This window comes from Ascaphus truei, chromosome 3, assembly GCF_040206685.1.
Source record: "Ascaphus truei isolate aAscTru1 chromosome 3, aAscTru1.hap1, whole genome shotgun sequence".
Classification (NCBI taxonomy): domain Eukaryota; kingdom Metazoa; phylum Chordata; class Amphibia; order Anura; family Ascaphidae; genus Ascaphus; species Ascaphus truei.
In genome coordinates, this window is record NC_134485.1 from 403,845,678 (window position 1) to 403,989,856 (window position 144,179).

A 144,179-nucleotide genomic window follows, 5' to 3' on the forward strand; every position below is an offset into this window, starting at 1 on the left:
GGTGGAGGGAGAGAGGTGGGAGCGTGGGAGAGAGTGGTGGAGTGAGAGAGAGGTGGGAGCATGAGAGAGAGGTGGATGTGTGAGGGAGAGAGATTTGAGAGAGGGAAGTGAGGGAGTAGGGGGAGGATGAGAGGGAGGGGAGAGGGAGGGTATGAGAGATAGAGGGGGTGCCTCGCAAGGCTGATGACACAGTGTTTGAGTGTTTGTGGGGGTGGGGGGGCAGTGGAATCTATGGTCCTGGGACCCTGGAAAGCTGTCTGCTGCCCTTTGTTTAACTGTGACTAAAAACAAATACTGAAGAGAAAAACTGTGATAAATTAGAACTTGGATAACCAAGTAACAATGTTAATATCAATGCAATTAGTATTACTGCAGGTGAAATACAACATATGCCAGCATTACGTATTCTGACCAGAATCTGACAAGCTGTATATGGTATCTGCCATTAAGGAGGTTATGTATTGAAGTCTTCTGGCTGCAAATCTGGGGAATATAATCAGCAACAAAACATATCAAAGTAATACACCCTATTGAGAGCAATTGGATCATTTAAAAATAAATAAATCTCTCTAACATTTTGTACTTACAAATAGGTACCACTGTAGTTCGTGTACTCGGTGGTTGGAGGTGTTCCCAAGCATTTCCTATGAAAGTCTTCTAACCTACGCAGCTCGCTATGCACAAAGAAACAGGATGTTTAATAGGTACAGCTGATTATAAAACATGTAGTGTTCCTGCTAAATAGGTACAGTTGGAAGGAACGAATCTGGTGTATTATTGGCTTCAGTTTTACCCAAGCATTGTAACTTCAATACATTTCCCCACCAGATGTCCATACATTTCTCAGTGTTACTGTGTGTAATTTGTGTTTAATCTCTGGCAAATTAAGAATATCAGTTGTGAGCACGTTCACATGTCTCAGACAGGTCTGCAACCCTGCTTTTTACCATTATCTCTTGGCATACAGTACTTCCACTGCAGCAAGGGATTCTGGGAAGTGACATGCAAATGACACGTTGTCACCTTTTGCTTCTAGTCTCTCACACTGCTCTTGTGCTCTAATACCTTCCATATTTATGCCCTAACACTATTCTGCTCATTTTGTTTGAGGGGGTCTTACAGCATGAGAACTGGGGGGGTTCTCTGGCGCTGAACATGATTATTTTTAGCCCTTGGTTCCTGAGATAATTACTTACAAGTGCAGTTACCTACATCCGTGCTCCCTTCAGGGAAATCAAAATAGTCACCCCCAGACCATCAGAAGCTGCAACGCCTAGGTCCTGGCTTCCTACTGAACCTGGGAGAATGCTGGTAATTACACAGGCAACAGTGGGTTAATTCAGTGGGATTGCTACTTTAATCCTCTGCATTAGTACACTGTGCTGAGCACAACAAACACGTATTCTAATAAAAGATTGCCGGAACCCTAAGCAAAGAAAATGTATTTATTTATGTCTAAACTCTAATTTAAAACTCACATTGCCATTGTCACGTCAATCAAGTTTTTCCTCTGGCTTTATCCCACCCTATCTCTTTTAGGGGGCCAATATAAATAAGGCAGGTGATTGCGAGATAGTCAGGACTGTGAATAACTTGTTTAGTGCTGAAAACATTGTTTTCGCTACATTCTTGTTCTCAGCAATGTATTGTAGCTGGGCTCAACCACGTCATTTCAACAGAGAAAATGTTACAACACTGTATAGTATTTGCTAACACTGAAACCTGCAACCTAGTTTATGTTGTAGTTTTTGTACTGTAACTTTTCTTGTAGTAGGTTTAGACTCCGCCTCAGGTGGAAGTGCATTTCCTGTGCAAAGTCATGTTCAACACAAAGTGATGTCCCACAGGGACGTAAACCCCTCACACATCTCATGTTCACTAACTTTCAAATCATTTTAATATAATAATAAGTGTTGGATTTTAGATACTGTAATTCTAAATAATAAGTGTTTGACTGTAGATCAGTGTGTTCCAACTTTATAAACACCTTAAGGCTGCATCCATACAGGGCAGACCACGCGGACGCGTCCGCACACTGAGCGATCAGACTGTGGCTGTGATCGCGTCTATACAGCGTGCGGGCGCGCGGAAACAGGAGGGGGCGCGCGATGCGCGTGAATTCAGTCAAAACTGATTTCTCGCGCGATACGGCGGTCACGTGAGCGGTTCGGCCAATGAGGGCGAACCAGCTCCGTGACGTCACTGGCCCGCCCATAGACACGCCCCCGCACGGCTGCAGTGTCTATGGACGCAGCCTTATAGACCTTTTAAACACTGTACAGCTTCCCATTCAATAACCCTTCCTCAGAGGTGAATAAGACGCCTTCTGGAACTGTTCTGATAGGCATATGTGCCGCGAAAATGTATAGACCAAAACCAATTTTAGTGTACATAAAAATGCAAATTTAAACTTAGAAAGAAAATAGAAAATAAAAGAATGTCTTTGATTGTAGAGAATACAATAAACAAAATATGCCAAACATGTATCAAAGCTTTTACATGGAAACCATGATAAAAGGGGAATCCGGATGTCACATTTCATATTGGACTTTTGATTTGTGACTCGCGGGAGCACTGATGACTGTCAATATTAATTACAAAGAACACGCTGTGATGCCCTCCTGCTTAATTAAAGGACAGCTTTACTGCGTGTGAAGAAATCATGTGCTCTCTATTGTAATCTAATTATACTGATTAAATCCACTTGAAAAACTTTAGAGTAAAAAAAAAGAAGATCAATCAGTATCTCAGCATCAGATTTATTGTTATGTACAGAGCGGCTTTAAGGTGCTCATCTATTCACAAGTATGCGGTGCCTTTTACATTCAAATTTCAAAGAGAAATTAAATCAACATAACAAGTCTGGCTGTAATGGGGCACATTTGAATGCCTCTGGGACATTCACATTAGTGGGAGAGGGTCTTATAAAAGAAGGTAGTTAAGATGTGTACAATGCTGTGCAGTGCAAAGGTCATTGTCCCCAAATTTTGCAATGCGGTGCAGAATTTAGCCCCTCTGCACAATATAGTAAATGGTGCAGTTTCAATGAAGCAATGGTAGTGATCCATTCGGGGTTACATTTGGATTTTCGATGTCTTTTAAAAAAAAATACAGTTGCCTATGGGTATATTTCAATATACTGGAACAACCTACCGGAGACTCTCACATCCACCACCAGTTTAAGGGCCTCATGCAGAGAGCATAGAATTTTAAAAATGGCGAATTTCATAAAAAGTAGCTTTTTTGGAGAGTTTTATTCTCCATATGCAGAAAAGTGCGAATTCTGCTATGTTTAACATGGATGCGTGTGGCGAGTTTAAATTGGCGAGATGCGCGCTTCAGAAACGTGTAAAAACAAATTCGCGCCTTTTTTTTCCCCTTTACTATAGGCGGCGAGCGCCATCTTGCCATATTTTCGTGGCGCGGCAAAAATGCGAGAATCGCGCCTTTTTTTGGCGCGAACAGCCGCTACTTGCCGTTCGCACCTCTCTGCATTCGGAGAGTTTTAAAAATGGCGCGATTGAGGTTCTCGCCAGCCGCGAGGCGAGTTTTAAACATAGAAATAAAAAAATGGCGCGTTTTTCGCAACTCGCCATTTTATGCCGTTTTCTGAGGGAAATTGAACAAAAAATGGCGAGTTTTGAAATAACGATGCTCTCTGCATGAGGCCCTAAGTTCTTTCAAAACCAAAGCTGTCTCACATTTTAATCTGGTCTGTAACTGTTACATACGCCTATTATATATTATCTTTAAGTATGCATGCAATGTCTTGTATATAATGTACACCCTGTTCACTTATGTCACTATGTATGTGTAACCATGTATTATTTGTCATTTTAACTCCTATGCCCAGGACATACTTGAAAACGGGAAGTAACTCTCAATGTGTTACTTTCTGTAAAATATTTTATAAATAAATAATATTTCACCATTTATTTTGTAAACACAGTGAGCTTAAAAGTGGGAGGGTTTTGATTTTCCCTGGACACTTCCTTTTGGACCAGCTGAATGCCAATGACCGAAAACTGTCATCTGAATGTTTTCATAAAAGATAATTTGTGCACTTAATATTTCAAGAAAGGTCAAAATATCAATAAAATAATTGTGCAAAATTATTCAAGTGATGGACTTAAAGCAGCAATACTACACCCCCTCGCCCCCCCCCCCTATTTTTATATTTAAATCATGTGACAATGTATCCTTCTAAGTATCCTAAGATGGCAAGTGTTTAGTGTTCCTGTTATAAATCTGTAAAAAGGCTGATTGTGTGCTTAACTAAATGTCCGCCTTTCAGTTTCAATCAATCCTTCAGTAAATGTAACTCAGCAGCTACAAAGTATCCTGATATTACTAAGGTAACATTATCTATTGTTATAGTTTGTAGTTCAAACTGCTAGGAACATTGGCAACAAATGATCACAAACATGAAAGTGTTGCAAAAATCTTGCACTGCTGGGGAGGTGGGATAAAACCTGCAATCGAAATGGAAGGATGCTTTAAAACGGATTTAAAATGGCATTAAGTGTTTAATAATAATAATTTAAAAAAATAAACAGTCACTATTATCTAATACTACAGAACTGATTTATTAAAAAAAAAAACATATAAGATTTCACATTGTTTTGCTACTTTAGTTGAATTTCTCTGTGCTGCCATGTATGGCTTTGTGTGTAACATACTGACGCCTAAAAATAAACTATAAACCTTAAGGTGATAGCTAACCAAAGGGTGATATAGTCCTTAATGTCCAAACAATCTCCAATGGGATCTTGATTGCAGTCTCATAGCATAAGCAAATAGATAAAGAAAAAGACCATAGTGCAACACAGACAAAAAATGGACTATAAACCACTAGACAAATACTACATAAAACAACATAAAACACAGAATAGCTAAATGAAATAAAACAGTGCTATTTAATAAACACAATAACAGACAAAACAATTGCCTAAAAATGGGGAACACAAACTGAGAGATCCAATCCAGATATAGAAAAATTGGAATCCTACTCACGACAATGTAGGAAATATAAAGCGTTGTCAATCACTCCTTTGGTACGCAGTTCCTAGGGAGAGTACTCCACGAGGTTCCTTCCCGGCTACGGTGCCAACGCCACACTCAATGCTGCCTTGATTCCAGACCCGCTGGTCTCGTCGCAGTCTAATGATGTAGCTGTACATGCGCTATCACCGGGAGTTCTGGAACTGCACCACTAATGCAGGAAGCCGGCCACAAGCCTCTCAGGCTCCTCAGATGCGGAATTGGAGGAAAATTATAACAAAGTCCAAAAATGTCCTCACTGCTGACTCTCTATAGTGTCCTCTATAGAATGAAAACCACCCTATGCGTTTCGGTTGTCACTTCGTCACGAAACACGTAGGGTAGAAACATGTATTATCTATAAACGTTCTGAAAATGATATGGTGCAAAATATCTGGAAGAAAAACTTGATTGATCTGTGGCTCCTCATCCATTGCAATCTGAATTATATGTGAATATTTGAACTATAATGGCTAGGTCTTAGGAGAGAAACATAGATGACTATCTAACAAGTAATAACAAATATATAAATGGTATTATGTGGTAGCAGTTTACTGTAGCATAACTGAAATGTAATTGCATTGCATATTCCATTGGTATGCGCACTACCATACATTTTGTAGCTCACTAGATCCACAGAAAGTTGCGTCAGGGTCATAACTGGTGCGGCGTGCCAATGTGTGCTGATTGTTTTCAGATGATGGCTTTTGTTTTCTTTTTCTCGTTAGAATGTCCAAGTCACATTGGAAGGATAATAACAGTATTGACAGCTTACCTCATATTTATTGTTCTGTTTCATAAAATGGCACGTAATCTTTGTGCAAGATTTTCAAAGTAAAATGATCTAAGATTAACTAAGCATTCCATGTTTCACAGTAAAAGAACATTTTGTCCTGCAAAATAATGTTGAGTATCTCTGTACTTTTCCAATCAATGATCAGGCCCAGATAAAACTGAAATTATCCCGGACACGTGAACCCTTTTCTGGTCTTTCATGTCAAATCTCTGTGGTGCTCAACCTCTTTACCTACTGTAGTATCTAACTGAGGAGACTAAGGCCCCGATCCACAAAGTCACTTAACGGGACATTAAGCCTGACCGTATGTCTTTAAAGGCCAATAACGTAACGTGAAGTCATGTTTTCTCCCATAAAGAGCATTGCGGTAACTATAATGGCTGTTAGTGATAATGACATGCAAATAATGTGTCACAATAACTGTGCATATCCACAAAAGTGTATGATTCATGCAGAGATAACGTTTGCGTTAGTTAAGTCAAAATGTAAACTTGGCATTACTCACATCCAGACCCTGAAGTAGGCCTTTTACAGGGACTTGGTGGGTGTCAGGTCAGTTAGGCACTGAATTAAGTAACATAGCTTTATTTCCCTCTCAACTTGATTTAAACAGCTATTTCAGAGTTTGGATGGGAGTCAGACCAAGACATACTTAACATCACATTCTTAGCAGATAATGCTATGCCATGCTACAATAATGTGACCTTAAGTCCATGCTAATGAGATATAGATTGGACCGCTCTTTTTGCATGTAATTAGCATAGAGGATACTCATTAACTTCAGAGAATATAACGTCTGTTCCTGTTTCTCTTGCAATGTCACGTTATGAGCCCTGATTTAACAGATCTCTGTGGATTTAGCCCCTAATGACAACCGTAAAGTTTAATGCATAAACAAATATTTTTTTAATTAAAACATTCTGCACAATAATACATTGCGATATCTGTTGTTTTTGTTTTCAACATAACATACAAATACCTACATGTAGATATTGTGTTTCAAAGACCTTGCTACTGTGTACATAAACAATTGTCCATAAGTAAGTCCCTTTGTGACGATCAGCTGGAGACCGTTGCCTTACAGAACTTCGACATCTCTTTCTACATTTAGTGTTACTGTACATATTTTTAGAGCCACATCCTTCTTGCCGTCTTTATATACATGTCTAACATTATTCAAGATACGTTACTTCTGTTTTCAGCAATCGGAAGATTCTGAAACTCATGCAATGTACACTGGCGACACACTTTATTCGAGCTTGGCTAGTCCCACGAATTCGGGTATACCCGGGTGTATTGAGGTTTGTGACTGTTTTCTGCCCGAGTGCATTGGGTTATTTTCCAGGCAGGGATTGAAGCATTTTATTCCCGCTGGCTGCAATACTGCACAGTATATATATATATATATACTGCATTACAATTCATGAATTTATGCCATCTGGTAGACACGCGAAGCATTGCAGCCTATTAAATCCTAATCATTATCATTTAACAGATCAGCCGGCCGTCAGCCAGGCATGAACCCAGGCTGGGAAGGCAAACGCAACGGGGCTTGTCAGAGGTGAGGAGCGGCGCATTCCAGGTATCTGCCAGGTACATACTGGGTATTTGCTCGAATAAAGTGTGTCGGTGCAGTATTGTTCAAGCCTGTGCAACGTTATTAAGAGATGTATTTTCAATTAACTAAGAAACAACCTATAAAGTACATACTGTATTCATTTGATGCTTGTGTTAAATATATCTTAATTAAAAACTGCTAACAAATGGTTCAAGTATACCAAAAATGCAGCTTACGATTCCAGCGCAAGGGGAGGGGTAAACTTGCAACATTTGCACGTTTATCCTCTCTATCTACACTGGAAAAGAAAGCTTCATGAATATTATTAGAACTTTGAGATAACTTTTTTCTTTAGCTGCGTTTGGATGTATGTGATTTGTTTTTGAACAATATATATTAACACCATTTACCATATACAGTATACTCATTATTACTAATTTATTTTGATTTTACTTGGATACTTGATTAACACATTGCTATTAACGATTGATTTTTAACAGAAAGCTGTGACAACTCATTTTACACATTTAATACTGTCATTGTAGCGCTTCTTTTTCTCTCTTTTTTAGTTTACGAGAATACCAAAAATATCCCACATCAATAACAAATATTGAAGTATATCAGCAATTAGTTGACAAGCACAAAGTGTGCATGTTAAATGAATCTGTTTACTCGCATATGAAATCAGAGAAACTAGACGTCACACAAGTACTTTAACATTACCCTCCTTAGGCAGTGCCTACTGTGCCGTCGATGGCGACGGCGACATGACGGGTGACGTCACCCATCGCCACCGTCAAAAGTAATATTTTGCCGGGCGGCGGCGGCGCGGGTTTCCGGCCATTTGATTGGTTCAATTGCCGTCATGTGAGGCGACAGCCCTTGAAAAATCTAATTTTGCCGGCTACCAGTTTTTGCTCCGTCGCATTGTCGCCGTCGCGCTTACTATAAGCGCACGCGGCGGCGGCAATGCATTTGTTTTCAGGTGACGTCGCGTCGCCGGCACTATAAGCGCGGCCTTAGTACTTAACATGTTCCACAATATTTTTATATAAATTGACGTTATAGAATTATGGACATAGGTATAATAGCTTAAATTAAAAAAAGTACTAGCAGGGGCTTCCAAGGCTGAAATTAATGGGGTTCAGCTCCGGAGACCCCCTGCTTTAATCCTATGTTAAACGTAATGATTAAAAGCCCATGAATTGCTCCTGTTAGAGCTGCTCCTGGAGACACATAGAGAGAGACTGCTACTTTCTGGGATTCCTATGTACAGCTCTAAGGCTACGGCCCCTGTCCTCCCTGCTGGACGTGCGCCTGGCGGCGCGTGCAGAGACTACAGCCGTAGCAACTCGAGCTAGACTTAAAAACATGTTTAAGGAGTTACATCTGGGTTGTAAATACCTTTTTTTGTCCAAAATATGACACCTATTCATATCTTTACATAACTTTTCAAGCTATTATGTAAACATGTGCCCTTCGACTTGGGAGATGTTTGATTTCCTCTGGCTACTCCTGTTTTGTGTGATTTTGCTATGGAAGATATTCATTAAACTGTGTTAGTGCCATGATGGGGCACTGTTGCACGGAGACTTCCATTGAGGTCAATAGGTGTTTCTGTGCTATAGTGCCCCGATCAACACTATCACAGTTTAATGAATAACTCCCTATGTGTTCAGTAAGTGCTTCCAGAGCCAAAGCCCCTTCTCTCCCCTTATCTTTATCTTGAGATAAGGAGATAAAAAACCCACTTAACTGATAAACTCTCCCATTCAGAAGATCTAAGAAATTCAACTTGTAATTAATTTCCCCCCAAAATGAAAGCAAGCTAATTCTTTACAGATGTAGTTTTCTGGTTAGCTTTCATACTTCTGGAAGGCTCACCTTGGACAGGTAGGGTGCTGCTTTAAAAATGTAATTTTGGGATACTTTATTTAAAAGAAAACATAGCTTTGGTGATTGTAACAAGGCTCTGAGGTTGTCGACAGCTATGCAGAATCTACAGTATTTGTGTTTTATTACAATCCTGGTCAAACCATGACTGCCCCTGTGATCCAAGACATTTGGTAGCCATAGATGCCAAAGATGTTGCAGATTAAATATTTCCTACCATTTGATTCCTTAGGCTCGGTAAGGAAGATTCTGGTTCTGATATTGTATTTCAGTGGGTGCTTATGCTTTTTAACTTAAAGGATCTGCTGGTACATGGCTTATGCAGTTCAATACAAGTCTTCCTTAAATTCAGAAGAAGGAAGAACCCTCTGTTCCCAGAACATTCCGTTCATATACACATATATCTAATGGCTTTCAGGTTTACTTAATAAATATATGCAATGTACAGACAAAGTACGATAACATTCTGGAATCACAACCTGTTTTTTTGTGTTGACAGAATAAACCTTCATGTACAAATTATATCTGTCATATTTTAATAGAACTCCTGGGAATCATTTGGGCACTTGCCTCCATTGCTCCCCATATTTATTTGCGCTGCAAAACCCTTAGGTAGTCGGTGTGATTAAAAAATCGATTGCTTGACTAACCGTACCTTTGCATTTTATTTCGGCACACTTGTGATCTTGCCATATAGCATCATAAGTACATGGTATTGCTGGACACTACTGCCCTGGTCAGTGAACCAACCAATTGTATGAAGGCAACAAGAGAGTCACTAGAAATCCAGAACTCGTACGAATATACTCAGTGTGAGTCTGTCAGGATCGGGCTTAGGCCCCTCACCCGTGACTTACCTTGCGTCTTCACGAGTGACGTGCGTCAACCGCAACCTGCGCGCAGGCGCTGCGCTGCTAGGAAGGAAAACACTGAAGGGACTGTCTCCAGGCTCCATTCCCGTGATGAAATGGGCAACGCACGGCGCACGCTAGCTACGCACAGACGCCGCGCGGGCACAGGCAAGCAAGGGGCTAATTCACTCAACTATTCCACAGCTGCTACTCACTCCCCCCTGCCTATCAGTACACAGTATACCTGTGATTACTTATTGCTCACAGTCTGCTGCTGCTTCTCCATTGACTGCTTGTTCCTTATAGGCTCTTGCAAACTGGCTGAGCATAAACTCTGTTCTAGTGACTTGTGCTTACCTCAAGCTTCCTGCGGCCCTGCCTTTGTCTTGTTTACTTCTTGTATATTTGACCTCAGCTTGCACCCGGACTCCTGCCTTCTCTGACCCCTGGACCACGGCTACGGACATGAGGATTCTACATTCTATACCCCTGGACCCCGGAACTGCACAATGACAATCCGATCTCTCCAATCCTAGACCACGGCAAGTACCTCGACCAATCTGACTTCTCCTACCCTGACCCAGCTAAACGACTACCACTCTGCACTAAGCAACATTAAAGCCAATGTGACTTCTCATGCGATAGCACGTCATCTGCCCTTATCACACCGTACAGAATATGGGCCAGTGTCTGGTGGGTCTGAAAAACCGAGGGAAGAATGGAATAAATCAGAGAGTTGTGTACCCCACCAAAACAGAACTATGTATAGCTCTGAAAACAGCAGTTGAGATACCTCTAAACATTTTTTTTCCAGTAAAATGTATCATAATAGCTAGAATGTATTATTATTTCCCTTTTTACACATCCTAATCCTAAATCCATTCTTAATGCTGTTTTAGATCGTCCCAAAGGGCCTGAAAACAGGCTATTTTCAGGAGTACCATCGGCCTGTGGAATCTTTGTGAATTGGTGACCTCTTGTTATGCAAACAGATATTCTGGAACGTACAAAGATTAAATTGCTTATACAATGGCCCTTGACTACATAGTTTGTGCAACATGCAATATGATTTTACTTTCATTTACAATGTTCTTGAAAAGTTATAGGAATAGTGCTATTTAACTGAAAACACATTTCACAAACTATATTTCAATGTGATTGCAACCCTGCAACCATTTTATCAGGCTTACATTGAAAAATGTACCTTTTTGTTTGAAAGACATATTCATTTTCAGCTGGGGTACTGATATTCAGCTGCCACCTTTGACTGCTGAGAAACTGTACATATTACCGCGCTCCTCCCCATAGAAGTTTGCTGCAGGTAAAAAGATAGGCCTTACATATTGACAAACAAAATGAATGATTCCTGCGCTCCTACCAATTAGGCTAAGATAAAATAATAATCTCATGAAAATGGTATTTTGTTAAACCCTTTGGCCAAAGCATTTGTAAGCCTGCATGCCACGTCAAGGCATACCCATAATGCAGGTACCTACACTATATATATATCTTACCATTTCTTACCAGGGCTACATATATATATATATATATGTAGCCCTGGTAAGAAATGGGGCTATAGTTCTATCCTCCTCCTGGTATAATCCCTGGTAAGAGCAGGTTTCCAGGAGTTATCATGGGTTTCCCCCACTTCAAGCACTGGCCCTGAGTGGTAGAGGTAGGACACCTGAACCTGTGTCAAAGCAAGAGACACAGGGGCGGTGCCTGCTGAGATCATAAAAGAGCAGTGCATTTCCTATTTAGTGTGTGTTCTGTCAGTCTGACAGTAGTGATAGTGAGGTAGTGAGGAGAGGAGTGATCAGCTCATGAATAGAGCTGATATAGCTGAAGTCAGTGAAGTGGACCAAATACCTCTCACCCTGCTTAGGGGGTGAGGGAAGAGCTAGCCCCACTCTGGATGCCCTTTGGTCCAGAGTGGCAGCAGGGACATCACAAGGGAGAACAGTTAGTGGACTGTGCATCAACTGTACCTGTCGGCTGCTGCTGCTGCTGCTGCTGCTGACCAAGAGAATAAAGAGACTGCTGCTTTTAAAGATAATCCTTGTGTGAGACTGGAATCTCTCATCCTTGTGAGGAATCTCTGTGGTAAGGATTCCACCCCGCATTCCTGGGGCTTACTACAGATGGAGGCGCTGCACCATTGAACAAAGACGAAGGCATTCACCCCAGTAACCTGTTCCTGTTGTCCCCCATGTCATCGCAGGAGACTCAGGCCCTCCTGTTGCCAGCAGGTATGCACCACACAGAGACATCTAGCCAGACGCCAGAACACCTTAGGGGACCTGATCTGCGATTAGGGGGGGGGGGGGAAGAGGGGCTATATATATATATATATATATATATATATATATACATATATATATATATATATATATATATATATATATAAATAGGCAATACGATACCGTGTGAACGAATATCAGAGGCAGCACTCCAAAAGAAGTCAAAAAGAATTGTATTACTAAGACATCATATCCAACGTTTCGGTCCTACAAGCGGGACCTTTCTCAAGGTCTTTTTGACTACTTTCTGGAGTGCTGCCTCTGATATTCGTTCACACGGTATCGTATTGCCTATTTTTTTCATACAGGATTTACAGCCACCATTATTGACCTGACGGAGTGCCTTTGTTATCATTTATTCACTATATATATATATATATATATATATATATATATATATATATATACATATATATATATATATATATATATATATATATATATATATATATATATACATATATATATATATATATATATGTATATATATATATATATATATATATAAAAGAAAGAGCACTAGCGCATCAAAACTGAAATGTAACTCAATATATAAATAATAAAACACTTTCAATTATGCAACACAATAATAGAGGAGGTGCTACCATTAAACTACCTATCCCTTATCTTAAATGCTGCCAGTTAGGTCCATGGCCCCACCAACGCTGAGAGAGAAATTTGGGTGAAGATGACCTAGGCGCAAAAAATGGAGAGGGAGAAAAAAAAATATTAGATAAAGTGAAATGTCACAATGTGTCAAGCCACAGATCTCCGCCAGGGAGGGGAATCCCAAACAAAAAAGTGTCACTTTATCAGATGGGGAACAAAAAAGATTCCTTGCTGGAAACAATTAGGACTGTAAATAGTTAATATGGACTGGAAACAATGGTATAGTTCTATCAATCAGGATTGAAGATAATCAATTTAATGCAATATATGAATGAATAGTAGTCTTCTTAGAAATGTAAAAAAACTTTACTAAATATATTAAAACAAACAAAACAATATTAATAAGAGAGAGGATACACTTAAGCTCAGTGGAGTAACAATGTCCAGATATTAATACCAGTCTTTATTAAGACTTTAAGTATAATTCCTATAGCATATAATGATGCTCACAACGGGAGGAAATATGTGTAGTGGTTCTCCTTATATATATATATATATATATATATATATATATATATATATATATATATATATATATACAAATATAGCTGTATGCTCATCTGCATGTCTTAGGCAGGTCTGCAACCCCGTCTTTCCCCATTATCACCCAGCATACAGCACTTCCACTGCAGCAAGGGATTCTGGGAAATGACATGCAAATGAGCACAGTGTCACTTTTTGCCTCAATAACCATTTTTAACATGGTTCCCTATAGGCTTAAGCTTGCTGCATGGTCACAGCTTTGAGCACAGCCAGGGTTAAGGTGCATACCCAGAAAACCACCCACAGACAGCTGTTTCGACCTTGATGGGTCTCATCAGTGTGGGGTTGATTTTACTGGGAATGCAAGAGAGGCTATGGGATAGGCTAAACCATAATACTGAGTTACGTTTTATATATATATATATATATATATATATATATATATATATATATATATAAATATATATATATATCAATATATATATACTGTATATACAGTTAGGTCCGGAAATATTTGGACACTGATACAAGTTTTGTTATTTTGGTTGTGTACCAAAATAAATTCAAGTTACAGTTAAATAATGAATATGGGCTTAAAGTGCAGTCTATCAGCTTTAATTTGAGGGTTTTCACATCCAAATTGGAGGAAGGGTTTAGGAATTACATCTCTTTAATATGTAGCCCCCTCTTTTTTAAGGGACCAAAAGTAATTGGACAATTGACTCAAAAGCTGTTTCATGGACAGGTGTGGGCTATTCCTTCATTATTTCATCATCAATTAAGCAGGTAAAAGGTATGCAGTTGATTCTAGGTGTGGCATTCGCATTTGGAAGCTGTTGTTGTGAACCCAAAACATGCGGTCAAAGGAGCTCTCAATGCAAGTGAAACAGGGCATCCTTAGGCTGCAAAAAAAAAGAAAATCCATCAGAGAGATAGCAGGAGCATTAGGAGTGGCCAAATCAACAGTTTGGTACATTCTGAGAAAAAAAGAACGCACTGGTGAGCTCTGCAAAACATAAAGGCATGGAGGTCCTCAGAAGACAACAGTGGTGGATGATCGTAGGATCCTTTCCATGGTAAAGAAAAAACCCTTCACAACATCCACCCAAGTAAAGAACACTCTCCAGAAGGTAGGCATACCATTATCCAAGTCTACCATAAAGAGAAGATTTCACGAGAGCAAATACAGAGGGTTCACCACAAGGCGCAAACCATTCATAAGCCTCAAGAATAGAAAGGCCAGATTAGACTTTGCCAAACAATATCGAGAAAAGCCAGCCCAGTTCTGGAACAGCATTCTTTGGACAGATGAAACTAAGTTCAACCTGTACCAGAATGATGGGAAGAAAAAAGTATGGCGAAGGCTTGGAACGGCTCATGATCCGAAGCATACCACATCATCTGTTAAACACGGTGGAGACAGTGTGATGGCATGGGCATGCATGGCTTCCAATGGCACTGGGTCACTAGTGTTTATTGATGATGCGACAGAAGACAGAAGCAGCCGGATTAATTCTGAAGTGTATAGGGATATATTGTCTGCGCAGATTCAGCGAAGTTGATTGGACGGCGCTTCACTTTACAGATGGTCAATGACCCAAAACATACTGCGAAAGCAACCCAGGAGTTTTTTAAGGTAAAGAAGTGGAATATTCTGCAATGACCAAGTCAATCACCTGATCTCAACCCGATCAAGCATGCATTTCACTTGCTGAAGACAAAACTTAAGGCAGAAAGACCCACGAACAAACAACAACTGAAGACAGCTGCAGCAAAGGCCTTGCAAAGCATCACAAAGGAGGAAACCCAGCGTTTGGTGATGTCTTCAAGCAGTCATTGCCTGCAAAGGATTCTCGACAAAGTATTAAAAATGAACATTTTATTTATAATTGTGTTAATTTGTCCAATTACATTTGAGCCCCTGAAATAAGGGGACTGTGTATGAAAATGGTTCCAATTCCTAAACGTTTCATACTATATTTTTGTTCAACCCCTTGATTTAAAGCTGAAAGTCTGCTCTTCTGTTGCATCTTGGTTGTTTAATTTCAAATCCATTGTGGTGGCGTACAGAGCCAAAATTATGAAAATTGTGTCAGTGTCCAATTATTTCCGGACCTAACTGAATATATATAATAGTTGTCCCATGGACTGGTGAAAAAAGTGTGAAAGCCCTGAAGGGCTTAAATAAAGCATAAGCTTATGTGAGCAGTGCAATTAAAATCTGGCTAAAGCCAGTATCATAGTTGCCTTTACTATAGAGGCAAACTGGGTGCAAAAATTCCCTGGTGTGAATATAATAAAACTTACACATATTTCTCTCTGTCAGCCTTATACATTCACCTACCATTCAATGGAGGGTGATGTCCAGACTGACACTTGGGTGTATTATACCTATAGCCCTCTTTCCTGCTGATATAGAAAGACTACTAATGCTGTATATACCTGCTGGCTCAGCGAGATCTGGGCCTCCGCTAACTGGGAGCCTGGGGTAACAATATGTACTTGGCAGCGCCTCCACTTACCCAGGATCCCCAATAAGTAAGATTCCCCTAGGCAAGAATAATGATAATAAGCAACAACGTTGTAACCTTTTACTAGTAAGTGAATGCAAAACCTAAATATACACCTATCACACATATAACACATATAATCACAGTGCATTAATAGCTGGTACTTAGCAATCAGACACCTGTGGCCTTGCAATGTCCCCTTCTCCCACCACCGCGTGTACCCCACACCATGTCCAATGTACTGGACCAGTCCCTTGGTCACTCAACCCAGTGTCCCCAAAGAACCCTCCCCCAAGGCGGGATCAGCGCCTGCAGGTAGCGGTGTTGGTGCACTTATTATAATACCTTCCGGCCGCTCCAGCAGCCGGTAACTGTACTTCGCAAAGGATCCGCCGATCCAGCGTAGTTTGTCACGAGTAGTTGCTTGTCTCCAGCAGCTTGCTCCCAAACCACTGACCGCACAGCAGCGCAGAAAAAATACTGTGTCCCTGTCTGCTAGTACAGTAAAGGGTATGCTGTCCCTATCTATGGCTGTTCCCTGCAGTACCACAAGCTGGTGGTGACTCAGGGTCTGCACTGGGGCCTAAGGGAAATCTCTGGCCTATGCAGGTAGGTCACTGACCCCCTGCAACAGGCACCTCCACTCCCGTTGCTCCTCCAGGACCCTCTGCTAGCGTGGTCTCTCCCCCACGCTTCCCTTTCCTGCCTGCCAGCCAATCCTCCTCTCCTATCCGCTCCCTGGCATCACATGTCCCTGCTGAGGCTCATGGGAATTGTAGTCCCAGCTCAGAGCCTCTGTTCTATTGGCCAGCCTTTGCGCGCTGTTCACTGCGCATGCGCAAACTTCCTCAGTGCCTCCCGTCGCGCATGGTACTGCGCATATGCTAGACACAACATGGTGGCGCCCAATGCTATCGGACCGCCGCGGATCCTCAGGAACGCTCCCTGCTCAGCCCGCGATCACCCCTCGCAGCGGAGGTACAGAGAGGGGCCAGGGGAACATCACTACATTCTCCCCCCGGTAGAATCCTATGTCCCTGCTTGGGAACGTAACCCAATGTCACACATATTGAACCACGCTGTACACCTGTACTCTATTCGGTATTTTAGATGGCCATTCTTGCACTGAAGTCAACAGCTTGTATCCGCGCTGTTGGTCGTCGTCTGCAGTACTCTCCAGTGAGAATAGTCGATCTGTCTTGTGTCTTTCTGGGTAGCAACAGGTGGCGGTCGTCATCTTTCCTCCCCCTGGGGAAATCTCAGTCAATCCGTAATCAATGTTGTACAGGACCCAATGCTCCTCTTCGGCAGCTATCCTACAGCATTCTTCTTGTAACACCGGGCACGCAGCTAGCGCCATCAATGGTAGTTCACCCGCCTCCTGTAAGTACATACGGATCACTGCCTGTACTATGTCGGTATTGGTTCCCATGATTATAGGGGCACTGGGATGTTCTTGGGGTTCTGGGCACAGTAACGCTTCCACTTCCACGGGATAATGCTTGCAGGTATTCAGCTGTGGAATATCCAACCGTACCCTTACCACTCCATCAATAGGATAATCTTCATGGCTCAATCCCCTTAACCTCATAGTGTCCGCGGACAGTAGGGGCAACCCTTGAAGGTGTTGATCATAGAAGGGTCAATATACAATGGTTACTTGCGAACCAGTATCCAGTAGCGCAGATGCATAGATCCCTTCAATAACGACCTTTACAATGGCCGGCGGTCCGATGCGGCTGCCCATCTGTGGCGGTACCGGCACGTCATTAGCCTCTGGGGTCGTACCTTCTTCGGACACAGGGGCGTTTCAGCGATCAAGATGGTGCACAGCATGGATTTCACAGTCCTGGACGCCATCTTCTTTTTGACGGGACAGAAGGAAGAGATGTGGCCCATCTTGCCACAGCGGAAACACTGGACATTACTTCTAGCGGACTGGTTCCTAAAAGCAGGGGAAGTTCTTTCTGATGTGGAGTCTTCAATGTCGTCCTCACCATCATCAGGATCTTCCTTCTCTCGACTCACTTCCACGGCTGGTTTCGCTCTAGCCTCTCCTTTCTTAGCTTCCTTGGAGGTGGTTCCCGCTTTCTTAGCTGTACTCAGATTCCGACTAACAGCACAGTTTCATGAGCTTGTACTCGGTCCATAAGTTCGTCAAAAGACACGGCTTGACCCGGCACAAGACATCCGCTGAGTCTTACTGCTACCTGGTGTAATGATAGGAGTCCCCTCAGGAATTGCGTGGTTCTAAGCCCATCGGCATCAGCCTTCTGCACAACTTTCCTCTTTACCAGAGTCCAGAGATCCAAATGCAGACGCTATTTCTCCCTCTTTCTGGGCAAGCGCATGGAATTTGGCCATCAAGGAGAACGAGTCCACCGGTGTTCCATAGGCTTTGGTGAGTGCATGTAGTACCCCGTGGGTGTCAACGTCCGGATGGTCATCTCTGTAGCAATGCACTATATTGGATGCGGGCAGCCACAGGCATTCAATGATTCGCTGCCTCCTCACTGCATCAGTGCAGGCCCATTCAGGCAGTACTTGTTCAGCATGATCCAACCATTCTTCAAAACCCACCTCGCCTAAGGGCGTTGGCTTGTCTCCGGAGAACGCCTTCAATTTCCTGTATTGATGCGACTGGGCGGATTGATGTATGGCCTCTGCCAGTACAGGTATTGTGAAGTCATTAGGCACAGTATTTCCCACATATGGACTACCGGAATCGAGTCTGGACATACTGCTTCTACTCAGGGAGGGCCGGATAGTGGATGGTGCAAAAGACACTCCTAGGCCACTGGCTGCTGGCCACGTGGGGGCTAGGCTGCTCTCTGGAGTACGGAACGGAGTATACGTTACTGCAGATGACGGTCCGGGATGCTCTCTCTGGGGCGTGGACATAGCCAGTGTTGCGGCTACGCCCACATGGACCAGTGAACAATGAATTCCCGGGTCTTCATGTAGGGTTAGTATAGGGGGTACTGCTTCGGGGCATATTTCCCATTCCGTGGCCAATAGTAATTTACGCCACGTGTGGTCAGCATCATACTTATGGTCCATAACACGGGACGTCGCCAGGGATGGAAGTTTCCTCACTTGGTCCCCTACTATGCCCAAGGACGTAGCGGCAGGGACATGTCCAACGGCAATGGCAGAATTTAGAGGTATCTGATATTGTTGGGCCCACTTGCGCACCTCGGTCTGGGAGGGCACAAACATGGCGAAGGTAGAGATGCTCGTTCCTAAAGTAGTCCTTCTTTTCTCATTCTTATTGCACACGCAGCACAACCTAAAATGGACCAGGAAAATTTTTATTATTAGATTTAGATACTGATTAGGGCACCCAACGTCTAAGATGTCAGCAGCGCCTCCAAATGTAGCCCTCTTTTCTGCTGATATAGTAATGCTGTATATACCTGCTGGCTCAACGAGATCTGGGCCTCCACAAACTGGGAGCCTGGGGTAACAATATGTACTTGGCAGCGCCTCCACTTACCCAGGATCCCCAATAAGTGAGGTTCCCCTAGGCAAGAATAATGATAATAAGCAACAACGTTGTAACCTTTTACTAGTAAGTGAATGCAAAACCTAAACATACAGCTATCACACATATACACTGGCGACACACTTTATTTGAGCTCGGCTAGTCCCACGAATTCGGGTATACCCGGGTGTATTGAGGTTTGTGACTGTTTTCTGCCCGAGTGCATTAGGTTATTTTCCAGGCAGGGATTGAAGCATTTTATTCCCGCTGGCTGCAATACTGCACAGTATATATATATACTGCATTACAATTCATGAATTTATGCCATCTGGTAGACACGCAAAGCATTGCAGCCTATTAAATCCTAATCATTATCATTTAACAGATCAGCCGCCCGTCAGCCAGGCATGAACCATGGCTGGGAAGGCAAACGCAACGGGGCTTGTCAGAGGTGAGGAGCGGCGCATTCCAGGTATCTGCCAGGTACATACTGGGTATTTGCTCGAATAAAGTGTGTCGCAGCAGTAACACATATAATCACAGTGCATGAATAGCTGGTACTTAGCAAGTAGACACCTATGGCCTTGCCACACTTCACCTGGAGCAATGTCCCCTTCTCCCACCACCGCGTGTACCCCACACCGTGTCCAATGTACTGAACCAGTCCCTTGGTCACTCAACCCAGTGTCCCCAAAGAACCCTTCCCCCAAGGCGGGATCAGCGCCTGCAGGTACCGGTGTTGGTGCACTTATTATAATACCTTCCGGCCGCTCCAGCAGCCGGTAACTGTACTTCGCAAAGGATCCGCCGATCCAGCGTAGTCTCTCACGAGTAGCAGCTTGCTCCCAAACCACTGACCGCACAGCAGCGCAGAAAGAATAGTGTGTCCCTGTCTGCTAGTACAGTAAAGGGTATGCTGTCCCTATCTATGGCTGTTCCCTGCAGTTCCACAAGCTGGTGGTGACTCAGGGTCTGCACTGGGGCCAGAGGGAAATCTCTGGCCTATGCAGGTGGGTCACTGACCCTTTGCAACACGCACCTCCAATCCTTTGCTCCTCCAGGACCATCTGCTAGCGTGGTCTCTCCCCCACGCTTTTCTTTCCTGCCTGCCAGCCAATCCTCCTCTCCTATTCGCTCCCTGGCATCACATGTCCCTGCTGAGGCTGATGGGAATTGCAGTCCCTGCTCTGAGCCTCTATTCTATTGGCCAGCCTTCGCGCGCTATTCACTGCGCATGCGCAAACTTCCTCAGTGACTCACGTCGCGCATGGTACTGCGCATGTGCTAGACACAACATGGCGGCGCCCTAGGCTATCGGGCCGCCGCAGATCCTCAGGAACGCTCCCTGCTCAGCCCGCGATCACCCCTCGCAGCGGAGGTACAGAGAGGGGCCAGGGGAACACCACTACAGTACATACCTTTTTGTTTACCTTTGCCTAGTGCACATTATAATGCTACTTTAATTCTACACGCACCCTCTCTGTCAGAGATCAACTAAAAAACTGAACATATTTCAAGTTTCATGTTTCCACATAAACAATGTGATATAGTTTAAGATTGAAAAAAAAAATGTATAAATACTTATATTTATTTAAATGCATCAGTTACCAAGTTCAAACCCATTGAACATTATGATTGCCACTGGTACACTTTCGTGCTAGGAGCGACTGCACCTTAGGCCGGGTCGACAGTGGTAATGGCGGTACCCGCAACAGCGTGCGCGCCACACACCAGATACATATCTCTTATCAGGCGGGCCCCAGTGGTTTCCTTTGTGGGCACTCACGTAGAGCGAAGACGCATCAGCCAGCAGGGAATGTTGTCTTCCCGTGCGGCGACTAGGTCACGTGGTGTGCCGGGAGCCAATGGCCGTGCCCCCTCCCCTCCGTCATGGCCGTGCTCCCCCCCATCATGGCCACACTCAGCCCCGTCATGACCGCGCCCCCATGCCTCCCATCACTCCCTGCAGACCACAGATCATGGCTTTTAGCTTTGCACGGTCCGCAGGACGCCAGGCGTGCGAGCAGCTGGGAGCACCGGGGACGGAGCCTTATAACTGTTGCTTCACCACAATACTTGTCCCATTGTTATTGTCACTTCAGGGGGGCTCATGCAAACCAGAGTACAGGGAAGGGAATGGGAGGAATAATTACTGTATGTGTTAAGTGAAGTAATTAGTGACTGCAGGCCTGTATTAAACACAATGGGGTAGTTAGAAGACGTACATTTTAGGATTTGAGATGTATTAGCGCCTTCCCATATGGAATTATAACTGTTCTCTATCCATCATTTTTTTTTTACCTGTGCGCCCAAAAACTTTCATCAATTCGCTGATGATATCTGCCAAAAGAAAGATATTTAAAAGAAGTGAGCTATACGATGCAGCTATAAGAAAATGAAAACTGTTATGGGTACCAGCAAGCTTGTCTTTGCATTGACACACAGGACCTTGTATGTCAGTGCTATTGTGGTTATTAGCTCTAATTCTGTCCACAATGTTGTGAGAATGTCCAGACTTCATGTGGTTGGTAGAGATGTACAAACTTGCCGAAACTTGCTTAGCCTGAGCTTCTTCCAAACTTTCAGGGGAAAAAATACCCTCTCCCTCTCTGTCTGCTTCTCTCTTGACTCCGCATGACTCTCTTTCCTCCCCTCTTACCCTCCCGCCCTCTCCACCAAAACATATTTTAAGCAGTGATTGTTATTTGGCGAAATTGTACAAAAGTGAGATTTTTTGAAATTCGAACGTGGTTTTTGTGTGTACAAAGTTCGCGAATTTAGGCGAACAGTTTGCCCATCTCTACTGCTTGGGATCGATGAACTGCATTTCTGTGCTTTTGATTGAGATGAGTAAATAGTAGTGTGATCTGGAGACGTACAGAGGAATGAGTCAGAATGAAAATACAGAGAAAGAAAGGCAGGTTACTTAGTTAATGCTCTACATACAAAGATGTTGCACATCAGTGCATGCCTGCGGCCATTACTGTACCAGCCCCAGATAGTTACTGTTTCAGAGAGGATATCATTTATAATAATAAGTGTCCTTTCTTCCCTTGTTAGAAAGCTGTTAACCCGAAATGCATTGCTAGACAGCAATCTGGCCAGCATGTGAAAGCTCATATTACAGATAGTAATTACAGGGAGTAATATAAAGTTCTTGTTGCAGAGGTCCAGGAAAAGTGCAGATTTGTTGTACTGCAGGTTGTGATACTTTTTAGTTGATCAACATGAGAATTCTTCATAGATAAAATTATACTGTACAGTGCTATTAAAACCTCACAGGACTGGTTGTAAGGAACTAAGACAGGTTGTTTAGTTTTTATTTGTATTGGTTTGAGATTTTTTTTTAATCAGGGAAAAAGTAGAAAAATGAAACATTTTCAGGTACAAATCAGAGATTGTCCCCAATGAGCAGGGACAATATGGAAAAGAGGACCTGCGAGGCAAATATATGGACTACAAATATATGGACTACTATATGGATTGTCCCCAATGAGCAGTCCAGTATGGAAAAGAGGACCTGTGAGGCAAATATATGGACTACGGGACGTCATGCACAAACACTAAAAAGTACACAAATTTACTGTGGGTTCCGCCATCATCTTTTAGATATAATGCTGTGCTCTGCATCCCTAAACAACTTCTTAATTGTATGCAACTCTACATTAGGCGAGAGGGATTGCAGGGATATTTCGAGCACCTTTATTTTTAATGATCAACAAGAAACCCCACATAGTGGCAATGAAATTACTACACGTTTCTGAAATAGTGAATGGTGAATAGTTTTATGTCATTTCTTTATTTACTGATGGAATTTTTATAGAAGTTTGTGTATATATTAATTTTTAACTGGTAAATGTATCCCTGCAAAAACACCCCTGCTACAGTATATGGGGGGTTGGGGGGAAAAGGGGGTGTTTTTTGAGATTTTCTCTTTATTGCCGAACCTAAAAAGTAGAGCAAACCTTTTAGGTTGCCTCAATTATCTATCGGGATAATATACCCATTGTCTCAAAACCAGGGCAAACGTGAAAAATAATTTAAAAGGAAATGATTGACAGGTTCCTTTCATTTTAGTGACAACACATGGCCCCCTGTTGAGCCATGTATTAAAATGATATAATGCACGGTCTGATATCCGATATTGAGCTTAAATTACCCCGCAGTCTACTCATACAGTGTAAAGAAGGGGTAGCCAACTCCAGTCATCAAGAGCTACCAACAAATCAGGTTTTGTCTCTGACTGAGCCACTGATTGATCCACCTGTGCTGAAGCAGGGATATCCTGAAAACCTGACCTGATGGTAGCTCTTGAGGACTGGAGTCGGCTACCCCTGGTGTAAAGCTTTATTTGCTCTATAGAAACAATGACTTGATTGTTTAACTTAGTGTTCACAAAAGCTTAAATATCATGTTTTCCGTGATTAAATTGTATATTTTTGTTTTGCAGGTTTCCACGTACATAATGCCTGCATACCCTGCAATTATGCCACTGATGTAAAACCAGTTATGTCCTTCACATCCTCCCAACCACATAAGATTTACATTACAAAAGTAAATCACCTATTGATGTAGGGGATGGGAGGGGAGGCTAGTGAGAGGCGCACAAGAGACACGCCAAGCAAGATGTATCTTTTTAAAGCATACACTGTCATTAAAACTGTATTTTGAATTTGATGAACTACTGTAAGGGAACTTAAGCCATTTACATAGTAAACGTAGGTTGAAATTGATGGACATACTATATGTCTTTTTTCCGACCTCATCTACTATGTAACCACAGTACTGTATGTAACATTTTCTCATTTGCTAGTACATGCTATGGGTATGTTAATGAAAACGCAATATCAAACCAAATTGTCTATTCCATCCTGTTTGAAGAGACATGAAAATAGTATGAACATAACATGGCAGAAGTAAATTGTCATAAATTGTCAATAAGTGCTGTTGTTGAGTAAGTTTTGCACCATATTTACCCAAATAAAAGGTGTTCACTATGATAGTGACTTACTGTATGCTTAAATAGTGAATCAATGCCTACAGAAAGCGTAAGGACAAAGCAAAGAGGAACTTTCAAATCATCACAGACTTGGTCCCAGTGAATATCAAAAATATTCAAGCTTACAGACACCCATAAAGAGTGTACATGGATCCAACACACACGCAAAATAGCCTAACGCTTTCATGCTGCCCACCGCGCTTCATCATCTTCATGGGTGTTTGTCAACAAAGCTTGAAGATTTTTTGATGTTCACACTGTATGGGACCATGTCTGTGACATTTTCAATTCTCTTCTTTGCACGGAGTGCTACGTCATTACACTTTCTCTTATTCTGATATATGAGTTGTGGGAAGCTCAGACGCCAGCACCAGGACCAGTATGAACCCATATCCGCACGGTGGAATTGCTAAAGCAACGGGACGTGTATCAAAGTGTGTTTTACATGCATGATTTCAAGGGTTATAGAGAGCCTACGTTTTCTCTCTATTTTGCAATCAATGCCTACAATATCATGATTATCATTCATCAATGGCCAAGATTTGAGGCCATATTTATTAGTTTGAATGGGATGCACGGAGTTTTACTGCTTCACGCCACTTTGCAAATATGAAGCTTAATTTACTTTTACAGCACTGCACCTTTAAAGCAAAGGGGAAAAAAAGATAATTTTTTCTTTTTTAAATGAAGGATTGTACTTTCAGTGGGGACATACGTTTCCTCCACCCTTTTCCCCATGCGCTTTTTTTACATGGCTAAGCACAATACAGGAGGGCTCTTTGTCTATCACAGGAAACAACAGCTATCATGTACTTTTAAAGAGGAAATCTTTAGTTACAACATTTAGCCAAACTATAATAAATCTATCTGCATTGAAATGGCAATCCCCAAAGGGGATGTCCTATAGAAATTATAACTCTAGAGAGAATGTATTGTTAGTTATTGTGAGCTGTGTGTTCTCTCTTTAATAGGACTATACCAGATACAGCAGAATTGACATCATCATTTCCATTATGTGAGATCCATACTATTTGGAAATCCATGAAAGTTAAGGAGTGGCCTAGTGATAAAGACTCTGGGTTTGTTATGAGTAAAACTGGTTTGAGTAAATTCCCAGTGCCAGCTCCTTCTGATCTTGAGCAGATCACTTTGCTTTTCCTCTTGCCTCAGATTATATTGTAAGCCTTTTGTGCCAGGGACTGGTCTATGTCAGATTCTCTGTACTGGGCTGTAACTGTTGTCAGCACTGTATCAGACATTGCCATTTTGGAGACTAGGCAAACACATTGACTCATGTAATTCATCATTCATTCCCTCTAGACTGTAAACTCACATGAGCAGGGCCCTCATTACCTCTTTGTATCTATTTGTGCATGCTTGTCCTCACCTGTATGTAACTGTTTATGGGATAGATATAACTTGTACCCCATTGTTCCACGCTGCGGAATATGTTGGCTCTTCACAAATAAACGATAATAATAATAATTCAGCTCTTAATGACCTGGATTTTCTGGTGTAGGATTGTGGCACTTCTGCCACTGGAGATCTAGCTGGATCTGTGGCGCGCGTTGGTATTTTCTACTTTCACTCTAAAGCAGCAGTTCCCGCTACCTAGATTTTTTACCCACCCTTTTGGATGGGAAGCAGAGGGTCCCGAGAGCTGAAATGCTGTAGCTGTTCTTAGCAGGTTTGTAACTGTTCTTATCCCCTGTAGAGGATGCAAAATGGCTGTTGTAATCTCCAGCATTACGCTGGCCAATGGAAAGCCGTGACGTCATCCTTTCCTATTAGCCCACGTAACACAGGGTATTTAAATACCAGTAAGTATATCAGAAACCACATTGTCCCCAGAGCTGTAATTAATGCTTTTCAGCTCGGGGGATTCCCAGGTTGCCCCCATGCCCCCTGTTGAAGAAAACCGGGGGAAAGGACTTGGTGGGATCTGCTGCTTCAACTCCTGTGATTTGTACTGAGTTATAGGCTATGGAATTTGTGGAGAAATGAAGGCTACTTGCTGTATGTATGTATGTCTTTATTTATATAGCGCCATTAATGTACATAACGCTTCACAGCAGTAATACATGTGACAATCATATAAATAAAAGTAATACAAATAACACATAATGGGAAGAAGTGTTTAAGACATAAAAGTAACACTTAGGAAAAGGAGTCCCTGCCCCGGAGAGCTTACAATCTAATTGGTAAGTAGGAAGAAGTAACAGAGACAGTAGGAAGGTGTTCTGGTAAGTGCGTCTGCAAGGGGCCAAGGTTTATGTATGAGGTGTAAAGTATCAGCCATGGAGCTACTCATATGTTTCGTTATGCAGGTGTGTTTTAAGATGGGTCTTAAATGTGGATAGAGACAGTGCTACTGAAGTCTCCCGGCTGCAAGGCTGCAAAAAATAAGACCACATTAATCACCGAAATGTATGGGATTTTTTCCTTGAATAGTTCCTGTCCTGTTTTTCTGCACTAGGTGTGGCCCAAGTTTTCAAATATAATGGAAACATGAAATTGTTATGATTATTCACAAGTCCTGATTTTTTACTTTTTATTAAAGAACTGGGTTATCATGAGTGTTATCGATAGTAATTTAATAAAAAAAGCAGCACTGCTTGGACTAGTCATAGCTGGAATGTCGCAGACAATGATTACTATTAAAGAAGTATATCATAGTGGATAGCCCTGGGCTTTCATTACCATTAGCACGTACTAGTTAAAAAGAGAATGTTGCAATCCAAAACTATTCTGAAAACTATTTATTCCCTAAACTGCAAAAGTACAGTATACATCAATAGACAACGACAAAATCTGCCAAAAAAAAAAACTGAACTACAAAAGCCATTAGCAATCATGAAGTAATTTAAATTAATGTTGAGTCCCACTTAATGTAAACACTGTAACCTGAAGCTTAGAGTAGCTTTTACTTCTATTATCTCTCCATTGTCCAGTCTTTCTAGTTCATTATTTCACTTGCAGGGTGTCTGAATAAATCTGATAACCTTATCTGTGAGGTGGAGCAGACACGACTTACAATCACATCTTCACCAGTCAGAGTCCCTATTGTAATTTAAACAATGAAAAGTATTAAAACTTTCAAAAATGCGTTGAAACATACGTATAATTGTCTGATTGATATTTTAATAAATACTAATATGGACATGTTAATACAGTATATCACTGTCACAAGTTCAATTTGCTGTTATGTAGCGAACCTTTAGTGACTGATAATGACTATTGTACTTGAGTAAATAAACCCGACCATAGACGACCACCCCACCCCCACTATAAATAAATATATAAAAACCCTACATAATCACTGAACACACACGTATGATGGTAAAGGCGGAAGCAATGTTATTAAACATGATTATAATACACAAAACTAGAATAAATAAATCATTATATAAATGAAACCTTAAACTCTTATTGGCCTTGCCAGCCATAACCTTAAAACCCCTCTTTAGCCCAAAGCCAAGAAGGGGGAGGGTTATATCCACTGCCACAAATATCCCATGACAAGAGCAGACAGCAACTGCTACCTCACAGCAACACAACTGCATCGCCTTTGCCAAAAGACCACAACCAAGCGGACTCAACAAACCATCATTAAAGCAGCAAAACGTGAAATCTTATATGTTTAAAATAATAATAATAATTTCTGTAGTATTAGATAATAATGACTGTTTCTTTTTTTTGTTGTTTTCAACTTTTACTGCCATTTGTAATGCGTTTTAAAGCATCATTTGATTTCTATAACAAGTTTTAGCCCACCTCTCCAGCAATGCAAGATATCTGCAACACTTTCCTGTTTGGGATAATTTGTTGCAAACGTTTCCAGCTGTTTGAGCTGTAAACTGTAACAATACATAATGTTACCTTAGTAATATAAGGATACATTGTAGCTGCTGAGTTAGTACACTGACAGAAGCAGCCATTACGGATGCAGCAGCCGTTATTCGAACAAATGTAGAAATGGATTTCGAAATTTGTCCGTGATCCTCACTAGTTTTGCCGCGGCAGACATAATGGCCAATCAGATTAACACAGCGGGGGTCCCTGCTGTTTGAGTCATACCAGGGTCTGCCTTTCTGTAATAGACGCGCAGTAAGAGATAGGCTGAATCAGTCACTCTAACTGCGCGCCTCTCACAGACGATAGCGGGTTTTTTATTTAATTTTAAACATTACAGTATTGTTGCAGGGGGTCTCCGGAGCTGAACCGCATTGATTTCAAGTCCGGGGACCCCTACTTCCCGAGATACAGGCCCCATTATGGGATACAGGCCACGCATAGGAGAAACCGGCACCCCATAACGCAAGAGCAGCATCGGGAGACAGATGTCTGCAGTGGGGCCGGCGGCAACTGCTGTTACCAGCCGCCGGGCCCCCAGCAGCACTGCCACCTCCCCTCCCCCCCATGAAGCCACCCGGCGGTTAGCTAACCCCTCCTTCCAGCATCGGGGCACCGCCACTGGGCCGTCCCGCCAGCACCACAGAATTGGGGAACCATCACGCTACTCGGCCGTCTCACCACCCCCCCCACCCCTCCTGTACATCGGCCAGCACCGCCACACCCCCAGCATCGCCACCCCCCTTCAGAATCGGGCCAGCATCGGCCCCCAACCCACAGAATTGCCCCCCCCCTGCAGGCCGCAGCACTGCCACCCCCCGCAGCACACCGGCGCACGCAGGAGCAACAACGTGCCCCCCAGCAGTATCGCTCCCCCGCGCCCACCCTGCAGCAACCGGCCTGACCATCATCCCCAAGGTAAGTCTGATTTTTATATATATGTATTGGGGGTGTTGGGATATTTTTTATATGTATTTTATATGTATTGGGGTATTTTTTATATATACACATTCCCAATAATATATATATATATAGTTATATGTATTGTTTTTTTATATGTTTGGGTAGGTGGTTTTTTTTGTATGCATTTGGGGGGGGGGAGGTTGTATATATTTGGGGGGTGCGGATTTTTTTGTATATATTTCGGGGTGGGAAGTTTTTTGGTGTATATCTTGTGGGGGGAATTGTGTTGGGGGAGGACGGAATGAGTGAGCGTGGGGTAATTGACGGAAGAACAGGAGAGAGGGGGTGAGTGAGAAAAAGAGGGAGTAAGGCTGAGGCCATAGAGGGGTCCAGCCACGATCCTCCGCGCTGACGCTGAGGCTCGTCTGCTTGGTCAGATGCGATTCCATGGATTGGCAGGCGAGCCAGCGTGCCAATCGGGAGGCGGAGGGAGGTGGGGCAGTGACATCACTGGGCCAATAGCCCGTGAAGCGCTAACGTCACGGTGTCGACGTCATGACGCTGCTTCGCGCTGATTGGGTGTTTTCAGCTGACAGCGCGCTGAGAAACAGTTTCGTCTGTCAGCTGAAAATCTCTGCGCCTCAGCACGCCTGCGGACGCTCGTGGAAGCCCCCTCTAAAGACATCTTCATTGAGGATGACGGGGCTCATCGTGGAGCATCCGCAAGGCTCAGCGCGGCTTCACCCTCTATGGACCCAGCCTAAGGCTTTGGTCCCGCTGCGTCCGGTGGTCCGCAGCCCCCTTCCTCTAGTGTGGAGGTCCCCGCTGGCTCCTTACTACTTGGCTGGCTGCGTGCTGTGACGCGTCAGCCGGCCGATGCTGCAAGCTCCTAGTGATTTGCAGCTCTGATGCGTCACGTGGTACGGCAGTCAGCCAATGAGGGAAGGAGGGGAGGGAAGGAGCTACGGATGGGAGGCGGCTTGGGAGGGGAGCAGGGAAGGAGCTGTGGGGAAAAATGTTTGAGTGTATATGTATGTGTATGTATGTGTGTGTGTATGTGTGTGTGTATGTGTTGTGTGTATGTGTTGTGTCTGGGGGGGGACGGCACCATGGCACCACAATCTCAGACCTGGCAAAGTTTTACCACGCCCCCCCCCCCCTCCCGCTCCGGCTCCCGGCTCCCTACAGACTGCATATCGCGGTCAATTGCCTGTCAGCGCGCCGCCTGTCTTCAGTGCGGGCGCGCTGACTGAGGGAGCGGGGCCTTAGCCACAGAATGAGAAGCAGGGGAGAGAAATACATACGAGGCGGGAGGGTGAGACGGAAGGGAGAGAAATACGTGGGAAGGGGGGGGGAAAGAGATGAGGGCTCATGAGGTGTGAAATGGGGGGGGGGGTGGTGGGCAGTACCGCTGACACGGGGGGGGCTGCTTAAAATGTTTGTGCCGGGCCTCACGATTTCTGTTGGCGGCCCTGGCTGAGACAGCCAAGTCTTAACCCAATCCCTCTTTTCTATTATGTATATTTGTTTCTTTAAAAAATATATACATACATACTTGAAATATAGCAACAGTAAAAATAAACTAAAGAGCTGACTTAGATTTAAAAAAAAAAGTGCTGAAACTGCGTGGGCCATTCAACAATACCACTGCCCCCGATGCCACCAATCCCCAACTGAGAAATCGGCTTATGCTGGCACAAATCACACCACCCTATCAACGACTAAGTTCACCTACCACCTGTACATACATAACCCCTTACTATACATACCATACAAGACAAGAGAGGGAGGAATGTTTCCAGGGTCAAGACACCCTGCACTCAAGCTTTGGGCTACCCCCACTTAGCAGAATTCTTCTGTTTAGAGAATTGAGTATCTCCACCACCCTTACCACCTAAACGATCTATCTTAAATAATATGCATCTCGGATAAATTAATGTGGAAGAGATCAGTGGTTCTGACACATAATAAATTCAACATGAGAGCCAGCAATATTTTTTTTGTAGGGATATCTTTGGAATATCTTTTATGGAGACACCTTAAATATGTTCAGGTTACAAAACTTTTTATTTTTTTATTTTGTAGGATCATTTTTTTATCTTACAAAAAAAAAAAATACACATTCAATTTTCACGTTAAGTCAAAATCTGCCGTGCGTATATTATTTATAGGTACAATTCGGTATCACGATTACTAGGTTGTGTAAGTAGACGATCTATGATTTTAGCATATTTGCTTTTTTATTTCAGGTTTTTTGGTTAGTTAAAACCATTAATTAACTATGGTATAGTATAATATCACAGATAATCCCACAGTATGCAGATCTCAGCAGGATAAATACTTGCACCTCACATGCACAAGCACACACAGCCACATGTAGGATGAGCACATCAACACCCCCCACCCCCCTCCCAAATCCTTGAAATCCCTGAATTACAGCCAGCAAGTCTTTATCTGCTTCCACTCTGAAAATCCCTGAAAAAAAGAAAGGAGAAACCTCTCTTAAGCGCAGAGAAAGCCCTATCAACACTTAAGGACCACAAAGCCAGCCCATGTGGCAGGGAGAGAGTTAAGAAAGACGGCTGGGTGATTTCAAGGAACCATAGGAAACTTGAGAACCTGCATGAACTGATCTGAACCTCTATGGATACCGTACCATGGGATCAGTCAGCCCCTTACCCCTCCTGTTGCCTGTAACACACAGTCTCCCTCCCCTGTCTCCTCCTCTCATTAGTGCATTGTGGAGCACAGTGAGCCGGGTAGATGAGCCTGTGGAAGCAGCAGCAGCAGCTCAGAACAGGCACACTGTGCTGCAGAGACCATCTCACTTGGACTATCACTTCTTACAGCTCTGACAACAGGCTACCCAAGTCTTTCCCCCTGTTGCATGTTATAGATTTCCACTAAGATTTTTATTTTTTTTGCAATGTTTTAGACAGTTTATTCTTTAACCTGACACTAATTTTCATATTGGTGGATTTTCTTGACGTTTTGATGTGCAGTGGATTGAATCAGCGAAGATAGGACTGCAGGACCAGCAACTACCTTTGTTTCTCAATTAACTCTGCTTCCAAGGAGAACTGTAGTTGAATCTACGTTTGAAGCTACAATCAAATTGAGATTGGATACTTTTTGAGCTGCAGATCAGTACTTCCCCCCCCCCTTGCATTACCATTACTTCGAGTTTCCATGTATGTGAGGACTGCTTGCTAGTAGCAGGTTTGTAAGATATCATTGGAGAGCTGACACTGGGACATTGCCATGAAGATGGGAGGACGATCTGAGCCAAGATCACTTACATTTTACTTATCTATCCTGTGCTGCCTATTTGGAAATACATGTGGTTTTGGAGATGAAGAAGAAAGGCGGTGTGACCCCATCAGAATCTCCATGTGTCAGAATCTTGGTTACAATGTCACCAAAATGCCAAACCTGGTTGGCCACGAGTTGCAAACCGATGCTGAGCTTCAGCTGACCACATTCACCCCACTCATCCAGTATGGATGTTCCAGTCAGCTACAGGTGGGTACCAGTCATCCAGCAGAAACGTGTATGAGCAGCAGCATGTCTGTTAAATATGCACATAATATATATTGTCCCTAACTGTCCATGAAATGTCTAAATATAATGTGTAGCGGTGTATTGTCATTATAACTCTGTGCCCAGGACATATTGGAAACGAGAGGTAACTCTGAATGTATTATTTCCTGGTAAAACATTTTTATAAATAAATAATGTGTATGTCGTCAATTTCCATTCTAAAACTGCATGATACAAAATCCCAAATGTCACTGGTCTCAGAAAGGCATCTTCTTGGTCTCAGAACATGTTGTGGCTAATTATATACATTGTCCTAGAGCCCAATATTTGACAAGCCCTCCCCCCCCCCTGCTGTTGAAAAGTTGATACCTCTGTAACATGGCAAAATTGAAGTATCAAAGAAAAAAATGCCATTGATTTCAATGGGATTTATTTATTTGATACATATACAGCAATGATTTTGCCCCAACTTTGCCTTGATACATATGCCCATAGAATCTTATTTGTTTGTGCGTATTACGAGACTTGCATGATATATGTATAATACACACACACATATATACACATATACGCATAATATATACGTATAAGAAGCCTGTTACACAAACCGATTTGGAAACGTGTTGTATGTTTTTTTTTTGTTTTTTTAACATTAAACTACTTTTCTCCCAATGCTAATATTTTTTTTTCTGCTTGTCTTCCTCTGGATCAATATACTGTAAATACAAATATAGGATAAATTTAATATAGGTTGAACTCGATAGACACATGTATTTTTTCAACCTCATCTACTATGTGACCTGTATAGCTTCTTAAGCGCATAAAGTGATGCTCACGCCAGCCTTCTCCAGAGCATAGTGATGGAATGCTGCTGGCAGAGCTTTTGTTTGACACTTTGCACACATTGTTGATATAAGGATTTCAACTCATTGTGAAAGTGACATGCTGCTCCACAGGAATGCAGGGGCTGATCTCAGTTTACTTGTCAGTTTCTCCACTTTTCTGTGGGAGACTGATTAGGATGCCTGCTAATTTCAGGCTGTTAAAAAAACAGGGCATATTGAATTCCCCATTAACAAGATCTCTATGATCATTAAGGGGGTGGAGGGGAGGGAGAAAAAAAGTGAGTGTTCTAGCCAGAAGAGGGAGATTTTATTTAACAAAGGAGCAGTTTAAAATTTTGTAGAAGGAGAATTTATGCTGATCTTAGTTTACCTATCTATGGGAAGATTGCAGATAAGAGAAAAGATAACTGAAAGCAGTTAATTAAACAAGACAAACAATTTATGATAGAGCAGCTTCACAAAATCATACCAGTATCAAGGTGGTTTGTAGCAAAAAGGTTTAAGTTTAAAGGTCAAATGTGTGTGTAAAATAAATCACTGAATCTCGTGTATGGAGAGGGTGTAAAATAAATCACTGAATCTCATGTATGGAGTGTGTAAAATAAATCACTGAATCTCATGTATGGAGCGTGTAAAATAAATCACTGAATCTCATGTATGGAGTGTGTAAAATAAAAACTGAATCTCATGCATGGAGTGTGTAAAATAAATCACTGAATCTCATGCATGGAGTGTGTAAAATAAATCACTGAATCTCATGTATGGAGCGTGTAAAATAAATCACTGAATCTCATGTATGGAGCGTGTAAAATAAATCACTGAATCTCATGTATGGAGTGTGTAAAATAAATCACTGAATCTCATGTATGGAGTGTGTAAAATAAATCACTGAATCTCATGTATGGAGTGTGTAAAATAAATCACTGAATCTCATGTATGGAGTGTGGAAAATAAATCACTGAATCTCATGTATGGAGTCCGTTCGCATGTTTATCTTTACTTTGATTTGAACCATCTCTAGTTTGTTTGGACCGCTGTATTAAATTGCTAAACTCCTCTGTCTCTGTTTGATTAGGTTACAATTAACAAAAGATAAAAGGAGCATATCAAGGTTGGCTAAACAAAAAATCACCTACAGTACAAGAAGGAAAAGCAGAGAACAAAGTATGCTAGCTATTGTTATAATTAGAAATAGGAAAGGAGAGGGTGAGACAGAAGAAAGTTATAAAATAGGCACTGACACATTCCCAGCTAGGAAAGAAAGGCAAGCAAACTTACATTTGCAGTAACTATGTTTTTATAACAGAATTGAGATTCATTTTTTTTAGTAAAAACTATCATATTATAGGATGTTTTTTTACAGTAACACCAAATTACATGTGCACATAAACAATGTTATGTATCTAACGTATGTATGTTATGGTAAGTTCAAGAATCGTATAAAATCCATTCAGTAGGTTTTTAGAGTTCTTAAGTACACCTATCAGAAATGTAATTATCTGTATTGCCATCCTCAATAATTTTGTTTTGTTCTTTTCTAGTTCTTCCTTTGTTCGGTGTATGTTCCAATGTGCACGGAGAAGATTAACATCCCAATAGGTCCCTGTGGTGGCATGTGTCTGTCCGTCAAAAAAAGATGTGAGCCTGTCCTAAAAGAGTTTGGATTTGCCTGGCCTGACAGCTTAAACTGCAATAAATTTCCCCCTCAGAATGACCACAATCACATGTGCATGGAGGGTCCTGGAGATGAAGAGGTCCCACTTCACAGTAAGACATCTCTGCAGCCTGGAGAAGAATGTAACTCATTTGGATCTAATCCAGATCAGTATACCTGGGTTAAAAGAAGTATGAGCTGTGTTCTAAAGTGTGGTTATGACGCGGGACTCTATAGCCGGTTGTCGAAGGAATTCACAGATATCTGGATGGCCGTATGGGCTAGTTTGTGCTTTATATCAACTGCATTCACTGTCCTCACTTTCCTGATTGACTCATCCAGATTCTCTTACCCTGAGCGTCCCATCATATTTCTGAGCATGTGCTACAATATTTATAGCATTGCTTATATTGTGAGGTTAACAGTGGGTCGGGAAAGGATATCCTGTGATTTTGAAGAGGCAGCAGAACCTGTTCTTATCCAAGAAGGTCTAAAGAACACAGGATGTGCAATCATTTTCTTGCTGATGTACTTTTTTGGAATGGCTAGCTCCATCTGGTGGGTTATTTTGACATTGACATGGTTTCTGGCAGCCGGGCTGAAGTGGGGACATGAGGCCATAGAAATGCACAGTTCCTATTTCCATATTGCAGCCTGGGCTATTCCAGCAGTGAAGACAATAGTCATCTTGGTCATGAGATTAGTAGATGCTGATGAGCTGACTGGTTTGTGCTATGTTGGCAATCAAAACATTGATGCACTCACAGGTTTTGTCGTTGCTCCACTTTTTACCTACTTGGTGATAGGAACTCTATTCATCGCAGCTGGTCTTGTAGCTTTATTTAAAATTCGATCCAACCTTCAAAAAGATGGAACAAAAACAGACAAGTTGGAGAGACTGATGGTCAAAATTGGAGTATTTTCAGTTTTGTATACTGTCCCAGCCACATGCGTCATAGCTTGTTATTTTTATGAAATCTCAAATTGGGCTGTTTTTCGTTACACAGCCGATGACTCCAATATGGCAGTAGAAATGCTTAAGATTTTCATGTGCCTGTTGGTTGGCATCACCTCTGGTATGTGGATTTGGTCTGCCAAAACACTACACACATGGCAGAAGTGTTCCAACAGATTGGTGAACTCAGGGAAAGTAAAAAGAAAGAAAAGAGCAGACGGTTGGGCAAAACCAGGGAAGGGGAACGAGACTGTGGTGTAGTCAACAGAAGAACACAACCTTCTCTTATTTTGAAGGAGAACTCTTACTGGGCTGTTGTAAACCAAGTTGACGTCCAACATAACTGTTACTTGGGGAAATAGGCTCCATATAGGATGGAAGCTTACATATGTGAGAAGCTGATTAAACAAAAAAGCTTCCTTTGGAGTAGAAGTGCCATTTGCAATGGTTGGTTTCTCTGAAATGTTGAGAACCCCAAATTGTTATCCTTTTATCTCCCAAGGTGTGGTGGTCAAGAGGTGAAATCACCGATCTCAGGAGGAGAGACCTCATTTTGACACCCAGTTCAATCTCCATATGACTGCGAAACTCTGCCACGGGGCCCTGTGCCTCAGGCATCCAATACTAGATTGTAAACTGTTTGGGGGCAGGAGTTTCAGTGATTCTTTAAATTGTACTGCGCTGCATACGTGTCAGCACTGCATAAGAAGAAATGACTAACCTTGTTTGGCAGGTTACAATGTACGATGGTCTTAAAAGATCTTGGAAACTTAAGTTTCATACAACATTGGAAAGATGCTTTTCAAAGGCTAAAGGTCAGATAAAGGGCCACATCTACTTACCGGTGCTATTCTGTAAGACACTTTTCAGCTTATACAAATAAAAGTGCTGTATGGCTTAGCACCACTTTGTAGACATGACCCAATTGTATTGTAATTCTTCAAGGAGATATTTTTAAATCCTAATTTTGGGGGGAAATAATAAAAAAACACTAAACACTGGATTCTGTAGCTAGGGGTTGGCTCTGTCTGGCCTGGTAAACCGAGACATTTTTTTTTTTTTTGTGCATTACTGCCTAACCAAGTCATAGTTTATTAAACCCTTCAAAACATACAGTAGTTCTGAATTGTGCTCTAGCAATGAAAGGGTTAGTAAAGGGCCTGCAAAGTTTCCACACGTGTTCAGTACAATATGCACTGTATGTGGAAAACGGCTAGGCTCGTAGGGATGAAAAGGAATGAAAATATGATGCACTATCTGCTATCTGAAATGATTTATTTAACTGTGTAAATAGCGTGGGCACACTATTTGGGGTGCCTGTTGTAAAAGAAGAAAAGGAAAACGTTGGAAAAGTAAGTATTAACACTTGTGTAGTTACAACTCTGTTATTTGTTCTCATCTCTCTATGGCCCCTATTTATGTGATATGAAGTGGAGCAGCTCACAGTTACATAAGTGAAAGTTGATGTATCGTGAACTGTGCAGTACATCGCTTCTCACTTTATTATATAGGGGGTTTGTTTAGTTTATCTCGCTCCTTCTATTTTCATTAATAGCACAAGGTCTCCAAACCGTTCCGTTTGAAAGTGCCGCTCCACATGTCATTTTACCTTCAAAGTTATTTTTTTTGCCAGAAAACGATTATATTGCCTTATGAAACAGGGGAGAAAAATTAGAATGCAATTTTCAACATTCACTGTGCAATTTTAATAAAGAGAGGATGGGGTAGTGGAAGCTCTTGTTTCAGCCAAACAAATATAAATGTGATAAGGTGCAAGAAGGGGGCGTAGGAAATTTATAACCAACGCTGGCAAAGGTCTAGGCAAGAGCCCCTTGTTTGATGGCATGCAAATCAAATGATTAATGGTTAATTGAGTAGATAAAACATAGCTTATAGTTAATGTATATTTAAAATAGAAGCAGCGACATAATTCAACAAGTAATAACTCTTTCTACACACATGTATCAGTGCTGATTATGGTACTCTGTGTTTAGGGCAGCAGATAGGTAGACCCTATGTTGCAGTACAAGAACCCCTTATTAGTCAGATAGGGTAAGAGACTTAACACTTCACTTATATGGTACGTTTATTCAACTATGTATCAAGAGATGTCTATCTCAGTGGAATTTTTGTCTATTAACTCCTTCCAGTCTGTAGAGATACATACAGCATATCTTGTAAATCTCAAGGCTGTGACTGTCTCTCTCTCTCTTGTATCCTATGGATAGTTTTAAGCAGTATTTAATCTCTGGGGATACAGTCCAATTCTTAGTTGTTACACTTACTGTTTTCCCCTCAGAAGTGAAATTAAAAAGTGCATAACTTCTTCTAAGGATACCACTACTCCATGTGTGTAGAACGAGTTATTACTTGATGAATTATGTCTCTGCTTCTATGTTAAACATACGTAGGGTTGCCACGTGTCCGGTATTGAACTGGACTGTCCTGTATTTGTATACTCTGTCCAGTAATAAATGAGAGATACTGTAATACTGGACATGTATGTGTCCAGTATTTTCCTCCCTGGACATAGTGACCTGACACACCTTTCACCATTGAGTCCAGTATTTTTGGAGAAGCCACCTGGCAACCCTAAACATATGTTAAGTAAAAGCTAAGTTTTATTCACTCAATTAACCATTAATCATTTGATTTGAGTGTAGTCAAACAAGGGGCTCTTTCCTTGCTCTTTGCAAACATCGCTTACAACAATTCACCTTATCCATAATGAACAAGAGGCCCCAGAAGCCTGAATTGACACTTTCTTTAAATGCAAATATGTAGACGCCAGTCTACGAGCATGGCAATGATTGCTTTAAGGTGATTTTTATATCCACATAGATTTCTTTAAAAATGAACGTGCCTCTCAACCCTTTGGGTGCGCTATGGATGTAGTACTGTAGCTATGTCTTAAAGACCCTGCATGTTTTTCTAGGGGAGATCACCTTAGCCCAGAACGCAATCTGCCTCTTAGTGGAACAGAAGGGGAATCAGTCATCAGTGGCGGAACAGTAACGTGATCTCAAGTGCTGGAGGGGCCATGCTACTCTGCTTAAAAAGGGAAAGTGTACATGCATCACCGTTGGAATGTATTAATCAGGCTTTCCAGTAACGTAGGGATTAATGGGGTTTGGAAAAGGAAAATCCTCCCACTTCTCACTATTCCTATAAAATAAATATACAAACATGGTTATATTTGCCTCTAAGAGAATTGCACTAAATTATTTTCTCTGGAATTAGAATCCTGGTTGGATAATAGCAGGGTGAGAAGATCTATGCACCGTTTCATTGCTTGACATCGAAGAAGCACCACAACAATTCTATTTGGCATGTTGGTGTTACACTAGAAACATTCATTATATTTGCTTAAAGCCAGTGATATTTGTTCTCGTGTATTAATAATTTACTGCACAAATTAGCTGTCTCTGTCAGATATTCATTTTAAAGACTGTATCAGTGGACACACGTAGCAACAAGAAGGCTGCTGGTTTTACTGCTAGAAATATAAAAAAAAGCAATCATAAAACTCAACTTTGGACCTGTTTTTCAGTAATGTGTAACTACAAGTGACGTTAAAATTTAATCATTAAAGAAAGTACATTATCTTAGTTAATATGCAGTTTGCTTTTCTTCCGGAAGTTAAGATAGGGAATTAAGTTATCAGCCACAGACAGCGCTTTTGTAGCACCATCCATTATGGTCTGTTATGGGTTAATGCACCCGATCTGGCATTAACTCCCTAAATTGGTGTTAACGCTGGATCGGGTGCGTTCATTCGTTATGAATCTTAATTAATTACCCGTTATGATTACAAAGCCGGCAGACGGCAGACATTAGCTATTATTTATGCCTGTCACCCCCTTTGTTCCCCCCCCATATAACCATCAATCAAATGATGTAGGTATATGGTTGAGGTAGGGGTTTAAATAGGGATTCCTGTGATGATGTAGGTATAACTATGGTCCAATCGTTTATCAGGGTTCTTCCTTCTTTACAGTGGTTCGAATCCTAGAAAAAAAAAACAATGGCATTAAACAAATCTTAGCTTTAAACTCTACCAAGGAAAAGTAAAGAATTGCACCTTCAATGTGCTTATTTGGGTAATGTTGTGTAGCGGTCAGTGATCGGCAATGCCAGCCTCGTGGAAATGGATAGTTTTCAGTTGATGTTTTCCTAAATATTGGTTGGCAGAGAGCAGTAAAACGTTTGGCCTGAATACCAGTTATTTCCACATTGGATGTTGTAGAGAAATGTATCTCAGTTGGGCAACTCTAGTCTAGTGCAATGAAACCTAAAACTGGAGTAAATTTGACATCAGAGAAGAATGTTTTCCACCAGTTTTGCAAGAGAACGAAATTGTTGCCAGACCGTGCAGGCTTGCTCTAGCTTAACAAAATAATTGCTTATACAAATTGCCTTTACTTTTCAGATTTATCCTAATCACATATTATATTGTGAAATCCACCGGCACATTTCTATCTCGTAGTCATACGGTATTCTTGGAATATTGTATTTTCCTGGAATGGCAGCCATTGTCTTTTTTTGTTTTTTTAACGTCTGCTGGTCACTGCAACAGCTGGGGTTAATGTTTTCCCTAGTGATGTTAGAACTAGCTTGGCACTAAAAACAGCAGCTTGTCAAATCTGATATTTTGTGATTGTCTTGCAATTAGGCCTCAGGGCCTTCATGTGCAAAACTATTTACCATTTCTGAAATTATAAAACAGTTGGTTGTGCTTTCACTTAATTGCCTTTTTAGTATATGTTGTTAATAGAGGCAGAAAAGCCTAAAGCAGGAATCCCTGCAATAAATTACCTGGACCAGGTGGCCCCCATTGCTGTATTGCAGCAGTCTGCGTTCTGGGGACTCACTGGTTTCCAACATAGCCGCTGTATCCCCTGTCCACGGGAAACAATATGGCCATCTGGGGCCTAGCTCCGGAGACCAATAGAAAGCTGTAACATCATGAGGACCTAACATCACAGATTCCTACTTGGCACAAAAATCTATCAATACCATGGGAACCACAGTGTTCCTGGAACTCAGATAATAGCTGATAGAAGCTTCAGGGAGCCTCCTGGTTCAGGTCAGATAAAAAATTTAAATAAATTTGAATGGGTGTTGAAAGCCACCAGCAGAAAACTGAAGTCATTATTCCACTGGAGCAAACATTTAATATACTATGTTGTGAGCTATATTTTCTATGTATAATATCATCATAGTGTGAATCTAAAGCCAGCAAACATGTGCCTCAGAAGTGTAGTGGAAAATATTTTTGCTACTTCTTTCTTATTCCTTTCTGCGCTTTATCCAATTTGTAGCTGCTGACAAACATACTTCTGAAATGTTTGACAACTACTTCCAGGTACAAGTCAAATGCTCATGTTAGACATGAATTTGTGAAACTGTGGAAATAGACACTGCTTTTTATGGATGTTATATATTGTATATGTCTTTATTGATGTGCCCTGTACATTTCTAATTTATCACTGTACAAATCTTTTATATTTAATTTTTTTATCAAAAGCAAAAAAAAAATAAAACACTTTTTAAGATGTGTGAACGTGAGTTCGTTTCCGACTTTGTGCATCATGGGGGTAGCAATATATAGCAGTGATCGATTTAGTTAATGCACTTTTTATGGTGCACTGGTTATTAAATAACTGATTATTCATCCATGTTCCCATAGTGTATGCATTCTCCTTCCCTGTCAGAGGAATAAGCAGCTGACTATTTGCTCGTGGGTGAGCCGGTCAGGATCTGCTCTACACATGATACCACTACATAAAAGGCAAGATGCAGGAAGTTTAAATCATCACGCCATGTTGAAAAACTGTCTAGAATTGTTATACTTAACAGTGGAGTCAAACACAATAAATATTTTGTAAGAACAAATTTTTATACAGCGAAACACTCGTCTATATATATATATATAAAGTGAAAAAATGTTTGTCTGTCAGTTTGTGCCCCCTGTGATTGGCCGGTGGACGGCCACAGCTCATTGTCCTGTGGGGTGGGCTGACATCACGGCCACGCCTACACAAGGCGTGACAGTCACACCACCCTTAGCGCACCGCCGCCACCCCAAGTGAGCCAGGGGCCGGGAACCAGCCCACTCGGCCGCCGCCGCCCCCTCCCGTGAGCCTGAAGCCAGCACCCCTGCCCGCCCCCGCAGCACACCGCCGCCACCCCCAATGCCTGTGAACACCCTACGGACTCCCCCTTTCCCGCACCCCCCACAGAGCCGGCGGCAACAACCAACCCGCCACCGCCACTGCAGCACACCACCGCCACCCCCGCCAGCCCCGCCAGGAACCAGCCTCCCTGTCCGCCCCCGCAGCGCAGCGCACCGCCGCCACCACACCCGTGCCTGTGAACACCCTCCCGCCCCTTCCCCCTTCCCCCTCTCCCTCCCCCCCACAGCGCACCGCTGCCAACCGCCTCCATCACCGTAGCGTCCGCCGCCACCCGCTTCTGCCACAGAAGCGCACAGCTGCGCACCTCCACTGCCAGACAATTCAGCTGTGGATGGGGGGAAAGGGAAATCTGAACAGGGGGCCGGCGCTCTGAACGTGGGGGCTGCATTACTGTGAAGGGGGGAAACGCCGGGCATAAGAGAGAGAGGGACAGAGGGGAAGTGGGAGACAGAGAGGGGAATGGGGAGAGAGACACAGAGAGAGGGGAGCGGAGAAAGAGGGTGGGAATGGAGAGAGACGGGGAGCAGAGAGAGGGGGGAACACAGAGAGACGGGGAGCAGAGAGAGGGGGGAGTGGAGAGAGAGGGAGAGCGGCCCCCCACTATGCCGGCAGAACGGGAGGGTGGGGCTGTGCTGTGCACGGGGGGCCCGCATTAATGTGAAGGGGGGGAAACGCCGGAGAAAAGAGAGAGTGAGGGAGAGAGGGGAAGTGGGACACAGAGAGAGGAATGGGGACAGAGACACAGAGAGGGGGGAGCGGAGAAAGATGGGGAGAGCGGAAAGAGAGGGGGGAGCAGAGAAAGAGATGGAGAGCGGAGAAAGAGACAGGGGGAGCGGAGAAAGAGACGGGGGAGCGGAGAGAGGGGGCAGCGGAGAGAGAAGGGGGAGCGGAGAGAGAGACAGGGGGAGCAGAGAAAGAGACGGGGATCAGAGAAAGACGGGGAGCGGAAAGACGGGGGAGCGGAAAGAAGGGGGAGCGGAGAGGGGGGAGCAGAGAGAGGGGAGCAGAGAGAAGGGGAGCGGAAAGAGGGGGGAGCGGAGAGAGAGGGGGAGCAGAGAGAGAGGGGGGTGCAAAGAGAGAGGGGGGAGCAGAGAAAGAGGGGGGAGTGGAAAAAGAGACGGGGAGCTAAGAGGGGGGGGGGCGAAGAGACAGGGGGAAGCGGGAAAATTAAATCCTGGGCAACGCCGGGTAGATCAGCTAGTATTAAATACAGATATTAAAAAACTTCTAAAGACTAAACCAAGTTGGCGCAGAAAGGAAGGAGAAGATAAGATAATAGTACAGGCTGGAAAAAACTTAAATGCATGCTTGCTAATGCAAGAAGCCTGACAGAAAAAATGGGTAACTTGAATTAATAGCTGCAAGGGAGCAGTATGATATCATAGGCATTACTGAAACATGGTCGGATGAAACTCATGACTGGGCAGTTAATTTAGATGTAATTCCCTTTTCAGAAGGATCGAGCAAAGAGAAGAGGAGGAGTATGCTTATATGTTAATCCGGATCTAAAACCTATTATAAGGGAAGATGTTTATGAAGGGAATGATGAAAATGTAGATACCTTGTGGATAGTAATTAGCAGTGGAGGTAAAAGTATAAAGAAAATGTTTGTAGGGATGTGCTATAAACCATCAAATATCTGTGAGATTGAGGAAGCTAAAATACTTTTGCATATGGAGAAGGAATCAAAACTGGGTCATGTTTGCATAATGGGTGATTTTAATTATCCAGACTGGGGCAATGAGATTAGCATTACAACAAAAGGATACAGTTTTGGGGGTGTTTAAAGATGATTATATGACCCAAATTATTGAGGAACCAACCAGGAGAAGGGCAGTACTGGATTTGGTAATACCAAACAATGTAGAAGTAATAGCAAATATTCAAGTCCTGGAACATTTAGGTAACAGTGATCATAACATGGTATCATTTGAAATAAATTAACAAAAAAACAGATTACTCGGGTTACACAAAGACCTTAAACTTTAGAAAGGCAGATTTTAATAAACTGAGGACTAATCTACAAATAATACATTGGGATGATATTTTTGCAGGGGAAATGTAGAAGATAAATGGGCAGTCTTTAAAACATTTATAGAAAAGCACACTTATCAGTGTATACCCTTGGGTAATAAGTATAAAAGAAAGAAGTCAAAACCAATGTGGCTAAATAAACAGGTGAGGGAGGAAATGGAAAAAAAAGAGGCAGTCGCTTAGATTCTTTAAGTCACAAGGGATGGAGGCATCGTATCAGAATTATAAAGAATGTAACAAAAATTGCAAAAGGGCAATCAAATTAGCAAAAATGGATAATGAAAAGGATTGCAAGTAAGATCAACCCTAAAAAGTTCTTTAAGTACCTTAATAACAAAAAAATTAGAAAAGAAAATATAGGACCCTTTCAGTGTGAGATGGGTAGGCAGATTATTGGCGCCAAGGAAAAAGAAGAGGTATTAAACAAATTCTTTCCCTCTGTGTTTACAGGGAAGAATCAATTTCAATAGTAGTGCCGCAGGAGGAAGCCACAACCTCCATATTAATGAACAATTGGTTAACTGAGGAAGAAGTTAATAGGAAGCTTGGAAAAATGAAAGTAAATAAAGCACCTGGCCCCGATAGCATACATCCAAGAGTTCTGAAGGAGTTAAGTTCAGTAATAGCCAAACCATTACATTTACTATTCAAGGACTCCATTTCCACAGACTCAGTACCACAAGATTGGTGTAAAGCAGATGTGGTGCCTATATTTAAAAAGAGAGCTAGATCACTACCAGGGAATTTCAGACCTGTAAGCCTGACTTCAATAGTGTGGAAACTACTTGAAGGTTTAATATGGGATAATATTCAGGAATACCTAATGGAAAACACAATTATTAGTAATACTCAGCATGGATTTATGAAAGATAGATCATGCCAAACTAACCTTATTTGTTTCTTTGAGGAGGTAAGTAGGAATTTAGACCAGGGTAATGCAGTTGATGTGGTCTACTTAGATTTTGCAAAGGCTTTTGATACAGTTCCACACAAGAGGTTGGTGTACAAAATAAAGCAAATTGGACTCAGTAAAAATATATGCACCTGGATTGAAAACTGGTTGAAGGATAGACAACAGAGGGTTGTCATAAATTGAACTTTTTCAGGTTGGGCTAAGATCGTGAGGGAAGTACCTCAGGGATCGGTACTGGGACCCCTGCTTTTTAACTTGTTTATTAATGACCTTGAGGTTGGCATTGAGAGCAAAGTCTCCATCTTTGCTGATGATACTAAATTGTGTATGGTAGTAGAACCAGATGATATAGAATGTTCAGCGCTCGTGCTGCAGATATATACAATATTGGAATAAAAGTCCCCTTGCTGCATGTGTGTGGAGCGTCTCCCCGAACAGCTCCCAGGACAAGGTGATCCCCCCCCAAAAAAGGGGGGGGGGCACCCTGAAATACAAAAAGAAAAAGTGCACACAATGCGCACCAGGGATTAAAATAATATCATTTATTAGTAAACAATTCACTGAGGGGATCCAACCCCACCTCAGTAACAAGGAATTACACAGCTACACTACCGACACACTTTATTAAAGTGTGGCCGGTACCGCAAGCCGGGAGATTTTCCGGCTTGCTAGTGGCCGCCCCTCGGCGTGCCGCGCGTCATAGACGCGCGGTCATGCGTCTTCGGGAGCCTGCGCCCCCTGCACGCGCGTCCAGGGCTCCCCGAGGGAGCCCTGGTGTCCCGCGATCGCGGGACGGCGGCAGGGGGTTCCGGGGGACCCGGCGGACCCGGCAGCGGTAGGGAGAGCGCCCCGATCGGAGGGCGCTCTTCCGCTGCTTCGGCGCGCGCCCGTCACCCTCGGGCGCGCGCCAGGCTACTGCTGCGGCCAAGAACGGGCAAATGCTCGAATAAACTTGGCCGCAGCAGTAGGTCCAGTTACAATGAACATGAACCCTAGGATAGACAATGATTAATATAAATCCATTAGCAGCATAACACACAAAAAAAATTAAAAACGGAATTAAAAAGACAGTGTAACATAAATAAAACAGAACAATTGATCCTGAATTGATCCTAAATTGACTGTAGTGTGATGAAACAACTATCTGAACTGGCAGGGGGAGACGGAAACTCACACTGGAGCCGAAGGCGGGTCCGCGGCACATGTATATAGATCCGGATCACGTCTACAACAGAGATGGAATCACCGCCTGGGCTACTTGCAGGCGCCGTCTCAGCCCGTTAGCAACACGCGCAGGATGACCTGTCGTGACCTCTACGCGTTTCGCACTACGTGCTTCGTCAGGAGGTCATGCACAGCGTCATCCGCACGTATTTGTGAAAGCTACAGCCAATCAGAAGGCGGTGAATACACCCAGTGAATACCGTATATTGACAACAGGTGATTAAAGCCAATAGCTTATAGGAACAGCAGCCTGTATGCCAGTACCAGTCAGATTCATACACAAAACTGGTATAAATGGCATACATACTCATGATAGACTGCATATACTTGAAGGAATAACAATGAATAAATAAATAAATATTAACCCACTCATTGCTAAACTGCCAATATGAAACATACTAGAGACCCAGTGAACCACAGATCTCTCATACCCAGACTGCAATATGCACATCAATAATAGAATACACACCTACACATGAAAGCAAAGAGATACATTGTAAACATGATGAACTTACTTAATGATTTTTTCTTATAAATGCAATATCATTCTTTTAGAAACTGAGTCAATTCAATAAGCTCATTAAAACCATCGGGATACCTAGTTTGAAATTCGTAAATCCAATATTTTTCTCGTTTCAGTAGATGGTTATCCCTATTACCCTGTCTAATACTTAGTGGTACACTTTCCAGTCCTTTAAATTTAATGCAACTGGGATCGTTGTTATGGACTTCCTTAAAGTGCTTTAATAACGGAGTAAGGGGCCTACCTTCAGCCAGAGTTTTTGGTATGTTTTTCACATTTATAGTACAATACATTGGTAAGACGAAAAGACCCTTTAAGATGCGTATGTTGGAACATTTGAGAAATGGGAAAAACATACCAAAAACTCTGGCTAAAGGTATGCCCCTTACTCCGTTATTAAAGCACTTTAAGGAAGGTCATAACAACGATCCCAGTTGCATTAAATTTAAAGGACTGGAAAGTGTACCACTAAGTATTAGACAGGGTAATAGGGATAACCCTCTACTGAAACAAGAACAATATTGGATTTATGAATTTTCAAACTAGGTATATCGATGGTTTTAATGAGCTTATTGAATTGACTCAGTTTCTAAAAGAATGATATTGCATTTATAAGAAAAAATCATTAAGTAAGTTCATCATGTTTACAATGTATCTCTTTGCTTTCATGTGTAGGTGTGTATTCTATTATTGATGTGCATATTGCAGTCAGGGTATGAGAGATCGGTGGTTCACTGGGTCTATAGTATGTTTCATATTGGCAGTTTAGCAATGAGTGGGTTAATATTTATTTATTTATTCATTGTTATTTCTTCAAGTATATGCAGTCTATCATGAGTATGTATGCCATTTATACCAGTTTTGTGTATGAATCTGACTGGTACTGGCATACAGACTGCTGTTCCTATAAGCTATTGGCTTTAATCACCTGTTGTCAATATACGGTATTCACTGGGTGTATTCACCACCTTCTAATTGGCTGTAGCTTTCACAAATACGCGCGGATGACGCTGTGCGTGACCTCCTGATGAAGCACGTAGTGCGAAACGCGTAGAGGTCATGACAGGTCATCCTGCGCGTGTTGCTGACGGGCTGAGACACCGCCTGCAAGTAGCCCAGGCGGTGATTCCATCTCTGTGGTAGACGTGATCCGGATCTTTATACGTGTGCCGCGGACCCGCCTTCGGCTCCAGTGGGAGTTTCCGTCTCCCCCTGCCAGTTCAGATAGTTGTTTCATCACACTACAGTCAATTTAGGATCAATTCAGGATCAATTGTTCGGTTTTATTTATGTTACACTGTCTTTTTAATTCCGTTTTTTATTTTTTTTTGTGTGTTATGCTGCTAATGGATTTATATTAATCATTGTCTATCCTAGGGTCCATGTTCATTGTAACTGGACCTAGCTGTGTAATTCCTTGTTACTGAGGTGGGGTTGGATCCCCTCAGTGACTTGTTTACTAATAAATTATATTATTTTAATCCCTTGTGCGCATTGTGTGCACTTTTTCTTCTGGTAGTAGAACCAGAGCAGGATGTAATTTCTCTCCAGAAGGACTTGGAGAGACTGGAAACTTGGGCAGGTAAATGGCAGATGAGGTTTAATACAGATAAATGTAAGGTTATGCATTTGGGAAGCAAGAATAAACAGGTGATTTACAAATTAAATGGGGATAAATTGAGGGAATCCTTGATGGAGAAGGATTTAGGAGTGCTTGTAGACAACAGGCTTAGCAATAGTGCCCAAAGTCATGCAGTAGCTGCAAAGGCAAACAAGATCTTATCTGCATTAAACGGGCAATGGATGTAAGGGAAGTTAACATAATTATGCCCCTTTATAAAGTATTAGTAATACCAAATCTTGAATATGGAGTACAATTTTGGGCACCACTCCTTAGAAAAGACATTATGGAACTAGATAGAGTGCAGAGAAGAGCCACCAAATTAATAAAGGGGATGGACAATCTAACTTATGAGGAGAGGCTAGCCAAATTAGACTTATTTACATTAGAAAAGAGGCATCTAAGAGGGGATATGATAACTATATACAAATATATTCGGGGACAGTACCGGGAGCTTTCAAAAGAACTATTCATCCCAAGTGAAGTACAAAGGACTCGGGGGCATCCCTTAATATTGGTGGAAAGGAGATTTCACCAGCAACAAAGGAAAGGGTTCTTTACATTAGGGGCAGTTAAAATGTGGAATTCATTACTCATGGCCAATATTTATTAAGCAGTACTGTTATAAGACAGCTAACAGAGACAAGGCATTTTATGGCCCATTCAAGTGAATGGCATCTAAGGTGTATTCTGGTGCTGGATTAAGTTGGGTTATGGCAGTGGTACTCAAACCTCTGCTCAGTGCCTTGAGCCAGACCAAGTTTCTGATGCAACCACACTATTAAAGAGGCAGTTCACCCAGCACTAAAAAAATGCCTAAGACATGTAGATGAGCATACAGTTGTATTTACATTTGCATATTAGCTTTGCTGTGGAGGGTTTTTGTCACTTTTTTTACTCACCATAACTTAACTCAGTATGGTAAACCCCATCCTTTAGCTTCTTTGCATACCCAGTTTACCAACCCCACACTGATGAGACCCATAAAGGTCGAAACAGCTGTCTGTGGGTGGGTTTTCTGTGTATGCACCTTAACCCTGGCTGTGCTCAAAGCTGTGACCATGCAGCAAGCGTAAGCCTATAGGGAACCATGTTAAAAATGGTTTTTGAAGCAAAAAGTGACACTGCGTGCTCATTTGCATGTAATTCCCCAGAATCCCTTGCTGCAGTGGAAGTGCTGTGTGCTGGGTGATAATGGTGAAAGGCGGGGTTGCAGACCTGCCTAAAACATGCAAATGAGCATACAGTTGTATTTACATTTGCATATTTGCTTTGCTGTGGAGGGTTTTTGTCACGTTTTTTTACTCACCATAACTTAACTCAATATGGTAAACCCCATCCTTTAGCTTCTCTGCATACCCAGTTTACCAACCCCACACTGATGAGACCCATAAAGGTCGAAACAGCTGTCTGTATATATATATATATCAACAAGAGAAAAAATATTAGCGCCAACCTATCACTATATAATATCTCTATAAAAATAAAAGGTGATTGTAAAAATAAAAGTAAAAATAATACAGATAAGAATAAAAAACCTAGGCTAAGCACAGTGGATAGAATAAAAATTAATGTATTAAACTAATAAAATACATAAAAAATACATAAAAAAATATAAAAAAAGAAAATGAGTAAAAGAGTCCAAAAGAGTCACTGCAGCCCGAATGAAGGGAACACCACTTCCTTGAGGATATCTACAAAAACACAGAAAAAACAGGCGCACTCATAGCGTAAAATTGTATAACAATAAATTTATGGAATAAGGGATAAAAATACACACTCACAAACAGAGCTGAATAAAATGCATTTTTGAGTACAACTCAGCCCGTTCAGACGCAGGAACCCAAAGAGGAGGACTTCGGTGTGATGTCCGCGGTGTGTCTTGCCACAATAGCCCCTCTATGTCCCAGCAGGGACCGAAAGCCACGAGGGACGCCGCCTTCCCCTTGCTCCGGCGCTACACAGAGCATACACTGAATCAAATCTCACGTGAGCTCAATGACGTCAGCGAGGTGTCACCCGGAGAGAGTTCACAGTGTAAACAGGAACTTGAATGTCTGAATGGCTGGTAGCAAAATGCTAGCAACGCAGCAAAAGTGCAATATATGCAGATGAGTGTCAGTATAAAATATACAAACTGGACAGTAGGCTCCACAGCAATCTCTACGCGTTTCGTCTCGAACGAGACTTCATCATGATATATATATATATATAGCAATCAAAACAGGTGGCACTCCAAGCAAAATAAATCAATGGTCAAGGTGCATGCTTCATAGAATAAGTATAGATAACAGCTGCTATCACCAAAGTGACAGCAAAGAAACAGCACTCAAAGTTTCAATCAAAGCAAAAAAGGTGTAAGACAAAACATATCAGCACATGAACAACCAACGTTTCGGTCCTCTAAGGACCTTTCTCAGGGTGGTGCTGAGGGGGACTGGTGTCTAAAAGACCTATATACCCATAAACACCCTGTGTCACTAATTGGGTATATATATATATATATATATATATATATATATATATATATAATTGGGATCCACTAGTTAACCAGCCAGAGGAGTCCACAGCGTCATTCTCCAGCAGTGACAGGCGGCGGCTGTCTTGGATTTTCGGAACAAGTGAAGAAACAGCTACTGCGCATGCGTCAGCAAGGACAGCCCTCCATGTAAATTTGTAATGCATAAGTGTCCTCACGTAGCCCAGCAATGCGTCTAGCAACAACTGTGTAGCTAGGCAACGTTGTGTTAGTCTGACTGCACATGCGTGGAGTTCCGTTTCATCATAGATAGGTTTAGCCTGCCAGAGCAGAGTGATCAGCCTGACATCATTGCGTGGACTCCCTGTGGAAAAGAAAGCATAAATCAGGACAAGTGATGGAGCACATAGTGAAATGACACACAAGGGTAATTAAAAGCAAATGTAGTCGGATACGTGGGCAGCTATATGACACAACCACTGATGTCTATCAATAAGCAGTGTTTGCTGAATAATGATAATAAAGCCAAAGCATATGCATATACACACATATATTGATCGATTAGTTCTCCCGTGATCAATCAGCAAAGATTCTACTTCCCAGGGTTCACTAAATGGCTGTCTTTCAGTTTGAATAGATCAGTCAGTGTAACTCAGCAGCTACAATGTATTCCTATATTACTAATGTAACATTATCTAGTGTTACAGTTTGCAGCTCAAACTGCTTGGAATATTGGCAACAAATTATCACTAATAGGAAAGTTTTACAAAGATCTTGCACTGCTTGTGAGGTGGGCTAAAACCTACTATAGAAATCAAAGGATGCTCAGTATATTTCAACTCATTAAACATGGCATTAAGAGTTTAATTAATTTTTTTATCAAATACTACAGAACTGATTTATTATTTAAAAAAACAAAACAAAAAAAACACGTAGGATATTGCATTGATTGCTCCTTCAATAGACACGTAGGAGCATTTACCTGTGTGCAATTACATTGGTTGTCCTGCGAAGAAAGGTTTAAGAAGGGTGAACAAAAAAATAAAATACTTATCAGCCCGGCAGAATTTTTAGGAGCCAGTATTTTGTGAGGCGGCGGGAGAGAGGGGGATGGGAGGTAGCGTTCTTGCTACCCCTCACTCGGCGGCTCTATCACTGTGTGTGTGTCAGTGTGTATCTGACACACTGACTCACTCATAGACTCCTAACACTCACTGATTGACTCACTAACAGACTAACATTCACTGACTAACACTCACTGACTGACCCTCACACTCACTGACACTCAACACTGACTGACTAACATTCACTGACTGACTAACACTCAATGGACTGACTCTCTAACAATCACTGATGGATTTTCTAGCACTCACTGACTGACTAACTAACACTCACTGACTAACACTCACGGACTAACCCTCACACTCACTGACTGACTGACTCTCTAACACTCACTGACTAACACTCACTGACTGACTAACACTCACTGACTGTCTCTCTAATACTCACTGACTGACTCTCTAACACTCACTGACTGACTAACACTCATTGAATGACTACCACTCACTGACTAACAATCACTGACTGATCCTAACAATCATTGACAGACCCTAACACTCACTGACCAACCCTCACACTCACTGACTGACTCTCTACCACTCACTGACTGACTAACACTTCCTGACTGACCCTAGCACTGACTGACCCTAACACTCATCGACTGACCCTAACACTCACTCACTGACTAACTAACACTCACTCTCTAACACTCACTCACAGACATTCCTCACCTCTCCCTGGACCACAGTATGCATTGAGAGCAGGAGTGTGCAGAGTCCTGGAGCCTTCCAAATAGCTCAGCCCCCCAGCACTAGCTTTGCTGCCAGCCCTCTAATGCCTCAGCTGCCTCCTGCTCCAGCCTTCCTGCTCTACTCACTTAGGCCGTGATTATACTAGAAAATTGCAGGCGGCATCGCGCGCCTGGAATACAAATAGCTGAAAAACGATGAAGGTTTACATACCAGCGCACCACCTGGAGCTGCAGGGCGGCAGACTCCTAAAGAGATTTTCCAAATTGTTTTTGGCAGGCAATGGCCGCGTCACGTGAGCGGTTCAGCCAATGAGGCAATGTGGCCAAGCTGCGGCCGAGCAGGCTGGATGTAGATTTTGGCCCTTAGGCTCGCTTTGGCTGGATACATACCGCAGCTGTCCTACTTCCACTCTGGCGAGATGACAGCAGGGACACTTCGGTTGTTACTTGTGCTGGTTCCGGCACTCTGACCGTCTTTGGCACCTTGTCAGGAAACGGTTCTGGAACCATCTCTGAAACAATCATCAGGGCCCCGTTAGCAGTCTTTAGAGCCCTTAGACCCTCTCTGATCGCCAACGGCAGGGTAGGGTCATCATCATCTGGCTCGGTATTGGAGCCGGTGGGTTCCTTGAAATCAAAGTTCATAGATCCTGGTAGCATGGGCAGGAACTAGTTAACTCCGCACCTTGGGCAAGTAGCGCCACAAGCCAGATTGCTGCCGTGTAATCACAATTGGGGCACAGGCACAGCAGGCACTGAGACTTCCGCCTGTTACTTCCAGGAATCCCCCTGGCAGGGAGTAATATCCCAGCACACGGGTCACCATTTTGGTCCTGGATAAAGTGTGTGGATGCAGGAGCATAGGTAGGGTAGCTTCTCCGTCGTCGGTGGCTCCGAAGAACTGAGGGTGCAGTCGGATACATCCGGCTCCTCCTTTCTTTTCAACCGTCAATGAACATTGGTTGTCACAGTGCCCCTTCCCTCTGGTTGAGATTAGAGTAGGGGCCCACAGTGACAGGGCGTGACCTGGGCTCCTGACAGAGCCAGTCACATTGCTGGGGTGGAGTCCTGGTTTTCGCATCATAGGCGGATCCCAATTCCCGGGAGTAGGGTGCAACCAGTAGCAAGTGGTTCCGCACCCACGCTGAGCACATCCTCATGGCTGCCGCTGGAAGGCAAGATGCCATTTTGAAACAGTTCACAGATGGGTTGAACCTGGGCAGTTAGGACAGACTCCTTAATCTGAAGAGCAGGCACATCATTTGCAGCCCCACCCATGAGCACAATGTCCTCACTGTCTGCTCCCTCTGCTGTAACAAGAAGTTCTAAGCAGCACAAAAAGGGCACAACCATGATTTTTGTGCCACTCCATAATAAAGAGGCCACACCATTCTCTATATTTTGCAACTGGACCACACGGTCTGCGTGATTCTAGCGGAAACTCATGTCTTGTGGATAGCATATGGTTGCGGTCTACTAAAAGTAGGTTGTACCCCAGGCTAGCAAAGCTCCATCTCGATACGCTGTACATGATTTTAGTCCATTACAAGAATTCTGTGGTTGCATAGTCTGGCTACTGGCTAGTAGTACTCTGGGTTCTTCCCTTTTAGTACCCTTACGCCACCCCTCTAGGCTTCCGGCATCGCAGACCCTTCCTTCAGAGGCCCTGGGGCTTCCAGGGTACCCCCTACTAGGCATTCCCACTACCCGCCTCAGGGCGACTTAGAACAGCAATAGCCTTCTTGTCTCCAGACCATTCTCCTGATAGGGCAGTCTAGGTTGTTCTTTGCGAGGTTACGAGAGTACGAGGTACACCATCTCCCTGACTACACTAGACTCCCTCTTTCTGTAATACTTGCTCTGGAAGCGTAACTTCTTACTTCCATCTTTGTTTCGCTGAAAGTCTGTCCTGTTTGGTAAACAGATCACAGCAACACCTCCAAATGTAACGGTGTTTCCCGCACCCAGTGGGAGATTTGTCCATTACTGCGGTGTATGGTGCATATACCTGCTGGCAGCAGGAGGGCTGAGTTGTCCGTTGATGGTAGTGGGGACACAGGATCAGGCTTCTGGGGTTCATACACCACATATCTCTTTAGCAGTGCAGCACCGCCATCTGCTGTAGGCTCCAGGAGCTGAAGGTGATCTCCCACGGTATAACTTATTACCTCTAGTAAGGTCACGCACCAGGCAGGAGGTATATAACAGGAATGGTTTATACACTCTGTACAGCACAGTTACCCGACAGGCTTCTGCCCGATGCAGTACTCTCAGCTCTCACTGACAGTCCCTGGACAGTCACTACTGTATAGTCACTACAGGCCAAGGGCACCCGCAGCCATCCTCGCTCTTCCCCACCTCTCTAGCAGAGGCATAGGAATGGTCTACACTCACTCTCCCCCAAGGGGAAGAGGACTGGAGAAGGCCCATTCTCAGCCTTTCCACTGTGTGACCTGCCTTCCTCAAGTGGGGGAAGGCACTACTAAATTTATGCTGGTCCTGCCTTTAAGTACTACCAGGAGGAGGGCCCCAGGTCTGGCTCATGATTGGTCAAGCCCAGGCCTGATGTCACCGCCTCCTGCTGTCAATCAAGTGCAGCTCCTCGGAGGGGGAAAACCCCATAACAACTACTGGCAAGGCCTGCTTGAACCAGGACTTACTGCCAGGAGGGAACAAACGAGTAGCCACAGATGGCATGGCTACACTAAGGTAAGACAAAATAAAATACTAGGAGACAACACAGTAAAATAAAACATATACACACACATAAACAGATATATAGATAAGGGAGTATCTAAGAATTGTTTAAAAATGCCATGGCTGACTGGGAGAGCAGCATGCTGACTAATAAAAAGAGGTGCAATGAGCTGAAATATCACCCAGACACTGACCCTGGGAAAGAGAGTCGATTTTCACTTAAGATACTAGCCTGTAAAGGGTGATGTGTTCTCATCTGAGAAATAGAGACCTCATCCCATAGATATTTCATGGAAAATAAAGCCATGCATCCAAATAGAAGCCAGAAGTGTTAATTGTGCTGTGTTCTTAGTCAGCTATCAAGGCTCCAAATTATACCACAACCTCTAGATACTAAAAATGTGTACCAATTTATTTTACGATCGAAGATAGGTTGCGGACAGAGAAGAAATACCTCATATTAGATCTCAAAAATGTTAAAAAGGTTATTTTTCCTTCGATATGGGAAGGAAATATTGTTTTTAAAGTTGCTGTTAAGCTGCCATTTAAAAAAAGATATATATTTTTCCCCCATTCAATATGTGCATCAATACAATCTGCACACTGACAAGTGATTAGCTTAGCTGCAGATCGATCCGTAAATCCTGTAATCAATCGCTTGTTCGGGGGTATTTAATTCAGTTCTTGCACAGCAGTTTGGGCAATGTAGTTCCTGGAATATGATTGACTGGGCAGTTACTAGTATAGCCCTGAGTAGTTTTGGGCTATAGGTCTGCCCTCCTCCTGGGAGTAATACCTAGTAAGGACAGGTTTGCCAGGAGCAATCATGGGTTTTCCCCACACATGCAGTGCCGTGAGTCAGTGAAGGTAGTGTCATCAGGCCTTGTGTCCAATTAGAGACACAGGGGTGGTGCTTACTGGAGCTGTACTTAATGCATGGCACTTCCTGATTAAGCTAGTCTGCCTCTACTGTGAGAGGGGCAAGGTTTACCCAACCAAGTTATCAGGGCTCTGGCAGGCTTGAGGCCCTCCCTCCGGGTAGCGGTGATGGAAACCTATACCTCCTATCCCACCAGGGTATAGGGGAAGAGCAAGAACTGCTTTCGGTGCCCTGGGCTGGGAGTGGGTTGAGGGACATCCTGAGGGTGGATATCCTAAGAACTGCTGTGATCTGAGACTGTTGCTGAATCAAAAAACCCAAATAAAGTATCTTGTGCTTTTATCTATACCTTCCTGGCCTAAGACTGAAGTTTATTGGGAGGAGGGGAGCAGTGGTTCCCAATCTGTGCGCTGCGGCACCCGAGTGCGCCGTGGCTTGCCTAGTGGGGCGCCGCGATTATCCCTCCCCACCATCCCTCCAATAATCCCTCCCCACCATCTCTCCGATTATCCCTCCCCTCCATCCCTCTGATTATCCCTCCCCACCATCCCTCCTTAATGCTGGTAGGGCCGCAGGGGATTGGCTGCAGGTCAGAGGAAGCCGGGGACGGGGCTTCCATTTGTGCAGAGCACACGGTGAGTGTGTGTGTCTGCCTTCCTGCTCCTGGCTCCTCTGTCTGCTGGTGGCTGCACGGTGTCCCGTCCCCTTCTGCCCCGGGTGATAGGAGAAGGTAGTGGGGTGCTGGGGGGGGGGGGGAGTTGTACATTTGCCTGTCCTGGCGGTGGGTGCAAGGGGAGGCAAGGGGCCGCCTGCACGGATCTCCTGCCTTTCCTGCTCCCCCCCACCCAGCCACTCACATCCGTCGCTGCTTCTGCTCTCCACTGTGTATGTGTGTATCTGTGTGTGTATCGGTGTATGTATCTGTGTGTGTATCTGTGTGTGTGTGTGTGTATCTCTGTGTGTGTGTGTGTATCCGTGATGGATCTCCCGCCTTTCCTCCTCCCCTCCCCCCCCGCCACTCACATCCATCTCTGCCTCTGCTCTCCACTGCTCTCCACTGTGTATGTGTGTGTGTATCTGTGTGTGTGTGTATCTGTGTGTGTGTGTATCTGTGTGAGTGTGTATCTGTGTTTGTGTGTATCTGTGTGTGTGTATCTGTGTATCTGTGTATCTGTGTATCTCTGTGTGTGTGTGTGTGTGTGTGTATCAGTGATTGATCTCCTGCCTTTCCTCCCCCCTCCCTCCCAGTCACTCACATCCATCTCTGCCTCTGCTCTCCACTGTTCTCCACTGTGTGTGTGTGTATCTGTGTGTGTGTGTGTATCCGTGTGTGTGTATCTGTGTGTGTGTGTGTATCTGTGTGTATCTGTGTGTGTGTGTATATCTGTGTGTGTGTATCTCTGTGTGTGGGCATGTGTGTATCTCTGTGTGTGTGTGTGTGTGTGTCTCTGTGTGTGTGTATCTGTGTGTGTGTATCAGTGACTGTGTGCAGGGAGCCGCCTGCACGGATCTCCTGCCTTTCCTCCTGCTCTCCCTCCCCCCCAGTCACTCACATCCGTCACTGCCTCTGCTCTCCACTGCTCTCCACTCTGTGTGTATCAGTGTGTGTGTGTGTGTATCAGTGACTGTGTGTGTGTGTGTATCAGTGACTGTGTGTGTGTGTGTGTGTGTGTGCGTATCAGTGACTGTGTGTGTGTGTGTGTATCAGTGACTGTGTGTGTATGTGTATCAGTGACTGTGTGTGTATGTGTATCAGTGACTGTGTGTGTGTGTATCAGTGAGAGTCTGGGAGAGTGTGTGTCAGAGTGTGTGAGAGTCTGGGAGAGTGTTTGAGAGTCTGGGAGAGTGTGTGAGAGTGTGTGAGAGTCTGGGAGAGTGTGTGAGAGTCTGAGAGAATGTGTGAGAGTCTGGGAGAGATTGTGAGAGTCTGGGAGAGTGTGTGAGAGTCTGGGAGAGTGTGTGAGAGTCTGGGAGAGTGTGTGTCTGGGAGAGTGCATGTCTGGGAGAGTGGGAGAGTGCGTGTCTGGGAGAGTGAGAGAGTGTGTGTATGAGAGAGTGAGAGAGTGTGTCTGAGAGAGTCAGAGCGTGTGTGTCTGAGAGAGTGAGAGTGTGTGTCTGAGAGAGAGAGAGAGTGTGTGTCTGAGGGAGTGAGAGTGTGTGTCTGGGAGAGTGAGAGAGTGTGTGTCTGAGAGAGTGAGTGTGTGTCTGAGAGAGTATGTGTCTGAGAGAGTGAGAGTGTGTGTCTGAGAGAGTGAGAGAGTGTGTGTCTGAGAGAGTGAGAGAGTGTGTGTCTGAGAGAGTGTGTGTCTGGGAGAGTGTGTGTCTGGGAGAGTGTGTGTCTGGGAGAGTGTGTGTCTGGGAGAGTGTGTGTCTGGGACAGTGTGTGTCTGGGACAGTGTGTGTCTGGGAGAGTGAGAGAGTGTGTGTCTGAGAGAGTGTGTTTCTGAGAGAGTGAGCGTGTGTGTGTCTGAGTGAGAGAGTGTGTGTCTGAGAGAGTGAGAGAGTGTGTGTCTGAGAGAGTGAGAGAGTGTGTGTCTGGGAGAGTGTGTGTCTGGGAGAGTGTGTCTGGGAGAGTGAGCGTGTGTGTCTGAGAGAGTGAGAGAGTGTGTGTCTGAGAGAGTGAGAGTGTGTGTCTGAGAGAGTGAGAGTGTGTGTCTGAGAGAGACACCAACTGCGCACTGCAACTGTTAGGAATGTATATACAACTTTGTTTTTACTTTGGGCGCCGTGGAAAAATCCTGATCGCCTTGGGGAGCCTTGAACTGAAAAAGTTTGGGAACCACTGATCTAGAGAGTAAATTAAGGTTCCAAACAAGATTGCAATCTTTAAATACTAAAAATGTTGAATATGTTGCTTTACTATTTAAGTTGGTTTGCAGACAGGGAGGAAATATGTCTGACCGAATATTACAACTGTATAAAATGCTACTCCCCATTGTCTTGAGAGGACAATAATGTTGGTAAGTAAATTATTAACAAACAAACTGTTCTTGCAATAGGACACGTGATTCTGGCTATCACAGCTCCCTACACCCACAGATTTATTCCCCTGAGAGAAAAGAAAAAGATGTCTATCAGGCAGAATTTCTGTTCCCAACTAAACTCCCAACTAAACCCATATAAACCCAATAGTTAAGTTTTCCTGTATGTCTTCCCTAACCCCTGTACACCATCAAACAGAAAACAATGGAAATAGCACTGTTTTCACATGGTTACTCAATGCACCAGAATGTAAAAGCAAAGGTGGCCCTCTGGAAACGAACCCAGAATTTAAATAACCCAAATGAAATACAAAATTAGTTAAAAAATTATATCACACCATGTAAAAGGTCTAAACAGCCCACATAAATGACATGCGGCACTTACAGATTACAAAGAGCAGAGAGTAGATATACTTCTGTTACAGGAAATCCACATAGCCAGAATTTCGGCTCCCAAATACTGGGATAAAAACTTCCCAAGTACTGTAAATTTATCCTCTAACCCAGTGATTTCCAACCTTTTTTGATTGGGAGGAACCCTTGAAGTATTTCAAAACATCTCGGGGAACCCCTATCTGGCTGACACATAATAGGTTCGACAGGGGTCAGTCACAAAATGTCACACCTCACGAGCCACCTCTATTTCCCACCCTCTACCCATGTATTTCTCTCCCATCCGTCTCACTAACTCTCCCCCTGTCCCTGCCTTGCATGTATTTATCCCCTGCGCCTCTCTCTTACTCCCTCTTTTCCTCACTCACTCCCTCCTGCTCCCTCCCTTCTCTCACTCGCCCCTACCTTCCATCAATTACCCCACTCTCACTCAATCCACCGTACAAAATACATACCAAAAAACCCCACCACCAAGGGGGATGGGAGAGTCTGTGGTCCGTAGGAGGAACCCCTGAGACTGCTTCAAGGAGCCCCAGGGTTCCACGGAGATACCAAAATACTTCAGAAGAGACTAAGGCACGTTCTATAGTGCCGTGCACGCGCGCGGAATTTCCGTTGGCTGATGTCAGTCATGCAGAACAGATTAGTGATATGCGCTCCAACATTTGTATCCAATCTTGATTCAATAGTAGTACAGTATAAGTCCTTTATAAAGATGCAAAGGATAGGTAACTGGGGCTAGTGAGGTATATAAGCAATGACCATCACATTTCAGTAATTGTATAATCCAAAATAGGGTATCTCTGTCCCTGAAGGTAAAAGGCTGAGATTGAAAAAAAATCAGACCTAAAACCTCATTGGGAGAGTCCTAAATAGACATAAAGTAATGGTGTACTCACATATAATTGCCCCAGTCCTGTGTATCTTGGTAGGCGTGCAACCAGGAGAATGAGCTGAAATCAAAGGAAAAACAATCAAACGCACAGCCAGAAATAGACTGGGTCCCAAACGAAAAATGCTAGTAAAAAATAATCTTTATTGGACCATGTTAAAAAACGGAGGTAAGTAGCCTCCTGCGCGTTTCGTACCTGCTGGTACTTTATCAAGGAGTGATATGTTAACCCTATGTAGCCTTTAAATACACTACAGGCTATCCCAATTCGCGCCAAAAATTACATTCTGATAGACGCACGCACCTCCACGCAATGACGTCACGCGCACTGCCGCGCATGCGCACCAATGCGCAATGACCTCATGCGTGCTGACGTGTATTGCGCCGCCCTCCCGCCCCCGGCATACCAACCCACCCGCATCCTCCCAGCAGAGCAGCAGGTAACGGGCCCGTCCCCGGCCAGCCCGCTCGTGGTCTCCTTCCCCCCGTGCTAAACAGTACTGAGGAAGACAGACCTCTCGATTGGAGCTGGTCCTGGGAGCCCGTAGTGTATTTAAAGGCTACATAGGGTGAACATATCACTCCTTGATAAAGTACCAGCAGGTACAAAACGCGTAGGAGGGTACTTACCTCCGTTTTTTAACATGGACCAATAAAGATTATTTTTTACTATCATTTTTCGTTTGGGACCCACTCTATTTCTGGCTGTGCGTTGGAGTGTTTTCCCTTTGGATTTCGGCTGATGTCAGTCAGCCTTTCTATAGAAGGGCCGCGCGCGCACGGCAGGGAGAGGGGAGCCGACAGACAGCGGCGAAGATGAAGAAATTCATCTTTTCGCGCCGCTAACTGCGCTAAAATGTATGTATGTGTGTATGTATGTATGCATGGATGCATGTTTGTATGGATGTGTGTGTGTGTGCGTGTGTGTGTGTGTGTGGTCAAGGATTGTAAAACAAAAAAAAATATTTATTAAAATCTATCTAGGACTTTCTTTCACTCACACAACCCATGCACACACATATACTCACACATATACTCACACATATACACACATATACACACATACACACACATATACACACACATACACTAACCTGCAGCTCCCGGCTCCATATACATGAAAAGCATGCGGCACGCGCACGCGCGTTCGCAGAGGAACGCACGGCCGCATGCTGTATAGAACAGCCCTAAAAGAGCTAGGCCTGATAGACATCTGGAGGATTCAAAACCCTACTGCTAGGGACTATACCTTCTATACTGAGCCTCATAAAACCTATTCAAGAATAGACCTACTACTGACTGATTCTAACACGGCCTCCTCAGTAGAAAAAACAAAAATACACAACATCACATGGTCTGACCATGTGAGGGGCGAGATCCAAACAGATTGTACTGTATATCTAGCTGTGGCAAACCAATCCGACTTCCAGATAGAAATCTCTGAGTACCTTTTATTGAATAAATCAGCAACAAACACCTCCTCCCTCCACTCATCATATTGGCAGCTCATAAGAGGTTATCTAATAAAAACATCCTACTTCTGCAAGAGGAAGAGAGAATGGAAAAACTTTATAATTTGAACACACAGCTAGAAAAATTAGAACCCCAACATAAAACTACCCCACTGAAAACTTACTTAAATAAATTAATCGACTGAGAGGAGAAATGAAACGATGTCTATACGATAAGGCAGAAAAAGCAATGAGAGGGACAGAGCAAAAATATTTTGAGAAAGGAAATAAACCAGACACAATACTGGCACGACAATGAGCAAAAAACGAAGAGGAGGTAGTGTGCAATCTGTCCAATAAAAATCAGGTACAATTGCCCTATGATCCTAAACTAATACTATGAGAATTCCATTGCTACTCCTCCTCACTGCAGTATATGACGGCCACAAAACTACAGACCCGAATACCCAGCATAATCTAACCGCACAATTTCTCAAAATGTCTAAACATCCACTATCAAAAAAAAGGAAGCGCAAAAAGAGAAAAAAAACATCAGTCAAAATAGATCAAAACTTTATAAATTGACTCAGAATATATTCACATATAAATTCACATATTAAAAAGGATCCCGGTAGACCCAAACCAACCACACAGCCCAAGCACTAATGGGGTGTTCCCATATCCAAAACCCACAGAACTGCAGATGTAAATGTCCAAGGGTAAAGCTACAGTTGATAAGACAGCTTACTATAAGGAAGGGAACGCACCCCGTGCGAGGCTGTGGAATGACCGCAGCTGGTTGAGCTCCCGTCGTCACGTCCGCTCTCCACTGCGTGATGACGTCACCTCTACGCATTTCACGTCATATGACGCTTCTTCAGGAGGTAACGTATTCCTGAAGAAGCGTCATATGACGCGAAATGCGTAGAGGTGACGTCATCACGCAGTGGAGAGCGGACGTAACGACGCGAGCTCAACCAGCTGCTTTTTGAGTGATAGATATATATATATCACTCAACCAGCTGCTTTTTGAGTGATATATATATATATATATATATATATATATATATATATTTATTTACAAATGAGGACTGCGCTTGAGTATGTAATGTGAACAATACATGAATTGTAATTAAAAATAAAATAAAATGAAATAACCTAATGTAGTGTATCAATAAATCAATAAAACTCCACTAGATATAAATCAATGATGACCATACATGAAAAGAAATGATGAAAGGATGCCTTTGAAATCAAAAGAAAAATATACAAAACTTATAAAAATGTGTCCTTGTGTGTCCATAGAAATAATAGTCCAATACAGAAAAAGCGCACTATACAGGAACCAGGCAGCCTTCTTATAGGGCACAACGAACTCCCCTCTCAACCTGCATAGAAAAAAGAAAAGAAAAAAGCGCCCAATCCTAGTGCATTACTGTAGAAAAATTGATTTAATATTCCAAAAGCTCATAAATTGAACTCTCAAACAAAAAAGACTGTTCAGAGCAGTGGAGCAGAGGAGCGGAATTTCGCCTACCATTCAGAGCATGAGTATTAATCTCATAACATGCCTTTTTACCTTTTTTGCTTGTGAGTTCAATTTATGAGCTTTTGGAATATTAAATCAATTTTTCTACAGGAATGCACTAGGATTGGGTGCTTTTTTCTTTTTATATATATGTATACAGTATATATATATATATATAATAATAATATGTTCTTGTATAGCGCTGCTAGTTGTACACAGCGCTTTACAGAGACATTTTGCAGGCACAGGTCCCTGCCCCGTGGAGCTTACAATCTATGTTTTTGGTACCTGAGGCACAGGGAGATAAAGTGACTTGCCCACTGTCACAAGGAGCCGACACCAGGAATTGAACCAGGCTCCCCTGCTTCAAACTCAGTGCCAGTCAGTGTCGTTACTCACTGAGCCGCTCCTTCTATATATATCCAACAATAAAGAATATCACTTGTGAGCACATTCACATGTCTTAGACAGGTCTGCAACCTTGCCTTTCACCATTATCGCCTAGCATTTTGTGCTTCCACTGCAGCAAGGGATTCTGGGAAATGACATGCAAATGGACACACAATGTGTCACCTTTTGCCTGAAATCCATTTTTACATGGAATCCTTATAAGCAAATGCTCTGCTGTTCACACAGCTTTTAAGCACAGCATGGGATTGATGCAAAGCCAGTCAAACCACTCACAGACAGCTGTTTCGGTCTCATCATGTGAGGTTGGTTGTACTTGTTTTGCAATTTTCAATGCTGGGTAGGTTTCCAGGGAGGAGGATCTGGGGAGGTCCTGGAATGGGAGGATTGGGGAGAGATTTGGGAATCTATAAGGAAGGTATTTCTGAGCACATTAATTAAGAAAAACAGTTATAAGTTACTCTTTCGTTGGTACTATACACCAGAAAGACAACAAAAAATGTACCCAACATCCACCCCTAAGTGCTTCAGAGGATGTGGAGAGACAGGATCTATGCTTCATACCTGGTGGGAATGCAAGGAAATAACATATCTTTGCACTCAAATCTACAGTATTATAAACAGAATGCTAAAACTACACCTTACACCAGATCCCTGAGCCACTTTATCAAACAGGGCTATCCCAGGAATATCTAAATCCCAAGCTACACTCATCACACAATTATTTTCGGCTACAGGATTTAGAATAGCAGCCAACTGGAAACATGGACCATTATGCAAATGGGAACAATGACAGTATTTTTTACATGATATAATGTATAAATGTACTGCAACTTGGGAACCATGAGGTAACCTGTACCCCCAACACAAGCGATGATAGATGTTATGACAATTTGACAATGTATATGCAAGAAATTGTAACTGTGAAAAACAACTATGGTATTGCACTATAAGTTGTGTCATTTTGTATATTTTTGTGTGAAAAACAACTATATACTAAATAAGATGGATGCAATTGTTCCCCAAATCCTTGTCAACCCTTTTCCAACACCCCAGTTTTCCTTTCTGTACCCCCATCCCTAAAATGTTTGTGATCAATAAACAATAAGTGAAAAAAAGAGTTCCATATTGAAAAAACAAAAACACAAACCAACATAACATTACAAGTTGACCTCAGACAGGTCATTAAGGTAAAACTATTTCTCATCTATGTCCAAGCATCAAACAGTAAAAAAGGTTTTTACGTTTCACCCTAATACGATCTATGGGTAAAAAGTTATTTCACTGTCAAATTCTCCAATAGTTTTTTTTTATTCCAAGCAATTTTGCTGTAATGAAAAACAGACCTTGGGAATTTTCCAACAAATGGTGTATAGCTGAACCCTAGTGTCATAGGTTTGGAATCACTGTTGTATTATTTCCTCAGGTATGTATGTGTCTACAGTGTAAGCCATTTACAGTTGTCTTGCATCTAAATGCAAAATAAATGTAGCTTTCACTTAATTTGATTAGTAAATGCTTCTCTGAGAGATGAAAAGTGAACTTTTACACTGTCCAATACAGATTTAATACATGCTTATGTACGTAATATTATAAGTAATCTACGCACAGTTGTTGGGCTTGTCCAATACAACTTATCACAAGTTCTTCCTTCAGTGGGACATTTGTGTTCAGCTTGTTTCCTGCGACCTCACCCTTTTCCTGGGAAAGAAACAAAACATCCTTTCTTAGAAACAAAAATGCATAACATTTTACATTTGATAAATATTAGGCCATAAATCATTGCAAGTATTTGTCAAGCATTGCTGTGGCTTTTGGCCTTGTCTGCTTTTGAAGGGAATGAGTAGCCAGTTTGTGAACAGTATCTAAAGCCCACTCCTGTCTAATAGCTTTCTCACGCACTGCCTCACACCTCTGGAATGTCCTAGCACCCTCACTCTCCACCTTTAAGACCCATCTTAAAACACACCTCTTTAACGAAGCATATGGGTAGCTCTGCTGGCTGATACTATACATCTCATATGCACTGAACATGATCCCTTGCAGACACACTTAGCAGAACATCCTCCATCTGTCTCTGTACGTTCTCCCCACTTACCACTTAGATTGTAAACTCTTCGGGGCAGGGACTCATTTTCCTATTGTTTTATGCCTGAAGTAGTTATTGCCATTATGTGTTATATTATTATGTCACGTGTATTACTGCTGTAAAGCTCTATGTACCTGGATGGCGCTATAGAACTAAAGATATTTATACATACGTATGGATCAAAGTCTATATCCCTTATGGCATAAACCTTTGGTTACCCTATGACATAGCTACCACATCATGTGGTCAGAAACTCCAGAGGCCCCATGACTAGAGGGTGTCACATTCTATGCTCCAATGGAGGGCTTAACACGATCTATCCAGCTGAGGAATGAAAGTGGAGGAGGACTTCCGTTCCATCATCAGTGACGTAGTTGCTTACCAATTCCCGAGGAGTAGTCACGAGATTGCACTCAAAGCCATTCAGCATTAAATGTTCATGCTTAAACTTCTGAATGTCATGGGAGACCAGGCATTTACTGTACACCTTTTTACCAGGATCATACATTCAGCAAAACAGGTAAAGTGAAATAAATGTAAAATGTATTCGCATGAAAAGGCATGCATACAATGGAACACAAACTACATAAGAAGATACACACTTACTTGGGACCTGGGGTAAAAAAACTAGACTTTCCTAGCAATTTGGCACATAAAACAAGACTCTTTAGTTGACCGAGACTTAGCCCGAAATGCCCTGGAACTCAAATTATCATGAAGTTCCAGACGCCACCGCTCCCTTCTCTCCGGAGAACTTTAAATCACTAGACCGGGACTTCGCTCCAAACGTCCTGGAACTAAAATCGGCTTGAAATCCCAGCCGCGACCGCTACGTTCGTTTTTGAGAACTTACTCCCAAAAAGCTGGACTTAGAAAATATTTCGACTTGGACTGGCTATTTCTCCAAGAGCATCTTTTGGTCGTTTCGAATTTCCCGCTTGACTTCTGGTGCTCAGAATCTCACCGGTTGATTGGCTGAGAGGATTCTTATAGTATTTTGTGCTTTTTTTCTTGGTATTTTGGAGTCCATTCACAAAATACTACAGCCAATCACAGCGTAGGAACTTTCTAGCCAGCCAATCAGAGCGATGCCACTCTTGTGAAGCCGGGCAAGCAGGGATTCTGAATCAGCCAAGGGCAGGCTCAAGTTTTCCAACTCAGCCATTTGGTATTCAGAAGCCACCCACTGGGTCAGGCTCCTCCATATCTGGTGAGGCAAATGGTAGTCCGGAGGACTTCCATTCATCCCAGGACTTGATTCTTGAGCCTTTCCCTCCTGCCCAAATGTTCTTCACACCTCTGACATCCTCTGTGGCTTTCATGTCTGATGTCTTAGTAGACTCACTGTCACCAAGTTGGTAGCCCAGTGGCTCACTCAGAACATTGGCCCTGAAAGTCCCAGCTCATAATTCCATGCGCAAAGCATATATGTATTTAAAAACACCCTGTTAATAAAATATACACTTTAAACTACCCTTCTGGTATGGGAAATAGAATAAAAAGCTGGACTTTATTTCTTACTAGCCATATTTCCCATACACTATAACATAGACTTAGCCTTTTAAAACTCCTCACAACCTTAGCTGTGGTTGGAGCACCCCCAGAACCCCTATACAGGTTCTGGGTGACCTGGGCATTAATTAGGTATCCCCCTTAACCTGGGGACCCCTCATATATACCGGGACACTTTGCATCCCTATGCCACATTTACCTTTCTGGGCTATGCTGAAGCAGGGAACCCTAGCGGTGAGTCGCGCAAGCGTTTTCAGGGGGAGATTTGGCAGGGACAATGTGCCTATATGTATTCAAGAATCAAGCCTGATTCCCGGGTAGATTTCTTGGGGTATCCAGCAACTCTGGACCCCGACTACCTAGAAACATTCTGACAACACTTTATCCACAAAACCCCACCCTGAAACTCATACCCTAGCAATCCCTGCTTGCTGGCATCCCAGGAAAGGTAAAAACTCAGAAAATCTTTATTGTCACAGTTAGGCTCAAGAGCTGACACTCCTGAACCCCAAAAACACAGATCAGAGGTAACCAAATGGCTTAACCTTTATTAGTGAGCCTGGTTACCCCTTCACCGTCACACTGAAGTGATAAGGCAGTGAAAGGATACAGCCCTTAGTTTCTAAGCAGTCTTCTGCCATAAGATGCCTTCTGGTGCTGGAATACTTGAATGAGCTGTAGATATCTTCCAGCACAGGAAGACGTCTTGTGGCAGAAGACTGCACAGTAATCATTGAAAATAAGACAGTATTTGATATTTACACACCCACCACAGAATTCATGGTCTCCATTGCTTGTTTACAGTATTCTTCATTGATTGGTCCCATTCAAGTTACGTTTTTCCTATTTACGAAGGTGAACGAATGCGGTTGTGACAGAGATGCAACACCAGCAGAATTTGAAAGACACCCCAAAAAAAGAAAAAGATCCTTTCCCTCCTGTGTAATGTTCCACTGTGTGACTGTAATTGGTATACTGTGCAGCATCACACAATTGGGTATCCGTTATTCATTGGCAGGGGCTTAGCAATGAATTACTTTCATTCGAAGCTCAATAAAATAACCTCTTCACTGCCAAGGGGTCCACCAAGAAAGCAGGGCATTGCTGGCGGCACAGGTTTTGATATGATGAAAGACAGCATTGATTTGGAAATAGTATGGAAGCATTTAACAGTTTCTTTCATGGAGTTGATGTCAGACACCTGATTTTAAAGTTTTCTTAAAATCTGTGACGGGTGTAAGAAACGTGTTAAACAAATGTATCATTTTACGCAGATTTGTTAGCAAGATATGTTTGCATCATGTCCTGGTGTATTAGCAGAGGGGAAATGTTCGCTACAGGTGCAGAAGTTAACACATCCTATTGTAAAATGTCAAGTCCTTTGCCCACTGGAAAAAGCAGAGCAAGTATCTTATCGATGCTACATAAAGAGAGATGCATGTTCAAAGTTCCTCACTTAGCAGCAATTACACATTTATTTTGTTAACTGGAAAAAAAAACCTTAATTTCCACACTTACAATGCTATTTTTTTAAAGCAATAGCTATTTTAGTAAGTAATTATTAAAAGAGTATTTTTTTTAAAACTATACTAACAAACGTGTCACAGGGTCAACCTCTATTTTTCTTTTGTTTTAAAATCTTCTTTTTATTATTTCCCTTTAAATAAGGGATCAAGTAGTCAGTAATCTCGTTTGTGCTGAACTTAGGTGGCCCGAACCTCAGGCTTCTGCGCACTCCCTCTTACATGATCTTAACATGATTACCTCTTTAAGAAGTGTTATTATTTGCAGCAAGTGAAGATATTAATTCAAACAGAAATCTGCAACAATATTAAGTATTCCATTATTAGTGACACAAGTATTAGGAAGGGAACTACAATGTGTTTTGCCAAGAGGGATATTTTACCTTTAATATAAAGTCCAAAACCCATACTTATTTATATATTTATAAAATGTTTTACAAGGAGGTAATACATTGAGAGTTACCTCTAGTTTTCAAGTATGTCCTGGGCACAGAGTTAAGACAAATAATACAGGGTTACAAATACAGTTACATAAATGAACAGGGTATACATTATATACAAGACATTGCATGCACAGTTAAAGAAAATATATATTATAGGCTTATGAAACAATTACAGACCAGATTAAAATGTGAGACAGCCTTAGTTTTGAAAGAACTTAAACTGGTGGTGGATGTGAGAGTCTCCGGTAGGTTACAAAGGGAATTGGTTTAATTTGATTCATGTAATAGAGGAAAGACTAAAGATGTGTGGTTTGCGCTCTATCTTGGCATCTTCTGCCCTCATGTCTTGTCAACTGCACTCAACATGTCATGTTGCTATGCTATGAAGTTGCACCCCTATGCTGGAGAAAATGGTTATTCTATTTATGTAAATAAAGCTGATCTCTTCTCCGGCACTGGGATAAGCTTCCCAGCATATAGAACAGAGGCATTGGATGGCTGCATCCGATCAGCTATGAACCTACATATTAATTTACTACTAGAGACTAATGCCCCATATTCAATATGCTATGAAGCTGCCTCTCGGTGTTGGAGAATATTTCGGCACCTTCATTTTAAAGGGATTCAAATTTTCTCCAGGCCAGGGAAATAGCTCCATGGCATTATAAGTAAGTACAAAAGGGTTAGATTCATGAAAGTGAAATACATGTGAATGGTCGTGTTTTCCACAATCTTAAATACTGTAGTTACCCCACGGAGTACTTTAAATGAGTTTAGTCCTTGATGTTCACTTGAGAAAAAAAAGTCCTAGGAGCTTTATTCTTTTGTTTAACAGGATTATGTTCTTCTGTTTTCCAACACAATATGTCAGCTCTTTAAGAAGTAGAGATGAAGGTATTTCCAAGGGGTAAACCCTCCTATAACCACAGATATGTGTTTAGGAGGTTACATCTGGGTGCTTAATGCTGTTTTGGTACCAAAATCTAACACAAGTATTTTTGGAAGCAATATTCATTATTATTCTCTCATCTCTGTTCTCTCCAACTTCCCCACTCCCCACTGCACCATTATTTATACACCTCTCTCCCAACAACTTATTTACCCCTCAATAAAAAAACACCCACACAAATCCTCTATTCATACCCTCTATCTACTCCTTCCTGCTGCTAGGGATCTCCCCTAAGCCTGAAGCCAGACATACACACCTGATCTCACCAATGCATCCCTGCCATCTCTTCCCCTGTAAATGGTGTTAACCTTCTGATCTAATACTCCCTAACCTTAAAACTCACCCCACAAGTTAAGCATCCCAACAGCCTGCACTCATGGTTACTATACCACACCCACAGTCACTCCTACCACCCATTGTGGCCAAGCACTGCCATACACAACACTTATCCCCTCACCTCCTGTCTCTGTAAGTCTCCCATCAAACATCTTAGATTGTAAGCTCTTCGGTGCAGGGATTTCCTTTCCTATTGTCTGATTTTACTGCACTTACTGTATTATTATAATTCCCAGTACTGTATTCTTTGTGAAGCGCTGAGTACACTTTTGGCGCTATATAAATAAAGACATAAAATACAATACAATTATCGTTTACTTGTAAAGCGCCAACATATTCTGAAGCGCGGTACAATGGGGGTACAGAGTGATATTCATTGCATAAAACAGAAGGACACACAAATAAGGACAAACAAGCGAAACAGATACATAACGTAATGAGCGCCGGCTCGTGAGAGCTTACAATGAAGAAATAACATTTTTAGTTCGATTGTACATGTGGTGAGCTAAGTCTCGGGAGGGATTTCATTTCTTCTGGTTACTTTTCTATTGTCTGATGTCACCATGTGTTCAACAAGAGTTTGCACAACCAGTGCCCCCTTTCTACTTCTCCCCATATTCTTATTGGCTCTGTGCTAAGGACACAGTGGAATAAGGGTAAATACAAAACTTGGCTGGCAAACACTTCCCCATTCAGATGCCTCAGAGCAAATGCAATTTGTAATTAATATCCAGAGAGAAAAAAAAGAAGCTAAAACTGTGTTTTTCTTTTTTAGCATGGTTAGATTAGTGTTGGGAGCCAATAAGATGGCTATGTAGGATGGCAGACTTTCCCCTACTGTTGAGTTTCAAAAGGACACTCAAAACTAACTTTCTTGACATCATTGTGCAATTCCAGGTGCGTAGATGATAAATGCATCCAAACAGTGAGTTAAACTTATGGCCACTGAGTCGTCAAAATAAAAATATTCATTTTTCAACAACCAGAAAAAGTCCTTGAGTTATGACAAGGAAAACCCAACCATGCTTCAAGTTTTAGCACGAGAAGACAGAATTGCACAAAAAGATTGTGTACTGCACTCACTTCCTATTCTAGAATAAGATTTTGTTTGAAAAATAAAATGACTGATTATCAATTTTTTTCCATTACAGTTATTACTACAGCCAGTCATTTGCATTCAATAACAAGTAGGTATCTGTGATTTCTGGTGCAGAAAATAAATTCATGAGTGTGTTTAGATGGGTTCCAAAAATCCCCTAACCTACCTCATCTCTTTGCCATGTGAAATTGCAGATAAGAATTCCACGTAATGACATCAAAATGAGCATGCCAAGTACATTGCTTTTCCTTCCTATCCATCTTGACCATGGAGATTACACTGAGCTTTTGTCTGAAGCATTACACAGTTTGGAAAAATAGCCACATCACACTAATAAATAATAATAATAAAAAAAAAAAACAATTTCCAAGTTAATTAAAAAAAAATAAGAGAAAAATGATAAAATAGGCAATACAGACAACGGACAAATATATATACTGGTAAACACAATAATAGTCTCTAAACAATGAAGTGATGCCAGCTCAATCAAAAGGTCACATGCTTTCTGAGATGCAGCCGACATTAACATTTTATTCTAGTTTGATTGCTGAGGATGTAGAAATTCAAGTGATGTCTGTAGGCCTTTTTCTATGTTGCAGGATAAAATTTCTGGGCTGCAGGCTGATATTGGTCTCGTGTCTCCTCCTGCACAACTGTCAGGAATCCACTCCTGGCTTTTCTCGTAGCCTTGCAGGGTGCTGTTGTTCTCAATAATTCCCTCTTTGCAATCAACAGCAGCTGTGTGGGCTATCATTGCAACCTAGCCTTGTACTCAGTCATTGGAACAGTGCCCTCACACCCTCCTCGGGGGATTGGCCCCAAATCCCTCTCTGCTGAGCATAATCCTTCTTGGATGTTCCTGTGTTCTGCCACAAGCCCTTGCTTGTTTTTCCCGTGACTAATCCTGTGGATGTGTTCCAGCATTAGTTCCTGCTTTCCTTGCAACCTGCTGCTGCTGTGTGCTATCTCCCTGGAGCCCGCAACCTGCTGCTTCTACCCTTAGCAGAGGTTGCTGTTTGGACCACTTGGCCTGCTGCTCTTTTTCCCTTCGCAGAGGCCAGCTTAAACTCTTGCGCTGAAGCACTGGTTTACCGGTGTTGCCTGGCGGTGTCCCCACCCCGGTCTGCCTTCCCTCTCCTACACCGGCGCCATGGGACGTAGACGCCACTCGTGCAAACCCCGTTCTCGACCTGCAGCGATTACGCTGAATCAGGAGGACTTGTTGCGACTGCCTGATTACCTGTTGCCGACTCCCTGCTTGGACTATGACTACCCAGATATCTCCTATTCCGACTCTGGCTCGTCCAACGATTACGCTGTCCTCTCCAATCCTGAACCTGGCCTGTTTGACTATGAACTTCGCACTCCGGACCAGTCTGCGCAGTCTAAGGTCGGTGATTTTATAACCCAGCCTCAGCCACGCGGTCTTGCCCCGGTTTGTGGCGAGCACAACCGTGACAGTATGCTCGGCCCCACAAAACCGGACCGTACCGTGGCGGGGGTTGGTAAATGTGTAACTGTACCTATGTCCCAGACTTCGGACCAGTCCCTGTTTGAAAAACAGTATCTGTTTGAAAAACTGCCTCCGCCTAATCTTGCTTGTATGTATGATGGGTTAACCCCTGCAGAAAGACTGACTCGTAAAGAAATACTTACTAAGTCTCAGGAATGTAGAGAGGTAAAGAAGATGTTACAAGCCCAGTACTCCCAACTTCTCCTTCTTATGTCTACTCCGGGTCTGGAAACTGTGGATTTTGGGGTACCGGCTCAGGCCATAGACACCACCCTTAAATTATTCCTGGAATTTGACAGGAACATAAGTGAGCGTGAACCTCTACCTGCTGCCTACGCACAGACTATTCACAAACCGTTTTCTGTCAGACCTGTTGTTAAACCTGTGGGGGTACCTCCCTCTCCAAAGAATGACCAAACCGTCCCACTATCACTGACCCCTAAGGTAGAAGCTGCCACGGTCTCTAGCCCTGATTGCACCTCCCGTTACTTAGACCCCAAGGATATGTCTACGTTAACCCCTGCCAATCAGCCCTGTGAGGTTCCCGTGGAGTATACGTGTATTTCCCAAACCAAAGCTATGGCTCTAGTGTCTGAGAATGAACTCCTTCTACCCTCAATTTCTAACTCAGAATCCCTAACTCCTGCCCTTGAGGTTATTCCTGTCTTAATCCCTGCTAGTCAGGCCTATGAGTCCCCCACTGTAAATCCCTGCATTCCCCAGGTCAGTGTGTCTCTCCTAGCACCAGAGAATGAACACTGTTTGCCCTCTCTTTCTAACTCAGAATTTCTAAGCTCTGTCCCAGAGGTTATTTCTGTTTTAACCCCTGCTAGTCTGCTCTGTGAGGTCCCCATTGTTAACCCTTGTATTCCGCAGACTAATGTTAGGTCACTAGGGCCAGAGGCTGAACCCCCTATGACCCCACTTTTGGAGGCTAGCTTCTCTTTTTCCAATTCTCAGGCACAGCCTGACTTAACCCTTGAGGTTTTTCCTGTATTAAACCCTGCAGGTCGGTCCTATGAGCTTCCTTTGGTAATCCCCTGTTGGTCGCCAGCCAAGTACACGCCCTTGGCTCCAGAGGAGGAACCCATTGTGTCCCCAATTTCAGAGGCAAATCTCCCTCTTTTTGACTCTCAGGTACTATCTGCATTAACCCCTGTAAATCCATGCTGCCCCCAGGCTAAGGCGTCCTTTCTAGCATCAGAGAATGAATCCCCAAGTCTGACAGCAGAGGTTGCACTGAATGACTCCCCTAAGGTTGCGGAGTCCTTGGATATTCTTTGCTATAATTCCCCTGCTTCAGCTCAAGTTTCCGCTGCCGTGTCCCCTGAAACTTCTGCTAAAATACGGATTCCAGTTAAATGTATTCAGGAACCAGGTTTTCCCTAAGCCTGTTTGCAGAATCCCCACTCCCAGGTATTTCGCTGATCCAGTCTGTCACTCAGAGCTGAGATCCCTGCTTCAGCGCATAGTTCCCTTGTCATGGAATCTGTAGTCGTTTCTGATTTCCCAGACACTCCTTCCCAAGTACACACTTCAGAGACCAACACAGTTGTGGTTGCCCCCCTTGTACTGTCTGTGTTCTCCTCTTCTCAAACCCTAGGTTTAAAAGCGAACAGGGGTCTTTATGCCCCTCCTGAGGCTCAAGTTGTTGAGTTCCCAGGAATTTTTGCTTACACAATGCTCCAACTCAAAAGTGATGCTTTTTCATATGTGCTAGCTGGAAGCCAGTACACAGTTTCTCCCCTCTCTGAAATTATCCTTGTCAGTCCCGCTACTCAGAGAGGTAAAATCCTTCCTTCAGATTCGGAGTCTCTCTCCATAGAGGCCGTCCTTGCTTTTGGTCCCCCTGATGCCTCTGTCCAAGCAACCCCTCCCGAGATCAGTTTATCTGTCGTCACCCCCTTAGTACAGTCAGAGACCACCCTGCCTACATTACAAATTCAGGTGTTTAAATCTGAGCTATTTTGTTTTCCTTCCCTTGCTAAACCTCAGTCCTTTAGCACTGCATCTAAATGTGCTCCAGCAACCGTTGGGTTACTCGGGGCTAAAATTAAAACTCCTGTGTTAAAGGGTACCTCCTCACACATGTCCAGCAAACCTAGAACTTCTGTGATTGATGTTAAGTCACTTACCACTATGCACTATATCCAGCGCTAAATGCAGCAATAAAACCAACAGGAGTACGTTCCCAATAAAAGGCTATTTAATGAATCAGAAAAAGGTTACAAAACACACCCTCCTCCGGGGATTGGCCCGCTGGCCTTAAAATACTGCATTCCCAAAATCCCTCTCTGCTGAGCATAATCCTTCTTGGACGTTCCTGTGTTCTGCCACAAGCCCTTGCTTGTTTTTCCCGTGACTAATCCTGTGGATGTATTTCAGCATTAGTTCCTGCTTTCCTTGCAACCTGCTGCTTCTACCCTTAGCAGAGGTTGCTGTTTGGGCTCCGTGGCCTGCTGCTCTTTCTCCCTTCGCAGAGGCCAGCTTAAGCTTCCGCGCTGAAGCACCCTGAAGACCTGCTGTGTGCTATCTCCCTGGAGCCCGCAACCTGCTGCTTCTACCCTTAGCAGAGGTTGCTGTTTGGACCCCTTGGCCTGCTGCTCTTTCTCCCTTCGCAGAGGCCAGCTTGAACTTTTGCGCTGAAGCACTGTTTACCGTTGCTGCCTGGCGGTGTCCCCACCCCGGTCTGCCTTCCCTCTCCTACACCGGCGCCATGGGATGTGGACGCCACTCGTGCAAACTCCGTTCCCGACCTGCAGCGATTACGCTGAATCAGGAGGACCTGCTTGATTACCTGTTGCCGACTTCCTGCTTGGACTACGACTACCCGGATATCTCTTATTCCGACTCTGGCTCGTCCAACGATTACGCTGTCCTCTCCAATTCTGAACCCGACCTGTTTAACTATGAACTTCGCACTCCGGACCAGTCTGCGCGGTCTAAGGTTGGTGATTTCATAACCCAGCCTCAGCCACGCGGTCCGGCCCCGGTTTATGGCGAGCACAACCGTGACAACAACACAGGCCTCTCCTATGACCACTGCTTCTTTAGAAGCTTCCTAAGAGTGGAGTCTGGACTACTGAAGGGTTTGAGTTGTAGATTGCAGGCACATCCCGCAATCTGCGCCATTACACTATTTCTATGCTCACTTGTTGGGCAGAACTAAACCACAGTTAGGGACAATGCTACCCCAGAAGAGAATCCAATATACTGCAAATAAAAGTTGTAAAACTCCCTCCACGAAAATATACCAAAACACAGGCGCCAGTCATAAATGTCCAAACGGGTGCTTGAAGAGTCAGACCACAAGTGAACAAGGTAAAAAAAAAACTGCAGCTCACCACACATCTCAAAATAACCTCATGTTATGTTATCAAATTCACATATTACATGAAATAGGGCGTTGTCGGTACCTCTACAACATGAGGTTATTTTAAGACTTTTGGTGTTATCGATGGTAAGAGATATTGGTTTGGGAGCAGGCAGTGAGGTTAAGTGTCTACCTGATTCTACAGCTCAACGAGATAGGAGGGATATTCTCAAAATGATTAAGGCAGCAAGGCAAAACATACATATCATGGACCCCTCAGGGATTAATTAACCAGTGCAGGGATGATGCTAGGGTATTGCAAGAGGAGTGTAGGTTGTAGTTGGCATCTTCAGTGGCATTTTTAGATGTATTACCAGCATGTAGAGGTGTTGAAGGCAGTCTTTGCACCAGATAATTTAACGAATGTCTAAGGATGTGGTTTAATGAGGAGGTATTTCGATTTGTTTTACATAGCTGTTCCACCTGGATGGATATTGGTCAATATAAGAGAGATGACCTGCATCCATCTTGGAAGGGAACAAGGATACACAGTGAGCAGTTCATATGCACCATTACCAAGTATTTAAACTAGTTCATGGGGAAAGTGAAATGAGTCACAATAAATCCAACGCCAGCCACTTCCTCCCACCCACATACAAGAGGAAGTGATTGAGGATAAGACTTTACAGCAGGAAACATACCCAGGGGGACAGAAGACAGCTTCAATAGAAAAACAGGAGAGATTAGGAAAAGCAGTAACCACAAGTCTTCGGACTACGTACGAGTTATGGGAAATAAAATCCCAGAACTAATTACAATACTGACACGGGATGATTGCGATATTGTGACTATTACTGAGTCGTGGTACATAAATATTTATTTATTAAAAAGTGTTTTACCAGGAAATAATACATTGAGCGTTACCTTTCGTTTTTCAAGTATATCCTGGGCACAGAGTTATGATGACAATACATGGTTACATTAAATGAACAGGTTATATATTCGATTTACAGACATTTCATGGACAGTTAGACTAAACTAACTATGCAACAAATATGTTATGGTGAGAAAAAAAGTAACAAATAATCTCAACTGTATAGCATACAGCAATGATAAAGAACACTTACTGTATGAGCGCATTGCCATGTCTCAGACAGGTCCCCAGACCAACCTTACCCCATAATCACACAGAACACAGTGCTTCCACTGCAGTCAGGGTTTCTGAGGACATGCTCTGAAGCTGGAGGGGTGCCGGATCACAGAAAGGGTGGTAGATTAACGAAAAAGCCTCACAACAGAGGTGGTAGAAGCTAATACAGTAATGAATGCAAAAATGTTTATGGTAGACATAAAACTATCCTAAATATAAAAGAAATCCAAATAGGGTCTGCGACTTTACAGAAGACAGGAAAATGGACAACTAGCTGGGCCAAGTGATACCCCCATTTCGAGGCAGACATGGAGCTCAGCGCTGGCAATGAAGACAGCCTCATGCCCATGGAGCGATGCAGCGGGTTGCCTTTATTTGTGATCTAGTGAACTCCAATGATCACACACTTCCTGACCCACATGGTAGAATGTACAGTATTGTCTGTGTCTGTTTTTTGAAGATATCTATTGTACCTGCAATCAGTCTCCACATTTTAACTGCCCTTACTGTAAAGAACCCTTTGCTTTGTCGCTGGTTATATTTCTTTTCCTCCAACCTTAAGGTATGATCCAGTGTCATGTGTACTGCCCTTGGGATGAATAGTTCTTTTGAAAGCTTCTTGTATTATCCTTAATATATTTGTATATAGTTATCATATTCCCCCTTTAATGACTCTTTTGAATGTAAACAAATCTAATTTAGCTAGCCTCTCCTCATTAATCGGATTTTCCATCCCATTTATTCATTTGGTGGCTCTTCTGTGCACTTGTTCTAGTTCCATAATGTCTTTTCTAATGGCGTGGTGCCCAAAACTGTACTCCATGTTCAAGGTGTGGTCTTACTAATGATTTATACAGTAGAATTATGCTTTCTTTCCTTCCATCCATACCCGATTTGATGGAAAATAAGATATTATTTGCCTTGGCAGCTATTGCCTGACTGTAGGCATTATTGCTAAGCCTGCTTTGTATTAGCACTCCTAAATCTAGCATTTACCTATTTTTGCCTCATTTGATGGTATGTTGCCTGTTTATCCTTGTTTCCCAAATGCATAACCATATATTTATCTGTATTATACCTCATCTGCCATTTACCTGATCAAGTTTCCAGTTTATTCAAGTCCTTTTGTAGAGATATTACATAATGTTCTGATTTTACTACCTTACATCATTTAGGGCCTCATGCAGTAAGCAGCGATAAGCCCCTTATCGCTAGCTTATCACCAAAAAAATTGAATTGTTGTGGTTGTGGTCAGCGCATGTGCTTCAACAGGTGTCCAAAGGATTTGGACACCTGTTGAAGCACATGGGCTGACCACAACCACAACAATTCCATTTTCTCCAGGAGGATCCAGGGATGATCCTCTTTTTTGGTCGAGCAGCAGTGCGACACTATCTTCCCTATTTTCTGTTATTTTTAGCCTGATGTGTTCATTATTGTATTGTATTCAGTTTTCTGGCAACACAATACACTTTGTATTATTTAGGGAGCGCCCCAGTTGCCCAGGCTTATTGCCAAAAAAAGCCTACTGTGATTCAGTAAGCCCCGATAAGCTGTTGATAAGAGCAAAAATCGTCAATTTTTCCCCCCGGAAAAAAGAAATAAATAAAATCCGCAAATGTGCGGCGATAAGCCATTTTTCGCTGCTCATCGCCAGCTTTTCCAACTCCCTGTATTCTTGTAGCCCTGATCAGCTTATCGTGGCTGATCGCTATTCTAGAATGGTGATTTCCTCTCCAAATCGTCCCGCCACAAAAAGTTGGCAAGGAGGTGGGGAGAAGCGGCGGTGAGCGGCGACACGGGACTTAGAAAAAATCAGGCCTTTTTCCTGCATCGGATTGATGCAGGGAGACTCCGGAGCTGATATCCATTAATACCAGCACTGGAGACCCCCGGCATGAATCAGATGCATGAAAAATGCATTTACAGCCCACTTCATTACCTTACCGGCTAACCGCTAAGGCAATGAAGGGGTTAAACACCCGTGCCAGGGTTATTGTGGGTAGAGAAGTGGGGTGAAGGTGGTATTTGGCCCTTGATGGATGTTTAGGCCTTGTGGGGGGATTGCGGGTGTACTTAACCCCTTTATTACCTTAGATAAGGTAATAATAACGCTAAGGTAATGAACATGTTGACCCCTCCTGCTACCCACCTGGTAGGCTTAAACAACCATCCTTGGGCTACAACCCCCTTCACCCACCACTGCTACTCACAATACAAAAAAATATATACAACAGCCCTACTACCCACCTCCGAGGCCCCCAATAAAACATTACAATATCTAATAAACACCAATACACAACCCCCCCCCATGCCCCCATATACTATAAAACCACAATGTATTTTTTTACACACACAATTAATACCCTTTGCCGGCGGGGGTCTCCAGTGGTCCCAATGGGTGTCCGCAGGCCCCCCAGTGCACCCCGGGGGATACACACGGGTGTCTGGGGGCCTCCGGCTGGTCCCCGCTAGGTTCCGTGGGCCTCCAGGTGGTCCCCGTGGGTCCCCAAAGGCCCCAATGGCATCCACAGGTGTTCCCTGTGTGTGTCTGGGGGTCCCTGGGTCGTACCCACGGTTGTCTGGGGCCTTTGGGTGGGTCCTGTGGGTCCGCGGGGCCCCCACAGCTGTGGGGCACCCTGTTCTTCCCCGATGGTGTCCCCCGTGGGTCCTCTGGTGGTACCCGTGGGTGTCCAGGGGTCCTCGGGTGGGCGCCGGGGGTCCTTGGGTGGTCCCCGTGGGTCCTTGCAGGTCTGAGGTACCATTCCTGTATGTAAAAAAATAAAACATGGCCTACATTTAAATCAATACACTCCACCCCACACCACCACCTAAACACATTCAGTACAGTAATGGGCAAAATAACTATTATCCAGATATGGATAATAGATTATTTGTCCATTATTAATCACAAGATTAACCAGCATAAATAAAGTAAATAAATCTGTTCTACTTACCCCTGGCAATATGAAGGGTTTCCTCGTGTACTGCAGGTCCCTGTCCTCTGGTGCCAGAAAAAATACATAGCAAAACACATTCTAATGGCCCCTAGCCCCTTAATTACCCCAGTGGTTAATAACCGCTATAGTAATTAAGTGGTTAACCCACCCTGCCCAGCTACCCACACGGGAGGCCTAAGAACCCACCCCGGACCCACAATACCCATTGATTGTTATAGTGGTACATCATACCCATATAATAATATGAGCATGATAAGCTACTATAGCATTCAATGGGCACCCTAATGAAAATACATTAATGCACAAAACACAAAATAATAAAACATTTCAAATCACAGAAACACCCCAATTCACTAAATAAAAACACTAGCCAACAAAGGCAATTAATACATGCACTAACCAACAAAACAATGAATTAATTCAACCATTACCCAACAAAGCAATTCATTAATTCCACCATTTACCAACAAAGCAATTAATTAATTCCACCATTAACCAACAAAGCAATTAATTAATAAAAACACTAACCAGCACAACAATTAAGTATTTCAACCATTAACCAATCAAAGCAATTAATTAATAAAAAAACCTCTGCAACACAACTATTAAAAGCAGCACCCAACGCAAGACATCATTAATTAAAAAGAAAAACAATCGCAAAAAATTAAAAATAAGGCAGAAAAATCACAAACAATTACATCCACAGAATAAACACACATAGAAAAAATCACACTCAATGCAGGAAGAAATTAAAAACAAATTATTGGCCTAATAATGTATTGATCTGTACCCTAAAGAGGTACAGATTAATACATTATCAGTCAATGTGCAAAGAAAAAAAGAAAAACCGGTATAAAAATACATTTACATACATTCAATATTTTACTTACCTTTAGAAGCGCTGGCCCTCCGACTCACAGGGAATCAGGAAGCTCACGTACCGCGAAGGCATCAAATGGCATCTACCATGAAGATCTGAATCAGGTACCCAATTCTTCTTTCTTTTATCTTCAATCCGCTCCTTCTATCTTCTTCTGTAATTATTTCTTAATTTCTTCTTCTGTCTTCATCTTTCAATCCAAAAAACCCCATGGTAAATCCCAATCGATGTTGTCTTGTCGTCTTCTTGGGCTCAAATGAGGCGTCATGGCCTTAAATATCGCTTGTGATGTCCCAGGTGGGTAGCTGGGCAGGGTGGGTTAACCCCTTAATTACTATAGCGGTTATTAACCGCTAAGGTGATTAAGGGGCTAGGGGCCATTACAATGTATTTTGCTATGTATTGTTTGTGGCATCGGAGGACAGGGACCTGCAGAATGCAGACAAGGACACCCTTCATATTGCCAGGGGTAAGTAGAACGGTTTTATTTACTTTATTTGTGCTGGTTAATGTTGTGATTAATAATGGGCAAATAATCTATTATCCATATCTGGATAATAGTTATTTTGCACATTACTCTACTGTATGTGTTTTGGTGGTGGTGGTGGTGGGGGGATCTGGATTTATTGAAATGTAGGCCATGTTTTATTTTTTGACATACAGGATTGGTATTGCAGGCCTGCGGGGACCCACAGGGACCACCCGAGGACCCCCGGATGCCCACGGGATCCACCCGAGGACCCCCGAACGCCCACGGGTACCATCTGAGGACCCACGGGGGATACCTGCGAGGAAGAACCGGGTGCCCCACAGCTGTGGGGGCCCCACGGAACCCACAGGGACCACTCGAGGGCCCTAGACACCCATGGGAACCACCCGAGGGCCCCATAACCTCCATGGGAACCACCCGAGGGCACCCAGACACCCGGGAGATGGAGACTTTGCTCTCTATGCCAACTTCGAGGTCATTATTGTCACACAGTGCAGCCCGCAGACCAGACCAGTCCCCTGTACTGAGGTGGGATGTAGAGTATACGCACCAACAGCACAGGGGGCGTGTCCTGGATGTGGCGGAGAAGCGTGGCCAGGCCTGAATGTAGATAAAGAATGGTCAAGTACTTGCCGAGTCTGAAGATATAGAAAGCTCCGTAGTCAAAATCCGTAGCTGAGTCCGAGGTTTTTAGAGGTTAGAGTAGTCAGTAGGAAAGCCGAGTTCAGGAGCCAGAGGGGGTATTCAGACAAGCCGGGTCAATAGCTGTAGGAAATAAACACAAAGAGAGCACGACACAGGTTCCAGGCAACACAGGTAGCAAGGAGCTATGCAGAGCAAGGAAGTGAAAGCAAAGCAGGATATTTAAAGTGGCAGTGACCAATCCGGACGAGGGGCATGGCGGGGGCGTGTTGAGGAGCTGCTCGTGAGTGGCTGAGAGACCAGGAAGTAGTAGAGCACAGCTGAGAGTGCTGGAGACATGGTGAAGACTCCCACGCCAAGTGGGGGGCAGAGACAGGCATAATGGTCATGCTATAAATCCTTGAAGGAAGCGCGGGCTCTGTAACACCAGCGCCAGAATCCAAGATGATGGCCACGGCGGAGTTCAAGGTATGCGCTGGGCGGCGGCATAGGTAGCGATGGGGGGCATGGGCAGCAGCCGCTGCAATACTGGTAGTTGGTAAGGAGGGGTCACGCAGCAAGGGACGTGGCCCCCGATTTCTTACAGTACACCCCCCTTCAGGATCGACCTCAGGACGATCCATCCAAGGCTTCTGTGGAAATTTCTTGTGGAAGCGATTGAGTAGAGCTGGAGCATGAATGTCTTCCCTTGATATCCAGGAACGCTTTCTGGACCATAGCCCTTCCAATGTACAAGGAACTGTACTTTTCCCCTGGATATATGGGAATCCACGATGGACTGCACCTCAAATTCTGAGTGTCCTTGGACCGTAACAGTGTTGGGTTTACGGGCTTTTGCAGGGAAACGATTGCTCTGAACGAAAGGTTTGAGCAAAGATATATGGAACGCGTTGGGAATGTTCATGGATGGAGGCAACTGTAAACGGAGCGTGGCAGGATTGATTTGTTCCTGAATCAAGAAAGGCCCCAAAAACCTAGACGCCGTTTTCGGGGTAGGAGTCTTCAGTCTGATATTCTTTGCTGAAAGCCACACTCGGTTTCCGGGCTTGTAATTGGGAGCCTGTTGATGACGACGATCTGCTTGAGACTTGAACCTCTGAGCTGCACTAAGGAGTGCAGATTGGATCTTGATCCATGAGTTCTGTTGCGTGGTTACCCGTTCATCAGCTGCTGGCACTCCTGAGGGAGTGTTGGAGATTGGAAGCCGACTTGGATGATAGCCGTAATTCACGTAGATTCATTACGTAGAGAATTGGAAGCAAATTCCGCCCATGGTAACAGATCAACCCAATTATCTTGGGTATCAGAAATAAAGCATCGTAGATACTGTTCAAGGCTTTGATTAAGTCTCTCAGTTTGCCCATTAGTTTCGGGATGATAGCCTGAAGAGAAGGATAAGGCCATACCAATCCTCTTGGAGAAAGCACGCCAAAGCCTCGATATGAATTGCGATCCTCGGTCAGAAACTATGGACGTAGGGATCCCGTGGATACGAAACACTTCTTTGGTAAAAATATCTGCCAGGGTGGGAGAGGAGGGAAGACCCTTGAGGGGAACAAAATGGGCCTGTTTCGAAAATCGGTCTACTATGACCAAAATTGTAGTCATACCTCTGGAGGGCGGAAGATCTACAATAAAATCCATCGAAATATGCGACCATGGACGATCAGGTACTGGAAGAGGCATGAGTAACCTGGAAGGCTTTTGTTGAAGAGTCTTGTTCTGTGCACAAACTGGACAAACGCGAGTAAATTCGTGAATGAGTTTTGCCATATTAGGCCACCAAAAGGTGCGCGTAATGAGATCCAAAGTTCTCTTGAAGCCAGGATGGCCGGCTGACGGGACGGAGTGACCCTATTCTAAGATCTTCTGACGAAACTTGGGGGCAGCATAAAGGGTTCCTTCCGGTACCTCTAGACCACTCAGAATCTGTGACTGGGCATCTACGATCTTTTCAAGAATATCAAAAGAGTTGGCGGAGACTATGCATTTCGAAGGTACAATTGTTTCTGGGATTTCTTCGGATTTTTCCTCAGGGGAAAATTGTCTGGACAAGGCATCAGTTTTTATGTTCTTTGTGCTGGGGATGTACGATAGAGTATAATTAAATCTTGGGAAAAAAAGTGCCGAGCGGGCTTGACGAGATCATAGATGCCGTGCACTTTCGATATAGAGAAGATTCTTATGATCTGTCAAAATAGCATTTGGTTCACGGGAGCCTTCCAGGAGGTGTCGCCACTCCTGTAAAGCCATCTTGATGGCTAGGAGTTCTCTATTGCCGACATCATAGTTCTTTTCAGCAGGGGAGAACTTTTTCGAAAAAAATCCACATGGGTGCAATTTATCTTGAGGGGAGAGTCTCTGGGAGAGAATGGCAGCCGCACCACAATCAGAGACGTCCACTTCTAATGTAAACGGAAGACTAGTATCAGGATGACGAAGGATGGGTGGCGAAACAAAAGCTTGCTTCAAGGTTTCAAAGGCGGTGACTGCCTCCGGAGGCCACACAGATGGGTCAACTCCCTTCTTAGTAAGTGCAGTGATGGGAGCCACAGTGGTAGAAAAATTCCGGATGAATTTTCTATAGTAATTGGAAAAGCCCAAAAAACGCTGAATGGCCTTAAGAGAATTGGGCAGGGGCCAATCCAAAACAGCCTTAAGTTTTTCTGGGTCCATCGAAAATCCTTTATCCAAAATGATATTGCCTAAGAAGGCAGTAGAAGACTGATGAAAAATACATTTCTCGAGCTTTGCGTAGAGATTATTGACACGAAGACGAGAGAGGACAAGTCTAGTATGCTGGACATGATCTTGAAGATTCCCAGAAAAAATTAGAATATCGTCAAGGTAAATAATTACAAAGGAATTGAGGACATCGCGGAAGACATCATTCATAAAATCCTGAAAGACAGCAGGAGCATTGCATAAACCAAATGGCATCATGAGATACTCGTAGTGTCCGCTTCTTGTATTGACGGCGGTTTTCCATTCATCGCCTTCTTGAATACGTATGAGGTGTATGCTCCTCGGAGGTCTAGCTTGGAAATTTTTTGGGCCCCTTGAAGCCTATCAAACAGTTCCGAAATCAGAGGCAGGGGATACCGTTTTTTGACAGTAATGAGATTGAGGCCCCGGTAGTCAATGCATGGTATCAGGGATCCATAATTTTTCTTCACAAAAAAGAAACCGGCACCAGCGGGAGACGAAGAGTTGCGAATGAATTCCTTCTCAAGATTCTCTTTGATGTAGGTTGCCATAGATTCAGTCTCTGGGAGAGAAAAGGGGTATGACTTAGACTTTGGCAGGACGGCACCAGGGACCAGATCAATGGGACAATCATAGGGTCTATGAGGAGGCAGGACCTCTGACTGAGACTTATTGAAAACATAGATGAAATCAGCATATACTTCGGGAAGAGTGGAGTTGCTATCAGAAGGCGTTTCCATTCCCGCGATAACTGTGGCAGGAGCTATGACCAGCGAGGATAAGGTGTCTGTTTCTGGCTCCCATTGAATCGGTTTGCAGTCCCTCCAATCTATGCGTGGGTTGTGATGCTGTAACCAAGGTAACCCTAGGATAACTGAAACATCAGGAGAGTGTATTACGTCAAAAGAGATTATCTCGGTGTGAGTACCGGCAGATAAAGTGAGAGGAAGAGTCTCTAACATGATGAAAGCTGGTTGCAAAGGACGTCCATCAATAGCCTTGAGTCCAATTGGTGCTTTCTTGGAGATAAGAGAAATCTTGTTACGGGTTGCGAACTCTTGGTCCACAAAATTACCACCAGAGCCTGAATCGAGAAAAGCAGCAGTAGTTACACGAAAATTCAGGCCCTCAAGCAAAACTGGGAGCATAATCCTTTTAGGGAGTGCCTCTTTAGAGAGGGAGTGAGAAGAAAGTGATCTGAGGGTAAGTCCCTCTAGCGTGGCTGGTCCCGTTTGTTCCTTGGGCCTCAAAGGACAAAAATGTACCACATGATCTGGTGATCCACAATAATAGCATAGGCCCTCATTCTGGCGGCGAACCCTCTCGGCCCTCCTGTCGGGAGTACGGATCCGCTGACTGCATGGGTTCCACAGCTTAAGAAACAGGCCAAATAGCCGGAGGAGGCCCTAAATAAGGAGGGTCAGAAGGCACGAACCTGGGACGTTGGCGTTCATGACGTCGCTCCTGAAGGCGCTGATCCACGTGTATGCACTGTGCGATCAAATCCTCCACTGCTTGGGGTCGGGGCTGGACTGCAAGTTCATTCTTTACAGATTCGGACAAATCTTGCCAAAATACATCAGTAAGTGCCTCTTCGTTCCAACGAGTTTCTGCTGCGATAATCCGGAATTCCAGTGCATATTTGGCTACGGACCTATGACCCTGAGACAAATGAACTAGAGAAGAGGCAGCAGTGTCCCTGCGAGCAGGAATATCAAATACCTGCTGGAATTCTTGGCGGAAGAGCTGGTAATACGAGGAGATCTCCGGACGCAGTTCCCAGATGGGAGAAGCCCTAGGTCAAGGCATCCCTTGTTAAGAGAGCATAAACATAGGCTACCTTGGTACGTCCGGTAGGAAAGAGGCTTGGAGATATTTCAAACTGAATTTCACACTGGTTCAAAAACCTCGACAGGCCAGAGGGTCACCCACATATGCTTGAGGCGTAGGGATTCTGAGTTCCGAAGGTCAATCGCTTCCAGGTGTGGCTGCAGCTGGTGGTGGAGTGGGCTGTAGTGAGAGAGTGGATAGCTGTTGAATCAAAGCGGTAATCTGCGGTCCCAAAGCTTGGATGCATTGCACAAGGGTCGTAAGTAGTTGGCCCACCTCAGCCAGGTCTGCATTTGGGCTCTGCATAATGTCACGCTGTGCAGCCCGCAGACCAGACCAGTCCCCTGTACTGAGGTGGGATGTAGAGTATACGCACCGACAGCACAGGGGGCGTTTCCGGGATGTGGCGTAGAAGTGTGGCCGGGCCTGAATGTAGATAAAGAATGGTCAAGTACTTGCCGAGTCCGAGGATATAGAAAGTTCCGTTGTTAAAATCCGTAGCTGAGTCCGAGGGTCTTAGAGGTTAGAGTAGTCAGTAGGAAAGCTGAGTTCAGGAGCCAGAGGGGGTATTCAGACAAGCCGGGTCAATAGCTGTAGGAAATAAACACAAAGAGAGCACGACGTAGGTTCCAGGCAACACAGGTAGCAAGGAGCTATGCAGAGCAAGGAAGTGAAAGCAAAGCAGGATATTTAAAGTGGCAGTGACCAATCCGGACGAGGGGCATGGCGGGGGCGTGTTGAGGAGCTGCGCGTGAGTGGCTGAGAGACCAGGAAGTAGTAGAGCACAACTGAGAGTGCTGGACACATGGTGAAGACTCCCACGCCGAGCGGGGGGCGGAGACAGGCATAATGGCCGCGCTATAAATCCTTGAAGCGCACGCTCTGTAACACCAGCGCCAGAATCCAAGATGGTGGCCATGGCGGAGTTCAAGGTATGCGCTGGGCGGCGGCATGGGTAGCGACGGGGGTATGGGCAGCAGCCGCTGCAGTACTGGTAGTGGGTAAGGAGGGGTCATGCCGCAAGGGACGTGGCCCCCGATTCCTTACAATTATTTACAAGTTAAAAAACAGTACAACAGTAAAACAGTGAAAAACAGTAAAAAAAACCCAGTACCAAACCTTGAGGTACTCTATTTACAACCTGAAACAGTTCCATTTATAACAACTCTCTGTTGTCTATCCTTAAACCAGTTTTCAATGCAGGTACAAATATTTTTTTACCAAAACCAATTTCCTTTATTTTGTAAACTAAGCTCTTGTGTGTTTAAAACCAGAGACAGCACATAAAACACAGACAAAGCTCAGTTTTAGCACATCCAGTGAAAATCATACACGGTACAGTGCCTAAATATATATGTATAAATATCTATTAAGTAAAATGGTCTTTTAGTTTGACATTTTTGGCCAAAATTGTTGTAAGCCCCTGAGCCAACGTCACGGCAGACCACAATTCAGGGGTCCCTAACGCTAATATAAATTCTTAATAACCTGTGTAATAACAGGAAGAATGATTTATAGTAAATCTGTCAATATTAGTTGCAAAGTTCTAAGTCTGATTGAAGCCTTTATTAACCTGTACATTACCAGGAAAGGCACTCTGTATTAGAAATGTCACAACCATCCTGCAAGCAAACAAGTTCCCCTGTGTGGAAGATGCTATGGAGTGAGCCCTTAACCATTTAAATGTGGGAGGGGGTGAGCTTAAATTAAGTAGGAGGTTGCCAACCTCCAATCAGCCAGGACTAGCTGAAACACAATTGTAAAATATACTGGACACCTAACAAGCTCCTATTGAACCCCCAAAATAACCACAACATATATATAAGCATATGAATGTCACAGAGGAGTGCTACTGAGCATGGCAATATATATTTAAAACCAGAGACAGCACATAAAACACAGACAAAGCTCAGTTTTAGCACATCCAGTGAAAATCATACACGGTACAGTGCCTAAATATATATGTATAAATATCTATTAAGTAAAATGGTCTTTTAGTTTGACATTTTTGGCCAAAATTGTTGTAAGCCCCTGAGCCAACGTCACGGCAGACCACAATTCAGGGGTCCCTAACGCTAATATAAATTCTTAATAAACTGTGTAATAACAGGAAGAATGATTTATAGTAAATCTGTCAATATTAGTTGCAAAGTTCTAAGTCTGATTGAAGCCTTTATTAACCTGTACATTACCAGGAAAGACACTCTGTATTAGAGATGTCACAACCATCCTGCAAGCAAACAAGTTCTCTAATACAGAGTGCCTTTCCTGGTAATGTACAGGTTAATAAAGGCTTCAATCAGACTTAGAACTTTGCAACTAATATTGACAGATTTACTATAAATCATTCTTCCTGTTATTACACAGGTTATTAAGAATTTATATTAGCGTTAGGGACCCCTGAATTGTGGTCTGCCGTGACGTTGGCTCAGGGGCTTACAACAATTTTGGCCAAAAATGTCAAACTAAAAGACCATTTTACTTAATAGATATTTATACATATATATTTAGGCACTGTACCGTGTATGATTTTCACTGGATGTGCTAAAACTGAGCTTTGTCTGTGTTTTATGTGCTGTCTCTGGTTTTAAATATATATTGCCATGCTCAGTAGCACTCCTCTGTGACATTCATATGCTTATATATATGTTGTGGTTATTTTGGGGGTTCAATAGGAGCTTGTTAGGTGTCCAGTATATTTTACAATTGTGTTTCAGTTAGTCCTGGCTGATTGGAGGTTGGCAACCTCCTACGTAATTTAAGCTCACCCCCTCCCACATTTAAATGGTTAAGGGCTCACTCCATAGCATCTTCCACACAGGGGAACTTGTTTGCTTGCAGGATGGTTGTGACATCTCTAATACAGAGTGCCTTTCCTGGTAATGTACAGGTTAATAAAGGCTTCAATCAGACTTAGAACTTTGCAACTAATATTGACAGATTTACTATAAATCATTCTTCCTGTTATTACACAGGTTATTAAGAATTTATATTAGCGTTAGGGACCCCTGAATTGTGGTCTGCCGTGACGTTGGCTCAGGGGCTTACAACAATTTTGGCCAAAAATGTCAAACTAAAAGACCATTTTACTTAATAGATATTTATACATATATATTTAGGCACTGTACCGTGTATGATTTTCACTGGATGTGCTAAAACTGAGCTTTGTCTGTGTTTTATGTGCTGTCTCTGGTTTTAAATATATATTGCCATGCTCAGTAGCACTCCTCTGTGACATTCATATGCTTATATATATTTTGTGGTTATTTTGGGGGTTCAACAGGAGCTTGTTAGGTGTCCAGTATAAGCTCTTGTGTGGAAACATATCAAAAGCCTCTGTAAAATCTAAGTTGGCCACATCCACTGCATTACCCATGTCTAAATTCCTACTTACCCCTCAAATCAACTAATAAGGTTAATTCCGCATGACCTATCCTTCATAAATCCATGCTGACTATTACTAATATTTTTGTTATCCAATAGGTATTCCTGAATATGATGCTGTACTAAACTTTCAAGTAGCTTACCCACTGTTGAAGTCAGGCTTACAGGTCTGTAATCACCCGGTTGTGATCTAGCTAACTTTTTAAATATATGCACCAATCTTGTGGTACCGAGCCTGTGGAAATAGAGTCCTTCAATATTAAATATAATGGTTTTGTTATTACTCAGCTTAGCTCCTAAAGTACCCTTGGGTGCATGCCATCGGGGTCAGGTGCTTTATTACCTTAATTTTATCAAGCCGTCTGTGCACTTCTTCCTCAGTTAACCGATTATTTGTTAATATATATGTAGCAGGGTACCTCTGTAGGGAGCTGGTTCCGTGGCTAGGAAGGAAAGGTTCTAAGAAGAGAATCTCCTTTGCAGGACAGAGGACTGTTAGTGGCAGTTGAACTGAAGCCATGGAAGGAGGAGGTAGTGTCCAGGGAGCTAGTTAAGCTTCCTGGACTAGGCCAGAACCTTAGCCCTAGGCCCCAGCCTGTCCCTCACTGTAGCCGAGTATTGTAGGGACCCCCACAGCATAGGGATTACTCCTGTAGTGAGATACTCTAGCAAACCAGGACAGCAGACTGGTAATATGGTAATGAAGCGGTTAACTCCTCCTGCAACCTTCCCGGTAGGCCTAACCCCCCACCCTGAGCAAAGTACCCCCTTCACTCACCCCCTCTCCCCCAATAAACTAGCGACTGTACCATAACCCCTTCATTGCCTTAGTGGTTAGCCGCTACGGTAATGAAGCTGCTTTAATGTGATTTTTAATAATAGTGTATGGGAGCAGGGGGTCTCTTGAGCGGAACCGCAGTAATTTCAGCCCCGGGGACCTCCTACTTCCCGAGATATACGCCCCTGTATCTCGGGAAGTAGGGGGTCCCGAGGCTGAAATCAATGCGGTTCAGCTCAGGAGACCGGGAAGCGCAGGGATATGTGGAATAAAAAATATATATTGTGCAATATTGATGTGACAAATTTAAAGTAAATTGGCTGATCTATTGTAGATGTACTCACAAGTGTGAGAGGATTAAAGGCACGTAAAGGCATCTTTCCATAGTATGGATATCACACGGTAGTCAGGAAATCAGTCTTAACCCCATATAGACTCCAAGAGACATTGATTCCTGTTATCCTCTTGCTTGTAAATTCTCCAAGTTTCTTAATCCTATCAAGTCTTCTGTAATCATTTTTTTCTGTAATCTGCCCAAATTCTCCTAGGTTAGGAGAATTTGGGCAGATTACAGAAAAAAATGATTACAGAAGACTTGATAGGATTAAGAAACCTGGAGAACTAACAAGCAAGAGGATAACAGGAATCAATGTCTCTTGGAGTCTATATGGGGTTAAGACTGATTTCCTGACTACCGTGTGATATCCATACTATGGAAAGATACCTTTACGTGCCTTTAATCCTCTCACACTTGTGAGTACATCTACAATAGATCAGCCAATTTACTTTAAATTTGTCACATCAATATTGCACAACATATATTTTTTATTCCACATATCCCTGCGCTTCCCGGAGAATTATCCCTACTTCCTACTACGAGGACTGACAGAGCAATCCTCACCGGGTCATAGCAGCACCTGTTTATGTGTTTGTATAAGTATCACCTTTTGATTATTTCAATCACTATTATATCACTATGTTTAGCTAATTGATTTATGTAGAGCGCCACTTTTTAGATAAGTTTCTTTTTTCACAGCTCAGGAGTCCCCCTGCTCCCGCACACTAGTATTAAAATTAATATTTAAACTGTACAATTGCCTGTAAGAGCCGTGCAAAGAGCATCTCCATGCAGCTCTTCCAGGCTGCAGTTTAAACAATCAGTTGCCGATCGATAGGATTGATAGCGCAATAACACTTAGGGAAAAAAAAAGCTGTGTGTGCTGAGCACGCGCATAGTAAGTGAAACTTCTTTGTTTTTTGTCACAGAAATTTTATTTGTGATGGTGATGTTTTCAATTAAAAATCACAAAACAATTTCATTTCCAAAACACAAAAGTTTGACCGCATGTTTTAGCTATTTGCACATCTATATTTATAGTAACTGAATTCTTTATGTCTGCGTGTGTCAGTCAGTGTGTGTGTGTGTGTGTCTGCGTGTGTCAGTCAGTGTGTGCGTGTGTGTGTGTCTCTCTGTGGTGTGTATGTCTCTCTCGGTGACCTATCCCCACCATGACGTAGCTGCGGACACGGGGGACTCTGTCTGAGTCTCCTCCCCCCGGCAGAGCTGTGGGCTGTGTTTCCTGCTGCAGCCAGCCCCCCAGCGGAGGTACGGGACATGGGAGGTGCTCGGCAGCTCACAGGGTGGGGGGGGGGGGAGTAGGCACATCACTTGGGGGCGCTGTTCGGCGCATCACTGGGGTGTGTGTGTGTCAGTCTGTATGTATCAGTCAGTGTATGTGTGTCAGTCAGTGTATGTGTATGTGTGTCAGTCAGTGAGTGAGTGTGTATGTGTGTCAGTCAGTGAGTGAGTGTGTATGTGTGTCAGTGAGTGAGTGTGTATGTGTGTCAGTCAGTGAGTGAGTGTGTATGTGTGTCAGTGAGTGAGTGTGTATGTGTGTCAGTCAGTGAGTGAGTGTGTGTGTGTCAGTCAGTGAGTGAGTGTGTATGTGTGTCAGTCAGTGAGTGAGTGTGTATGTGTGTCAGTCAGTGAGTGTGTATGTGTCAGTCAGTGAGTGTGTATGTGTGTCAGTCAGTGAGTATGTGTGTCAGTCAGTGTGTGTGTCAGTCAGTGTGTGTGTCAGTCAGTGTGTGTGTGTCAGTCAGTGTGTGTGTGTCAGTCAGTGTGTGTGTGTCAGTCAGTGTGTGTGTGTCAGTCAGTGTGTGTGTGTATGTGTGTCAATCAGTGTGTGTGTGTGTATGTGTGTAAGTCAGTGTGTGTGTGTGTGTCAGTATGTGTGTGTGTGTGTCAGTATGTGTGTCAGTCAGTGTGTGTATGTGTGTCAGTCAGTGTGTGTGTGTATGTGTGTCAGTCAGTGTGTGTGTGTATGTGTGTCAGTCAGTGTGTGTGTGTATGTGTGTCAATCAGTGTGTGTGTGTGTATGTGTGTAAGTCAGTGTGTGTGTGTGTGTGTCAGTCAGTGTATGCTTCCTGCGGTTTCTCGCCTGAGGATAGCTGGCCAGCTCCCCCGCAATGATCCTACTCAGGTGCCCCACCGAGAAGCACTCCTCTCTCACCCCGATACCCTCCATCAGGTGGTTGAGTCCTGAAACCAGGCTCCGAATGTGAATCTGTAGCTCGGGGGGCAAGGAGGGCAGCTCCACGTCCCCCAGCCCCGGGATCCTCTTCTTGTCCAGCCAGCTGCAGTTGAGAGCCTGAAGGTCTCCGCCAAGTAGCAGCGGGAAGAGAGAAGAGAAGGCCGGGGCCAGGAATAGGAGCGGGGAGATCGGGGCCAGCAGCAGCGGCGCCCACATCACCTCAGCCGTGAAGTTCATGTTCCCCATCCACTCGCACAGCCGGTCCTCCAGCTGTTGGTGGCCCCCTCGGCCTCCCCGGGGCTCACCGCCGTCACCAGCACGCAGTACTGGAAGGAGATCTGGCTCACCATGTCCCTCACCACGTCCAGGGCGCGGCCCCACAGCATGCAGCTCACCACGAACAGAGCCTTCGGCTGGTTGGCAGCACCGGCCTCGAAGCTGGAGAACTCCTTAACGTGGAGGGCCCCCGCGGAGAGCAGCAGCAGCTTGGCGCAGCCGCACCAATGCAGGATCTCGGCGCTCGTTAGGAGCTGTGGTGGCGGTGAGTAAATGTTGAGCGGGGGAGGAGGAGGAGGGGAGGGGGAATGCCGTCCTCCTCATTCCCCCGGCAGCGCAAGGAGGTCTCCGAGCCGTGGCGTCCGTGAGCGTCGCCATGACTACCGCGCATGCGCGGCATGTCAGCAGGCGCGGGCAGCGGCGGCAGTTAGGAGCGGCGGTGGCGGACATGTGGGAGGAATGGCAGCCATTAGGAGCGGCGCCGCATACGCCGCCGCCGCATGTCACAGCGGTTGTGCGGAGGGAGCGGCGGCATGCGGCTGTCACAGCAGGCGTGTGGGGGGAGGGGGATGGGGAGTCGTGACGTCACTTCCGTTTCACATTTCGCCCCCAACTCTCCAGTTTTACCCCATCATAATAGAAGATGGCCAGCCTCACATGGTACGGTAGCCAATCAGAGCATGGGAAATACAGCCCAACTCTGATTGGCTCTAGTACCATGTGACAGGCTTTCAATGACGTCACATCCGTTCTCCCCCAAGCCTCTGTCACATGGTCTACTAGAACCAATCAGAGTTGGGATGTATTTCCCATGCTATGATTGGCTACCATACCATGTGAGGCCGGCCATCTTTCTTTTCATGACGTCCTCTTAAAGGTAATTGAAGCACAGCCATTCTGATTGGCTGGCATCATTGCCTTTAAATGACGTCATCAAAATTAATTTTACCCCCCCAAAATCACATGGTTTTCACGTCCCAATAAAGGGCCTTGGGAACCATATAACGACAATGTGACGTCATAAGCCTATAAAAGCCTATGTCGTCTCATTTTGAAGGCAGGCGCCGAGGAGGAAGGACCACCTACAGAAGAAAGAATACCAGGGTGTGGCCGAAGAAGAGAAGAAGACCCCGGAAGAGAGCGGAAGTAGATACAAGAAAGAAGAATACAGATGAAGATGGATTACAAATAGAAGACCCTTGGATTGTGGTGTTTTATTATTTTATGGTTTATTATTTTATGGTTTATTATTTTATGGGTTCCTGTCTGTGGATTGGTTCGAGAGTAAGCTGTTCAACGGGAGTCGATGAGTGGGTCAAGTAATGGTAAGTGAACAAAAGAATTTTTTTTTTTTAACTTGTACATGTTTTTTTTTTTTTACATGTGTTTTTTTTTTTTTTAAGATCATTTCTTGCCACTGTATGTATATATGTATGTCTAGGTCGATGTATACATACAGGCTAAGAAATTATTTTGTTTGAAAAGCTTGTTTTGCAGTATTTAAAATGATTTTGGCTATGCTGCTACTGTATGCATAAATGTGTGTGTAATGTATTTTCTAATTAGATAGATGTCATTTTTGGTCTTGTATGGTGTACTTTAGGTCATGGTGAGCTTGCTTTTGTATATTGTATTCTTTTTGGTACTTATATTTTGGCTGATAGTAACTTGTTCTATTTAACGATTGAAATAGTTAATTGTGTAATTGTTATGGATGGTATTTAAATTGTTTTTGGATGTGATTAATGAATGCTAAAATTGATTTATGGTGACTTGCTTGGTTTAAATAGTATACTTGTTTGGATTAATGGTATTTTGTTTGGAATATTTTATTGTTAACATTGATTTGTACATGGTGCATAGATTGTATGCATCATGTACACAATGTAAATTCAATGTTTTGATTGGCATTTGATGCTTTAGATTGGAAGATGAGATTTGATTTGTTTCAGAAATAGGATTTTATTTGACTGTGTCTGATATGGAGAAGTGGTATTTTTATTAGAGCATGTTTTTGTTAACCCTTACACATTTATTTGTATATTGGATCGGGCGCTTTCTTTTTTGTTGTTCACAGATTTCTGGGAGTTCGTTGGTCCTTGATGAGAGCAGCCAGATCCTAGCATGGACCCTTGGTTTGGTTGATATATTTTTATTTTATTTTTTATATATATATTTTCATTTTCATTTTTTCATTTTTTGACACATTCAGTGTCATTTTTTTATATACATTTTTTCATTCATCATCCATTGAATATCATCCAAGAGGGATTCATTTGTGCAGAAGTCTTTACCACCGACATTTGACATTTTTATATTGGTATTGGCATATATTTGTGTTCACAGCAGCTTTTTAAACATTGGCACTCAGCATTTTATTATAACATATTGTATGTATTTTTTTTTTTATCAGTGTGAATCAACCATCCATAATATTGTTGCACCACCTTTGCCAATCACCTTTGCTATATTCACTTAATATAACTAATTGGGATTTGGTCTGAGCTTACACCTGAGGAGCGCAGTCTATTCTTTGTCTGTAATATATATATATATATATATATATATATATATACAGTATATATATTTATTTATTTATTTATTTAGTGTGGGGCTGTTCTGTGTGTATTTTTTTAATTGTGGGTAGCGGGGGTGGGTGAAGGGGGTATTAGCCCCAACGGTGGTTGTTTAGGACTTGAGGGTGGGTAGTGGGAGGGCTTAACCCCTTCATGACCGTAGCGGTATTAACCGCTAAGGTAATGAAGTGGTTAAGTCCACCCGCAACCTCCCCACAAGCTCTAAACAGCCACCAAGGGCCAAATATCCCCTTCACCGACCCCCGCTACCCATAATAAACCTGGCACGGCTGGTTAACCCCTTCATTACCTTAGCGGTTAGCCGCTAAGGTAATGAAGTGGCCTTTAAATGCATTTTTCCTGCCTCGGATGCATGCCGGCGGGCTCCGGTGCTGGTATTAATGGGTATCAGCTCTGGAGACCCCCGGCATCAATCCCAGACAGGAAAAAGGCCTGTCTTTCCGCCGCTTACCGCATGACCCCCGTATTATTTAATATACTGTATGCGGTATGAACGCGGTATGAACACGGCATGAACGGGGTGAAGTGCGTGGCATTCGGAAAAAATCACCGAAAAAATTCGGAGATGTTGGAGAATAAAAGGGGCCTCGGCTGTAGTATGGTTTTTGACAATTTATTTCAAATAAGAACAGGTTATGATCACAGTTTCCCAAATTTGACCTGATTTGAATATTTGTAATTACCTCTATATTATTTAATATTACCATATCCAGTAATGCCCCTCTCCTGGTTGGTTCCTTACTAATTTAGGTGGTGTAATTGTCTTTTAGCATCCCCATTTGACCCGTGAATTGCAGACAAAGGACTTGAAGGATGTTGCTGACAAGCTTATACCATACAACATAGCCAAAGACATTGAAAATTCATGCCAATCCATCTATTCTTTCAATGATGTATACAGTATGTTCAGAAGGTTAAGATGCAAAAAAAGCAGAAGTTTGAGCTAGGAAAACGAATGCAACTGCACTGTGAATATGGCACATCTGGGAAGCATGCAGTAGAAGACTCTGGCTAGCGACAAAGTAGAATGTACTAATGAGCCCCCAGTACAGGAATCTGTCTGAGATGATCAAGCTGATATAGAGCCTGCAAAGAAATAAAGACTAAATTGTATACAGTAGAAAAAAAAACCTTGTGTCTATGTCTATGTCCATAAATCTATGTAATGCTACTTTGGGACCTACTACCCTTTTTCATGTAAAAACAGTAACTAAGCAAAATGAAAATGGATTGCATTTGATATTTTCTTAAAGTAGGAAAAATGCAGATTTTATGGTGTGTAATAGGGCTCATCCATACAAAATTTGGATAGCCATATTATATACTGCATTGCAAAGTCTGAAAAAGTTTTTCTTATGTTTTACACTCTAATTGAATGGGTGAGTTTTCATGAACAGATATGCACATGGGAACAACACCAACTCAAAATTCAACTTTTGATATGCCGTATGGTTTGCTAGAGTACATGTCAACACTGACAAATAACGGGTTAAATTTTTTATTGCAAAAGTGTGAAAATTACATTGGCCAAGTAGATAACTATCCTTAGCAGTAAAAGGTGATTCTCTGAAATATATTCTTCTGGGCAATGAAAAAATACCAATGTTTTCACTTCTTTTGGTGTATGTATGTCTGTCTTTATTTATATGCGCATTAATGTGCATAGCGTTTCACAGCAGTAATACGTGACAATCATATAAATAAAAAATGATATAAATAACACAAAGGGTAGAAGTGCTTCAGACATAAAAGTAACATTTAGGAAAAGGAGTCCCTGCTCTGAGGAGCTTACAATCTAATTTTGGTAAATGCCTCTGTGTCATATTCTCTAGCCTGCTGTACCCATGCTTGGCCACCGGGACTGCTGCCACTCTCAATGTCTTGTTCTAGCCTGCAGTACCTATACTTGTCCACCGGGATTGGTGCTGCTAAACTAAGGAACATTCCAGACCCTGATATCTGACACCTCTGCACCTGTGCTCCACCTCTCAGCCTGCATATATAAACCTCCCTTTCCTTTTCCTCCCTTACCTGTTTATACTGGTTCCTTAGCTTCTGCAAGGTTCCTGTGTTTACTGCTGTGCTAGCTATTGCTATCATCCTGTTCCAGTCTCCTTGTTGCCGACCTCTGCTTGTGACCCTACTACGCTCCCTGCTGTTCCTGCCACTGGGATCCACTTCAGCCGAAGTCCAATCCTTGACACTCTGCAAGGGGCCAAGGTTAATGTATGGGGTGTTAATTATCAGCCATGGAGCTACTCATATGCTTACTTAAGCAGTTGTGTTTGGAGGTGGGTCTCAAAGGTGGATAGAGAGGGTGCTAGTCGGATATTGGGTGAAAGGGCATTCCAGAGGTGTGGGCAGTCAGAGAGAAGGGATTAAGGCGGGAGAGGGCTTTAGATACAGGAGTAGAGAGAAGATATCCGTGTGTAAATATATGCTTTATGTAATATAAAAAAATATATGTCAAATAATTAATAGCAATAGGAAAATTAAGTGCAAAATCCTTCACATGCCAATGAAGTTCGAACAGACTTATAAATGTTGAAAAATACTTTACATCCTTTTGATTGGATTCTTTTGATTGGATGCAGCTCTAAAGATTCAGACTTTCCAAGAGTCTTTAGAAGAATATCCAAAGCAGAATTTGGGCGTGAAAAATCTCAGGGTCATGATGAAGGTGGATTAGAACCTTTTCTTAATTGGATGACTTCATCTTATCTTCCGTATGGCAAAAGTCCTCTATCAAGGTTAGAAATCAAGAGAAAGAGAATCCATAGTAAAACATTTTATTGTAGTATCAAAGATACTATCCTGGGGAAGCTGTGAGATAGTTGTGAAACGCGTAGGATGATCGGAGGGACTGTAAACCAGGAAGCACCGTGGAATCCAGATAACATTAGTAGACCATCTGAATTTCAATAAAGGAGTGCACTGGAAGCGCTGAATGGAGACCCGGAAGGACGCTGACACCGCAGCTCTAGCTGGCGCAGGCTCGGGGTGACATCAATATTTCCCAAGGCGATTTATACACTTACATTTGTGAGTATAATGTGTGAGTATTGTATCTTTTTATACTACAGTAAAAGGTTTTACACTATGGATTCTCTTAATTTCTAAATTTGATAGAGGACTTTTCCCATACGGAGGATAAGGTGACGTCATCCACCTAGCAAAATGTTCTAATTCACCTTCATCGTGCCACTGAGTTATTTGTGCCCAAATTCTGCCCCAAATAATGAATGAAATATAATGAGAAAAGAATATCAAGACCACTGTTTAAAACAAACATTCCCAGCTAACAAATGTTTTGGGGAAGCGTGTTACGAATGTCTAAATTCCTTAAGGAATGTATTTTCAGAAAATATATTCGTTTATGGAGGTATTTGTATGCTAGAGGATAGTTTTGGCTTGTCAAGCACCTCTTCTGTTCTACCTTGCAAAATGTATATTTGGTATCAGGGTCCTCAGGTGTCCAAGGAAGATAAACTTAAGGGGATAATTCTATACAGTCCAAAGTGGCCATTCTATTCCATGATTTATACTGCAGGCCTGCACAACAACCTCTCTGTGCGGCCCGCGATGACTCCGGCCGGCGCCTGTTAATTAATGAAAAAAAAAAAAAAGTTTTCAAAAAATGGCGGGGATTCCGCTCTCTCAACCCCCTCCGCTCCCCTCTTGCTCTCTCTCCACCGCCCATCCCCCCCCCCCCGAGAGTCCGTGGTGGTGCGCAAGAACAGCAGCATGAGGAGCATGCGGCAGCCATATTTTTTTATTTTTCAATAGCAGGATGCCGGGCTTTAGAGTAGAAGCAGGGGATTGGAGGTCAGAGCATGATGGGGGCGGGGCTTAGTACCGGGGAGGATGTGCTGAGCTAAGGTGTGTATGTGCAAAAAAGAAAAACGGGCTGGGGGTGGGTGGGAGTGAAAAAACGGGCTGCGGGTGGGTGGGAGTGGAAAACGGGCTGGGGGTGGGTGGGAGAGGAAAATGGGCTGGGGGTGGGTGGGAGTGAAAAACGGGCTGGGGGGGGGGGGGGGGGTTGGGAGTGAAAAACAGGCTGGGGGTGGGTGGGAGTGAAAAACGGGCTGGGTGTGGGTGGGAGTGATAAACGGGCTGGGGGGGGGGGGGTTGGGAGTGAAAAACGGGCTGGGGGTGGGTGGGAGTGAAAAACGGGCTGGGGGGGGGGTGGGTGGGTGGTAGTGAAGAACGGGCTGTGGGGGGGGGGAGTGAAAAGCGGGCTGTGGAGGGGGGGGGAGTGAAAAACGAGCTGCTGCAGGTGGTGGGGGTGTAAATCGGGCTGTGCTGGTGAGGGGGGGGGCAAATTGGCTACTGTGGGGTGGGGAGAACAGAGTGGTGTGGTGGGGGGAGAAGGGGGAGAGAGAGGGGGGAGAACGGTGGGGGGAGAAGGGGGAGAGAGAGGAGGCAGAAGGGGGAGAAGGGAGAGAGGGGGAGAGAGGGGGGAGAAGGGAGAGGGGGCAGAAGGGGAGAGCGGGGGGGGGAAGGGAGAGAGGGGGGAGAAGGGAGAGAGAGGGGGGAGAAGGGAGAGAGGGGGGAGAAGGGAGAAATGGGGGGGGGGAAGGAGAGAGAGGGGGGGAGAGATAGGGGGGGAGAGGGGGGAGATGCGGGGAGTGGGAGAGATGAGGAGGGGGAGATGGGGGGAGTGGAAGAGATGAGGGGGAGATGCAGGGAGTGGAAGAGATGATGGGGAGATGCAGGGAGTGGAAGAGGAAGGGGAGATGCGTGGAGTGGAAGAGATGAGGGGGAGATGCAGGGAGTGAAGAGATGAGGGGGAGATGCAGGGTGTGGATGAGGAGGGGGAGATGCAGGGTGTGGAAGAGATGAGGAGGGGGAGATGCGGGGAGTGGAAGAGATGAGGGGGAGATGCAGGGAGTGGATGAGGAGGGGGAGATGCAGGGTGTGGAAGAGATGAGGAGGGGGAGATGCGGGGAGTGGAAGAGATGAGGGGGAGATGCGGGGAGGGGGAGATGCAGGGAGTGGATGAGGAGGGGGAGATGCAGGGTGTGGAAGGGATGAGGAGGGGGAGATGCGGGGAGTGGAAGAGATGAGTCACTGTCATTCACCCACCCACCGCCATTCACCCAACCGCCATTCACCCACCATCATTCACCTAACTGTCATTCACCCACCCAGTCACTCACCCACCCAGGCAGGAGTCACATGTCTTTTGTTGAAAATATAAAAAATAAACAGGTTGCATTGTAATGTTTTTTTCTGTATCACAATAAGAAAACAGTTAAGTAAAAGTTGCGCGCTAAAAGATATTTTTTCGTGGTAGGTGCGCTATGGGTTCGGGGGGGGGGGGGCTGCTCCTTTCATTTGTCCCAGGCCCCATGATTTCTGTTGGCGGCCCTGTGGGTGATGTGAGGTGCAGGGGGGAGGGTGATGGGTGATGGGAGATGCAGGGGGGGAGTGGGTGATATGAGGTGCAGGGGGGGGAGGGTGATGGGTGATGGGAGGTGCAGGGCAGGTGATTTGAGGTGCATGGGGGTGATTTGAGGTACAAGGGGGTGATTTGAGGTGCAAGGCAGGTGATTTGAGGTGCAAGGCGGGTGATTTGAGGTACAAGGGTGGGTGATTTGAGGTGCATGGGGGGTGATTTGAGGTACAAGGGTGGGTGATTTGAGGTGCATGGGGGGTGATTTGAGGTACAAGGGTGGGTGATTTGAGGTGCATGGGGGTGATTTGAGGTACAAGGGTGGGTGATTTGAGGTGCAAGGGGGGTGATTTGAGGTGCATGGGGGGTGATTTGAGGTACAAGGGTGGGTGAATTGGGGTGCATCGGGGGGTGATTTGAGGTGCATGGGGGTGATTTCAGGTGCAAGGGGGGTGATTTCAGGTGCAAGGGGGGAAAGTGATGTGAGGTGCAATGGGGGAAAGTGGTGTGAGGTGCAATGGGGGAAAGTGATGTGAGGTGCAATGGGGGAGAGTGATGTGAGGTGCAGGGGGAGAGTGATGTGAGGTGCGGTGCAGGGGGGAGAGTGATGTGAGGTGCAAGGGGGGAGAGCGATGTGAGGTGCAAGGGGGGAGAGGGATGTGAGGTGAAGGGGGTGTGATGTGTGTGTTGTGCAGGGGGGTATTCTGTGTTTGATGTGGAGGGGGAGTATTATGTGTGGGTGAGGGGGAAAGATGGGGGTATGAGAGATAGATGGGGAGTATCACAAAGGTTGATAGTGAGGGGTTCTTGGGGAGATATGAGGATGATGATGATGAGGTGCTGGAGGAGAGATGGTGATGATGATGATGATGATTTTACCCATGCGGCCCAATTTTTTTTTCCTTGGAGCAGTTCGGCCCTTCTCACTTTACGAGTTGAGCAGGCCTGATTTATAGTAAGGAAGTGAGAGAAATATTTATGCAAAGTCTGAAGTTCATGATATGGGCACTATTTTCAATAAAGATTCCCAGCAAGAATTTATTTTGGGGAAAGTATATAAGACCATGTTTGAATTCCTTGTAGTATATACTTTCAGAAAATATATACTTTCATGGTGGTATTTTTTTAGCAAGAGGATAATTTAATCCTGGCTATACTGTAAATTAGGAATCTGATTTCTCAGCGCCGTCCACGCAACACACAGACTACCCTCAGGGAGACTCGGGGTGCGCAGCGCAACCTCCGCTTACCTGCCTCCACAGGCCGTCAGCACCTCCGTCGCCGCAAGGTCCCTCCCCTCGGCGGTTCCGCTGCTCCTTCTCAGTGGCAGGCACGGGTCCTCCGTCCCGCGCGCACACGTGTGTCCTCCAATGTTGGTCGCGTGCACACGCAGCTTACAGAGCACGCGCCCAGCACCCACTCCTGCTGTAAGGCTCCGCCCCGTACACCGCACGGGTGTAATCGGAGTGCTATCAGTGCTCACCTGGGTTGTGTCAGCCACACCTATCCAGAGAGGCTCCCTGCAATCCTCCTGATCCGCCCCATCCCTGATTGGTCAGCCCAGCCGTATCTAGCATCTCTGAGCCCTCACTCATCGTTCGACATAGTCTCTGTATGGCAGTGTTTGGTATTCTCTCGGTTACTACAGGTTTTGACATGGCTCGTACGACTACACCCTTCGGCTCTCTACTTTGGCTCTCCTTGGACTACGTATACTCTGGCATCCCACGATCACGCCTTGGACTTCAACCTTCCTCATCTCTCCGCTCCCTGACCTTGGCAAGGCAATCTCTATTCTACTCCTATACCCGGTACCGGCAAGTATTGTCTACGTTACTTACATCTGGCCTGGCCACGCTTAGTACCACACTCCGGACACGCTCCCTTTTCTGCGGGTGCGTGTATTCCTACCTCCCCCTTCAGCATAGGGGACGGGTCTGGTCTGCGGGCAGCAACGGCGTTACACTATAATGGTGTTTACCTTTTGCATTCAGGCCTCAAAAATGTAGAAGTGGAGAGCCATAAACAATCTTGGATGTTTGGGACCTTTATTGGCCAAACCAGTGTGTGTGTCTTTATTTATATAGCACCATTAATGTACATAGCGCGTCACAGCAGTAATACACGTGACAATCATATAAATAACAAATAATATAAATAACATATAAAGGGAATAAGTGCTCTAGACATAAAAGTAACACTTAGGAAAAAGAGTCCCTTCTCCGAAGATCTTACAATCCAATGTCAAGGTCATGGTCGGATTGCCCTATCCGGCGATTAGGGCTGTCCAGGTGTGTTGGTGCTGTGGCTCCCCAGCTCCCTGACCACCTGCAAAACTTTCCCTCGCCTGACCGAAGGAGGGAGCTGGGGAGAACCTGGACTGGCAGGAACACTAGTGGTGTTTTGAAGGAGGGGGGTTCTTACCATCTCCAGAGCAGCCCTCCTCCATCAGCGTCATGTTGTCATGGCGTCCCGATGTCAAATGATGCCACGACGTAACATGACAACGCGTTGCCACGGCAACATGATGTCAGATGGTGTGCACCGTCACATGAAGCTGCGGCACTGCAGGATGAGGGCCCCTCTTCAAAGAATAGCCCGGGCCGGCAGGTAAATACAATCCACCCCTGATCAAGTTATACATATTTGGTAACCGTGTACTCAGGGCAATAATATTTATTATTGATGTCCATGATTACACTGAGTTAGTATGAGAGATTTTAAACTAGCGGTCTTGATATTTCCAATCATAAATGTACACTGTTTTAATAAAATATGTCCAGCTAGAATTGTTGTGGGCAAATACCTGCTACCCGTGTTTCAATTCCTTGGCACATATATACTTTCAGAAAATCTTTACTGTACCTCAGATATTTGTATGCTAGAGGGTAGTTTTGCCTTTTGAATGGTAGTGTCCTGTGTTCACCTTTTTCATGTATGTAGGTATATCTTTATTTATATAGCGCCATCCAGGCACATCACACTTTACAATACACGTGACATAATAACAATGGGAATAAGCGCTTCAGACATATAACAATAGGAAAAGGAGTCCTGCCCTGAAGAGCTTACACTCTAAGTGCAGTCCTGTATTGGTCCACAAAGTATGTAAACCTATTCATATCAATATATATAGTTTGCAGAGGTACAAAGAAAGTTGCTTATAGGATTTAGACTTAAAGAAATCTTTTAGTAAAATTTTGAAAAATGCGTTTGACCAAGCAGGTGGCAACCAGCAGCAGCAGCAGCAGCAGCAGCAGCAGCAGCAGCAGCAGCAGCAGCAGCAGCAGCAGCAGCAGCAGCAGCAGCGGAGGCAAAATATAAGAGACCAGCGACATCTAGTGGGGTATTCAAATATTGCAGTCAAACTACATGAAAATTGTAAAACTTTGTTGCAGTTAGATGTACTAACAAAGGAGGGAGAGAGAGTAGGTGGTATGATATATTTTATTGAACCAACAGGTAGTTGATATGTTACAAGCTTTCCAACCTCTCAGGGTCCTTGAGGAGAGCTTGTAACATAAAACGAATCATAAAGCGAACATAAAACGGAAGCTTGATCAACTACTTGTTGGTCCAATAACAGGCATCATACCACTTACTTCCTCTCCCTCTGTTACTACTGTACATGGATGAAAGGATCAACACGGCTACCCACCCTTCTTTGCTTACAGTTAGATGTTAAGTGTGGGAATTCGGATTAAAAAAAAAATAGAGGCAATACTTCTTAATACCTTTTAAAAGCTGCAATAACTTGTTGCAAATTGACATGCTCTTGCAATTGACATTAACTCAGCTCACAACACTTAGACATTTTTTCAAGCCACAGGTTCCAAACCTGCCTCAATGAGGACATGCATTTTTTTTTTAATCTGAAGAGTTATTAGCCAAAGAATTTGTCAAACTCAAATTGAACACTAACAACAACAAAAAAGATTCTATTTTTATGTTAATGAGTATTGTTCCAGGAGAGTTTGTGAGTGATTTGTTAATAATTACTACTATCCTCAGTTTGATGTTTTACTCGGAGTACACTGTGCTGTTTGTATTATGTGTAAATTCAATATATCTTTCTTCAAAAGAGCCGATGATTTATTTTGCTTTTGTTGCACAACAAACAGAAATTAGATTTTACGCAGTGTCACAATCACGATCTTCCATGTCTAAGGTCAGTATATTAAACATACATTTATTCCTGATAATCTCTCACAAAAGTAATCTCCATTGTACGTTACCCTTTAACCTAGGTTAAAGTTGTAGTCACATTTAAGGCAACAATAAATTGATGGCTGTGATGTGTTAAGTTGAAACCTGGTGGTTAATGCGTGTAAAATAGGTATTTGAACAGAATTGTTGAAAGTTGTACTACATTGTAGTTACAAGCCAGGATAGCTATGCTCAGAATCCTCAAAAAATGAAGTGCATTGCTGCATTTATGTAAGACTCGCTCTTATGAAAGAATGTGAGGTCTTCACAAAGAGTGTGTCTGATTGTCACACAATATAGTGCAATCACAATCATCTTTGAAGGTATGATCTGATGCCCATGTTGTCTCCTCATGACATCCCCTGTTTCCTATTCCCTAGTATAGATTGTCATCTTCTGGATGGGTTAATTGGTGAATGGGTCCCGGAGGGATTAAAACAACACGTTGAGCTTCAGCATCCTAAACACCACAATTGTGCTGTAATTCCATAGCAACAGATTTAGTTGTCACATGCGGAGGATTATGAATCTTGCTTTGAACAAGCAGCATAAAGGAATTCAAATATAATTATGTTTACAAGAAGCTTACATGTAGCAAATGTCTTTTAAAAGGACAATGACTCGTGGAACCAAAGGGAACTAATTCCAGTGACATGGTTAGGGGGTCTCATCTCTGTGATTGGAATATTGTTTATGCAAATCTGACATCTACTGTATTTGTAATCATTTTTTTCATTGGGAGGGGCTTGAATTCTTCTGGCTACTCCCCTGTGTGTGATGTCACTGGGGTCAGCTTGTCCTTCCCATATCTTTATTCTTTCTCTGATAAGGACAGGGTGGGATAAAGGTAAAGAATTAACAAACACTTCCAAATTCAGGGGCCCACTAAGAAATGTAACTAGCCAACTATGTGGCACTGCACTCGTAACATATCATTGGCCTTTTAGAATTAAAACATTACTTAATTAACTGGTAGTGGCTGGCTCACACCTCTTTGTTACCATTCCAACATTTCAGGTTTATTTATTAGGCAAATGTAGTGAAATTATGGGGCAGAAAAGTTGCACCAGGTGTGTCAAAGAACATAAATACTCTTGCTTTCAAATTTTTAATTAATCTGGAATAGCTTGTGTTTGCCAAAAGTGAGTGGTCAATTGTAAAATGAACTAGGGATATTATCTGTTTCTTGGAAACTCTTTGACCAAGTTTCTGTTTGGCTCGCACAAGCAGGATTGTTGCAGGTTTGCACTAAACAGATAAAAAGTGCCTCTTACAGGAATTACCTGTGGACATTGTCTTTTACAATTAGTTTCTAATATATTTTTATATTATTACACACATATTCCATTCCTGATTTTATAGGGATTGCTTGACTATATGCAGTCCAAAGAACGGCCCGGGACACGGAGAGGGAGCTCCCTCCCCTCTACCCCAAGTAACCCAGATCCCCACAGAAATAATGAAAAAACAAGGCCTGGAAGTACAAGGCCGCGACTTTTTATTTAACCATTAAATAATTTGGTAAATTTTACCCCCGGCTGGAGTGCTCGCTCATAGGATTAAAGATCAAAGGTCCTTGAACTGATGACCCGTGACACACAAGCCAGGCCCACATGACCGGTAGTTGATGCGAGTGGACTCCTGGAACTTATGTTTAAATGAGCTCTGCCCACTTGCCACTCCAAGCCCCACTGGTCATTACCAAGCTCGGAGCCCCTTCTGGCAAGGATAAGTACACTTACCCGCCAACTGCCGCCACCTACTGGCTATTTAACCCACCTCTTCTAGCTGCCGCACGGAACCTGGTCCCGCCTCCCGCATGCGGCGCGCGGCGCGCACACGCGAAGACGTGCAACGATCCCCAGCTGTGTGGCAAGTCTCTCCTCCCTGCCTTGTTGCCTGCAGCCTATCCCAGCTCCGCTGGGGCCGTGCCTCCGCTCTGCCCCCTGTCCCCATTGGTCTGTCCTACCTTGAAATACTTCCTGCTTCCTCCCATGCTTTGCTCAGCATAACCCTATGTAGCCTCGTGAAGCTCACTTCGTTTGTGCAGTGCTCTGTCTCCTTTGCAGTTAACCTCTTGTGTACCGACTGGCTTGTTTGTGGACCCTTCTGGATTTTGGACTTTGGCATACCCTCGACTTTGGCGATCTCTCCTAGCCTTGAACATGGCATGCGGACTACGCTGCTCTCTCCAATCCCAGATCACGGCTTACGGACCCCTACTATCCTGTCTTCTCCAATCCCGGAACTCGCCAAGTATACCAACCCAGACCCGGCTATGCTAAACTATCCGCCTTCCAGGCACGCCTCCGCTGCTGCGGGTGTGTGGTGTTATACCTTCCCTCCTCAGTGCCGGGGTCTTGTCTTGTATGTGGGCAGCGCGAGCGTTACACACTTTAAGATATATATGCTTTGTTCCAACTGTGCCACAATACACTTGAAGAAAGAAGCCTACGAGGTTTCAAAGGTACACTATACCTTCATATAAAAACACTACTGTTCGTGCACTAAAAGGTATCACAGTCTACATCAAATTAACTTTCCCCACCTCCTTAATTTATACATTTAAAAAAAGAAATATAAAAAGCATGTTATTCCAACTTTCTGACTGCCACAAGTACAAACTTACATTGGAAAATTGCTTAAAAATTATTGTTTTGAGTTGAATTTACACCAGGCACAAGACATTGCAATTTATCTCTTAAAATAAAATGTTCATGTTGTTGCGACTAGTCTGTACCTTTAATAGTCACATTGGAAACCCATTAAAAAAGCCCTTGACTTAGTGCAGTCTTAACCTCTAATCAGTCAGTCAATATTACATTTTTCCCAGCATACACATTTAAGTATTTGCTAACATTTGTTAAATATTAGCTGCACTTTTAAGCCCAGATTTATTTTCTTATCTGCCCCCCACTGAGACTATTGCAGATCATTTACCAAAAGTCGTAAAAATATGTACCCGCTACATAACTGTGGTTTGCTCATAAGTCATTATGTTAATAATGTAACTCTCTTTCAATGAAGGTCACAAGTAACGACAAGGCTGAAAATCCATAATAAAAATCCTTATTCTAGTATCTTCAATAAAAGCTGCTATCTCAAACGGTGTGGCATGACCCCATCGAACGGTTTGTCATTTGTGTTATCACGGTATTCAGAGAGAATCTGAAAGCATTCCCACAGGTCTCAAACCGCGAGGTAGAAAAATGCCAATACGTACGGGATAGAAGAGATGGTATCTCAGCCTCTCTCAAAGTTCTCCCCCGCACGATCTGGCCGCGTTCTGAAAGAGCTGCATAGAGAGTTGCATCTCCCTGCACAGCTCTCACATGCAATCACAGTGTTTTAATTTTAATAACAGTGTACTTTAGCAAGGGGGTCTCTGGAACAGAACCACATGAATTTTAGGTCCGGGATCCCCTGCTTCCCGAGTTACAGGCCCCAGAATGGGGTGCCGGTATCTCACGTGCATTTAAATGTCCAGGCATGTGACGCAGGAGATTTAAACATTGCAGGGGGATACCGGCACCCCATACCGGGGGCCTGTAACTCGGGAAGCAGGAGGTCACCCGGGGATAAAATCAATGCAGTTCAGCTCTGGAGACCCCCTGTTCCCATACACGCGTATTAAAAATAGCCTCATTACCTTAGTGGCTAGCCACTAAAGCAATGAAGAGGTTAAACCTGAGTACCGGGTTTGTTGGGGGTGTAGGGGTTAGTTGCCCCGGTGTGGATGGTGAGGCCTGCCGGGAAGGTTGTGGGAGGAGTAAACCCCTTCACTACCATAGCGGTGGTAACTGCTATAGTAATGAAGGGTTTAACCACTCCCGCTACCCACCGAGAGGCCTAACCACCAACTCTTGGAGCAACAACGCCCTTCATCCAATCCCTCTACCACCATGAAACATTAAAATACAACAACTCTACTACCCACCTTCTGTACCCCCAACAACCCCCCACAACATATACAGTACAATAAAGGGGAACATTACTATTATCCAGATATGTATAATAACTAATTTGCCCATTAAAAATAAAACATTATGCCGCCAGCATAAATTAAATTAAAGTTCTACTTACCTCTGCCAGGATGAAGGCCATCCTCATCACCGTCCTAACTAACTAATGGCCACTAACCTGTTAATCACCTTAGCGGTTAGTAACCGCTATATAAATTAAGGGGTTAACCCCCTCTCCCGCTACCCACCCGGGATGCCTAACCACCCTCCCCAGTGCAACTACCCCCATTGATTGGCATAGTGGTACACCATGCCCATATAATATTGGCATGATTTGCCACTATGGCAGTCAATGGGCCACCTAAAAAAAAAAACAAGCACCAAAAATACACAATAAAGAAAACAAGCACCAAAAATAAATAAGAATTAAATAAAAACAAGCATTTGCCAAAAAATGCATTTCTTGTCACTGTGTTTATCTATAGCCCGAAAGGGGCACAGATAAACACATTGGATTCAATGGAGAACATTAAAAAAATACACAATTAAATAAAATACAATCAATGTTTTTCTTACCATTGATGTCTTCACCCCTATCCTACGCGAGCACCAAATCTTGACCCTTGACGCAATGATCCTCAACAGCCAATTGTCACGTTGTGCTCACCACAAATGAGGCAGGACCCTGGTGCTGATGTGGGAATGGATAATACAACACCCACAGCCACGAGGGAACGTCTTGAGTGTAGAATAGTCTGGATATCCGGGCCCGGGCAGGAGAGGTATGGGTAGTAGAAGGTACTGTTAGCCAAGTCCGGGGTTAGAGAGAGGAACGTAGTCGTATTACCGTATGCCAAGGTCGGAAGCGGAGAGAGCGGGGTGGTCGTATTGCCGTGAGCCAAGGTCTGGTGCCAGAGGTTCGGAGTTGTCGAGGAGGAAGCCGGTTTGGTACACAGGGTAAGGACTGAAAGACAAGACAGGACTAGGGAGGCAGAGAGTGATGAGAACAGCAACTGGTTCTATGCTCAGCCAAAGTGCCAGTGGCACAGCTGAGCATAAGTAGGCAAGGAAGTCCAATGGGAAAGCAGGAGCGTGGGGTGTGCTTCCAGCGAGGGCTGCCATAGGGCAGAGTGCAGTAGTAGGAAGTACCTATGGAGAAGGGAGGCAGGACTAGGTGCAGAGTAACACTGTGTGTGATCGCGCCCCCGTGCGCGTGACCGCGCCTCTGTGCGCAACTGCATGTGCACCGAGGGGGAATCCTATTTGGCTGGCACTGTGCACGCACGTGTGGGGTTGCGGCGGCGGTCGAGCGGCATGTCGGGAGCGGAGTAGCCTGGGGCAATGCGGGTGAGTGAAGAGTGCGCCGACGGTGGCGTTTCTCCACGAGCCTCACACCAATGCAAAGAAGTCCGTGATCAAATCTTGATTGAAGTGACTTCTCCCCAGTGAGTTGTTCATTCTTCTATCTTCTTTACTTGTAATCCAATGGGGCGGATGTTGTCCCATCGACTTCTTAAGCTCAAATGAGATGGAAAATGCCTTATATAAGGCTTGTGATGTCAGACTTGTTTGTCAAATGGTACGCCCCCAATCTGATTGGCTGGTGTACCAAGTGACAGTTTATTTAAAAGGATGTGATGCCATCTTAAAGGGAGGTTGTAAGGATTGGCGTTAGGCCCCACCTCCGCAACAGGTCCCGTGATGACACGGGTGACGCGCTGTGACCAGAGAAGCTACACACAGTAGCCGCATCATCAGACAGGGGGATATCTCCAGTTTTGGGCTTAGGCTCCGCCCCTTTGTCATGTCCTGTGATGACATGGGTGACGCATCACGCCTGCAGGAAACCATGCACCGGCGCCGTGTCATGAATAACACATGAGGGGTTAATCCCTAACTCCACACTACCCAGGATCACCAGCACCTGTGGCTCACTCCGCCTCCGCTCTACCATTGGGCGCCTGCTTACGAGTGGGCGTTTCATCCTAATCTCTGGCAGCTGTTTGCTAGTTGCGCATTGGTCACCTGCCCTTTATATGCTCAGCCAGCCCTCTGGCAAATTGGCTGAGCATATTTATTCGTTGCTGAACGTAGTGCTTACCTCAAGCATTTGCTGCCTTGTCCTGTTGCCTTGTGCATTCTTGATCCTGTCTTGTCTCTCTGTGTTTTGACCTTGGCTTGTACCTGGACCCCCGACTTCTCTCTACCTGGACCTCAGCTTGCATCTGGACCTCTACCTTCTCTGCCCCTGGACCACGGCTACCCTCTATGACCATCAGACTTCTCCAAACCCTGACCGAGGCGAGTATTATGACTATCCTCACTTCTCCAATCCTGACCAGGCTTTACGACTATTACTCTGCACTCCGGATGCACTCACGCGGCTGGAGGTCGGTTTACACTAACATCCCCATCTCATCCTCCCGGTCACATTTTGTTTGTGGTGAGTACCCGTTACAGAGGTACGTCTCATCTTTTTAAAATAAATGGCTGCCATCACATGGTACTACAACCAATCGGATTATGAGATATACTATGTGAGGCATCACATGGTACACCCCCCCCAATTCGATTGGTTGAAGTACCATAATGATATCTTCCATTTTTTTTAAAAGGATGTGACATCATCTTGCCCAAAAAATTACTAAATAAAATAGAACAAAATGTAAAAACATCAAAACCACCCAAACTCCATGCTCAGAGCTTGCCAGACCTACTGACTTTTTTTTCTATTTTATTTATTTATGAGGCTTGGTCCCTATTGTACCATTAATATATTACCCTCTCAAGGCCCTGCTGAATATGCTTTAAACGTTGTACAGTATCATACCTTGCTAAATCCAGGTGCCATGTGCTCCCAGCTATGCCGAGCTTGAGGACAAGTGAACCTGATACGTGTATAGTGTTGTATACATCCTCATCTCTGCAGCCACTTGATTAAATCATGTCAGCGGCAGTCATATCATTGTGAACCTATGAGGTTTGGCAAAATCCTTTCCGGGTTTTCAGGTTGCTGTGCGGGATTTTGGTCTTGCTCGCCCTCTGTGGCCGAATCGTCCATCTTTGTCTCTGGCAACTTCCTTTAAAAGGACAACCCTCTGAGCAGTAAGTTGCCGAGCGAAGTTCCAGTTCATGCTGAGTTCATGCAAAACGCTTCAACCTACAGTATTATCTTCCATGTTACCAGTCCCGGCTCACATACCTCGACTATCCTTATCTTCAGCCCGCCCGACCACTACAAGTACCTCATCTATCCTTGTCTTCAGCCTGCCTCGACCTCTGCATCCACATTACGCAACTCTGCTGCCAGCCCTGACCTTCGACCTACGATGCACTACTCTATCAGGACTCTGTCCCTTGGCTCAAGTTGGTTCTTTCACCTTCCTACCTCAGTCTTGCGGGTCTGCTTCCTGCTTGAGCATCGTTAAATTTTGCGCGGCCCAAATATGGACCTCGCTGAGATAGGATGAGCCATTACCTTGCAAGAACAGTACTTGGGGGATTTTATTTATTTATAAAATATTTTACCAGGTAATACATTGAGAGTTACCTCTCGTTTTCAAGTATGTCCTGGGCACAGAGTGGTTACAAGTACAGTTACATAAATGAACAGGGTATACATTATATACAAGACATTGCGTGCACAGTTAAAGAATATATATATTATGAGCATATGAAACAGTTACAGACCAGGTTAAAATGTGAGACAGCCTTAGATTTGAAAGCATTTAGACTGGTGGTGGATGTGAGAGTCTCTGGTAGGTTGTTCCAGTTTTGGGGTGCACGGTAGGAAAAGGAGGAACGTCCGGATACTTTGTTGAGCCTTGGGACCATGAACAGTCTTTTGGAGTCTGATCTCAGGTGATAAGTGCTGCAAGTGGTAGGGGTTAGGAACTTGTTCAGGTAGCTGGGTAGCTTGCCCATGAAGAATTTAAAGGCAAGACAGGAAAGGTGAACTTTGCGCCTAGACTCTAGTGTTGACCAATCTAGTTCTTTGAGCATTTCGCAGTGATGTGTGTTGTAGTTGCATTGGAGAACAAAACGACAAATTGAATTGTAGAGGGTGTCAAGTTTACTAAGGTGGGTTTGAGGTGCCGAGCCATATACTATGTCTCCATAGTCAATAATTGGCATTAGCATCTGCTGTGCGATATGCTTTCTGACCAGGAGACTTAGGGAGGATTTGTTCCTGTAAAGTACCCCTAGTTTGGCGTAGGTCTTGGTTGTCAGGGTATCAATGTGCATCCCGAATGTTAAGTGGGAGTCAAACCATAAGCCCAGGTATTTAAAACTAGTGACAGGTGTTAGGGTGGTGTTAGCGTTGGTTCTAATCAGGAGCTCAGTCACTGGAAGCTTTACAAATTTAGTCTTGGTCCCAAATACCAGTGTTACAGTCTTGTCAGTGTTTAAAAACAGATTGTTTTGAGAAATCCAGTTTTCGAGTCTCAAAAAGTCAGACTGAAGTATGTGTTGAAGGTCAGAGAGGCTATGGCTGTGTGCATATAGGATTGTGTCATCTGCATACATGTGTATTGAGGCTTCCTTACAAGCTGTGGGAAGATCATTAATGAACACTGAGAAGAGTAGGGGCCCCAGAACAGAGCCTTGCGGGACACCACAGGTGATATCCAGGGGGTTGGAGTTAGAGCCTGAGATGGACACATGTTGGGATCTTCCTGATAGGTAGGACTGAAACCAGTTTAAAGCATGCTTCCCTATTCCAGAGCTCTGGAGTTTGTTAAGCAGGATAGCATGATCAACTGTGTCAAAAGCCTTTGCAAAATCTAGGAATACTGCACCAGTGAGTTGTCCCCGTTCCATTCCACACTGGATTTCATTGCAAACTTTTAGCAGGGTAGTTACAGTGGAGTGTTTAGGACGAAAGCCAGATTGGAATTGGCTAGGGAAATTTGTTTTGGTATAGAAATCGCTTAGTTGGGAGTGGACACATTTTTCCATGACTTTAGATAGAATTGGGAGAAGTGAGATTGGCCTGTAGTTTGAGACAGTGTTTTTGTCCCCACTTTTGAAGATTGGGACAACTCTGGCAGTTTTCCAGGTCTTAGGGATATGGCCTGCAGACAGGATAGAGTTGACTATGGAAGCAATTGGTTTGGCAAGTCGTAGGAACCTAGATTGTAGTAAGTCAGGTCCACATTGACTGCTTAGTTTTAGTTTGAGGAGCGCTTGTATAATCTCCTCTTCAGATACTGGGCCAAATTGAAAATTGTGGGCAGTGTTGGGAGGGGGTGGGATTATAGGGTACTCCTAGGATGAGATTCAGGTTTGTGGTTTGGGCTGCGTTTTGCTAATAAGTTAGTGGCACACGCCACAAAGTAATCATTGAATGCATTTGCAATGTCAGTAGGGATTGTCAGAGTAATATCCCCCTTAGTGATATTACTTGGCTGTTGATGGTTAGGAGGCTGGAATATATTGTTGATAACCTTCCAGAAGTTAGCTGGGTTTGATGTATTTTGGTGGAGATTGTCAGAGTAATATTGTGCTTTTGCATGCCTTGTTTGCCTTGTGCACATGTTCCTCATGCATCTGTAGTGATTGAGATCCTTGGTAGTGCCAGTTACTTTGTAGCTTTTCCACAAGGCATCCCTGAACTGGTAGAGTGCTATAAGGTCAGGTGTAACCCATGGAAGGTGGGCCCCCCGTACCCTTATTTTGCGTAGTGAAGCATGGGTATCGCAGAGTTTTAAGAACTCAGATTGGAAATAGTCAAGCGCAGAATCAGGGTCGGGAATTAAATCGATTCTGTGCCATGGGCAGTTGGTAAGGTCATCCAGAAACTGTTGTGGGTTAAAGTTTTTAAATGTTCTAGTGAGGAGAACTTTAGGGCTTGAATGGGGCGGTTTAATTTTCCTTACACAGTACACTATTGCATGGTCACTGAAAATATCAGGAAGGATGCCAGAGGATTGGATTCTGCTGGGGTTTGAGGAGAGAATCCAGTCTAGCAAGGAATGGTTATGCGATTTCAGGTTTATCTGTGTGGGTTGGGAAATGAGTTGCGATAGGTTAAGTGACTTGAGTTGTATCTGGATTTTGTGGTTTTTAGGGTCAAGCCAATTGAAGTTGAAATCCCCAAGAACTAGCAGCTCACTCCTCATTCAGAGAGGAAATGGAGCCAGGAAATTGGGTGATATCAGTCAGGGATTGTAGAGGGGCTTGAGGGGGGTGGTAGATACCAGTAAGCAAGATTTGCTTAGAAAAGGGAAGGCAGATTTTGCCAACTAGAATTTCAAAAGAGGGTGGGCTTGGTGGGCAATTTAGCAGTGTAAATTGTAATGTGTCTGCAATATAAAATAACACCCCTCCTCCTCTCTTTGACCTATCTCTCCTAAAAATGGAGTATCCCTGGATGGCGATATTTGCATCAGGGGTTTTAGGGGATAGCCATGTTTCTGTAAGAACCATGGCTTTGGGTTTATGCATAAGGCACCATGCCCTTAGTTCGTCCAGTTTGGGCAGCAGGCTCTGGATGTTTATATGGGCGACAGATAGCCCTTTTTGGAATTTAAAGGTGGAATTCTCAGGGGCATGGGACAGAGCTGAAATGGGAGGACCTGGATTAGGTTCAATATCACCTGCTAAAGAGAGTAATAGTATGAGTAGAAATTTGGGTAGTTGTTTGCAAGTTGTAGATTTGTGATGTTTGCCATTTGATTGAGAGGTGGTTGGTGTGCTGGTTTTTAGAGTTCTCCACCAACATTCAGTAGATAGTGAAAGGCTTTTGAGTAGTCCAGGGTGTATGGTGATGTTGGGTGTGGGCCAGGATGGAGGAGTTTGTAGTGGATAGAGGGAGTAACATCTCCATGAGGCCAGGAGAAAGAAAAAAGTTAAAATACATAGCAGGTTCATGATGCTAGAGGTAGGCAGTGCTGCAAGGAGCTGTTGTGAGCAGAGTCAGTGTGTGCAGACTAAACAGCAGGTGTGTGCCTATTCCTTGTCAAATGTTTAGCTGTATTGCAATGCTAGAGTCATTCAGGGTTTCAGTGTAATTGTGCAGTCAGTTTTGGGAGAGACTGCAGTGAATAAGTTGTAAAGGGGTGGGGGGTTGAAATAGGCAGGTTAGCAAGCATGGGATCATAGTGTGATCTGAATAGCTTACCGTTTGTTGTCTTGAGTAAAAGAGTTTGCAGAAAGGATGCAGTCCCCAGTCACCTCTAGTCAAACTATAGTCTAACTATATTTATCACTTAAAATGATCACTTTAAATGTGTCACTCTTAAGATGCCAATGCTTCCTTGCCAATGCAAGGGGAATAAGTGTTTTATACATCTAAAGCAGTCACATGACCCTCCCCCCGCCCCAATAAATCAGCTTTTTCCAGTTGGTCAATTAACAGCACATAGTTAAGAGAGGGGGAAAAAAAAAAAAAAACACCTTTTGATATTCAAACATACTAAAATTATCACTGCTTAAGGCCACTGAGTAAATCTTTTAAACAGGACTTGCACATCAAGGGACATACCAAAATTATCACTGCTTAGGATCATGAGTAACGCCTCGCCCTTCGCGAACAACAACTGGCACGGATGTGTGATGCGGTGCAGGACTTAGTCACCCACATAGGCACACATAAGCTGGACTTTAAGGCTGCAGATCCGGCTATGGTACCACTTCCGTTATTCCCAGCAATCAGAGAACCTTGGATCCTGACTCCTGATAGTATGGTTGGGACCCTATGGCATGCAGTTGATTTCTTAATCAATGTTCTACCCAATTTGAATTACAACCGTTCACCACGCACCGAGCCCGGGTGTCCTACATATTTTCTCTTCTCACTGACGAGGCTCTGGCCACCGTCTCAGATTATTTTGGCAGTTTCATCCGCTCTATTACAATGGATATCGCAAGCACAGGTGGAGGACGGAGGATCCTAGGCCTGCGCCCTCGCATAAATCCAAGTTGTTTGTACCCCCCCAGTTTCGTAGAGGTGTTACCGTGGGGTCATCAATCCAAGTTGGCTGGTCATCTGGGAGTTAGGAAGACCTCGGATTACCAGTGCTGAAAAAAAAAATAAACATGCTTTTATGCATCTCTCAATCTTTTTTGTGCCCGACTTTAGCTGGTGCATAAATCTTGCTAGCTTTTATACACCAATAAACTTATCATAGGCCAAAAAATCTATCACATTACTTTTTTTTTTCCTCTGGCTGTTTATGGGCGATAAAAATCCATTATAGCGCGATACTGTACTGTTATTACTGCTTTGTGTATAGCAGATCAGGCAGTAGCACTCTGTAAGGCATTTATCACCCACTAAACCACTTATCACTGCTTATTGAATCGCCCCTCATAAGTCCACCCCTGTTGTAAATCAGCCCTAGCTGACAATCTTATGACTTCGAAAAAATACCTCCTCTACAAATAAATGTTTAAATCTCACTGAATATATAACACACTCATAACTTAATTCTCCCAATATTTAGACACATGCGAGTCATATCAATGGATCCGGGTGAGTTTGCTGAATGTAACAGTACTACTTTTGACCAGTGTGCTTCTAAATTTGAGTGACAAATGGACAAATGGATATCTGTCCCTGGCCACCTCCTAAACCACAAGTGTTTGGCCGTATTGCGTTTGTCTCCGTGAAACAATTACAAATATCCAAATGTTATACAGTACTTCAGAATAGGTGTCAGGTCCAGGATTCATATTTAATATATTTTGTATATTGTACAGATTTGAATAAACTAAACTAATTTATTGAGCCAAAAACAGTGTTTGGCTCAATACATTAGTTTAGTTACTTCAAATCCGTTTGTGCTCTGTGTTCCTTCAGTTACAACCTGCATTGGATTGATCACAGACTATCGATCAAGCACGGGAGCACCGGTAATTGTATCATTGGTTATACTATTCTTTTTAAGTGTGCAGCATTTACCTGATATGCATTGGACTCTGTTTACTTGAGTGTCAGGAGAGCCATAATGTAATCCCATCTCTTGCAAAACGGATGTTCTTATCTCTAGATTCTATCAGTCCTAAAACTAGGCCTGGTCAAGGGGTTAACAGGCCATAAAAACAATTTATTGTATGTAGCGCTGCTTTCCCCCCTTCTGGGAGATTGGCTGGCTACAAGGGGTGAGTTGGTGCATGGTACCTGTAGGCTGCAGGAGATCTGAGGGTCTGTGATGGTGTGGGGATAACAGGACAGGCTTTTGGATGCCTTAGGCTTCATTCATCTCCGGTGCCAACACTTCCATACACTGGAGGCTCCAGCTTGGCTGGAGACAGTCCCCGCAGTGGAACCAATCTGTTATACTCTCCCCCCAATAGACTGTAGACTTAGGCAGGAGTTATATAAAACAGGGACTTCTTTATTTTAGCTGCTGCAGGTGGTAATACAGCAGTTACATTCTTTTGTCTAAGGTCCCAGACATTCTGGATGTTACCTAGGCCCGCGCCCCCACCCAAGAAAAATCCCGCGCCCCCTAGTTTGCGCACCACTGCTCTAATGTTTACTGTATATGCCTTGACAAAGCACCTTGAACACAATACAATTGTTTGTTAAAACTTTATGCTCCATCATAATTAAAAATGAATATTTAGAACTTTTTGAATGTGAGAAATAAAAGTTTGCTTTGTCATATTAAACTTCAGTGCATTGGCAGATGTTATTTCTTGGTCAGCTTAGCACTAAGGCCGTGCTGGAGAGGAGATCAGCTTGTAATTTGGTGGGGATCGGTGCAAGGGGAGATCGCGTGGCCTCTTACCTCATCTCAGGCATCTCCTCCCGCTCATCTCTGCGACGGCACATTGTCATGGCAATGTGACGGCATGGCATCGCGTTGCCATTTGATGTTGCGGCAGCCTTTGGTGTCGCTTTGTCATTACGAAGTGTTGTCGCAATCAGAAGATTCAGGAGGAGAAACTGGAGAGAAGGTTAGAGGCACTTACATAGGCCCCACGCTCTTCCCCCGGCAATCAGTTTAAATGTTGTGGGGAAGAGCGCAGGGCCGCTGTAAGGGCTGGGTGCCACTGCACCGATGGAACCGCCACCAAATCCTTGGGTAGACAGGTTTACAGTACAATATAATAAATAGTGGCTTAAGGACATGTCGTTCTTTATAAACACTTATGCTTTTGGTCACTAGGTGTCACCTTTGTCTTTAAAATACAGCAAATAAAAATATTACTTGTGAGCACATTCACGTCTCAGACAGGTTTGCCACCCCGCTTTTCAACATTATCTCAAAGCATACAGTGCTTACACTGCAGCCAGGGATTCTGGGAGATGACATGTGTAACAGTGTTTCCCCACCTTCCCCCCCAATCGCATATCAGGGACATTACTGGGTATTTGTGGTACCAAGAGGGCTGAGTCATCCACGGTATCCTTGGAACACAGGAACAGGCTTCTGGGGTCCATACCCCACGTAATACTTAGCAGTGCAGCGCCTCCATCTGCCATAGGCTCCAGGGATATGGAGGCGATCTCCCACGGTAGAATCGTAACTCTCCCCCCAGTTAGATCACACACCAGACAGGGGGTATATTGCAAAACAGGAACGGGTTTATTACTACTCGTATTGCAGTAATACAGGTACTCAGCAGTCACCTGCCGGAATACAGTCTCTTCTTTTTCAATTATCACCGGAGATAGTCCATAGTCACTATGGGCCTAGTGCACGCACAGTCATCCTAGCTCTTCCCTAGCTCCCTAGCAGAGGTATAGTCACTCTACTCCTTCCTGGAGTGAAGAGCACATGGGAAGGCCCCAATCATAGGCTCCCAGTCGTGACCTGCCTTCCTCATGGGGAAGGACAACCAACCAACATTAGGGTGGTCCTGCCCATGGGCATCTGCAGGAGGGGGAAAGGGGGGGCACTTGCCCCCCCCCCCCTGGATATTATCCGGTAATACTGTAGAATCACTTGAGTGAGAGTCAGAGCAGGACTGCAGGGGAGGTGCGCCATCTAGCAGTCTGACGCGGAACTTCCTGTCTGCTGCTATAGAGCGCTCCTCACCACATGCAGCTTTCTCCTGCTCTGATTCAAGAGATTCTACTACTGGCTAATTCTTTCAGCCGGGGGAGCCCTCCCGTGCCTGTGTCCACCCAGGTAGGCATGGAGGGGGGGGGTAGGACTGTGAGAGATGTGAGGGGGGCTGTGAGAGATGTGAGGGGGCTGGGTGAGATGTGAGGGGGTCTGGGAGAGATGTGAGGGGGGGGCTGAGAGATATGTGAGGGGGGGCTGAGAGAGATGTGAGGGGGGCTGGCAGAGATGTGAGGAGAGGCTGGCAGAGATGTGAGGGGGGCTGAAAGAGATGTAAGGGGGGGCTGGGTGAGATGTGAGGGGGACTGGGTGAGATGTGAGAGGGGCTGGGTGAGATGTGAGGGGGTCTGGGGGAGATGTGAGGGGGCTGGGAGAGATGTGAAGTGGACTCTGGACTCTTCCTCCCCCCCCATGTGCAGTCCTGTTCAACTGACTAAAACATAAACACAAAACATCTCCCCCGGCTCACTCTCTTCCCCCCCTCCCATCTCTCTCTCCCCCCCGACTCTCTCTTCCTCCCCCGACTCTCTCCCCCCCGGCTCTTTCCCCCTCCGGCTTTCTCCCCCCTGACTCTCTCTCCCCCCCCTCACTCTCCCACCCCCCTCCCCGGCTCTCTCTCCCCCCCCCTCTCTCTTCCCCCTCCCTCCTGGTGAGAGAGAACCTGTTGCTAAAAATGTTGAATCCCACCACTGCGTACAGTACGTTAACGGCGCTATAAACGCCAAAAACAGACTCCAGGAGGACCGGGACGGAGGTGGGTGGGTCCCCCTGGCGCCGCGGCAGGCAGCTAGTGGTAGGCTATGATTGGTCCGACTCTGACCTCCACATTCATCACGCGGCCTCCCGCCCATCATGCTCCCGTCTCCTCTGACTCGTCGTCAATTTGCGCAGGCTCACAGTTCAGAGAGTCTGCTGAAGAGTGAAGACGCAGGCAGCAGCACTCTCTCTGCGAAATAGGCCCCGGCGGCCCCGACACTCTGCAGAGTAGACTGCAATTACTTCTGAAATCTGAATCCAATAATCCACAGACTACAGTAGTTTTGCTGCCTCAGGGGCAGGAGGTAGCATTTGGAATTGGCAACAATTTGAAAATTAGGGTACAAAGACAACACAACGTTTCGCTGGGTGCCAGTGCCACCACATGCATCATGGTGGCTATTTATTAAGCTGAGCTGAATAGAGTGTGAGAGATTCTGAGAGAATGGAGAAATATTATGGAAAAAGCAAGACAGGGGTAGGGTGAGAGTGAGAGAGCAGCGAGAGAGAGTAAAAGTAAAATAGATACAGCAAAAGAAAGACAAAGGAGCATGATGCTACAATGGATGGAAAAAAGAAAGATGGGGAGAGAGGGAGCACATGATAGAAAAAACCCTGCGCTGTGACTTGTGTGTTGTTGAAAAAACAAGGAGAAGCAGACAGTGAAAAACGAGGGAAAGCAAGCAAGCACTCAGAAAGACGGGGGAGTGGACGATGTGGGATTATATATGGTGAATGATGTGGATGCCATCCAATGCTAAGGCAAGTGCTGTGGGGTTATAACTGGTGCTGTGTGGCAAGTGTTTTGGGTGCAATCTGCTGCTGTGGGTGCATTCTAGTGCTGTGGCAAGTGAAATCTGGCACTACAGTACTGCACCGACACACTTTATTCGAGCAAATACCCAGTATGTACCTGGCAGATACCTGGAATGCGCCGCTCCTCACCTCTGACAAGCCCCGTTGCGTTTGCCTTCCCAGCCTTGGTTCATGCCTGGCTGACGGGCGGCTGATCTGTTAAATTATAATGATTAGGATTTAATAGGCTGCAATGCTTCGCGTGTCTACCAGATGGCATAAATTCATGAATTGTAATGCAGTATATATATATATATACTGTGCAGTATTGCAGCCAGCGGGAATAAAATGCTTCAATCCCTGCCTGAAAAATACCTCAATGCACTCGGGCAGAAAACAGTCACAAACCTCAATACACCCGGGTATACCCGAATTCGTGGGACTAGCCGAGCTCGAATAAAGTGTGTCGCCAGTGTATATATATATATATTTATTGTGTGTGTGTGTACAGTTATACTAATAAGTGCTCCCACATAGCTCGTAGGTCGCAGCACGCCCCGTTCCGCAGCGGAATGGGATGGACCCAATGATGAAGCATGCCACCAAGGGGAAACCCTATTGGGTGAGGGTTTCATAAAGAAAACATTCTGTTTTCCTTGCTTTTTTGAAAAAGTGTTGGTTTTGCAGTACTGAAGGGTCTTTTTTTGATTAGAAATATATATACCCACCCACACTGTGTGCCACACACATACACTTTTCCTTTTTCAAGTTTCTATTACTGCATACAGAGCTGTATTCAATAAATAGTGCATTGTAGGTGAGTTATTTGAAGTTCACAAATCTCATCTTACGAATATAACTATGCAAGGAAAGCTTGGATCTCCCAGCAGGAGAACTTTAAAGGGATTTTTCAACTCCCTGCAGCTCATCTACAACGCACAGTTTATTCAATACCGCCAGCCCAGTGATGAGCAGAGTATTTAATGATCCCCATTTCTTTTTCTTGTGCCTCCCACCTGACACACCACACATCATGTCGGAGGATCCTGCGCAGAGAAGCAGCCTTAAAAAGTAGTAGTACGGCTGGACTTTCTGCACTTAAGCGCCAGAGTGACATGGCAAGTTCTCCAGGCACCCACCAGATCCTGCAACCCTGAGTAGCTGCTCTTTTTTGATGTCATAACTACACTTTCACAATTGCTTTATTAACCTTCAAGCTTTCTCAGATTTGCTTGAAAATGCACCATTTGCCCACTCTTTTTTTTATAAATTTTCACGGGGGGGGGGAGAACCTCCCTTATGCTGGTCGGGCTCGCTCGCCACAGTGCACTCACCACCACTTTTACGCCGGGCACTGGCCGTTAAAATTATGCCCCCCCCCCCTGAAAAAAATTCTGCGGACGCCCATGGTCCTGCCCTTAAGTACAACCAGAGGGTGGGCATCTTGTTGGCCCAGCCACAACAGGATATGCCACCCACTGCTGTCACTGAAGTGCAGCACCAAAGGATGAAGGGGGAAAACCCCATGATAACTACTGGCTAACCTGTGAACACCAGGGTTTACTGCCAGCCTATTGGGTTGATTTAGTAGCCAGGGGGTACCCCACTACACATGCAAATGAGCACACGGTCACCTTTTGCTTCATGTCCATTTTGAAATGCTGTATTATACAGCTTTTCTGCACAGCTTGCGTTAAAGAAGTGCCAGAACACCCTCCTACTGTCTCTGTACGTTCTTCCTACATACCAATTAGATTGTAAGCTGTTCGGGGGAGGGACTCCTTATCCTAAATGTTACTTTTATGTCTGAAGCACTTATTCTCATTATGTGTTATTTGTATTATTTGTTATATATATGATTATGTCACGTGTATTACTGCTGTGAAGCGCTTTGTACTTTAATGGCACTTTATAAATAAAGATATACATACATACAAGTGCATAGCTAGTACAACCTACTCACAGACAGCTGTTTCAACCTTTTCAATCCAACTTGTTCTCTATTCTGGGCCAATGTCAAGCTGTGCTCACCATAAACAAGGTGGGACCACGGTGCTGAGGTGGGAAAGGATATAATGCCACCCACAGCCACGAGGGCGCGTCTGGATTGTAGATTTGGTCGGGGTAGCCGGGTCAGGGTTGGAGAGGTTTGGATGGTCGATATACTTGCCCAGTTCAGAGTAGGAGAGGTGCGGAATGTTGCAGGTACTATTGCCGTGTTTGGAAAGGGTAGAGTCGTTGTTGTCCGGTTGCCAAGGTCAGGTTTGGAGAGAGTAGAATGGTTGTTTGTCCGAATGCCGAGGTCAGGTCTGGAGAAGAGCGGATGGTCATGGAAAGCCGGGTCGGTACACAGGAAGGTAAGCAGCAAGACAAGGCAAGACTGTGGAGGCAGAGAAGAGGTGAGTTCAACACAACTAGAAATATGCTCAGCCAAAGTGCCAGTGGCACAGCTGAGCATACGTAGGTGAGAGCATCCAATGAGCACATGCAGCGTGGGGGTGGGGGTCAAGCAGGGGCTGTGGTAGGCAGAGTGCAGGTGCAAAGAGGATCTCAGAGAGAAGAGAGGCAGGGCTGCAAGGCTAGAACGTGCCTCCATGCTCGTGGCTGCGTGCGCGCTGCGCACGCCAGTGATTGGCACTATTAGGTTTGAAACGGGTGTCCGCGCGTGTCGTAGTGCTGCGGGAGCTGCCTGACATGACAGGAGATGGAGACGAGCGGTGCGGAGGAGCCTGTGATGGCGATACGCATGCACGACCAGAGCAGGGGCAGAGCCCACAGGTGGAGCCATGGCTGGCGAGTTGCGCGAGGGGGAGAGGAGTCCCGGTCGTAGCGGGAGGTAAGCGGGGAGTGCGCCAAAAGCGGCGTGACAACCCGATCCTCACAGCCAAGTCCAGGGTGTGTTGCAGCAAATTAGCACATTTTCATAAAATGTGGCAATTAATTGGAAGTAGACTTATTGGTCTGTAGTTCTCCTGGTCTTCTTTGTCTCTTTTACTGTGGATGAGAATAACTGTTGGTTTCTCCACTGTTCTTGAATTTTCCTGTTGTGCAAGCAGCATGTAAAGAGTTTTGCAAGGATTTTCTCTACTTCTTCCCCAGCTTCTTTCAAAATGTAAATTGTAATTCTATCTTCCACATGAGCCATCATATTCATTGTGGACTTTATTGCCTTTGCCACTTCTGGAAGCATGCATGGTACATCATCTTGGTTCCTTCTCATCCCCTTCTTCTGCTGGATTAAGTCCTGTGTCATCATCATGTAGAACTCCTCAACTCTCTTTATGATAAGCGCACAGCCTTTAATTGTCGATCTATATGTCATCTTGTGAGTGGAATGATTTGCTTCTTCCCAATCACAAGTCGCTGCCTCATGTTTTGTAAGCTTTTGTTATCTTCATTAGTCGTCCTCACCATATCCGAATTAAATTCTTACATCTTCAGTTATACATCTCCTGAACATCTTGCACAGCTCTGCATTTTCAATTCTTGTTCTTGCATCTTGGCATTACTTCATTTCATGTACTCTCCTCATTAAATGCTTTGTCTCATCTGATATTTTCTTAACCTGTTCTTTGGTAGGGATTCCTCCAGTTCACCCTGTGCTTTCAACTACGCTCTTCATAAGTTCTTCATAATTTTTTGTTAAAATGTCTCCATGTATTTAGAAAAAGCTGAATAGATTTTTCAGCTCCAGTTGGAATTCTCTGCTGGTATCCTTGAGGTTTTTGATTGTTTTTTGCCTTCTTTTTAATCAGTTTTCTTCTTTCCATCTTTGCATTCAGGTGTAAGTTGCAGCCAAGAAATTAGTGATCACTCCTTGTGTCAAAACGGTTAATGGCTGTGCAGTTCTCAATCATGTTTCTTGTTACCTAGGGTGTAATCACTTTCATTCCAGATTCCATTGGGTCCACTCCATGTCCATCTTTAGGATACTGGATACTTTGATTTTTCTTGAAGAATGATTTCATGATGTAGAAGTTTTCACATTCTGCAAATTCTACCCATCTGTCTCCACGTTCATTCCTGTTGCTGTAACCATACTTACCATCTGATGCTTCTTCCTTATGCTGGGCACCAATATTGTTATTGAAATCTCCCATAATGATCTTGGCGTGACAATTTATTTTTTTGTTACTGCTGCGGCCGAGTTTATTCGAGCATTTGCCCGTTCTCGGCCGCAGCAGTAACCTGGCGCGCGCCAGAGGGTGCCGGGCGCGCGCCGAAGACACGGAGGAGCGCCCTCCGATCGGGGCTTTCTCCCTCCCGCTGCCAGGTCCGCCGGGTCCCCCGGAACCCCCTGCCGCCGTCCCCCACATCGCGGGACACCAGGGCTCCCTCGGGGAGCCCTGGACGCACGTGCAGGGGGCGCAGGCACCCGATGACGCGTGACCGCGCGTCGATGATGCGCGGCACGCCGAGGGAGTGCGGCTAGCATGCCGGGGCATCCCCAGGCTTGCGGAGCTAGCCGCACTCAAATAAAATGTGCCGCCTCTGTACATTGGTTGATTTCGTGGTACAGTAGGTCTTCAACTTCATTGTCTGTGTGACTTGATGTTGGGGCATATACTTGGATTTTTTTTAAACCTGTACCTCTTTCTCAACTGAATTACGATTCTGCCAGGTCTTTCTGATGAGCTTTCATACTCCCCTACAGTGTGTTGTTTCTCCATCTCCTCATCTCTCACGGAGTTTCACATTACAGTTTATTTTACTCTCTTTTTCATAGTTTACACTCTCCTCTTACTCTGTCACGACTTGTCTCTCCAGCATCCTCTAACAATCTCTCTAGTCCGTCTCTAACAGTTTTACCTTTTCGTTAAAGACCAACCTATTCCTTTTTAATTCTATATGTCAGGCACATTCTCAGCTGTGCTCCCCTTCTACTATCCCTGCTGAAGATTTAAATCTTCCCCTTTCCTTTATTCAAGCCCACAGAGTCCCCCTTTCGGACCAAGGTACATATGGGAATTACACAAAGGTTAACTATTATTACACAAGTACTATATAACGTATAACTTCCCATTACATCCAGTGTGGCAGCACATTTGTGAAAATAATGTAAAAACATTTTCATGGCGGAGACCATTATACACAGCATCCCTTCCTTTGTGAGCACTTCCCACCTTACCCACCCCAATTTTTTTTAAATGTATTCTGTACAAAGTTATGTCTCTACATTATCTAATGTGTTCATTTTCTTTTTAATTGTCACCACTTGTGGATTTCTGGTGCCTGCCATAATAGTCTCCGTACGTACGGAGTAATAGTTATTGAGGTTATATGACCTCTGAGGCCAAAATGTCAGGGATCATTCTTCCAGAGGTCAAGTTAAATCCACTGTGTGAGAAGGACACAGTGATCATTAGGGGGTAATAAGCCACACTATTGTGGTTGGGATTTAGGCATTTTAACAGGGCAGACTGGCAAACAGCCCTCTATATTATTTTATATAAAATGTTATAATAATAATAGAGTGGTGGCCTTTTTGATTCCAGATTGTGCCTTTTTCTCATTATTGTGGGTAGTATGGGGCGAGTTGTATTTTGTTACGAGTTTTAGAAGTTAATGAGTTGAAAATTTTTGTACAGTAGATCTGTAACAGGGGAGTTATCACTGTTCAGAAAATGTGCCTCTAATCCAGCAGTGTGGTGGTTAACTGCTGGTAGTCAATTGACAAACTCCACCTGCCTGATTGCTTAGAAAAGCCTGTCTTTTGAGACAGGAAGTGAGACTCCTTAGCTCACACCTGAGCTGAACTTGGAGACAGAGCAGAGATTGTCTTTGACTCTCACAACTTGTGAGACTGACATGGGGACAATGTCTTGAGCCCTGCCAGAAGAAACAGCAGAGCTGCTTTCAAGACACAGGGGACACTTCTAAACCTGAATGCTGACAAACCCCGAAGAAAAGGACGACAAGGAAGGACAGATGTCTTGAGCGACAAGCTGACCACAAGACAAAAGGGGACAAGATTCTAACCTGGAGCCTGATATTTCCTGTGCACACAAGGGTGCGGTTCCAAGAGAGCAGAGAAGCTTCCCCTACAGCAGCCCAGCTAACAGATAAGACTTTGATTTTCAAGACTTTTTATATCTGTTTATTTCATGCTATATGTTTGGGGCTGGGAGACATGCTTATCTAAAGGGAGTTGTGGATTGCATAGTATTTCACTAGAAATACTCCCAAGTGAATAGAAGTTTTGTTTTCCCCTTGTTTGGATGGTTTCCTGATGTTAAGGAAACAGGCACAATAAAAGCTTTATTTAATTTCACCATAACCAGTCTCCCTTGCATACCTCTGTGAGCGTCCGCCTACAAGATCCTTTGACAGAAGAAGAGTTAAACAGGAACAAGTAATTGTTTTAAAAGGTCAGCTCAGACATACAGCAAAAGTGCAACACTTTTGTTAATTTTACAAGCACTTGACAAACAGGCAAAAACAAGCACAGAGAGAGGATTTGTCCTTGACAGTGGGGGACAAATGTGAAGCCAAAAATAACTGTTCTGCACCACATGCAAGCAGCTGCTTTTGATAAGTGCTGTGCTACCTATCAAATTTTAATGCTGTTACTGCCAATGTTTCATTTCATGTATTGCAAAGTTCTGATAGGTCTTTAAAATGCACTAACACTGTTAGACTTTAGAATTGTGTAGTTTCCACTTAGAATGACTTAATCACTTAAATGGCTTACTGTGTGGGCTCATTTAGGTTTCTTTCCTCCCCATCATGTGATGTAGGATGCCAATGTAGAAGGGATTGCCACTCCCCACTGTGTCTTTTCACCAGTGATGCCACCATAGGGAGATAGAAAGGTATATATAGCTTTACCTAATGTTCTGGAAACGGGTTCTTCAGTGTTAAGACTGGGGCTTTACTGTGAGGTTTGTATAGGTTTGTATGTGTAGCTCTCTTTCCCCCTGACTAAAGAGACTACCGGTACTGCCGTTACCTGTGTGTCTACCAGAAGGCCTGAGCCTCTGCAACAGGGAGCCTGGGGTGATATCTTGCTCGCCTCGGTGCAGCGCTTCCACCTGCGATGGATCCCAACATAGTGGGAGGAGAACCACGAAGTAAACACACACGGGTATATAACAACAGTATTTTCTGACATATAATCTGCAGCACAGGAATAAAAAGGCCCTGCAAGGCCGCACTCACACAGTAACACCTCCCTAGTGGAACCCCCAAAGTACTGGTGTGCCTGGGCAGTTAAACAGTTAGTGTCCACAAACCAGTCCCTCCCCAAAGAATGTGTGTGGGATAGCGCAACCCACAGTGTGTTTGGCCGTTGGTGTACGTGGATGTAATACCTCCCTGGACTTAGTCCAGACCAGGCCAACTGAGCAACTGAGTCCGCGAATCCGCGACGTGGTCCCATACTGCAATCTGTTGGGTCCTCTGCTGTGCCGATCCATAGGCGGTTGTCTCTGGAGGGGTTTCCCGCTGGAGTGTGCTCCTGTAAAATAGTTTCTAATAATGTAGTGGTGGTCTGGACCACAACCACAGGCCACGATTCACCACACAGCGTCTTTCCTGTATCCCTGACAATATGCAGTAAAATGGGGAAGCTTCCCTATCTAGGGGCCTTCCCTGAAGCAACCACAAGCCACAAGCTACAAGTTAGATGGGGCCTATCTGGGACCTAAGGGGTGATCTAGGCCTAATCTGGGTGCCACTTACACCCAGACCCTACCTTCTCTGTCCTGGCTCCAACTGCCGCCTCGTACTCTAAGTGTGCCAAATGTATCAATCCTCTCCTTCAGTAGTTTGCTGCAGCCCTATTGGCTGTGCTGTCTGCATGATCGGCTGCCCCAGGGGATCCTGGGAGATGTAGTTCCCCGGCGGATCCTTACAGTAGATGGCCGCCGTACCTCAGAATGCTCTGCGCATGCGCGACCTTCCTGTGCGCCGCTGGGAAGTCGGGACACTTCTGCACATGCGCGCCTAACTGTCATGGCGTTCCCCGCTAGCCAGGGGCACCATGGAGCCTCCGGAGAAACGGAGCTTCCTCTCAGCATGCAGCCATCCCACAGTGTCCCTGACAGCCGAAGTAACCGGGCCGTCCCCTTCCCTACAGAGGTAAGGGGCTTGGCTACATATGTATAGCTAACTGTATTAAGAAGTGTCCTGTCACCGTTTGTGGTTTTCAGTTAGGAAATGTGCCTTTTAAGTAAGCGCCAGTAGTAATGGTCCGATATTGTTCCACTATTCAAAAGGAGGAAGCATACTTTAAATGAGAAGTTCTCGCATAGTAAGTGTGTATTTTTGTCATATTGGAAGTGGCATTGGGCCTTTTTGTTCTTTGTTTTATGCATCCGCCGTACTCAGCAATACTCCCTTTTGACACTTATATACATATATATATTTTTGTGGGGGCTCAAGGGTTCCCAAAATTAGCTTCTTGGGGTTCTGTGTGTATGTTTGTATTGGCCACACTGGAAAGTCCCTAGTGCAATTCTGACCACATAGACATGATGAAGTAGGCAGTACATAGTTTGCGGGTTGCTAAACCTGTAGCCTGAAGTATATTTAATAAAAGGCCCATCCAATATGGGGCATTACTAACTTTATGAAAGAGACTGACAATTTACGCCTGGCTATGGGTAACCAGTATAAGTACCTCCCCAGCATTGGAGTGGGAGCTACCAGGGGATGAAGTCCTGAGTATTATTTTTTGCCACGAGTTTCTGTCAAGTGAATTCTGTCAACTGTAAGTATTAGGGGTTTACTTTAGGAGATGTATGTCAATACCTGTGAAGCCTTGTAGACAGGTGTCAAATAAAGCACCTTTTATGTTTTACAAAAGATCCTGGTGCCCATCATTTTTTTATCTGCTTATTCACCCCCAACCTGCACCAACCCAGCACCCTGAACAGATATGAGAGACTGAGCACTGCCCTGTATATAGTAGAACTGATGTGACCTCCCTTGGAGCTGGGTAAGGCCCCATTCACACAGCGCACTTCACGATGTGCTCACGTGCGTGCGTGTGTTCGTCACCGACCCCTGGCGGCCAATGGTAGTGTTTAGTCTTGAGACTACCATTGGCTGATAAGTGCGGCGTCCACGCTGCTGCAGTAGCTGGAGTCTTTTGAAAGTGTGATTCCTGGCTGCAGCAGCGGGACGTCAGTTTCAGCAGCCAATCAATGCCCAGACGTTTTACATTGATTGGCTGCTGAAATCGTGGGGATGGCAGTGGGGACGGGACGGGGGACGGTAAACTAAAATAAATAAATAAAATAAAACTAGCTTTGGGGACACGAACACACCCCCCCGGTTCCCCGCAGCACCCCACCCCCCCGGTTCCCGCTGCACCCCCCCGGTCCCCGCTGCACCCCCCCGGTCCCCGCTGCACCCCCCCCCCGGTCCCCGCTGCACACCATCCCCCATCTGAAGGTGAATTTTGTTCACGCCCCCCACCGCGACCCAACTCCTGCAGCTTAAGCAAAGATCGCTGGGCTTCCGGAGCGCACGGCGGAGGCGCGTATGGAAGCGCACAGCCGTAGCAGGCAGTGTGAGCTCAGCCTAAGGTTACAATTGTATAAGGTTCTTTTTACATTAACTGGAAGGAACAGTAAGCTCAACTTATAAATACAGAAACATACAGTGCACCATCTCCTGGAGGCAAGACATGAAATACCAATATTGTATGTGCAAGGTGATATCCATGCTGTGTGTTGCTCTCCAAGTGTTATACTCACATAACATTTGGAGAGCAACACACTGCGTGGATATCATTTTGCACATACAATATTTCCCTATATAGTTTCTTTTTCTCCCTGGATACAGTTCCCCACTCCCTTGTTTTTTGAAGAATTCGTTTGATAGAGATAATGAGAACTTGTCTCTATTTTGGGGGTTTGAGTGGAGGAGCAGAGTATACATTTATTCAGTTTTGCACTTGCACTTCTGTGGGCATTACTACGCACGCACGCACGCACGCACACACGCACACACACACACCTTCCCTTGTCTTTTACACTGCTGTGGAAGCTGAATTCTCAGCCAAAATGTATTCCCATTTTATTCACTTAATCACAGATTGTAATCACTGAACGTAGAGCGCCACCTGCGGTTTTTCTGATTAAATACCAATAGCAATGTGGTGCCTCCAGCACTGAAATAAAGGTAGATGATTTGTAAAATGATTTCATTTGAGCAGTTGCCCAGTAAGCAAGAACTATTCTTCATGGTCACCTAGCCACGGTAATTAACAAATGAAGGAGCAGGGCATAGGGGAGTGTGAGGCAAACAACAACCTAATCATGTTTTTCATGCATTTTAAATGGTTGTCTTTGGCCATATCCTCTGTATTTGTATCGAGGCCATGAGAAATCCATTCATAACACTCAAAAATGTGGAGGAAACCGAGCATCAGTTTGCCCTAATCCAGAAACGTGTGCAAAGCTGTTAGTTTGTTGTAATATTGATAGGGGCATATTCTAGTAGTTTGCGAGTTTGGAGAATCACTGGTATGAATTATATCCAATCATAAGGACGCGCCGAAGCCGTATAATTGGCAATGCCACGAGGTGGCAAAGTATTACTGATACTCCAGTAATGGAGTATTATACGAAAGTACTATCTGTGTCTCCTGGGATATAAGCTACATAAGGTGTGCTCCCCTATGGAAATAAAAGAGGGGAGATAAGAGATGGCTGCCATCTGTATAAGGCTGACAGGACTGTGTGGGGTTAGTAATCCTAGATGGTGATATATAAGCCCTATAGTGATCCAGCAGGTATATGCATGACTAGGGTAATTGGGTGAGGTATATGTTACAGTCCTTGGGTCCTCAGTGGACAGGTAGTGTACAAAAAAATATTATTAAAAGAGGGGAGCTAGTCTCTCTGTGTGATACCAGGGGAGATTCCGCTGGTATCCCACAGAACGGGGTTATTACATCATTAACCCATAGGGAATTTTGACATTTAGGGGTCTACAAACCTGGCAAAGTGTACTAACGACCTCTATAAGGGCATTAACCCCTGCAACCCCGGGGGAATACTGCCCATTTTGCTGCATACTTTAACCATACATTAACACTTGCCTCCCTGGCTACCATATAATAATAATTTTTTTACACTACCTGTCTGCTGAGGACCCAAGGACTGTAACATCTACCTCACCCAATTACCCTAGTCATGCATATACCCACTGGATCACGATAGGGCTTATATATCACCATCTAGGACTACTAACCCCATGCAGTCCTGTCAGCCTTATACACATGGCAGCCATTCTATTATCTCCCCTATTTTATTCCCATAGGGGAGCCTGTGTATTTATGGATATATTTGTATGCACTTACAGTATTTACCATCCTATCAGTTATGACAAATCTCCCCATCCTCCAATGCACAAAAGGTGAGGGTGTAGGGGGGCAGGGGAAAATGAATCCCATTCATTTTAGAACCAACAACGGTATATATCCATTATAAGGCTCACCCTGGGAGCCATCTATTCCTCCACAGCAAGGACATTTACTGTAGCTATCCTTAAAGTGGCCTTGCATATCTAAACCATTTTGAGCCTTTAAATTACATAAATAATTTTCTATTTGTGATAAATGGGTTCCAACCTGTCTAAATAAATCTCTCTCAGCACCTTAAAATTCTAAGTGATGGAAAAATAATCTCTATGGACTTGCGCATAGGACTAAAGGATCTCCAACGAACCAAATGAACCTAAATAATACATAAATAAAGAAATTCTGCGTAATTACAGCAAACATATTTAGTATAAAAACGTATCTATAACCTAGCATAACTTTTAAATCTATTCGAACCCCAGCGGCCAATACGTTCTATAATATTTTCCCCTAAAGCCAAACCGATTTTGAATCAACACCTTCTCTGCCCAAGCATTTTCATAGAACATTCATAAGAGAGACACCATTCGAATGAGCAAAATAAGAAACACTTAGAGCACTAGGTAAATAATAGCATTTGTATATGCTCAAAGCTTGAACTGGACAACGATATGCACCAAAATGCCAATGGTATAACAGAACAGGGACAAAACTATTCACTGTGCATCTGCCAGAGTGCTAGAGTATTAAATTGAAATACGTTATTTTACAATAAATAAAACTCTGCATTTGGCAGTAGGTGATTCCACTTGCTTCCCACAGCAAACACAAATGTTATTGGGTTGACAAGTCTAAGGCACCTTAGGAATGGGTTTATGGTGTCAGACCCAATAGCAACAGAAGTTGAACCCACACAATCTCTTTTATTCAGAATAATAGTTATAGTAGTGTGAACTAAACCAGCTGATGGGTTACAGTGTATTCCGTCTACTAGTAGCATACCTCCAAAGGATATTTTTGTCGTTGATTGTAACCTTGAAAGCACTGCAAGCACAAAGTAATAATATGCACTGAGGGCTATGAGTTACTAAGGCCAGGTGACATTAAATAACAAATGAACAGAACATGGGCAACCTCGCTCTACTCGGTATGAAGAAAATGAGTGCCATGTCTGATGCTAGAGGGATTACACAGTTTTATAACTGCGGTTTGGCAAAGCACTATTATTATTTGCAGACAAATATTCTTGGTACTATCTTATCAGACCAGATCTGTGCAATCTTGTTTATATAGACCCAGGGTGGGCAATCCTGTCGCCATTCGCCACTTGTGAGGGGGGCTGGGAGATATGTGAGATGAGAGGGGGCTGGGAGAGAGATGTGAGGGGGCTGGGAGAGATGTGAGATGTGAGGGGGGCTGGGAGAGATGTGAGGGGGCTGGGAGAGATGTGAGGGGGCTGGGAGAGATGTGTGAGGGGGGCTGTGAGAGATGAGAGATGAGAGATGTGAGGGGGCTGGGAGTGATGTGAGGGGGCCTCTGGTCTCTTCCCCCCCCCCCACATGCAGTCCTGTTCAACTGAATAAAAACATTAAAAAAACATAAATATAATACATAAACACAAAACATCTCCCCCCTGTCTCTCACTCCCCCCCCCCCCCTGGCTCTCTCTCTCTCTACCCCCCCTCCCTGTCTCCCTCCCCATGGGAGAGATAATCTGTTACTAAAAATTTTGAATCCCCCACTGGGGTGGGGGGGGGGGGGGTGCTTGATGATGGGGGAGATCAAGGGTGCTGGGGGAGATGATGAGGGGGGGTTAAATGAGATGGTGATGAGGGGGGGTTAAATGAGATGGTGATGAGGGGGGTTAAATGAGATGGTGATGAGGGGGGTTAAATGAGATGGTGATGAGGGGGGGTTAAATGAGATGATGATGAGGGGGGGTTAAATGAGATGGTGATGAGGGGGGGTTAAATGAGATGTGATGAGGGGGGTTAAATGAGATGGTGATGAGGGGGGGTTAAATGAGATGGTGATGAGGGGGGTTAAATGAGATGGTGATGAGGGGGGTTAAATGAGATGGTGATGAGGGGGGGTTAAATGAGATGGTGATGGGGGGGTTAAATGAGATGGTGATGAGGGGGGGTTAAATGAGATGGTGATGAGGGAGGGGGGGTAAAGGAGATGGTGATGAGGGGGGGTTAAATGAGATGGTGATGAGGGAGGGTTAAATGAGATGGTGATGAGGGGGGGTTAAATGAGATGGTGATGATGAGGGGGTGAGGAGATGATGAGGAGGGTAGTGGTGGTGGCGTGAGAGGAGGATGAAGAGAGGGGTGAGAGGATGAGGGGGGTTGCGGTCTGAGGGCTGTTCTATAGAGGGTGCGCTTGCTGCGCCGTGCGCGCGCGTGGCAGTTATAGTTGGCTGAGGTTAGCAGCCTTTCTATAATGGTTTTACGCCGCTACCACCACTGAAATGTGTGTGTGTGTGTGTGTGTACTGTATGTATAATGTTAATAAATAATTTATTAAAGCATTTCTTTATTTATTTCAAACGTATTTATAACACACACACACACACACACACACACACACACACACACACACACACACACACACACACACACACACACACACACACACACACACACACACACACACACACACACACACACACACACACACACACACACACACACACAGTACCTCACTCGCTCACAGCATACACACAAAAAGCATGTATTACGTGCACGCACGTTCGCACAGGCACGCACGGGCGCACACACTATAGAACGGCCCTGAGAATTTATAAACTTGTTCAAACAGTGTGTGTTTAAAATTTTCGCATGCGCAACACAATACCTCAATTTTTACATTGTGTGGCTATTTTCACTTCTAATTCGCCACACCTGTGGCTACATTGAAAAATAGGTTGCCCACCCCTGATATAGACCTTACAGGGGACATGAAATCCATTCTATTTAAGTGGACAGGGTCTCTTTCAGGGGGATTGCCCCTCTGAAGAAGCCAACGTGTGCTTGAATGCATTGTGATTTCTCAATCTGTATTATCAACAAGATCACAATCAGGCATTTTTTGTTCCGCAAATATAAATATACAGGCTTTGTGTATCATTTTGTTCAAATTACCACTAAGAACTAGGTCTCACTAGGACCAATAAACATTCTGATTTGATTACCCAGACCTTGTGCTTTTTATAATTACAGTACGTTTTATTTTATTATTCACGTAATTCTGTCTCTTAATAAATATATAACTTTTTAACTCACTTAGGTTAATACATCATTGATATATTATATTACGTTAATGTAACCTATATGTTGCAGCTCTTTGGAAGTCCTTTGTCATTCTTTTGTCATTGTATATGTATTAAAAGTGACTTTGTCTGGGTCATTATATATCTCTAAGGGGTATTTTACCAACTTGGAGTATTTAGGATAACACCTCATCTAAAGGATTGCCTTCTCTCTCTTCTTATTTTAATAGAGATGAAATAAAACATGTTTTTTGACACACAATTAAAAACAAGGCAAAGCACACCTGTGACAGTGGTGCTAGCCATCAGCTGGTTAAGCTCTCGCTGATAGAGTTCAGGCCTTAAATAAAAATCAATGGCTGTAGGTCCTAGTCCTGTTGGGCCTGACACTCTTCCAGTCATTAGGTTGGTGATTTAGGCTTATCATCAACTCTATATAGTTGGCATGGAAATCCTTTAAGGAGTGCGGGATGGAACTCATTTAAATATACTTTGCATATGCTAATTCCTATCTCCCAGGCAGTTACCTCAAGTGTGCTCCTTTTTCTGCACACACATCTCCCTAATTTATTTGGAGGGACCTTTGAGGGGATATATATACAACTGGTGACTGCTAAGAAAATGAGAAAGCTCCCCCTCTCTTTACCCCTCTGCATGTAGATTTTAGTCTGCGGGACCTGTTTTGTCAAAATGATCTCTGGGGAATGGGTTTTGACCATACTACCCTGTATATACCTTTCTTATTAAAGACCAGCTATCTAAAGAAAGGGGAGGGGGGGTTTAACATTGTCACATCATGAATTATAACAAAATATGACTCCAAAACTGATGTTAAAAAATGTATATATTTAATAAAGTGCACATTGTACAAAAGATCACAGTCAACAGTGCTATAAAGATGATACAAAGTATATACAATGTAACTAGAAAAGTTTGCATATGAAATAATACAATTGTGAGTCTGGAGCAAGAGGGGACTCTGAGAGACGCGTTCCTGTTCCTAGGTTTTACTTGGTCACATAAAATTGTATTGCAATCTGCAGAAGCATGGTTCGCGCATGGTTCACGCATGGTTTTTGGCATATTCCCTGTTTGATACTTTTCTTAGAGTCAGTGAGTGATGGAACACTAGTTGGTGTTTTGCTTGTTTCAGGAAAATGTAATTGCAGGGATTCTGTGGTTGTGGTGCTTCCTTGTTGGAGCCAGGGCAGTCTTAACAGCATTATAGGCCCCCGGGCAAAGCAGTGCACTGGGCCCTGCAAAATGTCTCTCGCGAATGCAGATATGCCAACTCTCCGCTACAAGTCGTAATTTTTCTCCTTCTACCGAGTTAGCGGGAGATTTGAATGTTGAGGCGGGTGATTGGAAAATTAGTGTTAAATTCTGATCTGTGCATAGATTAGCATGGGGCCCCTATGCTCGTGGGGCCCCTGGGCAACTGCCCAGGGTGCCCATGCGTGAAGACGGCACTGCATGGAGCTGCTCCAGTCCTTACAGTTTATCCCAGTTGTAAAATGTTGTACATTTCTTGTAATGTGGCAGCAATGGTCTCAGCAATGGTCTGTCTCGTTTGGAATTTGAGCTGTTTTTTTTTTGCAGAGCAGCATTTGTGACCCGAGTTCTTTTTTTGATGGCTTTCACATCTTCCACAACAGGTCGTTTGAATTTTATGCATTTGCAATGGTATAGTTTTTACTTATTGAAAAAGCATTCCTGGTCCTCCTCCATAGGTTCAGCCAAAACTTGAACAACAGATGCTTCCGGGGATTGTGACTGCCTCTGTTGGTTTAAGCCAGCTGAGAAGACTCCCCCCTCTGCTCATCCTGCTCTAGTTTTCGGGCTCACTGTAGCGCATTGGGGACATGCATGGTGAGCACGATAAGGGGGAGTCATATCATTAGGATTCCAATGAGGCTCCTGGTCAATCAAAAGTAGGACAAGGTCAGTGAATGTTGAGAGACAATCGACTGTAACTATCTCTGTATGGGATCATAAATGTAAATGCCTTAAATTGTTCCAATGAACACAATGTTGAATGCTTTTTAGATAGGTTATTATAATGTTAGCGAAGCTCATTGGAATAACAAATAAGGCACTCCTCAGCAGACAATTGACTGTAAATGTGATTAGCTCTGTATGTGATTAGCTCTGCATGAGAACATAAATGTAAATGCCATAAATTGTTCCAATGAACAAAATGTTGAATCATTTTAGACAGTGAAATAGGTTATTATAATGTTAGTGAAGCTCATTGGAATGACAAATTCACTCCTTGAACTTCCATTTAGGTCAAGATCAATCAGATGGCAGAAAGATTAATAACATCCACAGCTTAATAACAAGACACCATACAGACTGCAAGAAACCAACTATTATGAAAATAATGGCAGGTAAAGCCTGCAAAGAGAGAGAGAGGGGGTGAGAGAGAGAAAGGGGGTGGGAGAGGGGAGAGAGTAGGAAGTGAGAGAGCAAATAGGGAGTGAGAAATGGAGAGGTTAGTAATGTGTTCGTGTGTTGGAGAATGATTAATGATAAGTTCTCTTTTGATGCAGGTGTAACAACCCTATCCCCACCTGGCGGCAGTAGATAGTAGGAACACGCAATCAGTCTCTTTCTACTCTGCCTGCAGGATTTCTAGCTGCTTCAGCGTAGTGTAGCTCAGTCAGTTTTACCTCTGGTCTCAGGGCTTCTCTGTTGGATCCAGGCCAAGGCTGTAGTGAGGAGTAGATGAAGAATAAGTAGAACAGGGCACCAGGAACTTTTAAAACAGGATGCTTGCTTTTATTGCACACAAGCAGACACAGCAGGATCAGTATACCAAGCAGCAATAATCAGGACAGGTTTGCAGTTCCCTGTAAGTCATACAGAACTTGTACCTCACACTACCCCTTCCACATGTAGGCTGACTTCACCCCCTCCAACGTTAGAGTAGCTGCAATTGGTCTCCTAGCTCCAGGGAAATACACTTAGGAACCTCACCCCTCTCTGCTCTACTCTACTCTACTCATGGAGAAAGGCTTTTCCTTTATTCTCCTGCCTGATGATATACTTGGCTGCTTTGCTTGTATTCCTGGGGCCTGTGCTCTGGAACAAAAGGGCCCTACTTAACCGAGCTGAACTTCTCAGGCCTGTCTTTACTCAGGACCCAGGGCACACCTAATCATAAAGGGTGGTTCCCCAACGTATATACCCTGGGGATGGGAACCTTTTCTCCCCCAGTCTCTGGGCAAAACTCACTGTTAGGAAACAGTCACCCCACTGGTCACATTGCCTACTAGATCTTTCCTAGTCATACCTCATGTGCCTGGGAGCTGCAACGTTGTAGCCTATCTAAGAGCCAACTTACATGCAGGACCAAGTATAAGGAGTTTAACTCCTACACTGTCAGAGTGCTGCACTAGCCTGCATGCGAAAAGGATCTGGATTTAGAAAGGGGGCTAAACAGGCATGGTATTTGTGAGTACCCCTCTGCACCTCTTTCATCCTGCTGATTCATTTTACTCCGAGCTAAGTATAACATGTATGAACTCCATGTTGTCTAACACCCACCTCCCTCAAACATTAATAGATCCAGCTGTGTGTGATCATATTCCATCCTGAGGCATATTCCACCCCCACAGTGATCACCCACTTTAGCTTTTGTTCCAACATTGCCCCCTAGGCTAAGTCCCCGCTGGCTAAGTCCCCCTAGGCTAAGTCCCCGCTAAGTCCAAGCATGAGCGCCGGGAGTCCTGTTGGGCGCGAGGGAGGGGAGCGGGGCATTGCAGGGAGTTGAGCACGCGGTTAAGTATAGACTTTTTGTTTACCTAAGCGCCGATCGCGGCTGAGCGTGGGTGCACACGCACGAGCGCCGCGCCCACCGCGTGAGCGGGGACTTACATATATAGGGTCTGTTTTCTTGATAGATAGAGAAGGGAATCCTCATGCATGTGAGCAAAGTGGATAAATCAATGATATATACTGTAGATCAATATTCAGACGTACTGGTGTACCATTCAATAAATGAATAATAAACTTGATACACAGAGTCTGGTATGGGTGTCTATGGTACTTTATTTCTAGAATGTCTTGTGTGCCACAATACAAACAGAGGGTGGGTGAGATGAATCAAACTGATCTGATTCCACCAGATATCTAAGTGGGAGTATTGGGCTGTCAGTGCAGCTACTGTAGCAGATGTGACCTCAAGTAACCCTATAGGGTCATGGAGTGCACAGCAAACCACCTAGTGCAGACATAAGTAAAGTGCTTTTATTATATAATATGCGCACATAAACTGCACTGGTGAGGCATAGATAGCTTGTATAGGTGGGTTATCTCTGTATAATTCCTAATAGAGTAGCCCACACTGAGGTCTAGTAAGGTACTCTAAGAGTGACCCACAGTAACCCTATCAGGTCAGATCTCCCCCTAAAGGATGTTACTGAGGCAGTAGATCCCCTTACAGGAATCCTACTAGATGCAGGTATCCCGTCAGACCCCTCCTCAGAGTACACCCAAACCCTCTAGTCCTGAGATGGCTTAGGGACTTTCTTGTGGGCCCGGACCCCTGGGGTAGTAATCTTGGGCTCCGCAATGGGTTTGGGATGGCTGGAGTTACTAGTGGATAAGGCCTTAGGCATAGCAAAGTCTGTGGTCAAGTCCTGGTGTTTAGGCCTGCCCTGGCCACCCACGGACTGTACCACTGGAATGTCTGGTCCGCAGGTTTCCTGTGATACCAGCCCATAACCTGGTGCATATACTACTCCATTTATTGACTAGAGGGGCCGGTACTCACATGAGCGGTCAACTCCGGTCGCCTCGGTAGTGACATCATCTGACTCCTCTGTTCTCGCGAGATCCCAGTACAGGTCCAGATCCTGCACCAGAAGTATGACAACATCCAGTCGGGGCCTAAAGGTGTTGCTGTCTCCCGCATTGAAGGAGGTACCTCCTCGATGAATGCCTCCACTGGATCCTGGGGAGAGTAAGGGGGTGGTTTTTCACCTCTCTGCTGGATTCAGATGGTCATCTGGTCGTCCGGACCAGTCACAGGTGCCGCCGTTGCCTTGCTGGGAGCCGCCACGGGTGTGGCGCTCCTTCGCTGCTCCGGGCGCACCAGTGCTTGCCGTGTAGTTGTCTGTCCTGGACTCCGCTGCTCAGCACCGCAGGTAGGTGAAGCTTCTTCCACAGGCTCGCTGTGTTGACACACTGAGTGGCGCATCACCACGGATCCTCGGTTACTGGTGTTGTCGTCAGACAAGGGTAGGGACACCTCCTCAGGGTACAGGTCCCGGAGCACTTCAACATCGTTGGTGGCAATTGGCCGGAAGCCTTCCTGCTCCCGCGCCACCAGCGGACATGCTCCGGCCTCTCCCATTGCAGTGAGCTTACCCGGTGGTTCTGGTCTTTGGGTTCCCGGCTCTGGAACCGAATCTGGAACCATGGCGCACAGACAGCCTGGAGCGTCCGATAAGGCACATGGGCCCACCGGATCATCCGCATCCCAGCTCCTTGCAGGCCACACCAATCTGCATGACAGCCTGGTCTGGCTTCTGAAGTTGGGTGGCTGGTATTAGCACCACAGGCCGCATGTAGTAGGCCCTGCACTGTGGACACGTGGCAGTAGAGCTGACTTCTCCACCGGGGGAAGTCGCATTGCAGGCAGAGGCACTTGATGAAGTATTGCCCCGCCATCTCCACTACCAGGAAACCTCCTGGTAGTTGTTAATTCATGATCTTGCATTCAGCCATATTATTGGTAGTCTGAAGGTCAAGGTGCAGCAGTTAGAGCTCTGTTCTGCTTGCTATCTCAGAGGAACTGAAGGTGGGGCAGCGTAGACGGTCTCTGGTGATTGGTGCTTACAATGTCTCCTCCATCTGTTGGAGTTTAAAGTAGGGGCACACTGTAGCAAGGCGTGACTTCGGCTCCACGCTGAGCCAATCACAGCGGGTGGGCGTGGCTTCAGATTTTGCGCCGAGCCCTTGCAGATCTTGGCAGGACTGGAAAAGCTTGCAACTTTTCTGCAAACTCCCTCTGGTTTCCGTTTTCGGCGTGAACCGCCATTTTAGATTGCAATTTCCATGAGGTGTATTCTCCTACAAAGGAATCACCA

General features: G+C 44.2%; 2 protein-coding genes and 1 long non-coding RNA gene across 3 annotated transcripts; 1 reads left to right on the plus strand and 2 right to left on the minus strand.

Moving 5' to 3' along the window:
• The first annotated feature begins 31,941 nt into the window (after positions 1-31,941).
• On the plus strand, positions 31,942-41,891 carry FZD4 (frizzled class receptor 4). Its single transcript, XM_075592565.1, has 2 exons — positions 31,942-32,860; positions 35,265-41,891. The coding sequence occupies exons 1-2, from the start codon at positions 32,600-32,602 to the stop codon at positions 36,591-36,593; spliced, it is 1,590 nt and encodes a 529-aa protein (XP_075448680.1). The 5' UTR covers positions 31,942-32,599; the 3' UTR covers positions 36,594-41,891.
• An 8,616-nt stretch (positions 41,892-50,507) lies between these two features.
• On the minus strand, positions 50,508-101,029 carry LOC142491174 (uncharacterized). The gene is made up of 4 exons (XR_012800326.1): positions 100,804-101,029; positions 99,399-99,572; positions 65,973-66,064; positions 50,508-51,687 (listed from the first exon to the last, which is right to left on the minus strand). It is a non-coding gene; the product is annotated as an uncharacterized LOC142491174 (long non-coding RNA).
• LOC142490593 (sec1 family domain-containing protein 2-like) lies at positions 94,311-95,148 on the minus strand. Its single transcript, XM_075593008.1, is given in 3 exon segments — positions 94,311-94,772; positions 94,775-95,024; positions 95,083-95,148. Coding segments are annotated over 3 exon segments (771 nt in total). The 3' UTR covers positions 94,311-94,317.
• Positions 101,030-144,179: the final 43,150 nt, after the last annotated feature.

What these genes read in the sequence shown, in the direction of transcription:
- FZD4 (XM_075592565.1), top strand. Translation starts at nt 32,600, where the DNA reads ATGAAGATGGGAGGACGATCTGAGCCAAGATCACTTACATTTTACTTA. An exon ending in GATGTTCCAGTCAGCTACAG is followed by an intron (nt 32,861 to 35,264) that starts GTGGGTACCAGT and finishes GTTCTTTTCTAG; the next exon opens with TTCTTCCTTTGTTCGGTGTA.